At 39.5% G+C, this 144,179-nt stretch overlaps 3 protein-coding genes across 21 annotated transcripts; 2 read left to right on the top strand and 1 right to left on the bottom strand.

Moving 5' to 3' along the window:
- Nucleotides 1-21,747: 21,747 nt before the first annotated feature.
- DENND2D (DENN domain containing 2D) lies at nucleotides 21,748-41,669 on the top strand. Of its 5 annotated transcripts, none has more exons than XM_060139363.1 (12): nucleotides 21,748-21,969; nucleotides 26,775-26,950; nucleotides 27,765-27,877; nucleotides 28,935-29,004; nucleotides 29,717-29,794; nucleotides 30,877-31,017; nucleotides 32,251-32,399; nucleotides 34,774-34,951; nucleotides 37,793-37,834; nucleotides 38,244-38,328; nucleotides 38,656-38,895; nucleotides 39,373-39,895. In XM_060139363.1, exons 1-12 carry the CDS (start codon nucleotides 21,912-21,914, stop codon nucleotides 39,447-39,449), a joined length of 1,407 nt encoding a protein of 468 aa, XP_059995346.1. In that variant the 5' UTR covers nucleotides 21,748-21,911; the 3' UTR covers nucleotides 39,450-39,895. The 5 variants fall into 5 exon arrangements, with proteins under 5 accessions (XP_059995346.1, XP_059995349.1, XP_059995348.1 ...); XM_060139366.1 differs by lacking the exon at nucleotides 21,748-21,969 and adding an exon at nucleotides 22,981-26,213 and having other exon boundaries at nucleotides 38,865-38,895; XM_060139362.1 differs by lacking the exon at nucleotides 21,748-21,969 and adding an exon at nucleotides 22,990-26,213.
- A 654-nt stretch (nucleotides 41,670-42,323) lies between these two features.
- On the bottom strand, nucleotides 42,324-83,121 carry CEPT1 (choline/ethanolamine phosphotransferase 1). Of its 4 annotated transcripts, none has more exons than XM_060139369.1 (9): nucleotides 83,034-83,121; nucleotides 76,383-76,792; nucleotides 72,049-72,196; nucleotides 69,976-70,117; nucleotides 51,733-51,817; nucleotides 45,075-45,206; nucleotides 44,431-44,589; nucleotides 43,811-43,936; nucleotides 42,324-43,215 (listed from the first exon to the last, which is right to left on the bottom strand). In XM_060139369.1, exons 2-9 carry the CDS (start codon nucleotides 76,719-76,721, stop codon nucleotides 43,096-43,098), a joined length of 1,251 nt encoding a protein of 416 aa, XP_059995352.1. In that variant the 5' UTR covers nucleotides 76,722-76,792; nucleotides 83,034-83,121; the 3' UTR covers nucleotides 42,324-43,095. The 4 variants fall into 4 exon arrangements, with proteins under 4 accessions (XP_059995352.1, XP_059995350.1, XP_059995351.1 ...); XM_060139367.1 differs by having other exon boundaries at nucleotides 83,068-83,119; XM_060139368.1 differs by lacking the exon at nucleotides 51,733-51,817 and adding an exon at nucleotides 58,562-58,646 and having other exon boundaries at nucleotides 83,068-83,119.
- Nucleotides 83,122-83,173: 52 nt separating this feature from the next.
- Nucleotides 83,174-105,812, top strand: DRAM2 (DNA damage regulated autophagy modulator 2). 12 transcript variants are annotated; one of them, XM_060139371.1, is made up of 12 exons: nucleotides 83,174-83,299; nucleotides 83,616-83,747; nucleotides 83,946-83,991; nucleotides 84,370-84,495; nucleotides 85,464-85,527; nucleotides 90,421-90,565; nucleotides 94,158-94,225; nucleotides 96,091-96,230; nucleotides 102,522-102,699; nucleotides 103,212-103,294; nucleotides 104,277-104,369; nucleotides 104,878-105,812. In XM_060139371.1, the coding sequence occupies exons 6-12, from the start codon at nucleotides 90,435-90,437 to the stop codon at nucleotides 104,983-104,985; spliced, it is 801 nt and encodes a 266-aa protein (XP_059995354.1). In that variant the 5' UTR covers nucleotides 83,174-83,299; nucleotides 83,616-83,747; nucleotides 83,946-83,991; nucleotides 84,370-84,495; nucleotides 85,464-85,527; nucleotides 90,421-90,434; the 3' UTR covers nucleotides 104,986-105,812. The 12 variants fall into 12 exon arrangements, with proteins under 12 accessions (XP_059995354.1, XP_059995355.1, XP_059995359.1 ...); XM_060139372.1 differs by having other exon boundaries at nucleotides 84,373-84,495; XM_060139374.1 differs by lacking the exon at nucleotides 83,174-83,299 and adding an exon at nucleotides 83,334-83,488.
- The last annotated feature ends 38,367 nt before the right edge of the window (nucleotides 105,813-144,179 follow it).

The raw sequence follows: 144,179 nt of genomic DNA on the forward strand, positions 1-144,179 counted from the left end.
TTCCCATATAGGTTATTACAGAGTATTGAGTAGAGTTCCCTGTGCTATACAATAGGTTCTTATTAGTTATCTGTTTTATATATAGTAGTGTGTATATGTCAATCCCAATCTCCCAATTTATCCCTCCCTCTCCTTTCCCCCTTGGTAACCATAAGTTTGTTTCCTACATCTATGACTCTATTTCTGTTTCGTAAATAAGTTCATTTGTTCCATTTTTTTTAGACTCCACATATAAGCAATATCATATGATATTTATCTTCGTCTAACTTACTTCACTCAGTTTGACAATGCCTAGGTCCATACATGTAGCTGCAAATGCATTATTTCATTCTTTTTACAGCGGAGTAATATTCCATTGTATATATGTACCACATCTTCTTTATCCATTCATCCCTCAATGGGCATTTAGGTTGCTTCCATGTCCTGGTTATTGTAAATAGTGCTGCAATGAACATTGAGGTGCATGTATCTCTTCAAATTATTGTTTTCACCAGGTATATGCCTAGGAGTGGGATTGCTGGGTCATATGGTAGTTTTATTTTTAGTTTTGTAAGAAATCTCCATACTGTTCTCCATAGTGGCTATAGGGTATATCATTCTTAACTCTCCTCTTTCTCTCTCTCCACACACACACACACATGCACATATGTGCACTCAACAATTTGTGATAAAACATCCTTATGTGTCACCAATGAAGATATATCAATTTATATGCCTTTTTCAACAGCTACAATTACCCACTGATGGATGTTTTAGTTTCCATATTTCACAATTACAGTAACTACTGCAATGACATGAGTTTGTACCCCAAAAAAATACATTTACTACTTCTATATTAGTCTTCAAAATGTTCCTCAGTTTATACTCCCTCCAACAATATGTGGAGTGGGCCCATCACCCCCATTCTAACAAATAATAGTTATTATCAGTCTTTTATATCCTTTATATTAAACAATGATGCCTTATTTTTAATTTATATTAAAATTAAACATTGAGCAATTATGTTATTTGTTTATTGGCCGATACTATTGCCTGCCCATTCCTACTGGATTATCCTTCTTTTTGGTATTGCTTTTTAGGAGTTTCCTCTCTATTATGTATACATTAATCTTTTCTCTCTCATATTTATTTTATATTTTTCCCATTTTCTTCACTTTATATTTTGTTTATATTTTCTTTGTGCAGTTAAAAATATTTTTTTGAAGTCTGATCTGTCGATCTTTATTTATAGCTTCTGAATCTAACCCAGGAAAGGGGATGTAGGTGAGACCTGTGTCAGACGCAGGATGAAGGAATAGGGAATAAAATACACATAGAACAGCAGTGCAAATGGAATGGAGAACTGTGGCTAGAGAATGGCTGCAGTGCGCTGGGAGGAACCGGGCTGGCTTCCTTCAGAAAACAAGCTTTCAGACAGGATTAGAAAGAGGACATTGACTTTGCTAGGGTGCAGAGAAGAGTCAGAAACATGCACTGCAGCCAAATCTCAAGCAAGTCTCCAGGTAGGAACAAGAGTGACTGAGAGACTTTATGAGCATCGTAGAAACTGAGAATCACCAGATGGGGGGAGTGTGAGGATGTCCATTTTGGTTATAAGGCCAGATTTCAATGCCAACTCTGGGTCAGCTTGATTAACAGGGACCTAGGAAGGGAAGATCTAGTTCTGTTTCAAACCCCAGGGAAGACCTGAATCCCTAAAGGTGGAAAAAACTATACTTATTAACCTAAGGTTGGTCAGAAATATGCTTTTCAGGTATTTGCTTAAGGAGGAAATTCAGAACTCAGTTCTGCCACAGGAGGAAATAAAAATGAAGGATGTATCAAACTACCAATAGCATTTTTCACAGAAATAGAACAAAAAATTCCACAATTTGCATGGAAACACAAAATACCCTAAATAGCCAAAGCAATCTTGAGAAAGAAAAATGGAGCTGGAGGAATCAGGCTCCCAGACTTCAGACTATACTACAAAGCTACAGTAATCAAGAGAGTATGGTACTGGCACAAAAACAGAAATATAGATTCATGGAACAGGATAGAAATCCCAGAGATAAACCCATGCACATATGGTCACCTTATTTTTGATAAAGAAGGCAAGAATATACAATGGAGAAAAGACAACCTCTTCAATAAGTGGTGCTGGGAAAACTGGACAGCTACATGTAAAAGAATGAAGTTAGAACACTTGCTAACACCATACACAAAAATAAACTCAAAATGGATTAAAGACCTAAATGTAAGGCCAGACACTATAAAACTCTTAGAGGAAAACATAGGCAGAACACTCTATGACATAAATCACAGCAACATCCTTTCTGACCCACCTCCTAGAGAAATGGAAATAAAACCAAAAATAAACAAATGGGACCTAATGAAACCTAAAAGCTTTTGCACAGCAAAGGAAACCATAAACAAGACCAAAAGACAACCCTCAGAATGGGAGAAAGTATTTGCAAATGAAGTAACTGACAAAAGATTAATCTCCAAAATTTACAAGTAGCTCATGCAGCTCAATACCCAAAAAACAAACAACCCAATCCAAAAATGGGCAGAAGACCTAAATAGACATTTCTCCAAAGAAGATATACAGATTGCCCACAAACACATGAAAGGATGCTCAACATCACTAATCATTAGAGAAATACAAATCAAAACTACAATGAAGTATCACCTCACACTGGTCAGAATGGCCATCATCAAAAAACCTACAATCAATAAATGCTAGAGAGGGTGTGGAGAAAAGGGAACCCTCTTGTACTGTTGGTGGGAATGTAAATGGATGCAGCCACTATGGAGAACAGTATGGAGGTTCCTTAAAAAACTAAAAGTAGAACTACCATACGACCCAGCAATCTCACTACTGGGCATATACCCTGAGAAAACCATAATTCAAGAATAGTCATGTACCACAATATTCACTGCAACACTATTTACGATAGCCAGGACATGGAATCAACCTAAGTGTCCATCGACAGATGAATGGATAAAGAAGATGTGGCACATATATAAAACAGAATTTTACTCAGCCGCAAAAAGAAACAAAATTGAGTTATTTGTAGTGAGGTGGATGGACCTAGAGTCTGTCCTACAGAGTGAAGTAAGTCAGAAAGAGAAAAACAAATACCGTATGCTGACACATATATATGGAATCCAAAAATAAAAAAAAAAGGTTATGAAGAACCCAGGGGCAGGACAGGAATAAAGATGCAGACGTAGAGAATGGACTTGGGGACACGGGGAGTGGGAAGGGTAAGCTGAGACAAAGTGAGAGAGTGGCATGGACGTATATACACTACCAAATGTAAAATAGATAGCTAGTGGGAGCAGCCACATAGCACAGGGTGATCAGCTCGGCGCTTTGTGACCACCTAGAGGGGTGGGATAGGGAGGGTGGGAGGGAGACGCAAGAGGGAGGAGATATGGGGATATATGTATATGTATAACTGATTCACTTTGTTATACAGCAGAAACTAACACAACATTGTAAAGCAATTATACTCCAATAAAGATGTTAAAAAAAAAGAAGTGGAAAATAAGTGGAATGGGCAATACATATGTTTTTATTGAAAAAAAAAACAACAAATGTGGCTTTTTATTAGCCAGTAAAGAAAGTGAGGCACTGTCACTGGTCCAGGTAGAGTTCTGGAGAGTGCCTTGGCAGCAGGAGGCAAGGGGCAGTAGCGCCCTCTGGTGGTGGTTGGTGAGTGGCTCAATACCTGGGCTTGTGGCCTGAGAAGGTGCTGTGTCCCCCAACCCCTCAGTCTCTTGCTGGGATAGAGGATGTCTCCCAAAAGCTGGGAGGGTGAATGGGGATAGGAATAGGGATATAGGAATGAGTCCGTGACCCAGCTCCCTGTGGAAATAGGTATGGACTGAAAAAATGGACGAAGCAGAGGCAGAATGCCAGGGAAGTTAGAAGGGAAAAATGCAGAAAAAGGATAAAGAAATGCTGTGTTCTAAATATGGCAAAATGGGTTTTTCTTGTTTGTCCCAACTTGCACACATTCCTGAGGCTTGGCACCTCCCACCTTGCTTTCTGGGACCTAGTTCAGGCCTACACTTGGTATAACAGAAGGGGCTTTTGTTAATGTGCCTCAAGTCAGAGGAAGAGACAGGCTCTTTCATCACTTCAGCCTGGAGACACATGGGATGTGTGCTGAGAGAGGCCCAGCTACGGGGCAGGACGCTGGGAGGGAGGCTAAATGAGGCCAAGTGTCCATGAGGGGGAGGGGAGAGAGCAGGTTCAGACAGAGGTATTTGCTCCTTGGTGAGAGGAACTGGCCTGTGACACACCCAGAGGATCTAAATAGAAAGACTCAGCCCCCCAAAAGAACTACCCACCTCTCTGAGAACGCCTTTTGCTGTTAAACTTGAACTAAAAATGTCTTGCCCATTCTTCTGGACTTTGTGTGTGAGACGGGACTATGGTAAAGTAGCTTAATCATGGACTCTAGCCCTTCTCCCTTCCACTAAGTGGAGTGTAAGGTCAAGACTATTTGTTACAGAAAGAGACTCCCAGACATAGAGAACAGACCTGTGGTTGCCAAGGGTGAGGGGGAGTTAGGGATGGAGTGGGAGTTTGGGGTTAGCAGATACAAACGAGTATATATAGAATGGATAAACAACAAGGTCCTACTGTATAGCACAGGGAACTATATTCAATAGCCTGTAATAAACCATAATGGAAAAGGATGTAAAAATGAATGTATATGTATGTATAACTGAATCACTTTGCTGTACAGCAGAAAGTAACACAACATTGTAAATCAACCCTGCTTCGATAATTAATAAATAAAGACTGTTTCTTGCTTCCCCGTTCTCACCCCACATATTTCTAGGACTTGTGCTTCAAACAGAATAGGACCTCAGGGCTTCCCTGGTGGCGCAGTGGTTGACAGTCTGCCTGTCAATGCAGGGGACACAGGTTCAAGCCCTGGTCTGGGAGGATACCACATGCCGCGGAGCAACTGGGCATGTGAGCCACAACTACTGAGCCTGCGTGTCTGGAGACTGTGCTCCGCAACAAGAGAGGCCGCGACAGTGAGAGGCCCGTGCACTGCGATGAAGAGTGGCCCCCGCTCGCCGCAACTAGAGAAAGCCCTCGCACAGAAACGAAGACCCAACACAGCCAAAAATAAATAAATAAATAAAGTAAGTCATTATTAAATAAACAAGTGTAAGAATAAACGAACAGGTCATTCATCTGTGTCCTTCCAGCCGGCCCCTGTCCACAGTAGGTTCACCACTGGTAGTGCATCATTGATAAACGGATGAGTGAATGAGTGACCTCTTGGGCCCCCAAATGGGTGTTTGCTAAGCTGGAGGGAAGCTGAAAGCTGTTACATAAAGACTTGCCTAGGTTGAACCACTTGTGGGAATTGGGCTCAAATACAGGATGTGGGCTGCGTGTTTCTCGCCTTCCTAGTTTTGAGGGTGGGGGTGGAGCTCTGAAAGTGCCTCTGATTTGTCAGTGGGCCCCGCGGGGAGCTGCCAGATCTGAAGAATTGAAAGTTGGGGGAGGAACGAGGAAAAGAAGGACGTAAGCACCAGCCAGACATGAAAGGAAGCTGTTGTGAGGGTCTCATGCCCTAGAAGTTGGGGCCAGATTCCTGGAGGGGGCCTGAGATAATCATACATCACCTGCCCATGGACCTGCCCCAACGTTTTGCAGACACAGGCCAGGGAAGAGGAAAGTCCTTTAGCGAATAGGGACAATAAGATGACCTCCCGTGTGGGATTGCCTGTGGGGATTAAATGTGACCACACATGGGAAGCATTGAGTATACTGCCTGGATCCGAATGTACACTCAGTAAATATCTATTGTTATTTTCCGATATATTCTGGGTGTTCATGCCAATTTTCTGTCCCACTGGTAAAGAAGGGAGGTGGAGAGTTGTGAGGGGCCAGAACCTGTGCATCAGGGTGACCTTCCTGGGGGGTCGTCACCCACTGCCTGACCTTGAGGCCCTGGCTGCAGGGAACCTGGACTCTACGTAGCTGCCAAAGCCCAGTGGTGGCTTCCTACGTCACAGTGTAAGTAGTCTGGGTAGAGATGTGGAGTCAGAGCTTGGGCACAAGTCGTTTATCAGGAATCATCGCCTGTGAAAGGAAGGGAGACGGGGCAGGACTGGGCAGAGGGAGAAGCTGAGTCATGACGCAGCCTTGACAAAGCTTCGGCCAACCTGGCCAGGAGCTCTAGAACAAGTGGTGTCCATCTGAGTCGTCCTGCTTCAGACGAAAACACCTGGACCTTTATCCTCCCACCCAATTTTGTCCCCAGATGTGGGCCACCCTGGTAAGGGCATGATCTTGGGAAAGGGGGACATCTGTATTTGAGGCAGACCCTGAAAAACCAGCAGCAGGAGGTGTCTGCCAACGCCAGTCCCTTGAATGAATGCTCCTGGAGAATAGAGGCCTTTTATTTGTGACCCTCAGCCCCTTGGGGCCTGATGCACAGAGGCAGATGTTTATTACTCTGCTTAGTTTTTGATGGATCCCATTTGCTTAGGTGTTGCTATTTGGGGCACAATTTCCTCGACATGGGCTCATCTTGTTGCATGTTGGCGTGAAGGGACTTTGGGGAAAATCTGAAGCAGATGTCCAAGTGGAGAGAATCACAAAGCTCAACCCACTGGCTCGTGATGGCATGGGTCTCAATCCTTCTAAATGGTCTGTTACATGTGGGCCTGAGAAAACTTTCCCAGCTAGTCTGAAAGAGGGGTTGGGGAGGTGTTGGAGAGGAGCTGGTTGAAGGAGTCAGTATTCCAAATGTTAGAAGACAGGGACTGAGGGGGAGAAAGTGCTCAGAGGAGCTACGCTGAGGAAAAAATGATATGGCTTGTGCATAAAGAACAGCCTGAGAATGTAAAACGCCTGGACACTCCTCCTGGTACCAACCGACAGCTTTGTCTTAGGCAAATTATCTCCCCGCTCTGAGTTTCATTTCCTCTACCACGTGCCAATGTACTTACACTCAACTTCGTATCCTAGTAACTAGCACAGAGGCTGAAATGCACTACACATTTAGTAAGGGTTTGTGACCACTTCCAGTTATGACTGAGTAACCCTCGTGCCATAAACTAGAGAACTAGTTTAAATATGTGAAACCATTATTTGCAGGCAGTAGGCAACGTGCAGTGCAGGACTGTGAACCCAGACAGAAGGAAAGCAAATGAGGTGAACTCTACTGCTCCCCCAGATTTCTGCCTTGGGACCATTTCCAGATTGTAGCACAAGGAAGGGGGGCCTATGAAGAGCATGGTGGTCTCACTGAGCTGAGAGGACAAAGACTGGAGTTGGAAGAGGCTGGGAGGTATGGAAATTGTGCAGTAGCATCCCAGAGACAAGGGAGCAATACAGAAAAAGAGCTTCAGAAATCTGTGTGTTCCCCCTGAATCTTTGCTGAATGCCAAGCTGTACGTACAAAGGGTGAAACTCCAGAAGAATGGGTGAAGACCCATCACCAAGGAAAAAAACGCCACTAGAGAGCTGAAAGCTAAACAACCACTCGAGACCATCCCTAGCAAAGCCTGAACACAAGTTGCAAAACACTCAAGCCAAACTGCCAGTAAATTGACTGCCTGCCAACAAAATCTACAGATTCAATGACATAACAGTTACAGTGCTCAGCATCCAATAAAAAATTGCTACATATGCCAAAATACAGGAAGGATGACTAATAACCAGCATGAAAATGTGTAAATAAAAACAAACCTAGAAAATGGAGATTGACATGCAAAGGCCTTAAAGCGGCTATAATAAGTCTATTCAAGGACTTAAAGGGAAACATAAATATAATGACAACTAAAGAATTTTACTCACCATCCAGCTCCACGATGATTGAGTCATTAGCCACTGTAGTCACTGACCTTCAACACACCCTGAAAGGAGTTTAGGGCAGAGATCAGGAACAAGGCACACTGTGCTCTGGGAAAATGGGCAGAACAGGCCTTCAGAGAGTCAGACACTTTCAGGAGGAAATTTTATGAACCTGGATTCTTGCATCTTTCCATGCTTAGAAAAGCACTAATCATAGCTGTTCCTCTTGACTAGTAGCAACCTTCTAGCAAGATGTGTGCTTGATAGCATGTACCCCTCCTGCAAAATCACATACATGCTGGCCTCCCCCCTACCTCTTTCAAGCAGCTCCTCAGAGCCATCTGAGACACTGTCTCCAGGGTTATAGTCTTCAGTAAGTCCCCAAATAAGACTGAAACTCACATCTCTCATATTGTGTGTTTTTATTTCAGTCGATGTAATGGAGAGATAGAAACTGTAAAAAAAAAAAAATGGAACCTCAAGAGCTGAAAAATACAATATTTTTTGTATACAATTTATCAATACAAAATGATAAATTCACTGGATGGACATAAAAGTAGATTAGATCCTGAAGAAGAAAATAACAGTGAACTTGAAGGTGGCATAACAGAAACTATCTAAAACCAGGAGTGAAATCATGCAGGTGCCCTATAGGTCATTCTAAGGAGTTTAGCTTCTAAGCTGAGTAACATGGACACCATTGGAGGGTTTTGATGAGAGGAGTGATACTGTCTGACTTACATTTTATGGAATCACTTTGGCTGCTGTGTTGAGAATAGACTGAAGAGGCAAAAGAGCAGACACAGGTGTTCTGTCAAGAAAATACTACATTATTCTGAGAGAGGATGGTGGCTTAAACCAGGTAGCAGCAGGGGCAATGGGAAGTGGTTGAAATCTGGGATATATTTTGATAGTAGGGCAGATGGGATTTTGTTCCATGCACTGAATTTGGAATCAAGATTGATGTCAAGATGCATATACATTAATGGCTCTCAAGAGCCATTAAATGTTTCTTGAGAGCAAGAAGTATATATCAGTTAGGACTGCATTTAGATACATATGACAGAAAACCTAAGGACATAAACAAATGGAGGCTTGTTTCACATAAGTGATTAGACCAGGGATGGTCACCTACTCAAGGTTACCATTAGTATCCCAGGGTCTTGCTATCTTTCTCTTAAACCGTACATAAAAGATTGCATCTTTGTCCTTTTTCCTGTGCCTCATGGTCCCAAGATGGCTGCTGTACTTCCAGGCACGATGTCAGTATTCCAGGAAAGAAGCAATGACAAAGGGACAAAAGGGACCCTGCCAGTTGAGTTTGTCCCTTTTTACCCAAGAAAGCAAAAACCTTCTTGGAAACCCCATCCAGCAAACTTCCCCTCATATCTCATTGGTTCATGTAGCCAACCTTAGGAGAATGAGATTACTATGTGTGGTCCAGGCAAATTGCAATTCATTCCTTATGGCCAGAGTAAGGGATCTTCTCTCCCTAAAGTCAAAAGATTTCTACTGGTAGCTAAACACATTGAGGTTCTATTGGCAGAGTAGAAGGGGCATGATGCAGGAAGAATGTTAAGTTGGTGATGGACAATTTCTATCATAGATTGCTTTTTGCAATTTTGTTACAAAACCACCCCTTCACCCCAGCCCCCGCCAGTGTTTGGCAGATGTATATAATAAATATGTATTGCTATGATGTTGGCAAGATGACAGACTGATTTTGGAAGACTTCATTAACAAGCTGATTGAAAGAAAGACACAGGAGGAAGATGAAGGGGAGAAAGGTGGGCATGTTTGGTTTCAGATTGTTTGAAAAATGGCCTGTGAGGAGTATTCCACCCCTGGGGACTTGGATTAATATGTCTTTCCTGCCAGAAGTTTGAAGCACTGGAGAAATCAGTCATTTTATTTTATTTATTTATTTATTTATTTATTTTTGGCTGCATTGGGTCTTTGTTGTGGTGCGTGGGCTTCTCATTGCGGTGGCTTCTCTTGTTGTGGAGCACGGGCTCTAGGCACGCGGGCTTCAGTAATTGTGGCACATAGGCTCAGTAGTTGTGGCTCACGGGCTCTAGAGCGCAGACTCAGAAGTTGTGGCGCCCAAGCTTAGCTGCTCCGCGGCATGTGTATTTTCCTGGACCAGGGCTCGAACCCGTGTCCCTGCATTGGCAGGTGGATTCTTAACCACTGCGCCACCAGGGAAGCCTGAAATCAGTCATTTTAGATTTCTAAATGTAGAAATATCTAAGGATCTTCAAGGAATTACAAAGTCATACATTATCTGCAGGGAAAAGTCTGTAGAGATGGCATGCCAGTTTGGCTCTCTCATTCATTTTAGGTTATCTTGAGGAGCAAGGGATGTAGGGAAGTATAGAGTGAAGAACCACCAGAGTATCCATGAGGGAAAAAAAAAAAATCAATGTTATATTAAAGCTGGAGACAGAATTCCTTTTGGAGAAGAACTTTATTGTTGTTGTTAGCATAACACTTACATAGTCACTCAATTCTGAAAAATTAGGTCTCAGGATCTGGTTTAGAGAGCACAAAATGAAACAAAGTAAACAAAATTGCTTTGCACAATAAAGTAAGAAGAATTTTGAGTTCTGACTGGCTGCACAAGAGGAGAGATAAAGGGATCCTGAGAACTGGGAAGGAAAGGGGAAAAATTAAAATGGATGGGAGGGGCTTCCCTGGTGGCGCAGTGGTTGAGAGTCGGCCTGCCAATGCAGGGGACACGGGTTCATGCCCCGGTGCGGGAGGACCCCACATGCCGCGGAGCGGCTGGGCCTGTGAGCCATGGCCGCTGAGCCTGCACGTAGCCAATGGACTTTATACCCTCTCCCCACACAGCTTTCAAATGGCAGAGCCAGGATTGAAACGCAGAATTCAAAAGCCTGGTGCTCCTTCTACCTGCAGTTTCCCCCAGTCAGCACGAAGGAGTTCAAGTTTGAGCTGGGAGGCGGTTGGTTGGTCATTCACAAACCCACACTTCCATCTCCATCTATGGAAAGACTTTGAGGTGAAGGCCCACCTCATTCGTGACTTGAAATTTCAGGTGCTCTGGCAGGAAGCCCATAATGACCTTGGGGAACAGACAGTTTCCTCTGGTTAGTGCAGTGGGTGAGGGTTCCACCTCCTTCCCCAGAGCAAGCTGGTAAACAACCATAGCCCCTCCTCCTGCCCCCAGGTCTCTTGCCACCAGGACTCTGTTGCTAGGGCAACCGATACTTTCCATTTCCTGTTAAGCAGGGGACTGGTATCTGGGCCCCTATAAAATAAGTACCAATTTGCATTTAGTTTCCTTTGTATATTACAAAAAGGAAAAAAAAGAAAGAAAAAGCACAGCCCCATTCACTATGGGACCCGGATGCTCCTGGGTTCTCACGTACTCACAACCTGACTGCTGCTCAGACCTCACACCCTTCGTGTGGTCCATGAAGGTGCTGAGTACTGTTCCCTTCTGCTTCCTCTCAGCTTCAAGAACACTAGTGAGCTCTGTTATACATACCACTGAAGTATATGGCAAAAATATTAGCTCGGGTATTCCAATTACTCGAAGCATTTTCATAACTACAATCTCCCTTGGTCCTCACAAGAAGCCAGCAATTTGCATTGGTTGTGGAAACTCCTCTGAGTGCTGAGGGGGTACCTCCTTGGAACCAGGTTCAAGTTTGTGTGGTTCAATCCACAGCACCCAGAAGTGTGCCTGGGACACAGGAGACACTCAGGAAATGACAGCTGCATGAAGAAATGTTGGAGTGAGATGTAAAGTGAGGAGAGAAGTGGAGAAATGATGAAGTAGGCTGTGGTTTATTTCAGCTCTTAGAGAAGTCTGATATAGGCATCCACCCAAGGGGAGGTGGGCCCTTATCCTTGAGTTGATGTGTCATCCCAAGAGTGCAAGCTCCCTGAGGGCACTGAGTTTGAGTGGTTGTATTCAGCAGAGTCCAGTTTGGGAACAGGTGTCAATTTGGTATGTATAGCTAAATAGACATGTGGGCAACTATGTGAGTATATGTATGTGTACATACATACACCTATATGCATCCATCTAGTTAAATATGACCGAGACATAAGACAAAATAATATTTTCTGCAGGAGCCAAAGGGAAGGAAAGGAGAGCAGTCTCTGAGACCCAAGTGGGCAGCCTTGGTTTTTAGGGGGATGACAGTCCTGCCCCCGGCCTCTCTACCCAGCCACCTTTCTCTCTTCCCTCCAGGTCCCTGCCCACTGTGACCTTCCCCCTTTCTTCACATACTTGTCTTTCAAAGCCTTTCATCATTTCCTTAGCTTCCACTACAGGATGGCCATGGTCAAGGCTGTTCAGCACAGCTCCTTTCTGAACTGGGCAGGCGTAAGGGGAGAGGAAGAGACCCATGGGGGTGTGGGGCTCATATATTCTTAGGCTCTGTTGTTAGGGTGAATGTGGACAGCTGGGGGTCAGTGTCATTAATCAGTCAATGAACAAGTATTTACTGATCTCTGTGTTCTAGGGCTGTGCGGAGTGCTCACTGCTTTCTGTGGTATTTGCTCATTAAGGGAAAAAGGGGGGAAAAATGAAGACAGTTATCCATCAGATCCCTTCACTGGGCTGAAGATAAGGGCTTGGACAGAGCCTGTCCTTAGACAGCCACTAAATAGCTGTATGATGACAAGGCTACACACACACACACACACACACACACACACGCACGCATGTGCGCACACACATGGCCCGGGAGGCCATGGACTGGCAGACTCTAAGTTCTCAAGGCAGGGATTTTCCTATTGCTGAGACTGTGCCCGCAGAGGTAGCAGCCCTTGACAGGGCCAGCCTGGGGCATAGGAATGCCCCTGATCCGGTTCCTTCTAACTGGACATTTTACAAGTCTAGTTTCTTTCTGTCAATAAATGCCCAGAATATGGTTAATGAGACAAATGAGATGTAGAGAAACAAAGAAGGTATGGAACAAAGAGATTTCACTGCAGGCAATAAAGGCATTTCATTGAAAACTAGACAAGGAGAAAAGAAGTTCAAATTAGTCAATCAAAATTCACATGGAAGATATCTCAGTAAAAGTGTTATAAAAGGTTACTGTTCAAAATATCAAAAAGGTGTTAGAAGATGCACTATATTGTAAGAAAATGTATAGGATTGAAAAGACTTAAGAAGAGTTCAGCCTATTTATGGCTCATCTAGAATGATCTTAGAATTACTGTGTAAGCCTTGTTTAGTTATCCAGAGTCTCAGACCAAACTCTGATTCTGAAATGTCAGTTACTGTAGTCATGGGACTGAGGGTTTTTAAGTTTCCCTTGGTTGGCTGAGAAAAAAATGTAGTTCTGGGAAAATGTACAGATAAGCAAGGAGGCAATAAATAGATGACAGTGGGATCAGTACTTTTGGTAAATTGTGTTCATTCAGGTAAAGTGACTTATCTTCACGGTGAGGCTTTGGTTATCTTCTGTCTGCTTGCCACATTTAGCAGGTCGATATGTTCGATTTGCAAGACTCATTTACATGTTTAGAAGATTTGCTTGTTGGATTAATATGTCTTCCCTGCCAGAAGTTTGAAGCGTTGGAGAACTCAGTCATTTAAAATTTCTAAATGCAGAATTTCTAAATTGCATTTAGAATTTCTAAATTGCATTTCTAAAATTTCTAAATGCAGAGAACTCAGTCATTTAAAATTTCGAAATGCAGTCATTTAAAATTTCTAAATGCATTTAAAATTTCTAAATGCAGAATTTCTAAATGCAGAAATTCCTCGATGAATTACAAAGCCATACATGATCTTCAGGGCCCCTTCTTTCCCCATACAATGGTGAATGGTGGGCTTATTTTCCTAGCATTTCAGTAGAACTGTCTGCCTTATCTCTATGGGATCATTCGCATCTCTGAGGACGTTTAGTAGCTGTGACACCGATAATGATGAGCCTCTGTCCCAAAAAAGAAAAAGCAACAACAACAACAATGAAACCCACATAGACTTTGGGGAATTCCTCAGTGTGGAAGGTAGGGCAGTTTAGGAGCACTGAGCAGACTGACCTGACTGTAATCACACAGGATATCTGTCTGAGGACATCAGGGAAGGCTTGGAGGGCCAGACCACTTGTCAGCTCCATAGAAGACTCCACAGCAACTGCTGGTGGACTCATTGGCAGTGGCTCAAGAACCTGGAGATAACGTTCGCATCTGAGTGGGAATGAAAGGTTCACTTTACCTTGCTGTGTGACCTTGCATCTCTGAACCTGTTTCTTCATCTATAAAGCAGAGATAGTAACACCTAGCTCAAAGGATTATTAGTAATGCTGATTTGAAATAATATTTGTAAAATGCTTAGCATCGTTCCTGGAACATATAAAGAGCTCAAACCATGAGAACTGTCTGTTCCTATTAAGTGAATGGCCAAGGAGAACCGGGAAGCTCCTAAGTTAAAATCAAAGGTGTTAGGACTGTAGTTCCCCTCAACAGATATGTACTAACCATGTACTACTGTTGCAGTCATAGCACTGGGAACTTATTCATAGTTATTCAACAAATATTTATTAAGCAGATGCTTGTCGAGGACATTGGTTATGCCTATTGGTTGCTCAGAACCCTGAATAGTGATGAAAGATACTTTCAAATTCTTACTCTTCGTTCTTTTTCTTCTGAATGTATTCTGTACTCAGAGAGGTTTTTAAAATGTAAGTAGACATTGTTAAGTGAAAGAAGCCAATCTGAAAATGCTACTTGCTGTACGATTCCAATTCTATGACATTTTGGAAAAAGGCAAAACTATGGAGACAGTAAAAGGACCAGTGGTTGCCAGGGATTCCAGGGAGGGAAGGAGGCATGAATAGGTGGGAACACAGGGGATTTTAGGGCAGTGAAACTACTCCATATGATACTGTAATGGTGGAGACTTGTCATTATACATTTGTCAAAATCTACAGAATTTACAAGACCTAGAGTGAACCCTAATATAAACTATGGAATTTAGTTAATAATAGTGTATCGATATTGGCTCATCGACTGTAACAAATGTACTACATATTGATAATAGGGAAAACTGTGTGTGAGGGTGGAAGTGAAGGATATATGTAGGAATTGTCCATACTTTCCATTCAATTTTTCTATAAACCTAAAATTGCTCTAAAAATTAGTCTTTTTTTTTTTTTTTTTTTTGAGGTACGTGGGCCTCTCACTGTTGTGGCCTCTCCCGTTGCGGAGCACAGGCTCCGGACGCGCAGGCTCAGTGGCCATGGCTCACAGGCCCAGCCACTCCATGGCACGTGGGATCTTCCTGGACCGGGGCACGAACCCATGTCCCCTGCATTGGCAGGCGGACTCTCAACCACTGCGCCACCAGGGAAGCCCTATTTTTTTTTAAGTAAGTAGAATTTTCACAACTCATTTTATCTCCCAGTCCTACCTCCTGGAGATTAGATTTGATTCCACAGCTAGAATGCATGCTTCTCCTTCATGTTTCTGGACTGTTCTGTATTTCTCTTAATCTCAGCACCTCTACGTTATATCTTTCCCACAAGAATGTAAACTCCGTGAGGACAGGGACTGTAGCTTATTCATCTTTGTGAGATCATGTCAGTCTTCTCTTCAGACCTCCCAATGCCTTCCCTTACCATGTGCTTTGGGGGCATTAACTCATTTATGCATCCTTAAAGCAACCCTATGAGGTAGGTCAGTCTTATCCCCATCAAATATGAGAAAATCGAATCACAGAGAGGTTAAGAAACTTGTCCAATGTAACAAAGCTAGTAATTGGCAGAGCTGGGATACCAACCCAGGTAGTCTGGCCCCAGAGTCTGCAGTTAAAAGCACCAGAAAACTCCAAAGTGTTTTGAACTGCAGGTTACACACATTTGGGGTGATGAAATCATTTTAGGGTGCCTTCAAAAAGCATATTTTTTAATGCAATAATGGAACGGGAAAAAAAAAGCAGAAATACATTGCATATAGTAGGAGTGGTATTGTTTTGTGAAGCTTGTGTTTTTTGTATATTACCTGTGTGTATTGGGTCGGACGCCATGTAAAATGTGCTTAGAAAGCTCACCACCTTAATCCGTAGGAAGAGTTGATACCTTGGGTAACAAGAAGCGCAGAGCTGAGGCAGCTCCAGGCTCCTGCCAGCCCAGCTGTAGCTGGCTCTGGTCCCCTTACTCTGAGAGCTGGTCTGCCCTGTTCTGCTGCATGTGCTGGCTCCGTCTCAGCAGTTCCTGTCATCATATCCAAACTCAGTGATGTTGAGAGGCAGAAAAATACCATCCTTTCTAGAGAAACCTATACCAGAAGTCCCCAGCAGATTTCCCCTTGACTAGGACAGACACCTCCTTACCTTTTACTGGGCCAGAGCTGAGTCACCTGCCCACTACAAATCATTCTCAAGAAAGGAGACTGGGACCGCCATGATCAGATCCCACTGATCTGATACACCTCTGATCAAAGACTCATCCAGCAAAGAAAGAGTCAGAATGAGCGTTAAGCAATCTAAGTGTTAGTCCTGATAGAACTTGGAAGACCAAAAATGTTTCAAGTAATTTTCTGTCTCCTTAGAGGTGGACGCTAAGGGTAGACTACCCCCCTAGTCATTCACTTATTTATTCAATGGAGAAGTGTTTACTGATTATCTAATGTGTGCCCAGCACTGTGCTAGGCACTGGGGACACAGGGATGAGCAAAAGAGACACGATCCATGCCCCCTGGGGTGACTCTAGAAAGGCAGAGAATAGCTGAACAACTAATTTCAGAAATCCATGTTTAACTATAAATCGTTAAGTGTTTTTAAGAAAACAAAGGGAAGAGTGTGATCTGAGGTTGTAACAGGAGGATCTAATTTAAATAGGGAGGAGGGGCGTCAAGGTTTGGTCAAAATTATCCAAATATAGAGCAGAGACCCTTGTCCAGGAGAGAGGTTTGAGAACTTTGGCTCCAGGATCTCTTTGTGGGAATGTAAAAGGTAGTCTTTGTGGGACTTCCCTGGTGGTCCAGTGGTTAAGACTGTGCGGTCCCAAAAAAAAAAAAAAAAAAAAGACTGTGCGGTCCCAATGCAGGGGGCCTGGTTCAATCCCTGGTCAGGGAACTAGATCCCGCATGCAGGCCGCAACTAAAGGAGGCACATGCCACAACTAAGACCCAGAACAGCTAAATAAATAAATAAATATTTTTAAAAAAAATGTAGTCTTTGTTCCTAGTACTCAGAGGTCCTTTGCTAATCCTGGCTATTGTTGATTATTCCTAGCAGAGGCGTGGGTCCCTGTTCAAGTTGTTGCTCACAGGAGATTAGAAACCAAGACTCCAAGGTGGCTTGAAGGACAGATAGTTGAGCTTCTGTGCACCTCAAGCTGTGAAGAAGAACTGTACAGGACTCTGGACAGTGTTATTCTGTACTGAAGGACCCATTCTTTGGAGGCGTTTTGTGGAGTTTGTTGTTGTTGTTCTGATGTTTTGTGCCAAAGGACAGGATCGCGTTCAGGGGCAGGGCTCCCCCCAAATGTAATAAACCTTGACACCGTAGATCATTCTGGAATATGTGAACTCAGAGACAAGCCTAGACTCAAGGGCATTTCCGCTGAGGTCAAGTCTGCTGGTCCCTGCAACATGGGGGCAGCCCTAGGGGCAGGCAGAGAAGTGCCAGGACAGGACCCCTCTGTGGACCCCAAGAGCAGCGATACTTCGTTTTTAAGTTCTCTGTTTTGTAATATCCTTTCTTATCAAAGCCGTCAGCAAAATCCTAACAAATCGTATTTCCTGACCTCAGCTATCACCGTCCTGAGTTGGAGATAGGGCCAATGTCCAAATTGGGCAAAATGGCACAGGGGAGACAAACGCATAACTGAGGAAGGAGGAAGTAATAGCTTGGATCCCTACTACGGACTCTGATGACAAGCAACTACCAGAATTGGTTTGTGGAATGTGTAAACACTTCTTAAAGGTTGCCCGGAAATCCCCAGAAAGAGAAGCCTGGTAATAGACAGTACTTCTGCAATTAAAAGAGATGATTTGAGACTACAGTGTTTTGGGCATTAAAGAGATATGTGAAGTTTGGACATTTGCATTACAAATCTATTCTTTCTAGTTTTCACAAGCACCCTGAAAGTGATTTATTTATTTTAGGAGAGTAAGGTATAGGAAATGCCTAACCCAAGGCTGCTGGGCAAGTAAGCATCATCCTGGGGCTAAGTCCATGCACCCAAGGTCATTCTGTTGTGCCATGCTGCCTCCCTGAATAAAACTTACCTGTGGGCTTCCTTTCAAGACCTTCAAGAAAAGAAGGCTGGCTCATTTTCTCCCACTCCACAGTCAGACTCTGGGAGAACAGGCAGAGGGATAGAGAGGGAGGAAGCGCCAAATCTGACTACATGTTGGATCTGTTTCTTTTACTTTAACCTTTGCTTCCCGTTGCTTTTGTTCACTAAAAGGATACTGTCTATACATAATGGCCTGCCTTGGGGAACCCTGCCCCTCTGCCTGAATGTTAAACCAGAGTGCCTTTGTTCAGGGAAACATCCTGACCCTGTCCACCTGTGGATGGCTGCAAGAAAGAAGAAATGAACACACCCCCTTCCCGAGGTTGGCCATTCCAGGGGACATTTGCAAATCTTATGGCCTTTTTACTTACTTCCTTATCTCCTCCCCATCTCTGTGCTATAAAAGAAACTGGGATCCAAAGCCAGATAAGACAGTTACTTTGAGACATTAGTCTGCCACCTTCTTGGTCTGCAGGCTTTCCGAATAAAGTCGTATCAACACCTCGTCTCTGATTTATTGGCCTGTCGTGTGGCGAGCAGAGTGAGCTTGGACCCAGTAACACAGATACAAGAAGAAAAGGAGGAAAAAACTTTTCTTCTAGTAGAAACTGAGGTCTCTTATTTTATCCTTTTAACTTCCCACTTCTTCATCTACAAATTAATCAACATCTATACCCATTTCCCACAAATAAAGCTCTTTTTCCCATTTAAAGCCAGTCTTCTGCCAAAGCCTCCAACTTCTACCTTCTCCCCGCTCTCAGATCTTGTTCAACCTGCCACTCTCTTGTACTCTTCATCTCCTCCCCGCTGGTTCCTGCCCCTACGCCCATAAATATGCTCTCATCTTTCCCATCTTAACCCACCACTTTAAAACCAAATCTCCCTCTAACTATGGACCAATTTTTCCTATTGTTATCCACACTTCTCAAAAATGTAGATTTATACTTGCTTACTTACATCCCAATAATTTCTCAATTCATTCTCAACTAGCTTATGCCTCCATTTATGTCATCCTAATGTCCTAATGGATACTTTTTTTAAAAAAAAACTATTTAGTTTCACATACATAGAAAGAAGTACATGTAAGCATACAGTGCAAAGAATGACCACACCTATGTATCTGCCACCAGGTTAAGAAATAGGACATTGATGGCCCAATATTGTCCTTATATAAAAGGGTCATGGTGAGAGAGGAGAGACAATACTGATTATAAAAGTCCTATGAACTCCTAAGAGTCCTTACTACATCGTGGAGAACTCCTTTTTGACTTCCTCTTCTCTGGGAAATGTCTGTTGGCTACCATTTTGTTCTGAGGGCTCTAGTTACCAAAAAAGATAAACTAGAGAAATCAGTAACTTGACTGAACAGGACTCTACTCCCTGCCCCCAGATTCAGAAGTTAAGCTTTATTCATGAGAGAATTTCTCATAACACTACCTTGGTTGCCACAGACAGAAAAAGTTGGGTGGAGAAAAATTATTAAGCCCTTCGGCAGTGAAACAAATCGTGACAGGAGCAAGGTTTATATTTCCAACTGGCAAATAACTTCACTATCACACTATCACCAACTGAAATGGTCGTGGTGAGGCAGAAAACATCAAATAAATTAAGAGAAGACAGGGATAAAAAGAAGCAAGGTAAGGCATGCGAAAGCCACAGCTTGTACCAACGTTGCCCAATTTTTCATTTTCATTGTAATAGTTCATAATCAAAGGTGGACAATAAGCCATCTAAAAGATGTATTGTATATATTTTTAAACACAAAGGCTCATTTTGATTCACACCTAAACTTTAGGAAACATACATCATCATGAAATCCTTTAAAAAAAAGTGACAGATAAATGAAAGTAAATGGCTTGATGTTAATTAAAGAAAAAAAAAAAAAGAAATAGGACACTACTAGCACCCCAGAAGCCCTATGGTGTTCTCCCAATCACTACTTCCTCCCTCCTCCCTAACGTAGCATCATCCTGACTTCTCATTCCATATATTAGTTTTGCTTGTTTTTAACTTTACATAAATGGAAACTTACATTATGTCGTCTTTTGTGTCTGACTGTCTTGCTCAACATTATATTTGTATGGTGTAGCCATGCTATTGCATGCGGTCATGGTGTATTCATTCCTACTGCTGTATAGTACTCCATTGTAAGAATATGCTGCAACTCATCCATGTCATTGTTTATGGACATTTGAGGTTATTACAGTTTGAGGCTATTTCAGATAAGATTCAACATGAACAGTCTTGTACATATCTTTTTGCTGTACCTATACACATATTTCTTCATCCGTTTTTACAGGAAGGAAGTAGATTGGTTAAGGCCGCCATAAAATAGGTTGGGAAAATTAAGGCACAATTATGTTCAACCAGTGGGACAAGTTTATCATGAACAACTACTATACTTACACGGAGATGCAGAAGACATGAATGCAGAGCCAAGAGAAGGTACTTGAGAAAGAGATGTGTCCTCGTGTGTGGAAATTCACAGAGAATAGGGAACAGAAACAGACTGTGTAATTAAGTACAAAATTGCATAGGCCCAGAGTAGAGGCAACTTTTAGAACCTCTGGGCTAAGACTAGACAGTTTAATACCAGGGCTAGATTCCTCACTGTTGCTCACCCATAGTCTGTGACACAAGAGTCACCTGGAGGCCATGCAGGGGAGAGGAAGGGGGTGTAGGTCCGGGGGTCATTTCTATAGATCCTAGACATATTTCTGCCACAGTGTCTTCTTCCCTCTGCCACCCACATCTGAAACAGAGGCTAAAACCTCTGTGAATGGAGAAATTTCAGACAGGACTCTGCACTTCCTCTATCCTTTCCACCCTACAGGTCCTGGGAGGCAGAGGAGAGCCAGGGCGGATCCCCCAGGAGCAAGAGGGGCTTATCAAATGCAAATTTTCATTTCTGACAAAGGAAGCTTGAAATGTGGGAGTGTAAGGAAGCCATTGAAGGTGAGAAGGGCAGAAGAAAAGCTGAATGGCTCTATGGGGATTTGGGATTAGAAGAAGGAGAGTGTGGCTAGCTGCAACTGTCATCATCACTATTGTCATCATTATTATCATCATCCCTTACATTTGTATCACATAAGAGTTTACAAAGAGCTTTCTAATCCTTGACTTCCATGTCTTTGCAGGGTGGCAGGGCAGGGATTACTCTCATTTTGCTGAACTGCCCAAGAGCCGGCTGGATGGAAGGCAGGATCAAGGCCCTCAACTGCATCTCCAGTCCCTCCTCAAGAGCTCACAGGGCCAGGTCCTTTCGTCGGGGGAGTGGAATAGGGAAAAGAGCAACGCAGAGGCACGGGCCCCACGGAGGAGAAGGACAAATATAGCAAGAGATCTGGAAATGGCCAGAGGCTAACGCAGTTGCAGGGGGCGAAGTGGAGAGGTTGGAAAGCTGTGCCGACTCTGAAAACTCTGTCTCCTTCTGGCATAAGTCCCCGAGCCACCTGGAAGGTGTAGGGATGCCCACCGGGAGGGCACAACCCGCGCTTGCCGCGGAGGCGGAGGGTAACTTCGTGGCGACCCCGAATATTTGCGGACCGCGGGGCTCGGAAAGTCAAGCTTCCCGGGACGCCCCACAGAGGGTGGGAGCCAGGTGGCACCGCCCCTCCCGGACGCGCGTTGAGCGCCCTCTGTCACCCCACGCAGCCCTGCCCGGCGCCCAGGGAAGAGCGGGCCCGCCCAGGTGCGCCGGGGGTTGGGCCGGAGTCCGGAAGGTGTGCCGTCGCGTCCCGGCTCGTCCCCCTCTGCCTCTCCCCCGCGGAAAAGTGAAAGTGTCTGCCAGCCGAGGTCGCGCATTGGGGGGGGCGGGGCCGGCGCGGACCTGGGAGCGGGCGCCGGGTGTTCCAGGGGCCATGGATGGGCTCGGCCGCCGCCTCCGAGCCAGCCTGAGACTGAAGCGCGGCCGTGGGGGTTAGTGCCGGGCCGGGGCGCGCCGGGACGAGGGCGCGGGCACAGCGGGGGGACCGCGGGCCAGGACAGGAGGTGACGGGGACAAGGGGCCAAGGCAGGGCGGTGCGGAGGGTCGCGATCGATCGAGGAGCAGTCTGAGGGGGCATTCCGGGGGTGCTGGGCAGGGGTCAGGTGAGCTGGAGAGAAAGGGCGCAGGTAGAGGTGGAAACGGGCTGGTGGGGAAGGGGTCGGAGGTCAGAGGAGACGCCACGCCAGCAGGGGCAAAGGGGAGGTCGCCAGCCAAAGGAAACCGTAGTGGGGCCCCGGGGCCACGTGTCCTACCAGCCAGGAAGTTTGTGGGGCAACCGCAGGGTGCCTGCAGCTCCCGGGCCGCGGCGCCCGCCCGGGAGACACAGCCTCAGCCCCCGGCCGCCCGCCTCCCCGCGCTGCCCCGCCTCCCCGCCCCCGGACTCCACTCGTGGGAGCCCGCGACTTTGCCCCGCTCACAGCCGCCGGCCACAGCACTGCCCTTCCCCTGCGACGTCACCCCCCTCCCTCCCCTAGGGGCGGCGAGGAGCCCTGGAGAGTGTGGCCTCGAGCAGAGCTGGGATAGAGCCTGCTCAGCTGCTTCCTTAGAGTGTGCGAACCCGGCAAGGCAAGCCTCCCTTATCCCTTGGTCCCCCATTACAGAAGGAAGAATGATTCCTGCCATACAGGGTTGTACGGATTAAATTAGCAGTCAATATTCGCTTCCTTTCTTCTCAGCAGGGGCGCTGGGCTTTGGAAGGGAGTTAGGAATTCATTCATTCTTTTTTTCATTCATTCAACACATATTTATTGCTGCTTACCACTGACCAGCCCGATGGCTAAGCAGCCACAACCCTTAGATACTTTGTCCAGAGGTCCCACCTTCTGAGAAGGGAACCGATTGGAAAGTAAGCAGGGGTCATACCAAGACAGTCCACCCCTTCTAACATTGGTGGTCAAAAGATTGAATGAGACCCCCTCTTACTCCAAGCCCCAGAGCTGGGGAGACCTGGGAGGGGGGAATCAGTGCTCCTTCTGCCATTACCCCTGTCCCCCACCCCTAGCCCTTGCTGTTCTCCCTGAACACAGGTTTCCAGTATCTATCTGGTCATTCCACCTGTACTGAGGCGGAGAGGTCAGAGACCATGGGTTGGGACAGATGCCTGGGAGCGTGCCGTGGCAGGAGCAGATGCAGGGTGGGGCTGGTGGCCTCTTTTCTCTGGAGAGCACTGGCTTGGTCTTTCCTGGTCTCCCTCGACCCTCAGAAGCCTGTGTGAATGGAAGGGATCTGCTCCCTGCAGCCCAGAGGAAACATTCCAGTTGTTCCCAAAACAGGGCTGATGACTGTACCTGATGACAATGAGGGACTGTAAGATGTGCAGCCAGTATTACCTGTCCTGAGGTCTGGCACCTAGCGGGCAGGAGAGTGTGCCTTCTTCATCTTCCATACTATCCTCCACCTTTCCCGGAATTTCCCCCTCCCTCTTTTGCCCTTTTGGCCCCAAGGCAACTGTGTGGTAGGAGTGTGTGTGTGTGTGTGTGTGTGTGTGTGTGTGTGTGTGTGTGTGTGTGTGTGTGTGTGTGTGTGTGTGTGTATACATACACGCATGGGTGTAAATCATCCTGATGGGAGGGTTGGCAGTGGTGGTGGTCCTGGGTCGAGAGCAGCTGAGCTAGAAGAGGAAGGGCCAGCTTTCCAGATCAAGGTTCCAGAAAGTCCCTTCACCTATATTCCAGCTGGTTCTGGGACTTTTGTCAGAGGGCTGTGGGAGGCACTTCCTGGTGGAGGAACACGTGTAACCAGACTCCTGACTTCCCTAGAAAGGGCGTCTCCCTCCTAAACTGAAAATTCAGGATAATAATTCCTTTCTAGGGCACTGGGGATTAAATGAGAAGACCTATATTAAACGTGTGTGTGATGGAGGTTTTCCTTCTGTTGATAACCCCCTTTGAAAGGGGGAAGACTTTTTTCTGGATTTCTTGGTCCTCAGCCCCAAAGTCCAGTAACTTCTTTTGTTTGCGATTGTAAGTTTTGCTGTTCTCTTGGCTCTTCTGATAAAGCAGGAAGAAATGGGCTGAAAATGCAACCCGAAGGATTTAGGGAAAGAAATCATTTCCTGAGGTTCTGGAATGCCCAGGGAAAAGATTTTGCTTCTCAAGGTCTTTTGCAAACAGGAGGCATCCACATTTGTGGGATGTTTGGTGTGTACTGCACCCAGGAGGCAGGAGCGTGAACATGAAACGCTCATCATTCCCACCCCCGACAGATTCTGTTGTATTCCCCAAATAGTCCCTGAATTACTCTGTGCCTCGGTTTCCCCATCTGTGTCTGGAGATGATGCTTGTTTCTCAGATTGGTGGCGAGGATTGTGCAGCCAGTCTGTGCAGGTTGCAGATAAGGTGTGGTGACAGATCCGAGTGTTCCAGGTCACTGTTCTCACCACTGCAGTGAATGTAATGTTCCCTTTTTTTTTTGGCTGCACTGGGTCTTTGTTGCTGCGCGCAGGCTTTCTCTAGCTGCAGGCAAGCGAGCGGGGGCTACTCTTCATTGCGGAGCACAGGCTTCTCATTGCGGTGGCTTCTCTTGTTGTGGAGCATGGGCTGTAGGCACACGGGTTTCAGTAGTTGTGGTGCACGGGCTTAGTTGCTCCGTGGCATGTGGGATCTTCCCAGACCAGGGCTCGAACCCATGTCCCCTGCATTGGCAAACGGATTCTTAACCACTGCACTACCAGGGAAGTCCCTACAGTGATTGAAACATTCTTATTTACTGTGATCCTTGATCTCCCCAGGAGTCATGGCTGGGCCACTGAGTACTGGCTTTTACTAGTCCACAGAAGCCAGGTCTGGAACTATTAAGAGCAAGCAACTGTGTCCCCTATTTCAGCACCACACATTCTTCCAGAGGTCTATTAATTCTTTGCAGGAGTGGCAGACACTGGCACCAAACCCTTTTGCCTTCTAGCTTCTCTTAGGGGCAGCCTCCTGGCAAGAGTCTTTCTCTCTTACCACGTGCATTTACACACTCAAGGGTTTATGTGAGAATCCCAGGTGATTTACTGCTATTCTGTCTCTCTTCCCCAGCCTCCAGACACAGCACCACTGGAGCCCCAGGGCCCAGCTGCTCTGCTCTTAGCTTGTGCAGAACTGTTGACCTGGACAAACCAGGAAAAAAGACTGAGCAGGCGTGGGGGTGGGGTGGAGATCACCCAGATGCTTTCCACTCCACTGAGTGCCCCTCAGGCTACTGATGCAACCAGTCCCCTACTGTAGGCCAGGGAGACTGTCCTAAGTCAGTGCTTCCTATCTGGGAGGAGGGATTCTTTGCTGGAGCCCTGGAACAGGTCCCAGTGAGACAAGTTTGCCTTAGGACATATTGCAGGGGATGAAAGATGCACCATTGTAGACTGTGCTGAGATATCAGGAACTCTCCAACCCAGAGATGGACTTTGCTCTTTATTTCACCACCAGGAGAGGATTAGGTTCATTTTGATATCCAGGAATTCCTCTTGCTAGAACAATTTCTCCACTTAAATAATGAATGAGGTCAAGTCTATTGATTTTAATCAGGGGAGGCAGGGGCAACCTTGCTGTGAAGAGTTTTGGGTCCTGTGCTCTTGCTTGCAGCCTTGAAGTCCTGGAAGTCCCAGAGTGCAGCAGGGGGCCATGCAGAGGTTATCTGCTGCCGTTGACTGAGTTAGGAAGTGAAAGGTCGGGAATCAGTTATGGAGATATAAGATCCCTGTCCTGGGACTGGCAAGGCATTCTCCACTGTCAAGGGGTTGTAAATAAACCCATTGCACAACCTTCAGCCCAGAATTAAAAGCCCTTAGCCCAGAAGCAGCTGGGCTCTGGAGGTGTTTGCCTATGACCTTTTCTCTCACCACACCCTGGGGCTCTTGGGAGGAGCTGAGGTCTGAGCTGCAGTGCCAGGATGCTGCCTCTGTCAGTGCAGGCGTTCTGCTGCCTTTCTGGGTCCTGTCACACGGGCTCCTTGCTCAACTATTGGGTGCATAGGATTGAAACTGCTCTCCCCTATTTGTAAGACAGCACGTGGCTTGGCTTCATAGAGTTGTGGCTGGAGACTGAAATGGCAGCCGCCTTCTCAGGTTTTCTGTAGCCAGTCTGTTAGAGGAAAGGCAAGCACTCCATGCCTTACAGGCCCAAGAAGATGGAAAGACAAGTGGTAGGCGGGATACTCAGGCGCTTCCGCAACTGGCTGCCTCGACACGGAGCAGGTCTGGACTGGATTAGCTACTTCTTTTTTCCAGGGTGACCCTCTTCGATGGGGCTGTTTCTTCCTTGAAATACTTCTTTTTCTTCTTCTTTTATATCTCATCCTCCCCCTGGTTCCCCATGTGACCTGGCCAGGAGGTTTCCCCTGTTGGTTTTTAGAGCCGGTCATGCCCTGTGGTCACAGTCACGTGGCCCTTGGCCTGTTCCGATTTCTTGAGTCCAAGTCAACTCGGGGTGTACTGTTTCACTTAGGCAGAGTTTCTGCTACCCTGGGGCCTCGGGCCTCCCAGGTGACCTCCCCAGTATATTTCCTTGGCTTCCGAATCAGTGACTTCTTTCCTCCTCTTGCCCCCCCACCCCCGGTGGTTCCAAATCTCCCAGGCAGGCACGGAAACTGCCCAGTTGGCTCTGATCCCGTGCCTGGACCTGAGGTGCTGGGCAGGCTCCAGGGACCTCGGTGTCGGTATGACGGCCTAGAAGTGCCAAAGATACTGGAGCCTCACATCCTCCACTCGGGGCCTGGATCAATGAGATACCAGTGGGCCCTGGTGTCTTGGTTTCAGGACCTCCCCAGGATAATCTGGGGGAAGTTGTAAAGGAACCAGAAAGGGCCCAGGAGCACTGTCTACCCAACTTTGCCGGAGGGCAGCACTTCTTTGAATACCTCCTCGTGGTTTCTCTCAAAAAAAAGCCTTCGGGGGATGATTATGAGCCCACAATCACCTACCAGTTCCCCAAGGTAAGGATTGAAGGAAGGGGCGATGGGGGACAGAGGGTTCGGGTGTTTGAGAGGTGATGGGCGGGGGGGGGGTGCCGTCTCCCCACCCCCAGCCCCCCACCCTGCAGGGGGCTCGTCTAGAGCTGCCCTGAGCTCACTGCTCCTGTTTCCTTCAGGTCCAGCCCTGTTTTCTCTTATCACCCGCAGAATCTAGGTCTGTAACGAACTGACCTAGGCTCCCTAGCTGGGAAACTAGGCTAGTTCTTCTGCTGTTTGGGGGACCTCCTAATTCTTCCAAATTCTATGCTCAGCCACCCTTCCCTGTAGAGAAGCTTACCTTCTGCCAGAGGTCCTTGCAGGAATCCCCTCCCTGGGGTGGGTGGGAGGGAAAGGGTGGGGCAGGCACGTAGCTGGTGGCCACAGCCCAAGCATCAGACTCCTTCTTGTCTGGTCCCGCAGTGGGTGAAGGGGTGGGGTTAGGGCATCTTTCTCATTAACCCTGACAGTGAGGCTACTGAGCTGGCCGCTTCTCTTCTCAGATGCGGTATCTCTCTGATGTGGTCCTCCCAGGAAGCCAGGAGGTCTCTGGGCCTTTCTGCACTCAGCATGGTCCTGGCCCCCTTCCTGACTATGTAGATCCTTAGGATACTGAAGTCCAACTCAGGTTCATGTAGACTTGGCCCGGGAGGGACTGTTTCAGCGTTGGGGTTCTTCCAGCCAGACCCAGAACGCAGTCTCTATGCATTGATGGGCACAGAGTAGGCCACCAGCCCCCAAACCCTCTCCACCTGCTCCTACCTCCACATCCACCTGTCTCTTCTCCCATTCCTTGTAGCGAGAGAACTTGCTTCGGGGACAACAGGAGGAGGAGGAACGGCTGCTCGGAGCCATCCCCTTGTTTTGCTTCCCAGATGGGAATGAGTGGGCCCCACTCACTGAGTATCCCAGGTAATCGCTCGGCCCTGGGACGGGGGAATCTGGGATTGGAGGAGAAGGGCAAACCACGGGGTTCCTGCACCCCCCGTCAACTGGATTTCTCACCAGCTTCCTTCCTGATGGGGAGGGGCTGGAGTTGATTCATTTCTAAACATCTTGCCTGGGACACCTCGAGGCAAGAGAGCTCGGGTAACCAGGTTAAGCAGTCCCTTCTAACAGAAGGGCGAGGCTCTTTCACTTGTCCTAGGAGCTAGTCACTGTGTTTTGACGGCCTCTGGCAGAAGATGGACTTAGAAGAAGTCCTTTGGCCTCTAAGGAGTCCCTTATATGCCAGAGCCTTTTACGCCGTGAGTCCTGGAATTTGACTGCCTGAGCTCAAGTTTTGGCTTTAGCACTTATGAGTTGAATGACCTTGGATGAGAAACACTCCCCCAGAGTCTCAGTTCCTTTATTTGTAAAGTGGGCATAGTGATTGAACCTACTTCAAAGGGTTGTTTTGAGAACTAAATGTGATGATACATTTAGAGCTTGACACCAATAAGCACTTTAAATAAATTACTGATGTTACGGTTACTCTCAGGATTAATCAGCAGCTCCCCTTTACCCTCCTCACCCCCCTCAGCCCTGCTCTGATGCTGACTGCCTCCCTGCTTTAGAATGTAGTGAGCAGGGACTTCCCTGGTGGTCCAGTGGTAAAGAATCTGCCTCACAATGAAGGGGACACGGGTTTGATCCCTGGTCAGGGAACTAAGATCCCACATGTCACAGGGCAGCTAAGCCCAAGACACAACTACTGAGCTCTCATGCCTCACCTAGAGCCCACGTGCTCTGGAACCTTCGCACCACAACTACGGAGACCACTCACCCTGGAGCTTGCGTGCCACAGCTAGAGAGAGAAAACCCACATGCCACAACTAGAGAGAAGCCCTCTCGCCACAACGAAGAGGCTGCACGCAGCAACGAAGACCCGAGGCAGCCAAAAATAAATAAATAAATCATAAATAAATCTTAAGGAATAAAAAGAATGTAGTGAGCAAATGTAAACCAGGTCTTGTCTGCTCTTCCTCAGGGAGACTTTCTCGTTCGTCCTGACCAACGTGGATGGCAGCAGGAAGATTGGATACTGCAGGCGCCTCTTGGTTTGTAGAGCTCAGAACTGGCCCCTCCTCTCTGCATCCTGTTCTGCTCCACAGCTGGGTTTGCTCAAGCCTCAGTTGCAAAAGCCAAGGCTCCCTGGCAGAGGTGGTTGTAGAGAGAGCACAGCCCAGTACCTGCTGCCATGTTAGTGCCCTGTGCCACCTCACAAGAATGGGGACACACACCCCTCCTCACCCACCCAGGGCACCTTTGCTGCCATGCTTTTGTCTCTACTCTCCCCAGCTCGGGGGGAAGCTTCCTTCTAACCCGCTCCCCACCCTCTCTATCCAGGCCTCATTGACTTGGCCCCTGCCTCCCACAGCCTGGCCTGGGATTTGGACAATGAAGCTCAGTCCTTGGGCTCTCAAGTCACTTTCATAGCGCTCTCCTGCCTAGCTGTTTCCTCATCTCTACAACACACTTGCTCCCTCTTGGCTCACCCCTGATAGTGTTGGTGCCGATGCAGGCAGTGTTCGCCCTTGAGCCAACCAGCCCCCTCAAGGCCACTTTCTTTGGATTTCGGTGACTGTTCTGGCCTCCCTGCTGCCTCTCCCATGAGTGGGACCTCTGCACAGCCAGGTCTTTCTCCCTCCAGCCCACCATTCACCATGGATCCCCCAGCCCCAGCCACCAGCCCTGTGCCCCATCAGCCCCAGTTGCATAGAGGCCCTGGGGAGGCTACAGCACTGAAGGAGCCTGTCCGTCCCTCCCTAGCCCGCCGGCCGTGGTCCTCGCCTCCCCAGGGTGTACTGCATCATCAGCTGCATTGGCTGCTTCGGCTTGTTCTCCAAGGTAGGGGTGGAACGGGATTCCTCGGGGCCTGCTGGGCCTGTTGAGCCTCCAGGTCCACCTGGCTGCCTGCCCTGCCTGAGCCCCCTGTGCTCCTCCCCCACAGCCGGGGTCAGGCGAGGCACCCTGGGGAGATTCAGGCAGACAGGCGATTGGGCTGGACTTGGCTTTAGGGAAAAGTAGGAACTGAAGCTAGAGGACTGTCTCCCCTGCAGAAAGCCCACTGCTCCCCATCTAGTCAGGTAAGAACGCAGCTGGAGAGGGACATGGGTAGAGCTCCAGGTTAGGAGTGGGGAGTTCCAGTTCCTCATCTGTCAAATGCATGGAATGATCCCTCACCTTCCTATCTCATGGGTTGGTGTGAGGCTCAGATGACATGATACATGAAGAAGACAGAATACTAAACAGATATAAAGACAATTATACAGCGGGGCTTGGGGGACTCCCTCTGACTCCTTCCAGGGTAGAGGGGGAAGTTGAGGTCTCCAGGACTTCTGCTGGAGCTAATTTGAGTGCCAGTACACCTGAGTTGGGATCAGAGAGGAGTCCTTCCAAATGGATGCGGCCTGTCTTAGTGGCCAGAAAAGGGCATCAGTGTGCTCTGCCCCAGGCAGGCCCCTTGAAGGATGAAGGTAATGTACTCCATCAGCCTTGGCTTGGGTGGATGGTTCATCTGTGCAGGGTTCTGTGGATGAAGGCCATCCCTCGGCCTGGGGAGCCTCTGGTGGAAGTTGGAGGGCAGAGTGGCACCCAAGAGGCCCAGCTTCTAGTCTCCCACTCCATCTAGCACAAATGAACATGGTCCCATCAGGGATGACGAGTTTACTCTAGAATGACTGCCTGGGGAAGGTAGCTCGTGCTGATGTTAGGAGAAGGAAGGAATACGGATCGGTAGAGAGAAGATGAAAAGAAGAAGGCTAGGAGCAAAAGCAGGTCTTGCGCAGGAGGTAAACAGCAGACTGGTTTCTGCCAGGGAGGAAAGAATCAGTTAAGGATTGGCGGGACCAGCCTCACACATGAGATCTCAGCTACCAGCCTGGAAGCGTCCCTTTGAGTCATGTTTCCCGTGGTCCTCTTCCGTACAGATCCTGGATGAAGTGGAAAAGAGGCATCAGATCTCCATGGCAGTCATCTACCCATTCATGCAGGGCCTCCGAGAGGCAGCCTTCCCCGCTCCTGGGAAGACCGTCACCCTCAAGAGCTTCATCCCCGACTCAGGCACTGAGGTGGGTGAGCAAAATGGACAAGACCCTCCCAGACTGCAGGGGGCGTGTTCCTGGGGCACCTCTCGTCACAGTGCTCCCATTCACCAGAAACTGAGCCAGGCAGGCCCTGGGGCTTGGCTCGAATTATTGGCGGCAGAGCTGAAAGTCAAACCCCAATGTTCTGATCCTCCCAACCTGACGCTCACAAGGACCTACTTACTGTTTAAGCCACCAAGACTTTTATTTATAATAAATAAATCATGTAAGCTGAGGCTCCTGGTCCTAGAATGGCCTTTGCCCCCAGCCGCCAAACTGCCACTTTTCCCTATTACCTCACTTATCTTCCGGTGTCTGTCCTATATCTCTACCTTATGGCCTCCACCTGTCTTTTTCTTATCACACACCCCCACCCCTGAGTCCCCACCCATGCCACAGTGGGGATGCTATTGTTTTAAGACACTAAGCAGACAAAGCAGCAAGTAGAACGTTGTTTTAAGAATTCCAGTCCTGACCCCTAGTACTCTGGATAATCTGGTGTGTCCTCTGCTTCCCCAGATCGGAATAAGGGGAGGGGCTAGGCTTGTTCACTTATTCAAAAAATAAGTGTGGCAGGCTAGCTATGCACCAAGTTAGACTATTTTCTGGCTACGAAGCGGTAAATAAAATGAATGTGGTCCCTGACTCCATGGAGCTAAAAGTCTAAAGACTTAAATAAGTAAACACACAAATAAATAAGTAAAAATTGTATGATTGTGATGAAAAGAAAACAGGATGCTACATGGGAAAATGATGAGAAACACAGGTTGACACCTTGCATTAGGTGGCCAATGAAGGCCTCTGAGACATAAAGGAGGATAAGAATGAAGAGAGAAAATATTGTAAACCAACTATACGTCAGTGAAAAACTAATAAGTTAGTTTTTTTGAAAAAGAGTGAAAGGCAACCCAGGGGAGGGAGGGAAGAACCTCCGGCAAGAAAGAGTGTGACATGCTCAAGGAACGGAAAGGAGTTGATGCGGGGAAGCGAGGTGAGGCAGGTGGTAAGAGAGGCGGGCCTTGTGGGCCACGTAGGGGATTACATCAGTGTCATCCTCAGAGCATAGGGAAACCATGGGTGGGTTTTTAGCAGTGGGGAGGCACGGTCAGATGTACTCCTTTGGGGAAGATAGGGTGGAGGCTGGTAGAGACCCAGCTTTCGGGGGTTTGTGTGGTTTTTTCAGTGTGGTGACTCCCCCTCTCTCTGGTTTCCCCACAGTTCATTTCGCTGACGCGGCCCCTTGACTCCCACCTAGAGCACGTGGATTTTAGTTCTCTGTTGCGCTGTCTCAGTTTTGAGCAGATTCTTCAGATCTTTGCCTCTGCAGTGCTGGAGAGAAGAATCATCTTCCTGGCAGAAGGTCTCAGGTTGGTCCAGCCACCGAGCGGGGTCACCTGAACTGACTGGCATCCCTGGGTTCCAAGGAATAGACCGGAGGGTTCTCGAAGGAAATCAGGCTGTAGGACCTGTGTGCTCCCCACCCTCCTGCCACCCTGCCTTGATCTGCACTAAGCCTGGAAAATAGCTGTTATAATTCCCTGTTTCTGCCTCCAAACTTGATCACTGCCTAAGCCTGAAGGAGGTTTGTGATTTAGCACTGAGAAGTACAAGAAGTATTCCCGTGACAGCCCTGGAGGAGACCAGTTAGGGTGGATGCAGACATGATTCTGCTCTCGAGAAGCTGAGGGAGGACAGGGCAGGAAGTCATAGAGTGGTAGGGAGGTCAAGCGCACTATCCTTAGTGGCAAACACATGTCATTTGTCCATTTATTCACTCATTCAACAAACACTTATTGTGTGTCAACTGTTTACCAGATGCCAAGCATCAGGAAAATACAGACAAATAAGACATGGTCCTAGACCTTAAGGGAATGTCGAATTATCCCCATTTGAAAAGAAAGCACAGGTATTGAAATCAGCAGAACAAAGTTCAAGTTCTTTTCCTCTACCTTTAGCTACATGGTGTTCCTTAGGTTAGGCTCTTAACTTCTTGAAGTCATGATCTCCTTATCTGTAAAATGGAGATCTGTAGCTACTTCCTAAGAGTGTGGTAAGGATTAAATGAAGTAATGCACATTAGGTAACTAGCACTCTGCCAGGCACACACTGGTAAGTGCTAGTTGTTTTTCTTAATAATAAGTTCATAGTTGACTATATCCCTGTGTATAGTTGAAGCAGAATAATATCATGTCTTGGTCTCTACCTCTTAGGGGCTTCAAGTCTGAGAAAGACATGGGGAGATGTGTGACAGAATAGAGAAGGGAGAAAAATCGTAAGACAGTAGAAGGTTGACCTATTTATGTCTTGGGATGGAGAAAGCTGCTTATATTGGGCTGACAACCCTGGTTTTATCTTTTAGGGAAGAAGAAGAAAAGGATATTAGGGACCCAAATATTAGGCCAGAGGGCCAGGTGAATGTCATGGGTTTTAGAGGAAAGGAAGCTTGGGCAGGTAATGGGGGTCTGTGGGTTGGAAATTCTGTAAAAATCAGTGATAACCAAAAAGGCACCAGTTGTAGGCCAATCCTTGTGGAAAGTGGTGTAATCTTTTGCTTTGGAAGTAGCTCTTCCACTCTCTGCCCTGTAGGGGATTGAGAAGTTTCTGTCACAGCTGGAGCTGGGATTCCGGCCTTTTCCTCCTAAGATCAGTGTTTAGGAAGTGAAGGGGACTCTGGCCTGGACATGGGCAAAGGCCGGCAAGACTCATCTCTCAGGCGTTAACTTTCTTCAGGGAGACTCCACCACTCCCCACTTCCTTCCTACACTGAGTGTTTCAGATGTCTGCAACTCAGGCAGGAAGGGGACTTCCAGTCAGCCTAAGCCTTGGCGAGACTCTCAGAGACTCCATCTTTCTAACTCAGGAAGTGCTAGCTCCATACCAAGAGCTGAAACAAGGTTTCTGCGTCTGTGTTTTGATTGGCTTTGGCTTTGGGGTAATTTGGAGAAATGATGAGCCATGAAAGCCAGTGGAGAATAGAGAAGACAGAAAGGGGGGTTGTGTGTGTGTGTTGGAGGGGCAAAGGGGGGAGGGATTGGGGGGAGCTGGGCCCGAGTTGTGACTTAGGCAATAATTACACAGGGAATGCTTCGTTGGGAAGGGTGGAGGAGCCACTTCTGTGGGACTTTCCAGGTAGGAATTGCTGGTCAGAGGTTCCTGGAATCCAGGAATTTCCCAAGCAAACTCAGGCACCAACCCGGTAACTTGAAATAACCAGAGTGGCCAGAGGGAGCTGTGAGAGTTAAAGACTCAGGATGAGACATAAGGAGGAAACAGGCTCGACCTCTCTGCTGCACCCCAATGTTTACACGTTTGTCTCCTTAACTACACTGAGTTCCTTAAAAGCAGAGCCAGTCTTCTGCTTCCTGGTATCCACATCCTTAGCACAGTGGTAAGCACAGAGAAGGGACTCGAACAATGAAGCCATTTCTTCTTCCCTCCCCTCTTTAGAGTCACTCCCCCGGCCCCCCCCAACCCCCGGAAGTGAGTTGAGAAGACTTAACTGGGAAAAGAAGGATCAAATAGAGGCCCCATCCTTGATGAGAGGAGCCTCAGCCTCCCAGTTTCTGTACCTTTCTTCCCAGCTACAAGTAGTCACAAGCTCTGTGACTGGCATGGCTCCCAGACTTGCTTTTACAGGCAGCGTGAGCAGCTGCTGTCAGTGGTGGGCTGTAGGGGTGGGTCCCTGGGGGTGGAGGCGCAGGGAGGCCCCTCTGACTCTCACTCTCTGTGCCCTGTCCCCAGCACACTGTCTCAGTGCATCCATGCTGCTGCGGCGCTGCTCTACCCCTTCAGCTGGGCCCACACCTACATCCCTGTTGTCCCCGAGAGCCTTCTGGCCACTGTCTGCTGCCCCACTCCCTTCATGGTTGGAGTCCAAATGCGCTTTCGGCAGGAGGTTATGGAGAGCCCCATGGAAGAGGTATGATGCCGCAAGAAGAGGGCATGACTTGGAGCCAGGCAGACCTGGATCCCGATCCCAGCTCTGCTACTAACAGCTGGGTGATTTTGCCGCAAGTTGTTTAACCTCTTTAAGCCTGAGCTCCCTCATCTGTAATATCGGAATGACAATGTTCAGTTCCTAGGGATCCTAGGGGGAAAAATTCTGCATAAGGCACCTAGCCTGGTGCCTGACATATAGCTGATACTCAATAAGTGTCTGCTCCTTCCTCCTGAATGATTTCCCTGGGCTTAAGGGGCAGCACGTGGCTTATTCAGGGCTCACCCGACTGTCCTAGGCCAGCTAGTCCTAATGAGCAGGCCCCAGGTGTCCCGTTTTTCTTCTGAACGGACGAGCACAGCTGGTCTGTACAACAGCTGGTCTATACAACACACACCCCACTGGGGGCTGTTCACGGTGCGGTGCTTAGAAGTGAACTGACATAGCCTTCCTGCAAACAACAAGCCTTGAAAATGCAGATTTTTTTTTTTTTTGTAGCAAGGGTCATCTTTCTGATTAGCTCAGAGCTCAGTTGGCTAATGAGGATAGAGGTCCAAATTCCCTTTGATCTCTGTCAGCTTCTTATTTCTTGGCAGTGCCTCCAGATACACCAGAAAGATCAGTGGTGAAAATAGGCATTAATAACATAAATCTATCTCCAGTGTTGGAAGAACAACTCAAAACATGTGCTTTGCTTGAGTTGTCAATAGGAACTTTCAAGAGATAGCACATGATGATAATTTCAAGCCAGAAGAGCTACTTAGGTTTGTCTGCACGGGCTAACCACTGACTCCCTCTGTGTAGACAAAGGGCCTACCAAGGGGAGAGGCAGGGCCTAGAAGTAAGCTGTTGAAGGCTTGCAACCCACCCTAGTGGGAGGACTTCCTCCATTTACATAAGAAGTATCTGAGGTCCAGATAACTCATTTGAGTTCTCTGAAGCCACACAGGCAAGGATGGAATCTAGCACAGATAGAACCAAAGCCTTTCTTCCACAGAGTGCTGCTGGGAGGTAAAGAAGCAGGCTCTGTTTCCCTTCCTTGCTTTGCTGGCCCGCTCAACCCTCCTCAGGACTGCTGAGTACACATGCCCTTTGAGCCAGTATTTGCCTTGTGACTAACTGGGACAGAGTATCAGCCCCATGTTTAGCAATGACTTAAAATGCCCCATACCCAGAAGTTATGAAACTTCCTGATGCTACAGCTCTATCTCCTCAGCTGTGGCTCTTCCTCCACTGGCCTGGCGGGAAGACACCCGAAGGCTACACAGACTCCAGCTCCTGCTCGCTAAGAGCCTTGGCCTATTTTATTCCTCTGCAGCTGCTCCGTGAAATGGGCAGGGGGTGAGGAAGGGAGAGGGCTAGGGGCCAGGGAAGGGGAGGGGGATTCCCTGACTCCTCACGTCCACTCTCTGGAAGGGAACGCTTGACAGACAGTCTTTCCAAGTACTGGAAAGACTTCTGGGAACAACATCACAAAAAGTTTCTTCACACACTCTTACCTCCCAGGCCCCGAAGTAAACAGCCTGCCCTGAGTGAAGGCATCTGAGCCTATGTATACAAGTGGTTTCAGGCCTGAACTAGTTCAACTTTTCTCCCTTGACGATGGATAATTACAGTGCTTGCTCTGTCTCTTGGCACACTTCCTAGTTCCTCTCTTTCTTTTTATTTGGGAGAAGGGAGCATGCAGGGATCACTCACCCACCTGTCGAGACCAAGGGTCACAAACTGAAAAGAGGGAGCCAGCAGGCATTTAAATGGCCAACACAGGCTTCGGGGGATTATGACAAACTGCTGAGCACAGGCCTTGACTAAAGGGGGCAGCTGTAACTCAGTTCCATCTGTATGTGGATCAGTGTTAGAGCTCCTGACTTTTCAGGAGAAGCCCCAAATCCAAATTTTATGTGAAATTTTCCAATTTAAATATTGGAAACTAAATTCAATTATTTAAAAATTCTCTGAGGCAAAAAGACACAGATCTGTAGGTTGGAATCCAACCAGCAGGATGCCTATTTGTCATCTCTAGTCTGGACTGAAGGCCTCTCAGGCAATGATGGAGCTGATACTAGAGCTCAGGTCCCCCAAGTTCCAGCCCTGTGCTTGTCCTACCTGCAGCCTATAGACACAGGTTACTGCCTTTCCTTCCCTCTTCCTGTTGACCCTGGGCTCATTTCCTCCTCTCGCTGTTTCCTGCTGGAAGGCCCAGAGCTCTGTGGGAGTTTTAAAAATGGAACTCCAGGCAATTGTACATAAAGTTGTTGTGAGCATTAAAAAAATCAAAAGATGTCCATCCCTGTCCTAAAGATGACCAGAGGGAAGGGAGTTGAAGGAGCGTTGTCGGGAGAAAGACGTAGTCCCAAGGACAGCACAACCTCGGCTTGGAAACTGTCCTATTTGTTAGCAGTATCACCTCAGGCAGCTTAGCTTCTTTGCGTCTGTTTCCTCATCTGCAAAACAGGCACAGTACCTGCCTCTACAGGAGCATTGGGAAGATTAAACGAGATAAAATGTGCAAAGCACCATGTGTGCCATGTACTAAATGTTGCATATGTAGAAGCCATTACCATGATCAATGTTTTATTAAGGGAGTGACTGGCTATGGTTTACCCATATTGTCTGTCCCATCTTCCTTAGCTCTCTCCTGTTTCCTGCTTCCTACACCCTCACACCGTTTTCCCAGGAAAGGGGGGGTGGTGAGAAAAGAGACTATCAGACAGGAAATGAGAACTTAAGGTGCTGATTTTATTGCTACTTGGGCTGAAAGTTACAACCACAGGCAGAAATGGAGAAAGGGGAAGAGATCAAGCTGTTTTGTGTTTTTTTCAGGTCCTGTTGGTGAATCTTTGTGAAGGAACCTTCTTAATGTCAGTAAGTGTCGGGGTTCAGATCCCCTGCAGACCCACCACCAATTCAATTGCTCTAGTCTCACTGATGTTCCACTTACTTTAACAAACTTTAAGTACTTTTGTTGAGTGAGAATCCATGATAACAAGATCTCTCCTCTCTCAAGGAGCCCATGACAAAGACAGATGACTTCACAAGGCATCTGTTAGTGCCTTTAGGGCAAGGATATAAACCAAGTACCAGAGGGATAGAGAAACTTACTAGTGTTTAGAATCAAAGCTTCTGTTGCTTCTCTTCTATGTGGCCAATTATCTGGGGGTGGGGGGAGGAGTGGGGTGTAGAATTCATCCCCACCTCACACTCTCTGCCAACACTTCACTTCACGCCTCCCCCCTGACTGCTTAACCTCTGAGCTGCCTCTGTCCTCTCCTAGGTTGGTGATGAAAAAGACATCCTACCACCCAAGCTTCAGGAGGACATCTTAGAATCTCTTGGTCAGGGGATCAAGGGGTCACAGAGTAAGTCCTAGGCTCCTCTTATTTTGGCTTTCTCCTAAGAGCTTGAGGGCATGATTCCCAATAATTCCCTTCCAGAACTAAAACAAATTCACTCAGCAGTCCTGGGCTAGTCCCAGAGGCCTTGATTCTAGGGCGAGTATGAGATTTTATTCTTCCTAAGCAATGGTGAACCCATATCTAGTCTCCCATTTTAATCAGTCAATCAGTAGTTATGAAGCCTACCTCACCCCTTCTCCAAGAGCTTTCAGCTTGCGAAGAAAGCCACTGGAGGTAAGAGTGGGTAGTTTCATCCTTCCACTATCCTGAGATGGTCTCTGTTCCTTGCAGCTTCTGAACAAATCAATGAGCATGTTTCAGGCCCTTTTGTGCAGTTCTTTGTCAAGACTGTGGGCCACTACGCTTCCTACATCAAGCGGGAAGCAAATGGGCAAGGCCACTTCCAAGAACGGGGCTTCTATAAGGCTCTGACCTCCAAGGCCAACCGCCGATTTGTGAAGAAGTTTGTGAAGACACAGCTCTTTTCCCTTTTCATCCAGGAAGCTGAGAAGAGCAAGAACCCTCCTGCAGGTATAGTGACAGGCCCCTATCAATCCAAGCACAGAAGGTCACTGCCTCCAAGTCAGGTGTGGCCCTACGATGAAGAGGAGGGGAGGAAAGAGCATTTCTCTCTAGAGGCCCACAAAAATAGCTGTAATCTTACCAAGCGGGGCTGGAAGGAAAGAACCTGAAACCTAAGAAAATGCCTCCTGAGCTGATACTTTGCAGAAGTTGCTCTGTTCATCAGCCAGCAGGAGGCCGTATGCTCTTTGTTTTAGTCTGGAGCTAATTCCTACTAATTATTATTTGTTTTAGGTGCCCTCTGGGGCCAAATCAAATACCTGTATCTCCAAAGACCTGTGAGGGCTTGGGCATCCTGGCAGGAATGTGGGTGTAGTCTGGGAGCGTGGGCAGCAGAGAGGATATTCCTGACCCTCACTCCTGAGCTTATCTTAAGTCTGCCTGGCCAGATTAGAGGTCTCTTAACACATGTATCTGAACCCACAGGCTATTTCCAACAGAAAACACTTGAATACGAGGAACGGAAGAAACAGAAGAAACCAAAGGAAAAGACTTTGAAATAAGAGCTGTGGTGAACAGCGGTGACTAGACCTATAGGCCAGTTGTGGACTTTGGCCCCTGCCAGCATGGTAGGATGTGAAGCTCTCAGCCCCCAGAATCCACAGCCTTCTTCCGAGTCCTGGTAACCAGGTCTTGCTTCAAGTTGGTGTCCTGAGTTTGGGATCCCTGGAATCAGCTTTCTCAAGACTTTGGAAGGCTCTGACCTCTGTGCTCACAGAGCTGGGCACAAAGCTGCCTTTCCTGCAGAGGTGACACCGGGCAGGAGACAGTAGTAGAGGTGTTGTAGAGTCTTACAAGTTGCTGTAACTGCCCTCTTCCAGGAACCTCTTACAAAATCCTCAACAGGGAAAGCAGTTGTGGCCCAAAGGCTCAGTTTCTCCACATAGAAGAAGAGGTCTGTGGACATGTGAGGATAAGAATAAAGATGAAAATCTTCTTGTTCTTTAAATGTGTATCTCTGGCTTCCACTATGGAGAGAAAACCAGGAAAACAAGGCAATAGATGTGAGAATAAACTGCGCTAGAAGTAGAGGACCTGGCAATAGTGCCCAGAACTCTGGGACTGTGTTTGGAGTGGTGGGATTACAGGGGTCAGCAGAGCCTTCTAATAGGAAGGGTGAGGGATACTGGTAAAAGCAGCAACCGCACTGGGGACACGGCAGCAGTTCTTGGTTCTAGTTCGGTGTGTTTTCCAGAATCTTGGGAGGAAAGGCTGCTAGCCAGAGTGAAGCATTTGCAGTCGAGTAACTTGAGGGTAGGAATTTCAGTTGACAGAAGCCAGTGAAGAACACTACATTGTTTCCATCAATAGGTCTGTCTGCCCATCACTTCCAGTTTGGAACTTTCCATTTTAGACATCCTACTTCCAACTTCAATATGTTGAGAAGCCCAGTTCAACTCTTTAGCTAAAGGTAGAGGGATCCCCCGCATTGACGTTTTTTCTCTTTGAGAAAAGAGAATCAAAATCTTAGAAGTTCCAACGAGTTTAGTAGTCACCTGGTCCATCTTCCCTCTGTATCTCTATGGACGGTTTCTGTTTAAACACTGTAAGGGATGGGAAACTTTTAGAAGCATCTTGTTTTTCAAAAATTCCATCTTTTTAATGTGTGTATGTGAGTGTGGCCCTCAGGCCCCTGCATTCTGTACAAAGAACACAAATGTTGTTGGAGGGTGGGATGGGGACTAGGGTTACCAAATTGAAGTTAAAGCCAATATAATTTTATTTTAGGGTCACAGAGACCTACTGCAGGTGGCACATGTTCTTCCGTCCACATGCCACCCCTAACTATGCTGCTACTCTTCACAGCTTCCAAGAGTCATTGCACCTTTTTAGGTAGTTTATGACAGTGGTTCCTAAGCCTAGTTGTAACTCAAAAGGTTTAACAAGGACTGGAATCCTGGGGAGCTTATGAAAATATGAGGCCCCATCTCAAACCTACCAAATATCTCTAGCAATAGGACCTGGGAACCTGTATTTTTTAAAATTCTTCAGATAATTTTGATACCTAACCAGGTATCAAAATCATATATAATATGATCACAAGAAGAATTAGGACCAGCTGAGGTTTACTATAAACATACCCTTGATATGATGCCGATGGTTATCTAGAGCTGAAGGAAGAGCACACCAAATACCTGAACGTCTTCCAGATTTCGTTTACACTGAAAAAGATTCTAGAATCTCAGTTTGTAGCTTCAGCCCACTAAAACCTAGTGTGGTGTAGGAGAGAACAATGGATTAGGATTCAGAAGATCTGGATTCTAGTCCCCATTTGGAAAAGGAGTAACTGTTGTGACACTGGTATGCCATTGAGCTTCTCCAGACCTCAATTTCCACTGTAGGTAATTAACATTTGCTCTGTCTATCTAATATAATAAGACAATGAGGTAACTTTAGTTAATTATCCCTCCTTCTTTTTCCTTTGTCCTAGCTTGCAACATTTGATCCGCCCTAGCATTTTCCTGTATGTACTTCTCTACCCCAGATGCTGGAGAAGTTGCTAGCAAGCAAAGGCAGTGAGAAACTTCCCCTTCCTGCTACATTCTAGCAAAGAAATGAAAGGTTTCACAGTCATTGCTAATCAAGATTACATGGAATTGATGAAATCATTAAAAGTGCAAGGAAGAGTTCTGGTTGCCAGGCAAGGCAGCACAGCTATTGTGTATCCATGATTATGGAAACAGGGTATAAATAAAAATCAATAGTAAGATACCTCATTTTAGTCAATAGCTTAAACCTTTTCCACTTGTCTCCCTCTTCATTCAAGCAACTGAACTATATACAATGGAAACAGATCTGGTTTATAGTTACTGACGACACCTGGTTTTCAATTCAAACTGTTGTACAGATACTGAGTAGCCAGAAAAGGAGAGTGCAAATTTTCAATAATTGCCTAGAGAGGCCCAAGCCTCTCTCATTAAAAATCTGGGGGAAGGGTTTGAGGTTCCTAGACCAGGTGACTATTAAACCCCCCTGGACTTTTAAGATTATGATTCTGTTTTCTCAAAGGGAAAAAAAGATTTATAATCTCAAGGGTGACACAACCACAACCAAAAAAATCTACCAAGAGAGAAAATGAACATAGCACTCCTGTGTTTTGTTTTGTTTTGTTTTTCTTTGCGGTACGTGGGCCTCTCACTGTTGTGGCCTCTCCCGTTGCAGAGCACAGGCTCCGGATGCGCAGGCTCAGAGGCCATGGCTCACGGGCCCAGCCGCTCCGTGGCATGCGGGACCCTCCAGGACCGGGGCACGAACCCGTTGTCTCCTGCATCGGCAGGCAGACTCTCAACCACTGCACCACCAGGGAGGCCCAGCACTCCTGTGTTTTAAGTTAAACAGTTTTATACAAAATAGAAAGGTCACAGGACACATAATGATGATGTAGCTGACTGAATTTCCTCATTTATTAAAGAACAGAAATAAATTTTGCTTAAAAATTTTAAAAACGACATTAAAACTTAGTTTATCTTTCCACTGAATAAAACTGAGAAGACTGGCTTTCAGATCATATATTTATTTAAAAAAATAAATGGATCGACAAAGTTACCACATTATTATGCATGCTAACAGGATTTCCCAAGCCCATGAGATACCATTTCTTGAGCAATAAAAAAAATGACTTCCTCAATAATGTAAAGATAGGAAACCTTTCAATCCAAATTCAAGATCTTTATCACTAGGTTCCACCTCACAAGATATATCTGTGCCACAAGCTGAGCTCCTCAGTAAAGAAAGCTTGAGAAGATACTAAACAAGGACGTCACTAAAAGATGATGATTTGTTAAAATTATAAAGCAACCATCTTTTGGCCTGCAAATATTCTACATTAGAAATCTCCACCACTGGGGATCTGCTCCCCATGACAATTTTACTATGAATCCAGGATAATTACAAACACATGGCATTTTTTTCTTGCATGCTTTCTTGGGCCAACCCTGTTTGACAACATGTACAATTTACGGGATGGAACTTGAAACTCCCATTCTCACACAGGGATAGTTAAGGAGTGTTACCAATAACAAAGAATAAAAGTTATATATAACGTTGGTTACTATAAATTATATTTGTTCTTAACCACCCCATTCTCCTTAATATGTTCAGATTCTTTCGGGCAGAAAACATGAGTTTCCTATAACATCAATTACATCATTAATGATGATTAGAATGAGCTGTAGAGACCTTGATTCTGAAGACATGTATGTGCAGGTGAGACGCAATCTGATTGCAAACACTGACACAGTAGCGAATCAAATCAAAGAAAGAGAAGACCTAAAAAAAAAAAAAAAGATACTATTAGATTCTCAGGAATCTGCTTAGGCCATCCCTAAGATTCCTGAAAGCCAAGAGGAGAGGCTTCTTTCTTCTTTTATTTTGAAATTTACCTTCAATTCCATAAAATTTAATAACTCAATTTCCTCAAAGATTCTTCCTTTACATCAAGGAGCAACAAACTTAGTGAATATTTTAGGCTTTGTGGACCATACTCTCTTTGTCACAACTGCTCAACTCTGCCACTGTAGCATGAAAGCAGCCACAGACAATACATAAATGAATGGCCATGACTGTGTTCCAATAAAACTATTTACAAAAACTGGCCATTGGCCCACAAGCTGTAGTCTGCCAACTCCTGCTTTACAGTTAGAAATATGGAATTTATGAGCCAGGATGTAGGCAGGACTAATAAGAATAATACAAAAAATGACTCAAAGATGAAGCCATGAGGAACTCCCACGAAGTCCCATAAATGTGGTTTTCTAGTATTCTAAATCATTACAATTATACGATCTGTCTCTCAGGACTGGCCCACTGAAACAGAAAACAAGTACCCTTCAAATCATGAAATAGAACACAGTACAAAACTTACCAGGGCTATCCAAAGTACAATATATTCATCAATAAAGCTGTTAAAATACTGGTCCAGAAACAAAAGTGCTGGACCTATGAATGCTGTGTCATGCAAATGCATTTCACTTTTAGTCATGTGTGCCACCTATGAATAAAAAGAATCGGTGATGTAGGCAGGCATTTCCATATTAAAGCAATTGTGAGCTACACAGTAAATCAGTATTGTGATCAAATATCAAGTTTCAAGAATTCTTTAGCAATATCTGTTGAACTTTCAAAACTAAAACAACAACAAAAAGTGGGTGTGAGAGCTATACACCAAAGGTATATACCATGCCAACTAAGTCCCCCTAAATATGCTTTTCACAAGGAGCCTTGAGTGTACAGAATGAGAATAAAGAATGAGAATGAAGAATGTGGATAGAAAGAAGAGTTGTAGAGGTTTAAGGAGCTTCTGGTAATCTCAAATTGTAGCTTCATGTAAGAGTAAAAATGGCTCCCATATTGACATCAAGAGATTTTGATTAGAGGACAGCAAACTCTAGAACTGCTTAGGAAATTATGAAATGAAAACTATGGCCATAAAACCAAAATAAGATGAAAGTTAAAAAGAAAACAGACAAAAACTCTGGTGCTTACCACAAGCTTATTGGTGATTTTGGCAGATACAAAACCAAATGTCAATATATAAAGACAGGGATGCTTTTCAAAAAGCTGAACTGCTGATTTCTTGTAGATCATTGCAGCTAATGTAATTACTGATCCAATATGGAGAAAAGGAGAAAGGACACTTGTTCCCTGTACAGAGTAAAGAGAAGTGAGGAGTTAGTGGTATTCTATACCGATTTGCTTGATGGAAGACAGATCAACTTGAACTTCTAAGAACCTCACGGTGTCTGAGAGCCAGCAGCTTTTATAACTGAATACCAGAACAGCTAAGGAAAAGCAGCAGCATGGATTAGTTAGGCACAAACTGAGGATTTTACCTAAGAGGGCAGACATTTTACAAAGCAGATCGCACTTAAAAAAAAAAAATATATATATATATATGTGTGTGTGTATAAAAGTGTGTGTCTGCATGCACAAAAAATATGCAAATAAAAGCATATAAATGTATACATGTGTAAATAAAACTGAGAAGTTTCAGGGGTTTTTTTAAGACTAAGTGGAAACTCTCAATTAACAATGATTTTAATTAATTCAAATAACAATTCAAATGAAAAACAAAGTGACTACAAAACTAAGTCCTAGCACAATCACTGGAAATCTTAAGAAATACTTACTGCTATCGTTGATCCATTTTTTCCAACACCACCTGTGAAGATTACACGGAAGTAATTTGTACAGGAAAATATGGTCCCTGCTACAGTACAAAGCGCAGGAAAAATTTTCATTTGAATATTCAGCACTGGAATCTTTAATGGGTAGAGAGAGAAAACAATTAATATATATATATAAATCAAAATAAGAAAACAAAGCAAACATTTGATTCATATTCTGATATATTCTCCATTCCTTCTAGTTTAGTAAATACTTAAATTGATGGAAGTTTCCCTAACCTTTCCATTATAAACAATATAAAGTCTCAAGAAATGAGAGACTATATAAAAATTAATCTGACTTCTGATACCAACTTAAAAAAAAATAACTGATCCAACTTTATTAGCTCGTGTCATAGCTAAATAAGGTTCACCTAATGCATCCCAGAAATCTGGCAATAATGAACCAGGCTATCTTCTGGCCTTTTAATAAAAGAAGTGTACTTTTCCTTTATCTTTGTGCATTTTTTGAACTCTACTGCTAAATCTGTAATTCGTTACTAATTGTTATGAGAGAAAGCATGGAGCATAAAGGACTAGAAATATTTGCAACTAGATTTAAAAAATCTGCAAACTAGAGAATTCCCAATTCCAAACTGTTAGAATACAGCCAGCTAGTAAAAGTAGAAAGCAACTAAGAAGGCATTCATATTCAAGGAGCTTCTGTAATCTCAAATTGTAGCTTCACATAAGAGTAAAAACAGCTCCCATGTTGATGTCAAGAGATTCTGATTGGAGCAGAGCAAACTCAGGGACAGGACGAAAAATATGTGAAGCACACCCAAGCAGGTACAGCTCTATAATTGTGAATCCGAAACTTTAACATATGTTTACTTTTCAGAAGAAGTAAATAATAAATTTTTACAGTATATGAAAATATGAATTGATTTACCTAAAGTAAGGGGGGCTGAATGCTTTGAGATCATGTATCTAACCTTGTGAACACAATATACCTCATTTAAAATTAAATACACTTGTATAATACTAAATCCTAAAAATCATTTAAGATTTTCTTTCTTTCTGCACATCTCTTTTTAGCTTTTCTGAAGTCTCCAATTTTGTCCAATATGGACTGAAAAGAAAGGAATAGTAAAATGATAGATTCTATTAAGTGAAACAAATGACCCTAGGAATAAGATTCCAAAAGCCCACAGTAGTTTAATAGGCAATGAGTTCTTACAATGAAGACATTTTAATCAGGGCTGTCTACACTTTTTAGGGATGCCATCTGCTTACACTTTTAAAATCAAATAAGAATGTGACACTTCTTATTTTTTGTATGTATAAAACCCTGGTAAAATTGATAGATATAAAATTTAATGTTTAGCTACTCTATTTCTTTAAAACTCTCAAGAACTCAGTTTATTTACACAACTCTACGACCTCTTGCAAAACTGCAGTCTAAAAAAACAGGGAAATCAACAATTCAAATTTCAAGTTGTACTGTGGCAGTGTTTAATTTTCTAAAATGAAATAGGTCAACTTAAAAATTAAGCCCAGAACTTCACGGAGCATCTTAAATTGTCTCCTTCCTTCTCTAACTGATCTCCAAACCCTACAGTCCAAACTCAGAGCTTGTTTTCAATAAAGGAGAAAATCAACACCATGGTTGCTTTGAACTCCAAGAGACTTTTTTGCTCCAGTTCAGAAAACTAAGGATATTACAATCTAAGTCTGATGCACCTGGCTGAAATTCAATATTCTGTCTAGTTTCCTTTTCCCTCCAAAGACAAAGGACCTGTCTGGCAAAGGAGGAAATACTACACTCACTTAGATTTCAAAAGAAGTGAAGCATTAATCCATTACAGGGGCATGCCTGTATTAAGGCCAGGGCACTAAACAAGTGCCAACTCTAGTGTAGCAGTAATCTGTGCCACAATTGAACTGCATTGCATCACAAATGTGTTTAAAATTTGGTGAAAATGCTTTAGGATCATGGAAATTTTTGCTCTCTGAAAGAACAAAGGATAAACAGCAACATTACGAAAGCCAGGCAAATTAGTAAATGGCTTGGACCACAAACCAAGTAAGCAAGCTATAGACGTAGGGGCAAAGAATCATAAACATTCTTAGGGCCCTCTTCACTTCTGTCATATATGATAGCTACATACACCAAAACATAAGCTCCTGAATGTAGGTTTATGTTTGAATTGATTTTTAGAACCCTGGATATTGTAGGTGCTCAGTATAAACTTATCAAATAGATTAAGATGTTCTCCCTTTCTCTCTCTACGTAGAATGTCTTTTTTTGAAATACTACCGTATTTCAAAATACGTGACACACCTTGCCGTCACGTTAAGAAGAAAAAAGGAAGTTAGCTACAACAAAATGAGGCAACATGAAGGGAAAGCGGAAGTCAGAGGAACCCCAAGTCTCACCAGGTGATCACTTAAAAATCAGCACTGATCAATCACTTTTAAAAAGTATTAAAATTATTGCCATTTTCACCTCACACTCAAGATCAAGGAGGGTGGACACATTGTCCTTCCCAATCTTTCTTTCTGTCCTCAGCCTCCTGGAACATATCCAGGGTGATCAAAGTGCATCCACTCTATAGAAACAGCCAGAAAGCTGTACTAAAAACACTTTTATCTCAGGCCTACCCAGAATGTCAATGGTCTTTGAGACTGGGAAGAATAAGAACTCCCTTGGGTCATGGTGTCTGCTCTACAGCTAGGGTAAAATCCTCTGGATTCATGCCATAAAATTATGTAGCCAAATAATATCAGTTTAATGTAGTTCATTTTTCAGAGATTAAAAAAAATCTTAAATTCTCAGGTGTACCAGATTAAATGGACACAGATTTTGGTTTAATCGTTTGGATTAATGCAGAGTATCAGTTACTAAGCTGTTAGACAAGTTTTCTTATGAGCATAATAAAATATTCTTACAGGCTTTGTAAATTTCAGCAGAAACAGAAAGTATCATTTTGAGATTAGATACTTCCTTCCAAAGAATGTGGGAATGCCTGTTTATAATGTCTGATTTAGTTAAGTATAAAGCCACTACTTAAGTCTTTTAGTTTAAGAATGAGATAGAAATAAACTACACTATATAGCACGTCTTCAGTTCTACCTAATGAATTCTGAAACTTCACCTGTAGTAACACCCACCATTTGCCTTAACTGGATTCCAGAAGGTGTCTCCTGGTTTATTACACATTTAATCTACTACTACTTTTTTTTTTTTTAATTTTTATCTTTGGCTGCATTGGGTCTTTGTTGCTGCACATGGTCTTTCTCTAGTTGTGGCGAGCGGGGGCTACTTTGTTGTGGTGCGTGGGCTTCTCATTGCGGTGGCTTCTCTTGTTGTGGAGCATAAGCTCTAGGCACGCTGGCTTCAGTAGTTGCAGCACATGGGCCCTAGAACACGTGGGCTTCAGTAGCTGCAGCACACGGGCTCAGTAGTTGTGGCTTGCGGGCTCTAGAGCACAAGCTCAGTAGTTACGGCGCACGGGCTTAGTTGCTCTGTGGCATGTGGGATCTTCCCGGACCAGGGATCAAACCTGTGTCCCCTGCATTGGCAGGTGGATTCTTAACCACTGCGCCATCAGGGAAGTCCTCAGCTACTACTTTTAAAAGAATCAAATGTCAGTGAAAGTAACTGTGAGGGGATTTTATGGGTCCCTTCCAAAGTGATGACATTCTTTTTTTAAAGAGTTATATATATGATAGAAGATAGTTCCAAGACATCCCAAAAGGATATATTCTTTTAGGGAAGCAATACACAAAAAAAGTCTTGTTTTTTGCAATGTGTAAACCATATACTAACTTTTGTGCATGAAAATAATTTCTTTCCGTAAAAAAGGGCGGGGGAACCAAAACACAAACCATGCACACACAAAAAACCCAACCAACCAAAACCAACAAAAACTAACTACAACCTTTGGTAAAAAAAAAATCTCTGGGCTTCCCTGGTGGTACAGTGGTTGAGAGTCCGCCTGCCGATGCGGGGGACACGGGTTCGTGCCCCGGTCCGGGAAGATCCCGCATGCCGCGGAGCGGCTGGGCCCGTGAGCCATGGCTGCTGAGCCTGCGCATCCGGAGCCTGTGCTCCGCAACTGGAGAGGCCACAACAGTGAGAGGCCCGCGTACCGCAAAAACAAAAAACAAAAAACAAAAAACAAAACTCTTTGAATTAAAAAAAAAGGCAAGAAATGGGTAATCAGTAAGCAGTAGATAGAAATCACTTACCTTTGCAAAACAGCTGATTTTCTAAAATCAGCTTTAAGAAGACATTTGCACTGTTTTTGTTTTTACTATAAAGTTGCTTTCTTAAGTATCAGTAAAAGTCTTCTAATGAGGATTTGGAAGGCAATTTCCATTTCATGGCCTCAACCTCAAAAGAGATAAAAATTTCACAGCTAGGCCCTAAATATCTTCTCTCCATTTTGGCACACAAATAAATCAGAGCACTGCATGTAGTAGTCCTTCCTGAACTAACACAATGCAATTCAAAACAGCATATTCAGCAATGAGCCCATAGGGCCAAGGATAAAGAAAAAAAGAAATACAGTGGTTTGAAGTCAATTATGGGAATCTCTACTGAAATCTGCTCAAAGAACCCAGAGTATTTCTCTAAGCCTCCGAATATCACCAGAGAAGTCCAGTCCTTTCCTTTTATTTTAATGATGGTAACAGTAGAACCAACGATGCTAATAATAAGACAGTGGCCCGTGAATCTCTTTCCCTACTGCAACCTCCATTTCAGTCTTGGATCTGAGAGTTCCTCAGATTACTTTTTTAAAACATAATAAAAAAGAATGATTATATTATCTTAATTGCCAATAAAGATAGGATAAAATATTTGATCCTTTTAAGAGAAAAAAAAATTACATGTTATATACATGTATAGATTGTGTATATAAATTCTAATAAAGAAAGGTGACAAGTTTACCTGAAGCAAATTTGCTACCAGGCACCACCTAAAAATTATGGATATGTGTATAGCCTGCATGAATACATAACTGCACTGAAAACAATGCTTTCTGTACCTCCATGCTGATACAGATAATTAGGGATATATACCTGATACTGACTTGATTTTGGATGATTAAGCCAGAAATCCCATTTTTTTTGTTACTGATATGCTGAAACATTAAAGGTAATTTATATGTGTGTAAGATATGCAAAATAATTTTGGAGGGGGAGAGATCTTGGTATAAAACACAAAGCCTATGAAAATAATAATCAATATAGTGAAGAAATTTTAAAAAAGTTAAGTGGGAGGTAGGCTTTAGGCTTTATTACCTAGTTTCAGGAAAAGAAAATCTTTTCTTTCTTTCTTCTACAACCAAATTGTTTAAAACTATTAACTATTTAATAGTTTTATAGCTATTTATAACTGCTAACTATTTAACCTACACAAGAGCAAAAGTAATAACATTCTAGTGAAATCCAAGATCTATAGATATAGATCTATATGTATACAGTGTGTATGTATCTATAGACCTCAGATGTCACTAGAGACAGTATTGACTTTTGAGACTAATGTGTAAAAAAAGATGTGATTTTGAATGATATTATGTACATGAATGAACAGTTTCAGAATTTTCCTGGTTGACTATGGATTTTCTTTATTCCTTCATCTTCTCCCTCCTCACAACACTATCCTCCCAACAAAAGGCATTAAACAATTTCTGGTAATAGATACTTAGGGAAGCATGTTAATTACACTTCCTTAAGTATCTAATTTACCATCATAAAGTGAGTTAGGTAAGGGAAAAATCTTGCTCAGTAAATTTCCCTTATACTTTAAAATTAATCTGATTTTTATGAACTGTGTTTGTTTAGGAGTAGCAAACATGCCAACTGTAAGAGCAGCAACAACTTCTATTGAGGGCTCATTATTTGATAGGCACTGGTCGGAGTGCTTTACACATACTCATTTAATACACAAAATAACCTTATAAGACAGGTACTATTATTGTCTTCATTTTACAGAGAAGAAAACTAAGTCACAAGAGTTGAATAACAGATCAAGTTCATACAGTAGGCAGTGGAGCCAGGATCAAACTCAGGCAGTCTGGTTCCTGAGACTGTGTTCTTGGCCCCCGTATTATATATATTATATTCGCTCTTTCAGAAGTTTGTGGAAAAGAACTTGTGTTTGTAGGGGTGACTGTATTTCAAGTCAAGTTGAAAATCAAGGTCCTGGCTTGTGAAAACAATCCTAAGGCACTGATTTCAATAAGCACTTACTCTGTTCTTGGGCCAGAGTTAATTTACTACCAAGATTTGTTACTCAGCTTTAAGCATATAACGGAGAAATTAGTAGACTCATGTAGCTCAGAAAGAGAATAAAATATTTGGTTTAATCTTGTCATTGGTTAACTTGATACACTACCTGCTGTTTCCTCAGCTGTAAAATAGGACGACAAATAATAATTCTGATAGCCTTCAAAAATAACCCTGAAATGGACCTACTGTACAACATAACGCCAGGTAGTAAAATTCACTATGCCCTAAAGAGAAGTTTGTGTCCTATCATTGCTGTGACTTTTTGTTTTCAGAAAGAATAAAATAATTTTACATATCATCCTTTAACTGGATTATACTATATTAGAAAAACACAAGCAAAAGACAACATGCATTATATGGGATACACAATGTGCAGAGTTACCATAGATTGCCAAAAAGGTGGTCCTCCAATCACTGCCAGCAAATGCATGATTATTATGAAGATTTGCACTTCAGTCACATCAATTCTGATTAGGTACAAAAAATCCAAAAAAGCAGAATTACTCAAAACAATTTCAGGTTAATTACTTGCAAGCTTAGCAGCATTCCTCTATCATGCACAATAGAAAAAAATCTCAAATATTGAGGAAAGGGGAGAAGGAGGTGTCAAAAATTTGTTATGAGCAAAATCAAATAAAATCCAGAGCGTTTTAATTTCATTTGATGAATTTCACAGAGCAATAAAAACCCCTCCTTTCTAAAGAAAATTTCTGACTCATTGAAGTTGGGCTGAAACTACAGCTTAACCTTTCTCACCAAAAAAAAAAAAAAAAAAAAAGAAAAGAAAAGAAAAGAAAAAAGTGTGTGTGTATTAAATTTTGAATGTCAAGCAGAGGATTGCATTGTACTGCTATATAATATGAGATCTTCAAATAAGTGCTTTGTAGTATCAAATGGAAGAAATGGCGAGCTTTTACTAAAGTAACATAAATCTCTGATACCTTGGCAAAACTTACTGCCCTTTAGATATATTCATTTAATGCCTTCCATGATGTGAGTGTGAAAAAAAAAATTCACCCAATTCTCAATCAAATTCTTATGCTTATTAGGTCAACTACTCTAAGACGTCTAGAAAGAAGATACTGAAAGCAGCCAAGAATTAGCTTTGAGGTTGCTGAAAATGATCTTATAGTCAAGAAGAGACAAACCTGGTACAAAAACAGGGCAGTAGAAATTAGAAGCCTGAAAGTCTGAAAAAAGAATATGGGCATATTCTGAAGACTGAGGAGCAAAGCAAAAACTGGTGTTCCTTTCCCTCTGTAAACTAGCACTTTTTATAATCTTGAGATTGTCATTCTCAGATTACTGGATCCAAATGCCTTTTAATTTTTTTACTGATTTACCCTACAGATATGCTTGCACAAAATGTCTGTACAAGGTTATTTATTACAACATTATTAATAGTTGCAAAACTTTAAAAATATCTCTCAATGAGGGAGTAGTTATAGAAATTATGGTACTTCCATACAGTGAACTATTGGGTAGCTTTTAAAAAAAGAGTGGGGTAGCTCTCTAGTGGTGACATGGAAAAATATCAAAGTTATATTGGGTGAAGAAAAATGCTGCAGAATGTGTATATGAACTTTTTGCATAAAAAAAGAAGAAAAATAATATTACATTTTAATTTTTGCCGATAATTACATAACAAATTTCTGGAAAGATACATTACAAACTAAGCACAGTGGGTACCTATTGGAGAGGACAGTGTGGGAACTGGACAGCTGGAGATGAGGATGAGAAGGAGACTATTCACTGCACACCTTTTTTATAATGTTAGTTTTTAAACAAAGTGAATAATTTATCTATTAAGAAGGTAAACTTAAAAAAAAAGTCAGTCTAAGAAAACTGATAGCAACAACAGCAAGGGGGTTCAAATCCCAGAGCAGAATAGAGCCCCCATTTCTAAAATTGATACTTCAAGCAGACAATCTATCATGTGAGCTTAAGACATGTAAGTTTTATGCTCATAATAAATAACCAGATTGAGACCAATCTCTCACAACTAAAAAAAATTATCTTTGATTGCTCAAGAATGTTTTTTAAATAGAAGCATATTAAGCTGCAAACATATAGTGATGTAGTTATCTTGATATACACATTTATTGAAAAAAAAATGGACTGAATTAGGCTCAAAAGAATCTGTAGAGCTGACCTGGTGAGTGATGTTGCCAATAAGGGGAATTACACTCAGTAGCAGACTCAGGAGACTAAGCAGGTGTCAAAGATGATCGACTCTGTCTTGGGTGGAGGAGGGTAGACATCTTACAACATTTTGCTGGATATGTGAAGTAGCCTTTTGGGAGGGGAAGGGCCAGAAGTATAGAATTACAAAATAAAAATGGAGGGAACCTCATGCAATTAATCTTTGTACCTTGGATGAATGTAAGTAAAAGAGATTAGGAAACATGAAAGATCTTTACAAAGCCCAAACTGGGATTCCTGGGAAATTTTTATGGATTAGCCTGTTTGGAAATTTTGGAAGACAGAATTCTGTAAACCGTTCAGATATTATCACTGAATTTAGATCAACAATGCCTTAATGTTAGGAGGGAGAGTCAGGGAAAACTTACTTACCAGTTGGTAGTTAGTTAAGAACATTTTTTCCTGTGTGATTATCTGATTTAGCGGAATACTCTGTACTCTAGGATAAAGCCCTCTTGCTCTGAATCATGAAAATTGCCTATCACCACTTCTAGATGTGTGGCTCTAATCTTGACTGTCAATGAAAAAACGCGCAGTGCGAGGCCATCCCGAAAGAGAGAAACTAAGCAAGCTAAGTGGGACAGGTGGCAGAAATGATTAACAGTGAACAAGAGTTAATGATTCTGTTTAGAAGAGAAGTGGTTACCTGACAGTCCATTTTTCTACCCTTCCACTAAGAAGTCTCTCAATATGGGTTGAATTTACTGTAACACATATTAGGAGGGGGCTCATTTTACGCTTTTTGGCTATGCAGGAAAGACATAATTATCTAGAGAATATTATATAAGGCAGGAATTTGGCATTTCTGTAGTCACTTGTTATTTCCAAAATAATAACATGGGTGATAATATTTCCAAGTGTTGGAACTACTTCTCTAAAACAAAAACAAACAAAAAAAACAACCTCCACAACTACACCAAAAATAAGCCCTTCAAGGGACAAGGGCTATGTGGTAGAAAACCACCTAAAACACCAGAGTGACTTTTTAAAAAAGACATGGGAAAACCAATCTTTTAACTATAGCATTAGATTTTCACAGCCTAAAAGTTTCAGAGGGGGGAAATTAGACAATAATAAACATAATTTTCTATAACCATGAAAGTATTTAAATATCTTGACTTGTATTGCTTAAATAATTTCTTATTTCTACTTTATTTTAGTATAGGTTTTGTCAAAGGACAAAAAGAACTTCCCCAACTGCTGTGGATAATCCATGAGTACTCTGGTCAGAACACACTTAAATTACTACAACAAGCCAGCAACAAACAACCCATTCTAATGGTTGTCACAGAAGAAAGGTGGAGAAAAGCAAACCAGTTGTGGAGATTGAGCTCTCCCATCTTTCTGACAGGGGAGCTGTAAGTGTGGCAGTCCACAGTGAAAATAACCTTCAACACTCATAACAAATCCCTTGGGCCCATCACTCCTTACAACATCCTAATGGTCAACTAAATAAGAGGTAAAGATATCAAGGCGTCCTAAATAAATATGAGTAATTTTAACTTCAACTTGTTTAACTAAAAAGAAATAGAAGCTTTCTAGTTGGAGTGCGGATCCTAGGGAGGCTTCATCACCAGAGAAAGACAGCTTAAAAAGTTCCCTGATCAGGACAGCTATTTCATGAGAAGTACAGCTTTTAAAAGTGATTAAGGGGTGCAACAACTCCAAACCATCTAAGTTAGCTAACTATAAAGAAAATTTCTATTTTGAATGTCTCATTTTTATTTCTTAGTGTTCAGAGAGATTCCTAACAAATGCATTTGGTTTGAATTCCAACAAGACTCAGCATTAACTGAGGAATGTGAAGGGATTTAACTGCCATTCTGTGAGCGTTGATAAGCATGTTAATCGTCATTTCCTAGCATTTTTAATATCAGAAATAAGACAATTTAATCTAGTTTTCATCTACATATGGCATATGCATTTCAAAGATATACTTGCAGTTAATTTGGAAACATAATTTTTTAAATTAAACTATACATAATAAATATAATTTCGTTGTAACTGGGTTGGCTACCAGCTTGGTTTTAATAGAGAATACGCACTAGGGCTAGATTCACAATGTCATAGAAATTCTGATTTGTACAATTTGACTTGTTAGCTACTATTTTAAAAGAAGCATTTTGCTTAGGAAGTCATTGAAGGGGGCTGGAGTCCTAGTCAAGGATTAGATTGCTGTTAACTACAGATTTGCAATTATTTGTAAATGGATCTGATGTCCTAGGGAACTTATACGTAAGCAGAATATGGTACCCATTATATATTTTACCAGGGTGGGTGAAGTACTAGTAGACCGGAATGAAGATTGACCTAGAAATTCAACATACTGCCTTCCAATATTTTACTTTCTACCCTTCATAAGGGGCAAACTGCGCATGACAAGCTTAATGTTACTAACATTAACTATACAGCTGAGTGACAACTATGAGTATTTTAAAGTCAAGTGTTATATATAGAGAAAGTCTAAGCATCTATTTTTGAGATAAGCTGAATTATTTAAAACAGTATTATCTACCACATGAGTGACTATACAGATCTTTAGACTATCTGAGAAGACTAAAATAAAACAACAACCCACCCAGTGACTTTGAATAAGAGAAAAACAGGCAAAAGCTAGAATAGAACAAGTCCTCTAAGAGGAACTAAAGTTTAGGTCTCAAATTTAAGGGGGCAGCCTATCCTTATCACCTTTGGCAACAGAGAAATTAGAAGACAGTCCTCTCACCTCATTTAGTAGTAATCTCAGAGTTAAATAAAGGGATCATGGACATATTCTTCCTCTCAAAATAGCACAATCAATTTTGAAAGAAATCTGGAAATTATTGGGAATTACTAACACAGGTCTTAAAATATAACAATAATGATAATAAACACTATGACAAGCACTGTAGTCAGCACATAACATGTTTTACTCTTTTAATCTTTACAACTATCCTAGGAGGTAGGAAATATTACCACCATTTTATAGATGAGGAAATTTGGTCAGATAGGGTAAGTGACTTTTCAAAGGTTACAGAAATGATAAGTGGCAGAGCCTTGAAAGGAATTAGTGTTGTTCCTACACAGTGCTAAAACTTCTAATTTTTAGTCTGCTGATCAACTGGGACAAACATTTGTCATACGTTTTTAACTTTTTATCACTAAGATGTCTGTGTGTTTCAGGATGAAGGTTCTTGCATTCTAACACAGTTTTCCCTAAAATGGCAGAATACCACAGGCAGTTTAGATGCTAATAAATTAAAATAATTTGGAGACAAATTACAAAGAACAACTCTTTCTGAAGCTTATATTTTCCTCTGACTTTGTAAAGAAAAAGGAAAGTACATCTGACAATTTCATTTCAATGACCAAATCAGTTAAAGCAACACACATTAAAAGCAAAGGAAAATCTCTGCAAGTTAGCAACTGATAAAAGTGAAGACAATATATCTGAAGAAAAAATGTATTTCCAAAACATTTTTCAAGATGTTAAAATGCTTTAGTTCTAGAAACATTTTAATAGGAAGGGTTCTATAAACAGAGGGTACTTTGTTATCATAGACAGACAAGGTGAAGGTAATTAATAGTATCCTGACTATTAATTTCATTAAGAACATTGGTGGAAAAAAAACTTTTGTAAGTTTAATTAATATTAATAAATGAGCTATCAAAAATTATAAATCTAGACAACTGCAGTGAGCATAAAGCTTCAGGTCTTTGGAGAAAGTACCAGAAACAGGTTAAGTGTAAAGGAGTGCTAAAGAATGACACATCCTGAGCTATGCATATTATTCTACTCTAGGTGGGAATCCCACAAATAATTATGCCAATACATTGTAAATTCAATTGAAAATGGCTTTAGTTTTGCTCCTAAAACATGCCTATAGTACTTTTTAGTATATTCCATATTCCAAGTTTATTTGAAAACATGATGTAGGATATCCCTCACTATTGATTTGTCCCCAAAGCCATCATTACTACCATTAAATAACTGGATTTATAATGCTACAAGATACCTTTCAGAAAGAACTGCTATCAGAGACTCACTATTTCTATCATATTATTGAAGCATGTTTGGGTATGGGGACTCAATGCACAAAACCTAATGCTGCCTTGTATTGATAGAATGATCTGTAATATGAACAGTTCCCCAATACTCCCTAAACTGCAAAATTTTTTAAAAAATCTATTTTTCTTGTAAATAAACCTTATCATACTAAAGTGTGAAGGATTCTGGAAAATTCCACTGGGAAACCATTTCTTAATAAATCTTTTTAAACTTTCAAAAGTCATAAGGCCAAAATTACAATTCTAATATGAAAGAAAAAAGATATTATTACTTCCTCTCTTAGCATTAATTAAGGAAATAGGTATTTACCAAAACAAAACAGAAAAAGGAGGGTATTCAAAGAATAACTACAGTAACATGAAAAGCTAAGAATACTTAGTTTTTAAAGCACAACTGAGAGAGGAAAACAGTAAACAAAACAAATAGAAGTGAGAATAGCTTCTAACATTAAATTTTTTATTTTTTTAAAACCAAGATCATTTAATAGAAGCAGAAAAACTAGTACCAGGTTTCTTAAAGAATATTAAGAGAATAAACAGAATTTTTCCTACATTACTATAAAGAGTCCTCTCAACTTACCTATCTAAGGAAAACTCTGCTTGCTTTATTTTGTTAAAAATGTAAATACCAAAAAGTTCTGTTTAATGGTGGAAAGGTATTTGTTTCAAAAATATTTCAGAGCAAAAATGTTACAAGGTACAGTAGGTAAATGGGAGAGAGAATTGTTTTTAGCATCAAATCACCAGAAATATTATATTTCAAAAAATTTTGTTTAATAGGGTGGATTTTTATTGCCCTATATCTTAAAATTATTTGTTTTCTAATAACCTGTTTGTCTGTGAAATACCACAAGAAAACTTTTGAATTTTTGTTTTTAAATTACTCTGTGCATGACAAAGGTGCTGTCTTTATTGAGTTCACGCCATTGTTCACTGGACAGCATGAATATTCTAGCAGTTACCGTGAAGTTCCAGAACCAAGGACCCAGGGTTCCTGTGAGAAGCTGGCATATTATAATTATGATCTGGGACTCTGTAACATCGAATCTATGCATAAGGAAACAAACATTTCAAAATAACTTTACTCAGAGCTTTTGCTAAAGAGCCCTACTAAAACAAGGTAGCAAAAATAGATTTAAAATGTAGCATTCTCCTTATAAAGACATCTAAAGATTCAATGAAACAATTTATACAGTACAATTACTATCCTTATGCATACAGGTATACTTCTTACCCAAATCAAAACAGTATAAAAGTTTAAAATTTAAAACTGTAATACACTGAATAAATGACTTATAAATAGGCAGCTGGAAACACTGGAACTAAAAATGCAGTCAATTCTTAATTACCTAGGAATGGTGGATACTACTTGCCAAATAATCACACTGTCTGTGACATAGGTCCCCTCAGTGCCAGAACCTATCCAGACTTCCCTGTGGATAGAAATGCTTCCCAGAAGCCCCAGTGGACAGTCATCTACCTATGTGCTTGAAAAACCGCTAATCATCTTATACCCTTCACTTCTCCACACCTCATCCTGCTCCTACCTCTGCTATTTCAGTAAAATCACCACATGGATGTGGAAGGGGCAAGAGGGAAAGTGAAAGTATGACTTCTTTTGATATGGCCACAGCAAAAATCAAATTGGCCATTTCCTTATCCTGTTTCCTGTTTCTAGTCTAAGAATCTTATCATTTTTCCTTTCTCTTCCCTTAATTTCCCATCAGCATTATAACTCTCTACTATATTGGATTAGTTTATTAGCCGTAAAAATAGTTAAAACATCCAATTCAATGGTGACAGAAATAGAGTAGCAGTATAGAACAGGCTTCAAATAAAAACTACATAATCAAAATTAAGAACTGAGGAATGCTAATGAGACAGAAAGAGGTCCATGATTTTACCTGATGATCTGAGAGTTCAAACTACAATCTAGGTTTTACATTAATACAAATGCTGTAGTTGTTTTAGGATATTATCTATAATAATTTGATAAAATTTAAATGGGCAGAGTCCAAATGAATGAATCATTGCTGAGGAAAAAAACAAAACAAAACAGGTAAACTAGAAACTAAAAGGAAAATCTCTGGTATTTAATAATTCATGCGATAAATCTTAAACATTTAAAGATAGGCAGATCCTATACAGGAATTTAGTAGGAAGCTTCCTAATTCTTTTATTTTTTATTGAAGTATAGTTGATTTACAATGTTGTGTTAGTTTCTGGTGTGTAGCAAAGTGATTCAGTTAATAAAATATAATATGTATATATAAAATAACATAATATGTATATATAGTATGTATATGTTATATAACGTACTTTATAAATAGATAAGTTATATAACATATATTCTTTTTCATATTATTTTCCATTATGGTTTATTATAGGATATTGAATATAGTTTCCTGTGCTATACAGTAGGACCTTATTGTTTATCTATTTTATATATAGGAAATTTCCTAATTCTTAATCCACAGAAAAGTGGATTACATATTGGGTTGGCCAAAATGTTCATTCGGGGTCTTCTATAACATCTTACGGAAAAACTCGAACAAACTTTTTGGCCAATCCAATATAACAGACAACAGTTTTTAATTACTTGGAAGTAGAAGGTCTTTGAATACTTGTTCTTTAGAGGTTATTTGGATATGAAGATGAACTGGATTTGTCACACTACTAGTAAATACACAGCCTATTAACTTTTTTCAATTAACTACAGAAAAGAAAAAGCCAGAAGTTATTTACTTACATAGGAATAAATGTTGGTGGCAGGCTTTTTAGCTAATGTAAATGTGAAACCCTAGATGCATGAATTGAAAAATGTCATAAAGTGAAGATACTCTGCTGCCGGGAGCCATATAGGAAGTGCCTTTGAGTCTCAGCACGGACGAGACCCATAGTGCCAAGCAAAGCTGGTACTGTCAGGTACAAATAAGGAGAAGCAAAGCTCTCCTCTGTGTGGTTCCCTTGTTCTCCTCTACTCTTGCTTAAGGTGATTTTTATGGGATTGCTATTAGTATTGGGATATATTATTTATAATTTTGGTGGAGGGTTTAGGAAAAGACCCTGAATTAGGGTAAAACTAAAAAAGATTGTGATCACCCCGGCTCCCTTAAAGACTACACCTGAAATCCCCATTCCCAGGCTAGGGCATTGGGTTCAGGGAAATATATAGGAACATTTGTGTGGTAAAAGCTTACTTTAGAAGACGAGTTATGGCCCTCCGGGGGAGCTAGAGATATGTTAAAAAACACTTGGGTATGGTGGTGGGAAAGTTTTATGCTATAATGGGGTATAGCAAATTAGATAGAGTAGGCTATTTGGCAACCTTTAATAAGTTTAATTGTTTTTTGTATAGAAATAGATATAAAGCACAGATTATATTTTGTAAGTATTTTACAAAGGAACTTGGTGATCAAAGGTACAACGCCCTCCCTTGAGAGTTGTTAAAAGAATAATGTGCTTGAGTTTGTGCTTTGAATAACTGGCTGATTGAATAGAACATACAGGTACAAGAACATCTAATTTTGAAACCTGCTGATGTAATTTGCTAATGTAAATTACTTTTCTTCTATGGCTCATGTAAGGGATTTTTTTGGTATGGGAATAAGCTTATTAAGATTGAAAATGAGATTACTTTATAGTATAAGTACTACAGAATCAAGAAAATAAATTTGTCAGATCCTTGCATCCTTTGAGGTGTCTTGTGCTCTGTCCACGCCGACTCCGTCTCCCCTTTGGGTAAAACCTGTCCAGCTGGGGCTGGTCCCCGGCAAGTGGCGCCCGAACAGGGACCTGAAGGGGTAAGTATTATTTTATTTTATTTTTTTTCTTTCTCAGACGGATAGGAGTCTCACCGTAGGGTGCTGCAGACCCCCAGTCAAGAATACTGGTTAGGAAGGTGAGTAAGGCGGTGTCAAGATGGGACACGCTGAGTCCAAAGAGAGGCTCTTATTTATTGATATAGTTAAACATATGATAAATGGAAGAGGAATTAAAGTTAACTAATAAGCAACTAACTCAATTTTTTCAGTTTGTACAGGAACAATGCCCATGGTTTCCAGAACAGGGAACTGTTAATATAGATACCTGGCAAAAGGTGGGGCAAACTTTGCAAGTATATTACAGTCATTTTGGACCTGAGAAGGTTCCGGTAGATACTTTTACTTTATGGAACCTTATTAGAGAGAGCATTGCTCCCTTGCCTGAAGGTCAAAAGAACCCATATAAATCTCCTGCAGAAGTAATAGATGAATGTACTTCGTTACCTTCCCCAAAAACATCTAAAGAAATTGAGGTTTTGGCTGCAGCCTTAAAAGACTGTAACCTTAATGACAATGACTCAGAGGAGGAAAATGAGTCACCTAATAATGCTAAGTCTAATTTGTTAAAAAACCCTCCTTTTGACGATGAATTGCCTCCTACAGATCAGGATGATATAGATGCTGCTGCATATGACTATGAAAGAAGGAAATATGAACCCCATGGTGCTTTTTCATTACAAGAAACTAAGAAAAAGAGGCCTAATTTACAGGATATGTGCCCTTTGGGTCGTCTGCCGACCGCCCCACCAGCACCTTTAAGTTCTTTACTTTCCCCTTTAAAAAGGTCAGGACATTCAACTTTACATAGGGGCCCACCACCTCCACCACCTTTTAATAAAGGTTAAGGCGAATATAAAAGATATAGGAGAATAAATGGTGATGATGATGATTATGCTTTTGCAGCCTGCTTTCCAGTCATTTTTGAGGATGGTTTTGATGATGATGATGTTGTATATTGGGATCCCTTGCCTCTAAAACTTTTAAAAGAACTTAAAAAGGCTTTGCCTGAATGCTGAAAATGCTGTGAATGCTCAAGGATTGCCTTTGACAACTGCTAATCTTTTTGTGGCTATGCTTAGCTTGCTTTCAGTTCAGGTAAGTGCCAACGGTACGTATTGGGCTTACTTTCCAGATCCTCCTATTCTACATGCATGTACTTGGACAGATTCCATTATTCCAGTAACCTCCTCATTTCCTGAATTGACCGATGGCATTCGAGGAGTACAAGGCTATAAACAATTTGTAATTAATTTTAACTACTCATTTACAGGTCAGACCGACTTTCCTCCAATATGTTTTTTTCTTGGTTCAGGGTTAATAGAAAATAGTCATACAAAGAATGGGTGTTTGTCAGTAGTTGATGCAGGATTCTTGACAGACTCCCCTAAAAAACCAGTAGGAAAAGATAAGACCACAAGATATCTATGGTCATTGTTAGGGAAAGTTGTAGGACAAAATCAAGTTTATGTTAATAAACATCCAGCTAAAAATGTTCATCCTCCTAGATATGATGATTGTGATGAGGCTGCAGGGGAAGCTACAGATAAATGGGTTTGGATAGATATTAAAACTGGATATCCTTCATGGATATATTGTATGTACAATAAAGAGAATAAAATAACCATTCCTGGGACCAAATATTATATTTCAGATTGGAGTATTAATTTTCCTGAGGGAGATTATAGAACATATTTAGGTAAAGGCTTGCTATACCCATGGAATGATTCCTATATTCCCCGTCCATTGAAGGTGAACAGATGGAATAGTCATGGATGGGTGGCTCCTATTTATACCTTTGTTCATGAAAATAAAACTTATTATCAATCTCAGTTATGGAGATTGCCCTTAACCACTCATAAAATAACGTTAGTTAGAGCTACTACCCATGTGGAACAGTACTATGTTCAAACCTGTGTGTCTTCTCCGTATTCCTTATTGCTTTCTAATGATAGTGAAAAATTGCAAATTGTACAAAATAATATGAGGTTTTATATTACCTGCCAGCAATGTATACTGACCACATGCATTGTTCCTGAAATGAATGTGTCAACCATAATAGTGTTAAAAAGACCAGCTTATATTATGCTGCCAGTAGCGCTTAATGAATCTTGGTATACAGATATAGGGGCAGAAATTGTAAGACAGGTTGGAGAGCTCATGCGACCAAAAAGATTTGTGGCTACTTTGATTTTGGGAATTTCTGCCTTGATAGGAATACTGAGTTCTTTTTCTGTTGCAACATATGCTTTAGTAAAAGAAATACAAACAGCACAATATGCTAATGATTTATCAAAAAATATATCCTTGGCTTTAGCAACTCAGGAAGCAATAGATAGAAAGTTAGAAGCTAAAGTTGATGCCCTTGAAGAAGCAGTTTTACATATTGGACAAGAACTTACTGCTTTAAAAATTCGCTTATCTTTAACATGCCATAAAAAATATTCTTGGATATGTGTTACTCCCTTAAAAGTAAATCATTCTGAATACTCCTGGGAAAAAATTCAAATGCACATTTTGAATGTATGGAATTCTAGTGATTTAGGAATTGATTTGGAACATTTACATAAACAAATTCATGATATTGCAGCCTCTCAATATGATATAAATCCCTCTAAGGCTGCTGCAGATTTTTTACAAAACTTACAAAGCTATTTTAAGGGTAATTCCTTTATGCATATTTTAATAAATTATGGGGCTGCCGGAGTGGTTATAATTTTGCTCCTTATTTCTTTTCCAGTCATCATCCGATTAATTCAAGCTGCCCTCCAGAGTGTATATAAAACCAAAGTGGAATTGCATACTGCCTTTTTAAAAAATAAAAAAGGGGGAGATGCCGGGAGCCATATAGGAAGTGCCTTTGAGTCTCAGCACGGACGAGACCCATAGTGCCAAGCAAAGCTGGTACTGTCAGGTACAAATAAGGAGAAGCAAAGCTCTCCTCTGTGTGGTTCCCTTGTTCTCCTCTACTCTTGCTTAAGGTGATTTTTATGGGATTGCTATTAGTATTGGGATATATTATTTATAATTTTGGTGGAGGGTTTAGGAAAAGACCCTGAATTAGGGTAAAACTAAAAAAGATTGTGATCACCCCGGCTCCCTTAAAGACTACACCTGAAATCCCCATTCCCAGGCTAGGGCATTGGGTTCAGGGAAATATATAGGAACATTTGTGTGGTAAAAGCTTACTTTAGAAGACGAGTTATGGCCCTCCGGGGGAGCTAGAGATATGTTAAAAAACACTTGGGTATGGTGGTGGGAAAGTTTTATGCTATAATGGGGTATAGCAAATTAGATAGAGTAGGCTATTTGGCAACCTTTAATAAGTTTAATTGTTTTTTGTATAGAAATAGATATAAAGCACAGATTATATTTTGTAAGTATTTTACAAAGGAACTTGGTGATCAAAGGTACAACGCCCTCCCTTGAGAGTTGTTAAAAGAATAATGTGCTTGAGTTTGTGCTTTGAATAACTGGCTGATTGAATAGAACATACAGGTACAAGAACATCTAATTTTGAAACCTGCTGATGTAATTTGCTAATGTAAATTACTTTTCTTCTATGGCTCATGTAAGGGATTTTTTTGGTATGGGAATAAGCTTATTAAGATTGAAAATGAGATTACTTTATAGTATAAGTACTACAGAATCAAGAAAATAAATTTGTCAGATCCTTGCATCCTTTGAGGTGTCTTGTGCTCTGTCCACGCCGACTCCGTCTCCCCTTTGGGTAAAACCTGTCCAGCTGGGGCTGGTCCCCGGCACTCTGCCTGCTATAACTATCAATAATAAGCACAGTAGAAATAATATCTATAAAAGTAATAGACTCTCAGAAGGAACCTTAGATATCATGTAATCCAAAACTCTTACGTTACAAATTGGGAAATGAGGCCCACAAAAGTCATGGGCCTTGCCCAAACTGATATACAGATAATTTGGAGATAACACTTAAGGCAAGACACACTGGCCTGAGTTCAATCTATTATAATTCCTTTCTTTTATTCTCTCCCAAAAAGATAACAAGAGTATTTTTTTTCTGAAACGATAACTTAAGAGTTTTACCTTTCACAGTGTGTAAGATTTTTTAAGACCTATGTTTTACAGAAATATAGTCTTATTGTAGATTGTTTAGGGTTTCTAAGCATTTAATTTATAAAAATGGTTCTATACATACATCTACAAGTTATATATTTAAAAGTATCTGGATATAGAGGGTTTAGGTCTTAAGAAATGTGAACTCTTCCATTTAATATAATCCATAAACATTAAAAGAATATTTTACAAACGTTTACAAATGAGCTTCAACTCATAATTCTTCTCTTCTTCCACTAACCCAATCCTTCTATGCAGTTCTAGCCTCTAAGCCCATATCCCTCCCTCAGTTTTTCACATCCAGGCTAGTAAAAATCCTAAAGGTCTAAGCTGGGTCTGGAAGGTCCCCATGAGCAGTACCCATCTCCATCAGCTCTCTACTTACTCAGCCCAGAAGCACTGTCAGGACAGAGGTCTGTCTAGCTGTGACAGGTACTGATATTCTCTGTGCAAGGCAGCTTTTAGCAAATCAGATTTTAGTAATCAGAACAAAGATATAGCTTATACTTTCAGGGAAGAAGTATCCAAATCACATTGGTTTTTTCACAATACCTGACTGTGAATGAAAATTATTTAGTTATGGATAAATTATTATGCCAATTTTTGTGCAAGCACACTTAAAAACTAAAAATAGGGACACTAGGAGACTAAGAAAAACAAACAAAATTTCTTCTTAGGTAAATATACTATTTTATAAGGTTATTAAACATATAACAACCTGGATTTATTATATATATATTAAGAAACCTCATGATTTTTTTGTCATTCGTGTATAAATATCAAAATAAAACAATTAAAATAAAAATGTTTTAAAATAAAATTCCCAAGATGCCTAAGGCTGCTTTCCCCTAAGGAGGAAGAAAACGCAAGTGATTTTTAAAAATTTCTTTTCTCAAATTATATTTGAGAATTGACCTTTCCTAATTAAATAAATAAAATTTGGACTTTCTCTGCCACACGTATAAACTTTACTTCAATATTTAAGCTACTATACATCTGCCTATTATATCTGCTCTTAAAAAAAAATATGTGAAATCTGGGGCTTCCTGGTGGCACAGTGGTTGAGAGTCCGCCTGCCGATGCAGGGGACACGGGTTCATGCCCCGGTCCGGGAAGATCCCACATGCCGCAGAGCGGCTGGGCCTGAGCCATGGCCGCTGGGCCTGCGCGTCCGGAGCCTGTGCTCCGCAACGGGAGAGGCCACAACAGTGAGAGGCCCACGTACCTCAAAAAAAAAAAAAAAAAAAAAAAGTGAAATCTAAAATGGCATTTTTAAAACTACTTTAGAAATATCTATATTATTCCATATGCTTCCATTACATTGGTATTCTGATAAATATTTCCTTAAATGTAAAGCACTTGCAGTATATTTCTATGAAGGTTGTAGCTTGCTTTTAATTTTAAAAATAACTAAATTCGGTGTTGCTTTAATGTGGATGCAAGATTTCAGAAAACTGTATACAGTTTTCCCAAATCAAAACCAATCCCTTAGCGAATTCCTTGGAGGTCCAGTGGTTAAGACTCTATGCTTTCACTGCCAAGGGCGCATGTTCGATCCCTTGTCGGGGGAACTAAGATTCCACAAGCTGCGGCCAATTTAAATAAATAAATAAAGTCGATTTTAAAAAAATCCTTTACAATACAAATATTTAATTTAAACTGAGAAATTAAGTCCAGCTGGTCTCGATATTTCTAGATATTTTTCCACACCATTATAAGGAAGCACTACAGTTTCAGAGGGAGAGTGTGCTCCTAATCTAGTCCCAACTGCCTGATACTCTACTCCTTTGGGTCCTGCATTTTTAGCAGTCTAAGCTCGATAAATCACCCCTCCCTTTCTTCAGGTGTCTTCAATCTCTTTTCTAAGTCAGTTTCTTCTGTATGTTCAAAATTTTCCCATTAAAAATACAAACCCCTTCTTCCTTTGAGCCCATGTTTGCTCCTCTGATACCTTGCTCCTTCCCATCCCAGCTATACATTTTATAAGTAACCTGTATTAACTGTGTGCTTATTTATTTTGTTCACTTCTGTTCCCTACAGTCTGGCCTCATTTTGAGTCTTGGCAGCACTTAGCATTGTTCTCTTTTGAAATTCATCCCTCTACTGGCTTTTCATTCTGGTATGCCTCCTCCTACTCTGGCTGTTCAATAATTTTCATGGGCTTCTTTCTAGGCTTGCTCTCTATGTTTTCTGCTATTCTCATTCTATTTGGATGTCTAAAATCCCTCACATACGTGTTCTAGATAAAACTATTCCTTTGACTAGGTTCCTCTCCCTGCAGGGCCTTTCTCCACCTTCCATCCAACCACCCAAGGAGGGGAACTGGGAGTCATTCCAGTCTCTGCTCTCTCATTCATTCTCCATAACCAAATACAGACTATGTCCTACAGTTTCTACCTCTTAAGTCTCTTTCCAACCTATCCCTTTCTCTTCGATAGCACTGTCATTGTGCTAGTTCAGATTTCATTGTTCCTCACATTTAATTATGCTGATGCCTCCTAAGGGATCTTCTTACTTCTGTCACAGCTCACTCCAATTCACCCTCCAAATTGTTGCTAGACTGATATTTCCAAAAGGTACTTTTGTCATTTCCCTGCTTTAGGTCCTGCAAAGGTTCTCAGTAGATTCAGGATTAAAAGCCCTCAGCAGGACATAGAAGGCCCTCAATTTTCTGGATCTTCTCCAGCCTTATCTCCTGCCACACCCCTGTAAGCATCTTATGATTTAACAATATAGAACTGCTTTCAGTTCTTCAAGTATATATTTCATCAAAGGAATATACTGCAAGGGAAATTTTAAGACCGGCAAAAAGAAAGTTGTGATAGCAAATCACTGCTAAAAACACTGTCTATTTAACTCTTCCCTTGCTTCCACGGTTCATTTTCTTTCCTTCCTTCAGTTCCTACACCATGTAGCTGGTGCTGCTTTACTTGAAAGGGAAAGAAAATAAGTTAGGGCTAGATAAGCTTTCAAAATAAGGCTTTGAAAGTTAACTGTGAGATAATAACCAATGAAACATAAACTATGTGAAAAACAGATACTACAAATTCTGCTATTTTTGAAAACAGTAACATCACAAACAATTAAAACTGAATTAGGACAAACCAAGTGATCCTAGAAGTCTATCATAATTTGTGGTTTTTACCTAAAGCAGAAAAAAACTATGAAAACATTACTGAGATAATGTAAAGCCTACGAAAATATTGAGGAAAAACATCTGCATATAATATTTTCGATTACTGCTCTTTTCTAATATCAGATATCTTCAATATTTTCTGAGCATAGATCATTTTATAAACTGCTGATGAATGCACAGGCATACAGTTTTCAACTGGACACTCATGTCCACTATTGTCACTTGACATGTGCCTTAAACATGTTCTCTAAATCCTTTTATCTTTAAATTCTTCCAAGACATGTCTTTTAGTTAACATCCAAAGTATTAATAAATTCATGTACTGTCATAAGAACATCTTAAATTCTATTTAAATAAGGTTAGCAAAAATCATCTGAAGTGAACTTGTAGGGAACAGCTAAAAATTTCTATGCACTGTGGCTTTTTCAAGGCCTAGAAAACTAAGTTTATCAGTGATCTAAAATTTTAAAATTCATTAATTATTTGCCTTAATGAGAAATTAGGTTAAGATATTCTCCTATCATTTGACATCAAGATTTTTATTTTGATATTCCATGAAGTTTTCAGAGTCTTTTCTCAAGTTATCTTTTAATCCTACACCGTGAAAAAAATAAAAGACTAACTTAAGCAGTGTAAATAGGATCTGTGATACTTAATTAAACACCAGTTGGTGAATTCCATCCTTAACATTGTTCCAAGACTGGTTTACTCATTAATATTTACAGAAAAGTACTAATCACCACGTAGGAACTATTCACTTCGGAGTTTGAAGAAAGTTTCTATTTCATTTTTTAAATTGTTAGGCATTTTGTTGGCAGTAGTAATCTATATGGTGTGCTCATATCCACTAAATTTTTAAGAGCTTAGATATTTATAGATTCATAAATAAAACGATGTGAAAAGAATAAAATCTAATTAAGCTATGATATTTGGAGATAAGAGTTGCTCTTTGCTTTCATAAACTATCTTTTCTTTCCTGAAAATACATTTTCATGTGTCAAAGTAAAACATAGTGTTAAGGTGAATAACAGTGGGGAAAAAGAAAAATGAATTTGTCTGAGGGAAATACAGTGGATATGAGTGAAGGGCCTACTGTTTTTCATGTTACTTTAAAAATATTGGTTGGGAGGTTCTAATATTTCCTTTTAAAAAGTGTGACAGAAGGACACATGATTGAGACCGTTACATAGTAGCTAAATAACGAGAGTTTTAAACGTCTTTTATTTACTGAACTAGTGATTTAATCAAGTCCTAATACTCAAATACCTATAAGCAACATTCTACATATTTGAAAGAGAAAACAAAATCACCATTAAGTGTTACTTACATTCCAAATCGCAATGTTCCAGAAACATATGTTTGCCAATGTGCACAATAGAACATGAATGTCCCAGCAAAACAACAAAAAAACATCCAGTCAGGGTTTGTCCCCAGTTGCACTGCAATACAAGTTCCAAGAACCACGAAAACTGAAAAAGAAAGATCACAATGAAAACTGAAAAATCTGAATAACAAACATTAACTGAGCTGGAAATGATTTTACATGAGGCAAAAAGAAAACATGCTGTGAACGTACAATCTTCTCTCAGTTATCTATGCAAACAGGAAAGTAGGATATCATCTTTTACATTATCATTTACCCTGTAATTTCGATCTCTTCTTTGACTACACCACTTAGTGGAACCAAACTTCTTGAAAGCAACTAAAATACTTTAGCATTTTTTGGAGTACAGGCATAGCTCATTTTATTACACTTTGCAGATACTATGCTTCCAGATACTGTCTTTTTTTTTTTTTTTTTTAACCAGTTAAAGGTTTATGGCAACCCTGCATTGAACAAGTCTATCAGTGCCTTTTTTTTTCCAACAGCATTTGTTCACTTAGTTATCTCTCTGTCACATTTCGGTAATTCTTAAAATATTTCAAACTTTTTTCATTATTATTATATTTGTCATGATGATTTCTGATCAGTGATCTTTGATGTTACTACTGCAAAAAGATTACAACTTGCTGAAGGCTCAGATGATAGCATTCTTTTAGCAATAAAGTATTTTTTAATTAAGGTATGTACATTGTTTTTTCAGACATAATGCTACTGGCACAGTTAATAGACTAAAGTGTAGTGTAAAATTATCATTTATATACATTGGAAACCAAAAAAATTTGTGTGTCTCGCTTTATTGCAATATTTATTGCAGTGGTCTGGAATCGAACCCACAATATCTCTGAGGTATGTCTGTATTCCCCCAACTCTATAATACCAGTTAGCAGTGAAAAATTACAAGGCAGAAGGTCAAAAAGAAAGAAAAACAAAAGGCCTAGATAATTCACAAAGGGACCTACTAGCTTTAGATAGATAGTTGTCTTTTCTTATTTAGCAGATTTCATTATGGGTAATATACATTAAAAAAAAAGGAATTCCTATAAAAGTCTGCAACTCAAACTACTAATGCAAAAATGACTATCACTTAAAAAACAGGCACCTATCATTCTGCTGCCAACTAATTAAATTATAATATCCTTTCAAGATGCCCAACTAGCCTTTATAAGAGCTTAGCTGTTCCTTCCCCTCTACTAAGCAAGCTGCTGTCAGGATACACTGAAACAATGATTTTAACATACACCTACGTATGTGAATCTGAGTTCACAAGGTAAAACCATCAAGGGTTTTTGTTTGCTTCTTTTAAAATATTTTAAATGCTATGCCAAATGACAAGAAACCAATTGAGATGCTAAATAAAAAATAAGTGTGTGTGTGTCGGGGGTGGGTGGGAAGTCAGGGTGAGGGGATTTCTTCAAAGGAAGACTAGTTAGAAACTGTCACTTAATTTCTAAATTTCTTTTTTCCCTCTGAAAAACTACCGAAATATTATTTTTTAAATGGTACAAATAAAGACATAACACATATAATCTAATTATAGTAACTTATCTATTGCTAGCACCTTAGTGTATTTTTTTCTAGTCTTTTCATCCAAGCCCATTATCATAGTGATACTCCAAGTCTACAACGTAATTTTACATGTCTACATAACATCCATTTAAATATAAAGACTACAAATTCCTAGTCTCACATTATTGAACTCTCATCTATAATTTATGAGATTTTTCCATGATAACGATTATGCCCTTAGAATTTCAAAACAACAGGTGTCAAAACAATAATATATAGGGTTAAAAATAACTTAAGTAGAAATTAATTTCTAAATTTCCCAATATCACCAAATAATGAACAAATATTAACCAGATTTATATTTTTGAAAATACTAAAACTTGTAATACAAAAAACCACTTACTCTGATAGCTATTATAACACCAGGAACCTCTTATTTATCTTATTATCACTGTTTATCATATTCCTTTTAACTCTGCTAATCATTAATATTAAAAAAATCAACAATACCTGTTGATAGTGAATCACACCCATGATCAAAAAGTTCTCCCAAAGGAGAACTGCTATTGGTTCTTCTTGCCTGTTTCCCATCTATAGCATCCAAAGACTGGTAAATGAAAAGGCCACATGCACAAGCAATATACGCCCACAGAGGTGCCTGTGAAATAAAATAAGAAAAGCAAGAGTAATAAGACATATTAATTACTATATCTGGCTAATATATTTTTACTTGCAGATATTTTATCTTCATTTTTCAGAGAAATTGGAGGCTATGGGAGAGAAGATCCAGGTGCTACATAATGAAAAACTTCTGTAAACAATCAGAATTATAAGAGAATTAAAATTCCTTGCTTTGTAGGAGTACTCAAACAGATGCTGGATAACTACTTCACAGGGATAATACAGAAATCCCATGAGAGATTAGGCTAGGTAACTTCTATAAGATCTCTCCTAACATTTAGATTCTACGAATCAATTAATGAATAACCCAGTACAGTTTTTCCCAAATTGTATCTTTCAAGACGCTTATAGGTATTACACGAAAATAAAATTTCCATGCTAAACTCACTTGGCAAACATTGGATTAAACAATGTTAAACAGATTTCTTAATTGCTGGACTTCTTCCAGCCCTTCAGATTGCTAATGCATATTGTGATTATTCACTAATGCCTATTGTGCATATTCAAGGCGGATACAACATGCTGCCATTTCCCAAACTTATTTGAGCATGTAACTTATTTATTATTTTTTATAAATTTATTTATTTTATTTATTTTTATCTTTTAAATTTTTGGCTGTGTTGGGTCTTCGTTGCTGTGGGCGGGCTTTCCCTAGTTGCAGGCTAGCGGGGACTACTCTTTGTTGTGGTGTGCAGGCTTCTCATTGCGGTGGCTTTCCTTGTTGCGGAGCATGGGCTCTAGGCATCTCTTCAATGTTCCATGAAAGAACACTAGGAAAATAATGATCTACTTACTAGACAGAGTGCTTATATTATTTTTCAAATATTTATGGTCACATTTTCAAGGAATGGTTTCTCTTTTCCCAGACAGAAACTGAACCACTAATATTGAATTTAAATATAGGGAACTAAAAAAGGAGAGCTTTGGGACTTCCCTGGTGGTGCAGTGGTAAAGAATCTGCCTGCCAATGCAGGGGACACGGATTCGAGCCCTGGTCTGGGAAGATCCCACATGCCGCGGAGCAACAACTAAGCCCATGCACCACAACTACTGAGTCTGCGCTCTAGAGCCCACAAGCCACAACTACTGAGCCCACCTGCCACAACTACTGAAGCCCGTGCGCCTAGAGCCTGTACTGAACAACAAGAGACGCCACCACAACGAGAAGCCCGCGCACCACAATGAAGAGTAGCCCCCGCTCGCTGCAACTAGAGAAAGCCTGTGTGCAGCAAGAGACCCAATGCAGCCAAAAACAAATAAAATAAATAAATAAATTAAAAAAAAAGGAGAGCTTCTATTTGGTCTGTTCTCTGTAAGAATGTGTCAGAGTGTTTTGCATCACTTTTTACTATTTTCCCATGCCCAGGCCATGAAAAAAATTTTATAACCACAAGATATTTCTCAGATATTGGTTATCAAGTTAACCGTATTAAATGCTCAGGGCTGCAAATTAAAACTACCCAGAGCTGCAAAAAATATTCAGTATATTCTGCACTGCAAAGAGGTATCTCTCTGACAGAGGTCTATTTAGATCTCAGTTATTAAAGGTAAAGATCTTCTCTTAAATGTTTTGTTGGAATCTCATATTTTAAAACACTGAGGTTGCTAAAAGGATCATCGTACATACCTCCCCCAGGCTCGAGTTACCAACCTGGAAAACAATAACTGTGGTTATGTAACCATAGTTTACATGCCAGCACACTGGACTAAGTGATTTATCTTATGTGACTAAGAACTCTACCTTTCTAGACTTTGGGTCTACTGCTTCTTACTCTTAGAGGAATCCAGTAACTCTCTTGAGCTGTCCTATAATGTCCTATAATGGCCATTAGCCAGCCATCTGTGATTATTTTAGTTTAAATTCATTAAAATTAAATAAAACCAAAAATTCAGTTCCTCAGTTGCTAGGTACATTTCAAGTGTTCAATAGCCAGAAGTATCTATGGCCTCCGTATCAGACAACACAGACACAGAACACTACCATCATCACAGAAATTTCTATTGAACAGTACTGCTTTAGGGGACTAGAAAACAAGGAACTTCTTGGTGGTTTTAGGATTTTAATGGGGAAAAGTGTTACTCTGGAACAGAGACAACTTCAAGTATTAGTATATACATAATCCTAGAAAACAGCAAGATGGTTATTACATATATTAGAGAGAGCAAAGCCTTCTTATCTTTGGACTTTTCTTTCTTCCGGTGAATCTGTAGAACACTAAACTAATATTTATATATTTCTTCCTTGTTTCCATTATTTCACAACGCTCATAGGTGTTTTAAGAAGAAAGCCTTCTCATTCAGGAGCCAGTCTGGTCTCAGCTGGGTTAAGAGCCTGATACACTGAATATATCAATCAGGGAATTATTACTGTACAGTCATATTCCACCTTGAGTCCTCCCAGCAGCATTCTGAAAAGTTCTCTGTGATTAGTGTAGTTCCTATTCTGGAAGTTTCCCCAAAGATTTAACTAATTCTAAGGTTACTCTAATAATTCCAAATCACTTAAGAAGAGAGGATGAGGAAAAGTATTATAGGGAACATGGTGCCTGGTATACTCTGGGTGTTGAATAAATGACTATTCGTGGCCAAGCTACCCTCCACCCTGCTCTCACTCCCTGATCCCCATCCTGGAACTAGTTTAGGACTTAGAAGGCTTCAACTGGAACCAACCCAGTTCCCTGTTCTTCTATACCTCTAAAGATGTGCGAGATCTGGACCAGATTCCTCTGGAAGTATATGTCAGGTCCTCAAGGAAGCCAAGAGTAAAACAGCTCGAAGAATGTGATAAAGAATCCCAGGACATATTTAAACAATTGTACTGGTGTTTATTTTTAAGTTTATTGATTGATGTAAAACAAGACAGTTAAGAAAATGAGGGGAAACCAGAAATTTATCCATACAATCTGTATAAACTGTACCTGTATAGTAAAAGAGGAATTAAGATAAAGGTATTCAATTGTGAGGGGAAAATAAACATCTGGCAAAAGACAAAAAATAAAGTATGTTTTATAGGTAACTGTGACCCTCAATAGCTACTTTAAGAGCAATATGTGGTAACGAATTAATGAAAACAGAAAGGTATAAAGGATTGAACGGTGATAATTTTATCTCAAAAAATCATCTGAAAAGACTACATTAAAAAAATTACTTCAAGCTTAAAACAAGACAAGGAATGTTGTGGCCATTATGATTTACATGGTTCAGTCACTTTTAACAGCTTTAGTTGAGGATCACCTTCTATCCCCTTGGTTTACCTGTGGCTGATCATTCTGATTAATACAGGAACAATAAATGTTTTTGATTCTCCTTCATCTACCTAACTACCTTAGTTCGCTTTTTGACAAGAATATTTTAAAATCAATTAAACATCAATTTACCCAGTTCACTTTTTGACAAGAACATTTTAAAATCAATTAAACATCAATTTACCCATTCAGATGAAGGGCTCTAGTTTCAGTTTTGGTTTTAGGAAGTGAGTAGAGAAAGTAAAAGAGGGAATAGCAGTGGAGAGACTTATATTTGAGAAGGCCCAGGGAGAGTCTTTGTAAGCAGTACCATGCTTCCCTTTTTTTAATGACAGCCATAGCAGGATACCACAGCAGGAAATACATTATACTGTTTCTTTCTTATACTTCTTTTGCCTTCTTAGAATAAGAGAGATACTCCTGAGGTTATCAGCCACATATGTTTACAGGAAGGTAAAAGGGATATTCAATAACTCTTACTGGAATCAAGAGAATACTTTTGATAAGACTGATTTATAGCTGTGCCATCTTACTACCACAGACTTTCCTCTTTGATCATTTTAAACTTTGCTAAGACTTTACTAGCCATTTTAAAAAAAATGGGATAAAACTCTTTTTTAAAGAATTGAGACTTAATGATTTTAAAGGAATATTTTACATGTTAGTCTCAACTAACATTAATTTATCTACTGGGATCAGAGTCCACACTTTGCTTCTGGTTTCTCATAAGCATAGTGTATATAAAGTAGGTTGTAGCTATGAGCTTTATTAATGATATATATGATAGGATACTTTAAAACAGTTGACAAATAGCTGTGAGATTATCTTACCTTTAGTTAAATGACCTAAAAATTCCAATTATAGGGTTTCTGGCATGCAATAAATGTTTATATCTGTTATTAAAGAAATTCCTCTTACCTGCTCTGTAGCTGTAGGACAGTAGAAGACTAATAAAACAGTTGTACAGATGTTTATTGACAATCCAATGATCGTGATGAGATTTGGGGCAATCCAGGAGGGAACTCTTCCAACTAGCCATTCCCAATACCCTTGCATTAAGGGCTCAAGCAGGGACCGTCCAGCACTCTGATACCTGTGTTCTTCTAGCCGCTTAAGTTGGTGTCTTGACAATGGTGGTGTAGGTAACTGAAACAATTTATTTAATACACACCCTGGAGTACTCATATGCCCGAAGCCCAAAGGGGACTCCGGGTGAGAATCTCCACATCGTCTCCTTGTTGACCGATGCCCACTCATGGATCTTGCCTTTTTTTAATTTAGGGAGTATAATTTATCTTGTTTTATAGCTTTTTGTGGATAGTCTTTACCTGGGGGAAAAAAAAGATATATTCATCAGCCACTATTTATATCAATGTCAGTAAATTAAACAAAAAATCAAACTGGTAACAGAATATTACATATTAAACAGGGATCAGAACACCAGGGATCTGTTTTTAGCTCTAATTCTTATTGATGATGTAAGCCAAAAGAAGTCATATAACCTCACCTTTAAGTGAAAAATATTAAGAATTTTAATAGTAATATGCTTCCTGTTACCTTATAGTTTACCTGACTTCGAAGCTCATGATCTTCTTGTTTCTATCTCACACTTTCAGTAGTATAAATCGAAAAAAAATCCTAGAAATGACCTAATCATTTCACATATATGGAAACTGAGGTCCAAGGCATACCCAAAGGCAGCTAGTAAATTAGTCTTAATAGTGGAGGAATGACTTGAATCAAATGGGTCTTAAACTAGATATTTATTTAGAATAGCTAATATTTATTGAGCACTTACTATGTACTAAACACTTTAAGCAAGTTTTATATATTAACTCATCTAATCCTCTCAACAACCAAAGAAGGTAAAGACTATTAATTATCCCTATTTTTACAGAAAGTGACACTAAGGCACGGACAGGCTAATTAACTTGTCCAAACTCACACAGCTGGTAAGTAAGGTTCAAACAAACACAAGGTTTCTGTTTAAATTAAAAGATAAAACTTATTAGTGGAAAGGGATATAAATGATATTCCAGGAGGGGATAAACAACAATGAAAAAAATTAACTTTAAGAGGACACCATTTATGTGTTAGCAGTGACCTGATAAATTGAAGTAGTAAGAAAAAACTATAACTGCATTAAGTGATGACTGTTCATAAAAAACCTTAAATCCCTGAAGTACTTGCACTTGACTTCAAAAAGATCAGAAATAACATAATTATCATAAGTTATTAAGCAATGTAAGAAAACAATGACAAGTTTAACACTTAAAAATCAGTATGGTGATATCAAAGGTATGAAGTGGTGAGGGCCTAGAGTAGGGTGGTAAAAATGGAAATATGAAAGACAGTCAAATCTATAAGTAATTTCTACTTAGAAGGAAGAATCAAGAGGAGGTACTTAGGAATTAGATATGAGGGGTAAATAAGTAGAAGAAAAAAGAAATCAACAGTTAAAGACTAGTGGTACTGCTGTCAAAAAGGAGAGTTTGGAAGGAAAATCAGTTTGTTATTTTGGCTTTTGGCGGGTGTGGGTGAGAGGGGATCTCGGGATGAGAGTAGGAAAGACATACATGCAACTTTTAAGTAGAGATGTTTTAGACAAAATCAAATGACTGGAGTTTGGGTAAGAGATAGAAATTTCAAGTTTTCAACTTGGAAGCTGAAGTCTAGTTAAAGACTAGAAAGTAGAAAATTTCTTGAAGGCATTAAGTATGAAGAGAAAAGGAAAAGAATAAAGAACCTTGTGGGAAACTCATGATTAGCGAGCAGGAAGAGAAGCCATAAAAGGATTAAAAAAGGAAAAAAAAAAAGAAAATCTTAATGGAACTAAAAGGGTAGTGGCATTGAACCAACACAGGTGTACTCTGATCTCCTGGCAGAAAGCTATCCAGAATGCAATATGAAATTCCCGGAAATGCTGCACTGTGGGAACACAGAATGTGATACAGGGTCTAGGACACCTCAACAATGGACCTGGTAGCAAAACATGCCCACGACTTCTCTCTATTCCCAAAAACAAGACATTCCAAAATTTCAATGTCACGAATGATCTAAAGTGGCATCCCAAACCTCAGTCAATCATGTATCTCAATAATTGGTTTAGAGAATAGTTATTGTAGTCATTAACTGACTTAAATAAATTTTCAAAAATCTATAAAGAATCATCAGTACCCCAATTTAACTGAAGTGCTCTGAAATAAAAATATTGTAATAATTTTCAAGCCAAGTCAAATGAAAGCTAATTTCCTACTATTTCAAAGAATTCTTCCACACACCCAACTGTACCAAAAGCAACTGATTAAAACTGTTTTAAAGTAATATTTATACAATGTCAAACAACTGGTTACAAAATCATTTTAGATGAAATGACAGACTGATAACCACCAAAATACTGTGCTATAAAGCAGCCAAATTTTCAAAAGTCAAATTGAATGATGTATTTTCATATTTGGTGAGCTATAATCAATCAGCTCTTATGGATTTCCACTTAAAATGGTAATAAAAAGTTTAGCCAACTCAATTTATATTTTATTATTGCAGTGTTCCATTCTCCTATAGTTAAAAAGTGACATATTGAGGATGCTGGCCTGCTTTTGGCACTAAACAGCTACAAGCAACTGATCCTAATGGTTTTAAGTTTGAGCATTTGGCAGGACTATTTGATAAACTGATACCTTCCTTCTAAGTGTTTTCCCCTTCTGACCTAGATTTTTTTTTCCCTTCTATTTCTCTTTTAGAAAAATCTACATTTTGACAAACCTTTCTAGATCTAGTCATTATATAATTCATACATTAAAAAAAAAGAATATTTCAATTTGGAACACTGTCTCCATGAAGCTTATTAGTAACAAGATTTCAAATAAAAATTCAGATACATGTTGCCACTGACATATATAGTTAGCTACTTTGCTTTCAACAGGTAGCCACAGAGGTTGCTGTCACTACCACAGATCCATCTCCACTGTTCCTTCCTCCCATCACCTGAGACCAGGAGGCTATTGCCACGAAAACCGTATCAGGAGAAAAGAGGCATTTCTGAATTTCAGCAAGTGAAAAGCAAGCATACCAAGGGAGCAGGACAGTGTAGGTTGCTACAATAGAAAAGCAGACTCTATGGAGAGAAAGAGGAAAAGGATGTGAGATGGGAATATGGAAAGGAGGTACAAACATTACAAAAATTACTTTAGCCACTTGAGATTTTTATCTAACGTCAAGCTTATGCCCAAAAGGTTGGGGAGAAAATGTCATTTTTCTACCCACACTATAAGGAACTAAAAAATTAATGCAAGAAATTAAAATTATTGCTGGTTAGCCTAGAAACCTAGACACCAGTCCTAAGTTTTTATGAGAAAATGGATTCCAAGTTTCAAACACATTCAACCAATATGTGAGTGCAGTAAACAAGATAGACATGGTCCCAGCTCCCATGTCCAATGGGAAAATAACTAAAAGAAGGTAAACAAGCAAATAACATTACACACTGTGATGGGCGCTATGGAGAAAACAAGGTATGGAGCCAGGAAATAGTTGAGGTGCACATTTTATTAGATAAGGTGGTTGAAGACGATGAAGACGAAGCATTTATACCAAATTCAGAGGAAGAGAAGGAGCTAGCCATTCCAAGAGCAAGGGGAAGAACAGTCCAAGAAAGGGAGAACAGGCCCTGACCCAAGAGTGAGCTTATCTTTCTTATTCATACCTCTGGGATCACTATGGCGGGGCAGTAGTAAACCATATGAAAGAGTGGCATAAAATAAAGTTTGAAAAGCCAGACAATGCAGAGGTTTATAGACTTTGGCAAGGAATTAAGATTTTATTCTGATGTTATAGAAAGCCATCAATTAACTTGAAAAGATTCCTATAATTTTGTAGCACAGCCTATTTGTTAACTGAGGAAATGTTCTGATAAATTGTAACAGTAAAAGTGAGTATTTTAAACGTTTAAAAATTCTCATCACCTGGAATTCAGTTTATGTTAATACTGATCCTATACCTATTGTACTGTCCTATACCTATTGTAACCTTTCCACTTGTAGTCAGCAAATTCCCCTCCTCTGCTATAACCTGGCTCAAATGTGATACTCCTTTCATAGCACTTACCACATTTTGAACTTTTTTGCTAGATGTTGTTGTTTTTTGGTCTTTTCCCCACACTGGTATGTAAGACACAGGAGTGCAGGGGCCTTGCATGTCTTAATATTCTTTCCCCAGAATCCCAGACCATACCTAACATTAGGTAGGTAATCAGTACTTATTTGTGGAACAATGAACAAATATGGTTCATCTAGTATTTAATGAACACCTAGTTGCTCTAGACCCTTGAGGAAACAGAAGGATTGAAATATGCCATCCATGCTCTCAAGCTCAAAGTAGTGGTGGGGAGTCTTGTAAACAGCTAAGTTATACTGCGAACAAACTGTTGTGGGAGTCCAGAGGAGGGGGCACATATGGTCTACCCAAATTCTTCTTTGTGCAGGCACGAATATTTATATGAAAAGTCCAACAAAGGTACAAAAAATAAAATCAGAGATATTTAATGAATACCTTTACTAAAATTATACAAAATTTGTGGACCTTAAATCTATGATGTAGAACATCTGTGCTTATAGCAGCTGAGGATAATAGCATGCTGCCTACATTATTCCTGTGTTCAGCACTGGGGAACACCTGACAAGTATCACACTAAAAAAGGAAACTCCAACTGCTCAGCAGAGCGTAAGGTAAGCTTACACAATATCCAACCTGTAGTGTGAAATTCCAAATTCCCATCCTCCCATGTCTAAGGGTTCCAAATTTTGAGCTGTGCTGATTCAGCAGTATGTTTATAGTCCTCTCACAGGAACTGGTGACTACACAGCTCTTTCCACTTTTATGGCACGACTAGAGGAAAATACTAATGGTGAACAATATTTGGGAGGCAGAGCAAATTATAAAAAGCAAGTTAAAAAAAAACTAATAGGATCACAGGATTACATTCAGCATTATCTAACAAGTGATACACAGAACAAGTTAGCAAAAACAAAAGCCTTTTCAGCAGACTTGGAAGCTAAAACAGTACTGTGTAACACAATTTAGATCTACTGTTTTGCTGAAGTGAAATCTTGCATTCCTTAAAAAAAAAGGAAGCAACTTCCTCCAGAAACAAACAAACAAAGCCAAAGCCTAACATTTTGTGGATTATTTTCCTATTCCCTTGAAAGAGACAGCACAGCGTGACCCTCAAAAAGAACATCACCGGCACTTTAGCCAGCTTAAAGAAGTCTACTGCTGCCTAGAAAACACATTGACTATGCAATAAAATATAACTGCGGTTATAAAACAAGTTTACAGTTAAATATCAAATATATAATAGTGTTTATAACGTAAATTTTAAGAGACTGGGTGTGGGAGAGGAAGAAGAATGAAGTTATGAAACCACAATTGTAAATATTCAATAATAATCTATTAACTGGACAACAAATAAAGACATCTCTGTCAGAACAGGTTAATACAAGAGGCATATTTATCTAGCTTATTTCTTAAATGGCAGGGTTGTAAAGACAGGTTGTACAAGGGGCTTCTGACTAGCTTTTGCTCAGCACAAAACAAATATGTAGCAAACTGCTTTTAGAACTTCGATTTCTGGAATTTTACGTGAACGCCAATGGTTCTAAAGTCCTTACGCCCTAAATGCCTTCACCAGTCTTACTTGGGTTGTTAGTCAATTCAACACCTCCACTGAACACATGCCTACTAGTATGAGAGTAGAAACCGAATCTTTATTCTTTGTTCACATACAAGACACTAACATTTGTTTAAAGATAATTATGAATTTGCCTACTACCGTAACAAGGATTCATTAATGAACTGAGACTTCAAGCAAAATTATAAATTAATACCAATGATGCAAAACGTCAAAAATGACACAAAAACGCCAAGCACCGAATTGGAGAAAAAACAAGTTAAACGTAAAGATCCCATTCATCCAGTATTCTTGGAATACCGGCAAAGACTAGCAAACCCTCCTGTCCTTTCTCCTTCCAAGAATACTGCTGAAATAAGCCCTAGCTGGCAACCTCAGAGCTTGTCAATATATCCTGAAATTTCTAGAAAAGTTGCTGACCAAGAAGTGCGGCCCTAGCCACGAATCACCAGCACCGTATTCCAAAGGGAAGGCAAATCCGGCACAGGATGTAATACGTTTGTGGACCTGGGAGCACCTGAGCAGGAGGGTGTGAACCTGAGAGCCAAGGTCGGTTCCGCGCGGGCAGCGCCCTCGGCCCGCCCAGTCCGGGCCGCCGAGGTTTTCCCCACCCCGACTCCCAGCACAGCAGCCCCCGGACTCTACCGCTGGCAATGCCCCATATCAATCTCTCCATCCGGGGCCATAGGAGCAGTCGCCCCTCGCCCTCCCCACAAGCGAGCGCGAGGCAGGACTGCGTTTGCCTCGCGCGAGTCCATACACAGCTATATTCCAATGCCCCACCCCAGAGCTTGCAGCCACCTCTCCTCTTGAGAGTCGTGTACCCGGACATACCCTTCACACCCTGGCCGTTTTCCAAAGACCGAGCCCCGCAGCCTTACCCCGGCCCCCAAAAGCACACCCCTGGAAACAGACCTCCGCCTCCAGCCGACTGAGTGACTCTGATCCGCGGCAGCACGTTCACGACACTTTCGCGATTGCCGTAAAGGGATATAGGGTCGGAACAGGAGGCGGCGCGAGCGCGCACCCCCTAGTGGTGAGCGCGCCCCAGGGCCGGCTTAGCTGCTCGGGTGCGCGCTTTGGGGCCTCTGTCCTGCCGGCAGCCTCCGGAGCCGGCAGTCCTTACAGGCAGGGACATCCAAGCAAGGTAGGCCAAAAAGGGGATGAGGACCGGCCCTAGTTCCCACTAAGGGGTGTATATCAGAGAATGGGATCGGGCGAGTAGGGAAGCGGACGCTGCCGGGAGCCCTCCACCCCCGCGGTGGACGCGCGAGTCGCGTGCCAGCTCGCCCTGCCTCCAAAGACTACGCTGTGCGACGCGCGGGAGAGGGACCAGGTGCTGGCCGGAGCCGCGGGCGGGCTGCGAGGGGGCCTTGGGGAGGGGGGGGGCGGGAGTGGGTGCAGGCTGGGCTCAGGTCTCCGCTACTCACCTTTACGTCCGGGTTCTTGCTCTCTCCCCCCAGCTCCCCTCCTCTCCGCGCCCCGTTTGCCCCAAGCCCGACCGAGCTCTGCCTCTCGCATCTTTTCCCGGCACCAAACAACGCGTTAATCCAGCTCTTCGTCCGAGTGCTTCGCGCTTCCGGAAGAAGGCAGCGGTGAGTGTAAATAATTCTTTGGTTTTATTTGTTTTAAGCGGTTACCGAGAACCTTAGCCCCAGTCCCACGAAACACTGTGGTTGAGTATGCATTCCCTTTGTCACTCCTGGGCTCAGATTCCTTTTTGCGGGGTGGGGGGTAGAAGGGGGAGGAAGGTTTGAAATTGAGGTATGTGGTGACCTTGTGTTTACTCGAAGCTCAAGTCTACGCGGAGTTTTGTCGCGGGAAGCCCAATACAGAAAGGTAAATGGCTGGTCCTTTGTATCCTCACAACCGTGCTTACATTAGGATACATTTACAAAACACCACATTTTCCTAGTTCTCCCAATTTAAATTTGTAAATCAGTACCCAAATGCAGCTCTAATTTGCAGTGCCTCATCAGATTCTCCCCGACTTCTCTCCCTGTAACATTTGATCCAACTTGTAAAACAGTTACTTAATTTTCTAGACTATTTAATTTTTTAACCGTTACGAGAATATTACATTTGTTAGAAGGCCAAATTAGAGTTTCGAAAAATAACCATTTACTATTATGATTTGCATTGGGCATGATTCTGTGTACCTAGGGCTTTATTTCTTCACTTGGAATATCCAGAATTTACTTTTTTATTGTTCCTAAGCAGTCACCACTTAGAGGAGACAGCGTAAGGAATTCATCTTTTCACTGGTGGCATTTAAATATTGGTGAAATTCAAAAATTGTAACTGCAGTTCTGATTCACGGATCTTCAACGAAAGCAGAGATAGGTGAGCGATGCAAGAACATTTTGTTAAACACTTTCACTACTATATGAAGGTTATTCCTGCATATTTTCAAGTATCTTGAAAAGTTTCTTAAATTGTTAACCAATTTTTTTTTTGGTTGGCTGGCAACCAAAATTCTAATTTTGCTTGGCTGGCAGTCAGCCAGCCAAGCTTCCAGCTTTCCAGTGTGATGATACATAGGCAGTAGTAGTCTTCCTCACCTAGTAATTTCTCAGTAGTCCTTAGCAAACTGGTAAACTATTTCAAGCCCTGCTTTTCCTCTAAATTGTCAGTTTAGATAACTAGAACCCTCAAAGCCTAAGGAGATAGGAATCCAAGATGATTCATATATACAAAGAATGAAGTGTTGTCATTCCCCATCCCTGTGGCTAATTGTGGTTGTACAAATCACCTTTCATTATTATATTGTATGCTTACTCTGTACTACTCTAAGGAACAGAACTACCTTACAAATCAGAATACTGAAACTCAGAGAAGCTAAGTAACTTGCCAGAAATCATACAGCTGGGATGTGATAAAGCTAGGATTTGCACTTAGATAAATCTGATCTTACAGCTGTGTTCTTTCCATTGCATCACAGGGACTAGTCAGTGCTTTATTTGGCTTAATAATAAGCTATCATTCTTTCCTCATTATTGTCTTTCCTTCTGTGGGAAGGAACTCAGTGTTTTTCATTTTATTTTATCCTTTTTGAGATCAGCGAAAGATGTCTAATGTGAGAAAGGATGAGAAAATTGATATCCCAGATTTAAAATATTATTTAATTCCAGATGGTACATCATTATAAAATACACAAGTGTTAACTCTTTAAAGAAAAAGAGAAAACGTTAATAATACTATAGCATAGTGTTCTATCCATGAACAATATTGGTGCATTGACTTGAAATTTTACATGTTTTAAAAGCCTGTGGGTCGAAACAACCTCTATTTTCTTTGTGTGTGGATTTCAGGATTTACAAAAGGTGCAGTTTTGGGCAGATTTGAAGACTGGGATTTTGAGAACTTGTAAAACAGGTAATTTGTCTTTTACATTCTAAAAGAGGAACAAACATTTATTGACCATCTATGAGAGCATCTTTACATATATTATCTTATTTAGTTCTTGAATAAACCTCTCTGAAGCGGGTATTATTTTAGACCATTTACTGAAAGTTACCGGTATCAGCAATGTGTTTAGGTTCTTTACTTGTGCTATGTCAGTGTAATTCCTGCAATAATTATCCAGCTTAGTCCAATAGAACTTTTCCACGATGATGGAAATGTACCATATTTTCACCATCCTATATGGTAGCCACTAGACACCTGTGGCTTTTGAGCACTTGAAATGTGTCTAGTACAACTGAGGAACTGAAATTTTAAATTTTATTTTATTTTAATCAATTGAAATTTTAATTTAAATAGCCACATGTGGCTAGTGGTGACTATATTAGACAGTGCAGCTTTTACCAATAATATTATTGCCATTTTTCAAAGGAGAAACTGGTTCAGAGAAATTAATGAAGTTTGCCCAAGTTTGCACAATTTTATTTAAAAAAACGTTTTTGAGCAGAAAAATGTTTTAGGACTGTTAATTTGGCAGTGCACATAGAATGGATGGATGGTAAGAAAAAAATAGGCCAAGAGAATTGAGAATCTGATTTGAGTGTTTACACTGGCAACTAGGAAGAAGAATGGTTGCCAATGACTGAAGGTAGAAATGCCGTCATTTAGCGACAACATGTGAGGGCTTTGGATGAGAAAACCTAAGGTTACTCTGAGAATCTGGAATCTGGAACCTTAGAATCTGGATAGCCTGGAAAAACGGTAGTACGAACAGATCTTCCTCCATTTACAATGGGATTATGTCTCAATAAACCCATTGTACGCTGAAAACATCATAAGTTGAAAATGCATTTAATACATATAACCTACAGGAACACGGTAGCTTAGCCTAGCCCACCTTAAACTTGCTCAAAACACATTAGTCTACAACCATTTTATAATAAGGTGCTGAATATCTCATGTAATTTATTGAATTCTGTACTGAAAGTGAAAAACAGAATGGTTGTCTGGGTACAGAATGGTGGTAAGTGTATCGGTTGTTTACCCTTGTGATTTTTGTGTCTGCCTGGGAGCTGCATCTCGCTGTCACAAGAATATTGTACTGCATATCATTAGCCTGGGAAAAGGTCAAAATTCAAAGTAAGGTTTCGATTGAATGTTTATTGCTTTTGCATCATCATAAAGTGGAAAAATTCTAAGTTGAACTGTCGTTAAGTCAGGGATCTCCTGTACTGTTAACTGAAATGGAAAAATAATGAACCTTTTTGGGATTTACGAGAATTTGGTTTGGGTTATTGAGTAATTTTTATGAGCAAGGCCCTCTTCTCTGCTTGGGCAGAGAAGTGAAATCCCTCACCAAGGATTTTATCCACTTCAGACACCCTCCCAAACTTTTATACTCTAGAAGATAATGAGCTGTAAGAGATGTGCAAATCAAATGTTCTCAGAGGAAGGGGTGTTTATTTCCAGATGCAAAGGGATTAGGGAAGGTTGTGTGTGGAAGATGGTATTTCAGCTTGATTTTGAAGAATAGGAAGGATTTGGACATGAAAAAACAATTAAAGGAAGAGGTCATGTGGGAATTCCCTGGTTGCCTCATGGTTAGAATACCCGGCTTTCACTGCAGTGGCCAGGTTCAATCCCTGGTCGGGGAACTGAGATCCCTGTGAGCTGTGTGGGGTGGCCAAAAAAAGTAAAATAAAATAAAATAGGCTCTCCCATTCTCCCTAGAGGAAGACAGTGCTTTCCCCCAACTTTGAAATGAACCATCGCCTACTTGTCCCTCCAGTGAAATCCTCCGACATCTATCTCTACCACTCCTACTGTCTTCTCTGACATTATCTACTACTCTGGAACCTGGCTGGGACCATTCCTTCCAACATACCTGAGACTAATGTGACCCACAGAATTCTGGGAGTTGTAGTGTTTGTTTGTTTGTTTGTTTTTAAAAAAAGAGGTCATACTTCTAGCAATGGGGTGGACAAAATGTTCTGAAAATCCCTTTTGCCAAAACACTGAAATGCTGAATATATTAGCCTTGTAAATGCATAGCAGTTCACGTAGGAAAGAAACATTCTCAGGACTAAAAAGTCAAAGAGAGCTGACACCAGAGTAGTAAACCAGTAGTGTGTCTCTTTTGGGGCCTTTGAAATAAAGTACAATCAAAGGTAAATGATAAGCTCCCCCTGCTCACCACCCAAGGTAGAGAGATAGAATTCATACCCCTTTGACCTCCCAGGTGTACAACTTCCAGAGACACTATTCACATGATACAGTTTGTGTAGATGATGCCTGTGTGTCAGGGGATGACTTTTTCATAAAAAGTAAAATGTAAATATTTCTACTTGAAATTGTACAACTCATGGCCTTGGAGAACCACCTCCCCCCAAATCAGCCAGGACGCTCAAAAATCTATACACTCAACGAAAGGTGGGCTAGGAAAAATACCTCCTTCCTGGCAAAGGGGGATCACAAAGAAATTTGTTCATTTTCACCACAGCTCCAGGTGGGGGAATAAAGATACCACATAAGAACTTGAAACTACAGGGCCTGTCATCACTCAGATTCATGGTTCAAATTTACTTATCTACATGGTCTAAAAAACCTGGAAGCCAAGAAATTAAAAGTCGGCCCAGGTTCGTAATGTGCCAGAGTGCTTGGCAAAAGTAAATACAGACCCTCCCTGGAATGATTCACCCTTAATCTAAGCCTCTTAGAATACTCCCAGTTAAGATCATCCAAACAGGAGCTCATAGTCAAAAACAGAAAAACACATGTACAAGGGCTGGCAGAACCAACAAATACGGAACTAGACTCCTAAAGATTTTAGAATCGAATTTATCAGAAACAGGGCTTCCCTGGTGGCGCAGTGGTTGAGAGTCCACCTGCCGATGCAGGGGACACGGGTTCGTGCCCCGGTCCGGGAAGATCCCACATGCCGCGGAGCGGCTGGGCCCGCGAGCCATGGCCGCTGAGCCTGCGCATCTGGAGCCTGTGCTCCGCAACGGGAGAGGCCACAACAGTGAGAGGCCCGCGTACCGCAAAAACAAAAACAAAAACAAAAACAACAACAACAAAAAACAAAATAACATTTAAAGAGATGAAGGGAGAAACATGAAAGATTTTAGAAGTTAATCAAAATTTATTGAAATTGAGAATTATTGTCCCATAAACTTATGTTGGGGAAAGTCCTATAGGAATTTGGCAAGGAACTGTCATGATTAGCTAAACAGAAGAGTAAAATTGATGGAATGTTAAGGGCTGACAGGAAAAAAAAAAACAGAAAAGAGATTATGACAATTCAGACAGGAAATTACTCAAATCAAGTTTATAATGGTGACTTTAGGTATAAAGGAAAAGAAACTTATTTGGCAAGATTTAAATGTACATATTTTAGCAGCAAGTCAGATGATCAGAGTAAATGACAAGTACAAGTCAAAAATGGCTGAGGTTTTATTATCTGGAAGGTCAGTCTGAGATGAGGAAGCTGAGCATATTGGAGGATTGTGGAGATTAGAATTGTAAGTTTTTACAGAGTCCTTGGGAAATACTAAATTTCAGTCCATCACACTATGAAAAAATACTCCTCCAAATACGAAATTACTTTCACATGTGTAGGAGTAATTTCTTATAATTTGAAAATATTTCTGTATTTATTCTTTTTAATTAAGTGCATGCAAATACATTAATATTTTCTAATTCATATTATTGACCTCTTATTACTTACTAACATCGTCAGTCTGGAATTTAAGGGAGAAAATGGTGATAAGTGGTATGTGTATATGTAGGCCCTTTCAAGTTTATTGAGGAAGATAGAACCAAACAAGCGAGTAACAGTTAAGTGTGATGAATGACCTGGTTGGGAAAGTGAGCCTGCTGTTGGGAACAAAGCAGGTACACTCAGCTGAAGCTAGAAGAGCTGAGGCTTGAAAATGTATAGCAGTTAACTGGTGGTAGTGGGGCAGGAGGGGCGACACCATAGTAGTCTAGTCATCCAGGCAAAACAACGTGCACCAAGTTTCAAAGGTGCGCAAGAGGGCATGACACACTTGACGATCTGAAAGAAGTTTGCTGCGGCAGTATAGCATGGTGATTGGTGTTAGACTGGAACTGCCTGAGTTTGAGTCCTGTCTCTACTGCAGCCCTATGACCTTGGGCAGTTCTCTTAACCTCTCTAATTCTGTTGTGAGGAGTAAACGAGATCATGTATTTAAGGTGTTTAGTAGCCTTGCTGACACAGTAAACACTGTGTTTGCTTTTGTAATGATGATGAAGATGATGATAGCTAGGGCAAGGAACTAGGAGCAGACAGAACTGGTGGGAGAGGAATACAGAAAGGTTAAGTAGAGATTGGACAACAAAAAGACCTTACAGACATGTTAAGGAGGAAGGACAATTTATAAGGGCATAGGGGAGGCACTAAAAGGTTCTTTGGAGGAGAATAAAGTGGTCAGGTTGGTATTTTAGAATTAGAAGGCTCATTCTGATTTTTCAAGTCAAGTCTAGGTGGTTATAATAATTATCTGGTCAAGAAATGATGGTGGTTTAAGTAGGGTAGTGGCAGTGACGATGGGGAGAACGAGTAGATTTGAGGAAATTTAGGAGGTGGAATAAACAGTCCTTGGTACTTGGTTATGTGTGGAAAGATGGGGGAGAAAGATAGTGTCTAGATATGGCAAGTGGGTGAATCTTGGTTCCATTAACTGAGAAGCTGAAGGAGAGCAGGTGTCAGTAGATGGTGTGGGGGCCGATGAGAAGTGAAACAGCTGAGGATGATAAGTACAAGGTTGTGGGATGGGATGGCTAAAGCAGAATAGATGAAATACGTGTGAATAATCTTTTCTAATTTGTTTTTCTCTGCTTCAGGAGACGTGTTTGAGATGTGGTGGTTTCAGCAAGGCCTCAGTTTCCTTCCTTCAGCCCTTGTAATTTGGACGGCTGCTGCTTTCATATTTTCATATATCACTGCTATAACACTTCACCATGTTGACCCTGTTTTGCCTTATATCAGGTCAGTGAAATGTATTCTTTTATGGAGAATGGTATGTCTCATTCATATTTTAACATTGAACCCAACATTCAATTTTAACATTTTAAAATTCAACTTTTATGTTTGATATTACAACAGTGAAAGGGACATAAAAAGGAAGTTGTATTTGGCTCTTTCTATGTGATAGAGAAATGTGGAGACAGAGGGCTAAGGTTCATTTAGTGAATTGTGACACCTCAGTGCCTTGTCTTCCAAATAACTATTTGAGGTCTCAGAAGACAGAATTGGAATTATTCTCCCCTTACCATTAAAAAATGCTAGAGCAACAATAATAATATTAAAAAATAATGATAATGACAAACATTAATTGATCCACTTACTGTGTACAAGGTAATGTTCTAAGCATTCTTCAGGTCTTAAATAATTGAATCCTTACAGCCACCCTTTGAGGCAAGGACTATTACCCCCAGTTGGTAGAGGAGGAAATAAGGTCCAGGGAGATTAAGTTGTTTGTCCAAGGGCACATGACTCAGTAATTAATGGAACCAAGATTCAGTTTGACTGGGCCATTTGATTCTAGAGACTGTGCTCTTACTCTTTTTTTTTTTTTTAACATCTTTATTGGAGTATAATTGCTTTACAATGGTGTGTTAGTTTCTGCTTTATAACAAAGTGAATCAGTTATACATATATGTATGTTCCCATATCTCTTCCCTTTTTGCATCTCCCTCCCTCCCACCCTCCCTATCCCACCCCTCCAGGCGGTCACAAAGCACCAAGCTGATCTATGACATGTTGCCTAGATCTTTCTGACACATTAAGTATCTAAATTTATTGATAATAGTTTTGAAATTTCAAAACTACTCATGATGTAAGTATGGGTACTCAATTGCATGTGCTATGTCCATAACCCTCTTCCCCCCCCAATTATAAAGGCAATATGTGCTTATTGTAACAAATTTTAAACACTATTAGAGTGATTATAAAAATAAAAAGTGAAAGACTCTTCCAGCCTCCCTCTAGTTCCTGCCCTTCCAGAGGTGATTAATGGTTTGGTTGATTTCCTTCCAGAGTTTGTTTTGTTTTGTTGTAGTTGTTTCATTTATTTATTTGTTTACCTTCTGAAAAATAACCTTTCCGACCCAGAAAATAGTGAACTTTTAAAGGATGATAAACCAAAAGGCTAACTTTATCTTCTTTAAATGTCAAGAAGAGGTCAGGGCATTGCCATTACATTTGTTGTTACCACTATGGTATGGCGTAGCACAAAGGACACCAACAAATTGAGTCCACTTTGGGAAGATTTACAAAATCCAAAGGTATTTTAGAATTTAAATTTCCAGTTCTAGGAATAATTTTGATAAGTAGTCACCTCTGTTTACCACTCTGCTAGAGGGACATGCAGCTTAAGGAGCCAGTTCATTCTTTAGTAATTCCAGGAGAGCATACATATTCCTGAGCGTCCTTCAGCATTTTTATTTCCCCTTAGAGAACTTGTCTGTTTGAGTTCTTTTTCACTTTCAGTTCTCTAATGGTACTGCATGTGATTCTCTGATCGATATGACCCCAGGCACTTCCTTTTCTGTCTCTGTCCTTCTACCTTTTAACTTTTTTGCAAATGAACTTAGTATTGTTGCACGGGGAACTTTCTCCAACATTCTAATATATTTAAATTCAGTGGTTGAGTTAGACTAGGTACTCTGCAGAATTCCTTTCAGTTCATAGACCCTACCTAAAAGGCTTAATTATTAAAGTCCCCAAAAGACATAACCAAATATAAATTTCACTTCAAAGACAATTCACAATTCAAAGACAATTCTACTGCAAGTGTACTTCAGGTGTTCTCTTAGTTCAGGTAGTGAATGCTCAAGTAGGGTGCATGAGACTAGCCACTGGGGTATAAGAAGAATTTTTTAGAACTTCTATGTATTTTTTATTTCAAAATATTTAAACTTACATTTGGGAATTCCCTGACAGTCTAGTGGTTAGGACTCCACACTCTCACTGCTGAGGGCCTGAGTTCAATTCCTGGTCAGGGAACTAAAATCCCACAAGTCACTCGGTGCGGCCAAAAAAAAAAAAAAAAAACTATTTAAACTTATATTTAGTATATGTATAATAATATGATAAATAACATATAATGATGATCAGACAATTTTTTTTTGGACGGTGTGTGATCAAAATAGTTTGATGACTACTGGGTTGAAGTGCGATGCTGATGGATGTTTTCACTTCTAGGCCAGTTTGTCATTCCGATCCAGAGCACACTTAGCCAGCCATCTTGGAAGTGCATGCTGTTATTTACTTATGGGGTAATCCAGAACAGGAGCATCATTTGGAATATGACTGTTAAAATTATGGATTTTTTTTCTGATTATAAGAATAATACATATGCATTATTCTTGAAAACTTGAAAGGTAGAAGGAACGACAACAACGAAACATAATCCCCACTCCCTGAAGATGATCAAAGAGTAACAAAATCTTTTGTGTCTGAAGAAACATTTTAGAGTGGGAAGGAGCAATCCTTAGAATTCATATTTGATGCTTTACTTTTCCTAAACCTAATCCAAATGTTCGCCAAATCTTATTGATTCCTTAGCGGATATGACTTTCCATTTCTTTTTTATTCCCATTACATTGTCTGAGTTGAGATCCTTCTTACCTCTTTCCTATAGTACTTCAATTTGAGGCTAAAGACTTTGTCTTTTTAATCTTTTCAGTAGCTTGAGAGAAGGGGAAGGAACTAACATTTACTGGGTGTCCCTTGTGTGTCTGCTGCTGTGCTAGACACTTCACATGCACAACCACAGTTTTGTTTCCTCATGTTGATCTGATGAGGCTGGGAGGGAATTGATAGCCCCATTTCACAGATAGGGAACCATCTTAGGTATATAAAAGAATGTTCTCAAGGTTCCCCAGTTGTAGTAAATGGTGGACTATTAATCAGGATCTATGCATTTCACCCTGCGCTGAAAGACAGGCATGTAACAGACATATTGCAGCACAGCGTGATCTGTGATTTTAATAGAAGTCTGGACTGAGAGCTGTGTGAGTCAGCAAGGCTGTCTTGAGTGGAATCTCTAGAAGGGTAAGGGCTTGGTCTCTTGTACTTACCACTGTGTTCCTGTCCCTAAAATGCTGTCTGACAATGCTGGCAGGTGCTTGATAAATATTTTTTAAAATTAATCAGGAAACGATTAGGTGTTAATTGAATTATAGGCGAGAATAACAGATGCCAAAAGAATCATGAAAGGTCCTTTGGTGTTTAGAGAATATTCAGGTGAGACAGGTAAACGTGCCGCCTGACTGATGTAAGTTAATAATGCAGCCTTAACATAATAAGGATAGCTTTGTTATCAAATCATAGTGATTTCTATTATGTGAAAAAGAAATAACCTTAAGTGATATAAGAAAAAAGTGAACAAGGCAATTATTGCGAGCTCAAATTATCATGTTCTTATTATAAAATTATGTAAGAGTTGAGCTCATAGATTTATAAAAAGATAAAGGATTTGAAATAACCCCTTTTGTTTCTTACCCCTTAGAAGAAATACATGTGTATACTAAATCTAATATGAGAAATCCTCATACCTTTTTTTTTTTTCTTTCAGTGACACTGGTACAGTAGCTCCAGAAAAATGCTTGTTTGGGGCAATGTTAAATATTGCTGCAGTTTTATGTAAGTAGTGAGAGTGGTTTTAACAATCAAAATTAATAGCTGAATTGCCCTTTTCTTCTTTCAACACTGTTGGGTTATTTATTTTACTTTCTAGTTACAATTGAAGGAATGTTATCACTAAATCATTGATCACAGATATGTTTCTTTTAAAGTAAAAATTTCTAGAAATGCTAAATTATGGAAATCTTTTAAAAATACCTATAAGGCTATTTGACTACTATATAAATAGAACTTGTAAAGTATAACCAAATATACTTGCTTATAGAAGTTGTAAAGTATAACCAAATGTTCCTTGAGGCCCTAAGTGGATTTCTTAAGCAACCAATAAAGGACAAAGAGCTGTAAACACACTGACCACAGCTGACCCCAACAAAATTCCTTTAAGATAAACACTTCAGAAGTTTGAGAATAGCTATGGAACCGTGTTTTGATTTTTGAGTGATATTCTAATGCCAAAGAAATTGAGTTCTACTACAGTATTTTACATTCCTGTTCATTATTTTTTGAAATTAATTAATTAATTAATTTATTTTTGGCTGTGTTAGATCTTCGTTGCTGCACGTGGGCTTTCTCTAGTTGCGGCTAGTGGGGGCTACTCTTTGTTGCGGTGCACGGGCTTCTCACTGCTGTGGCTGCTCTTGTTGCGGAGCCTGGGCTTGAGGCACATGGGCTTCAGTAGCTGTGGCACTCAGGCTCCATAGTTGTGGCACACAGGCTTAGTTGCTCCACGGAATGTGAGATCTTCCCAGACCAGGGATGGAACCCGTGTCCCCTGCATTGGCAGGTGCATTCTTAACCACTGCGCCACCAGGGAAGTCCCTGAACCAATTTTTTTATTAATGGTTTACTAAAATAATACTTCTTCCATCAATCGTGATTGTTTAAAATATTTGCATTTTTCCATATGATGTTTATTATTTGGTCAGGTCAAACATTGAAGTTAAAAAAATGATTCTTAACCAATAAGGACAGTCAAGTGGGTTTTATTTTTCTGTGTAAACGACTGCTATATCTGATTGAGCCAAGTTGTAGTAATTTGAAATAAAATGAAATGGGAGCAAGGCAAATAATCCTTCAGTGTTTTTTGCCTTTCATTTTATATGTGTTCTAGACCTAATTACTTTAGATTTTAATGCTAATCATATAGAATATTTTGTGTTTTATGTAAAATTTATTTCTAGAGATTTTCAAAAAACATCAAACTTAATCTCTTAAATTTTTGCTAAATTTTTTTAAAATAAATAAATTTATTTATTTATTTTTGGCTGCATTGGGTCTTCGTTGCTGCGCGTGGGCTTTCTCTAGTTGCGGCGAGCGGAGGCTACTCTTCGTTGTGGTACGCGGGCTTCTCATTGAGGTGGCTTCTCTTGCTGAGGAGCATGGGCTCTAGGTGCACGGGCTTCAGTAGTTGTGGCATGCGGGCTCAGTAGTTGTGGCTCGTGGGTTCTAGAGCACAGGCTTGGTAGTTGTGGCACACAGGCTTAGTTGCTCCGTGGCATGTGGGATCTTCCCAGACCAGGGCTCCAACCTGTGTCCCCTGCATTGGCAGGCAGATTCTTAACCACTGTGCCGCAAGGGAAGCCCTTTCCTAAATATTTTTAATATGAGGGCTACGGGAGGCAAACGACTTGCTCAGTCACACAGAGGTAGCAGTAGTTTCACAATGCAACCTTAAAAGTTCTTTAAAATCTACAGCCGTTTTTTTTTCTGTTTGTTTGTTTTTTTATTGTTTTTTCTTCTATCAGATTAGCTTTAAAAGGAAACTCTATGTTTCTGGATAGCAGTGACCTTTGTGAGCTCTTTATTGGCAACTTTATTCCTTAGTTATTTATTACTTTGTTGTTTTTCCGATTATCTCTTCCCAGGCATTGCGACCATTTATGTTCGTTATAAGCAAGTTCATGCTCTGAATCCTGAAGAGAGTCGTATCATCAAATTAAACAAGGCTGGCCTTGTACTTGGATTACTGAGTTGTTTAGGACTTTCTATTGTGGCAAACTTCCAGGTTTGTGTTTTAGCTCAGCACAGGTATTTTCCTGAAGTACATAAAAATACATGCTAAGAAAGTTAACGTGAAAGATTCAGTTACATGTAGTTATTGTTTTTTGCCTTAACAAAATGGAATCCACTGCCTTTAAATTACTTGACCCTCTTAGAAATTAGAAAAATTCATTCTCAGTAATCTTCTGAACAAATACAAATTATTATAACTTTTTAAAGATCCTCGGGACTCTTTACTTACTAGATTCTTTATTACTACTTAGTTGGAAATTACTCCAAGACCAGAGAGAATTGACATAAATTATAAGTGACACAATTACAGACTTAAACTCTTTTTTTATTATGCCTAACAAGTCACACTCATTTAACTCTTTTATATTCTTGTTTAGATGTTCCTGTTTATTGCCTGCATCCCTAGGTGCCCAGCCACTTAAATGAGGAAGTCAAGGGAGGAGCTATAGCTTTTCCAGTTTTTTTCTCAGGGAATTCTTTATGTTAAGGTAGCAGTCAGCCTTCAGCAAATATTTGTAAAGTCTCCACGTTCCTTTCTACTGACATTCTTTCAGAGGAGTCTTTGGTAATACCAGCTGCATCCTAAGCATATGGTGCTTTTTTTATTAATCCCTGCAGTCTTTAGAGTTTCAGTCTATACATTTGGTAACCTGTTTCGACATCTAGTAGCTATTCAGACATACAAACACACCCTCATCATACAAATACATGTATAAAGGCATATTCCATCTCTCTTTTTTATTCAAAGTTCTCCATTCCTATAATGCTTCTGATTGAATGCTCCTATTTTTCAGTTTTTTAGTAATGGTTAATACTAGTAAACTCTTTAAGTATAATCCAAGTGGATATTAGGGTAATGCTTGCTGCTATAACGAAGTCCAAAATTTCAGTGGCTTAACACAATTGAAGTTTGTTTAATTTTTATTGGAGTATGGTTGCTTTATAATGTTGTGTTAGCCGCCACTGCACAACAAAATGAATCAGCCCTACACATACAGCACAATTGAAGTTTATTTCTTACATACATGCATCCAGTGCAGGTATTTTTGGTTGATAGATGGCCTTCCTCCCACAGTGATTTAAGGCCCAGACACTGTCCATCTTTGGGCCCTGCAATTCCCTAAAACTCTGTGGTCTTCTGCATCTAGCTGCCTGAAACAGTCAAAGAGAACATGCACAATTCACCCCTACTTCTTAGAAACTTGGACCTGGCAGTGACTCGCATCATTCCACTGGCATTCCTTTTTGCTAGATGTAAGAGGGGCTGGGAAATGTAATCTTGCTGGGCATCAGTTCCCAGGGCAACTCTATACTATGGAAGGGACACAAAAACTTTTGTAGACAACTAGCTAGCTGTCTACCACAAATAGGGTCCTGCTTTCCCTAATCAGTTTGTATAGCTCAGTGTTTAAAAAAGTCATTTGGAGGTTTTTAGTATATGGATAGTGATTCTTTGCTCCAGTTATCCCTTGATCAGTTTAACAATATCTCATGACTGTATGGTAAAAATGGATTCCAAAGTGACCTCCACATATAGCATACTATTCCTGTTAGTAACTAATACTTTTTTACACAGTCCAGTAAATTCCAATGGCAGTTCCTAATAGCACCCATTGCAAATTATTGCTGGACCCTATTTATAAGCAGACCCTGTAGCATAACCTACATATCAAACAGTTCTCCTTCCTTCCTTTCTAATGTAAACTTTCACTGCTTATTTAAAGTGGTGAATGCATTGTCTCTTTCTCCTGTCCCCACTTCTCTCTTGCAGAGATAAACTCTAGTTGATTCATATATGGAAAAATTGTACACAAACCAGGTCTATAAATGGTTTACAGTTAGAGAGCTTAACTTGGAAGAGAGGCAAGAACTTTGTTTTAAAGTAGGGACTTGTTGGTTTTATCTCTTAAATATTTCTTGAAAACATCTGCTTCTCTCCATTTTCATTTCTATTGTCTCTGCCATCTCCTTCTCAACCAGTTTAGATTTCATCACCTCTCCTCTGGATTACTGCCCTAGCCTCCCTAATAGTTCCTCTGCATTCACTGTTACATCCCTTTAATTTGATGCCTCAGCCAAAGTAATCTTTTGGAAATATATGTACACCTCATTCTGTTTCCTTGTACCACTGTTTAAAGCTCACAGGTCCAAGGTCACATGAAAAGAGATAGAATCAAGAGAGCAAAAAATAATTTGTTAAACTGCCAAACTGCTTAATTAACTCAAAGGTCTTTTGTGATCTGGCTACTTTCTACCTGTCTGGCCTCATTCTACATCATTCCCCTCCTAATATTGTACATAACACGGGGTCTTTCTGTGTTCCTTAAATAAGACCGGTTTACTCTGTTTCATACATTGTTTCTTCTGTTGCACATTCCACAGCCCCAAGCCTAAATAGATGTAGGCAGACTATATTTCCTCAGGGAAGTCTTTTTTTGTCAATAGATTTCCTCCTATATATTTCAGGTTTTCTTTCTTTATGTTCTCCAGGCCTCTGGAAACTAATTCTGTGCAGCACTTTTTATAGTCTAATTTTTTATCTATGTTTTTTAGATTTATTTAAAAAAATTTTAGTTGATATATTTCCACTAATTATAGCTCAGTGGTTTTGTTCACCATTGTATATCCAGCACCTAACAGAGTACTTAGCACAAAAACTCTGACTTAAAAAAATACATATTTAATTTCTTTGAAAACAAGTGTGTATAAAAACACGCAGCAAGGGACTTCCCTGGTGACCCAGTGGTTAGGACTCTGCACTTTCACTGCTGAGGGCCCGGGTTCAGTCCCTGGTCGGGGAAGTAAGATCCTGCAAGCCTCACAGCCACAAGAAAAAAAAACATGCAGCAAAACAAATATGTGTCCTCAGTGCCTAGGAATATTTCCCTTCCTAATGTCTACTGAAATAAAAACGTACAACGTGAGGGATGTGAGTTGCAGTTTTATTGGGGACTTACTGAGGACGATAGCCCGGAGGCAGCCTCTGAGATAGCTCTGAGAGACTGCTCCAAAGAGGTTAAGGGGGGAGGTCAGCATATATGTGTTATTGGAGAAAGGGTACGTGCTGTCAAACACACATCTCAGTAGAAGGTCTCTGCTAGTCACAAGGCACAGATATCTTAGTTAATGATCTTAGTGCTTTTCTAAGTATGGGAAGAAGCAAGAAATTGGGTTCATAAAATTGTCTCCTGAAAACATCTAACTGTCTGAAGGCCTGTTCTGCCAGTTTCCACAGAGCAGAGTGCCTCATTCCTGATCTCTGCCCTGAGCTCCTTTCAGAGTATGTTGAAGGTCAGTGACTACCGTGGCTAATGACTCAATCCTTGTAGGGCCAGATGGCGAGCGACATTCTTTAGTTGGCACTAGGATATTCATCCTCAAGGAAACTTGAAAGGGATAACTAGGCAGAAATCGATGTTAATTTTCTAGGGCTGTCATAACAAAATACTACAATTTGGGTGGCTTAAAAATAACAGAAATCTATTCTCTCAGAGTTCAGGAGGCCAGAATTCTGATATCAAGGTGTTGGTAGGGTTGGTTCCCTTTTGGGGGCTCAGAGGGAGAATCTATTCCATGTCTCTCTCCCAGCTTCTAATAATTCTTGGCATTTCTTGGCTTGTGGCAACATAACTCTATAATTTATGCCTCTGTTGTCACATGACATTCTCCCTTCCTAGAAAATTTATCCTCATGGAGACTTTGGAAGGAATAAAGATTAGTTCTTAAATTTTGTTAACTGCTTTTAGGTGAAGATTACAGGCCACTCAATACATAGTTTTTAAGTTCTATAGCAAACATTTGCCCCTGACCACACATATCTCTGTAATTTCTCTGTCTTTGTCAAAGAATACCTTTTTGTCTTTGTTAAATGATATATTTTTAAAGAAGGTAAAATCGTGACTTTTGTACATGTCAAAGATTGTATTTAATTTACTAATGAGAGGAATAGTAGGTAATACAAACCACTTCAAAAGAGAAATCAAAGTACCACACATTTATAATCAGATAAGGAATGCTCAAATGAATTTACAGATAGATGCAAAGCTAGCAAAACTGGTCATTATTCACAGAGTGATAGTCAATTTCATTCAATAGGACACAATATGCATTTCTATTCATATGGATTATTTGTGTTATTATGCATTTTCAATAAGTTAACTTTTGTCTATACACATAATATCCATCATTGCACAAGTTCTCTCTGCAAAATAGCCTAATCAAAGACAAGTAAAATTCACACTTCTGTAGAACCATTCCCAGAGGCTCTAGTATTCCATTGAAAGAATAATCTCTTGCCCGTTTCAAGATCTTTTGTTATTTTCCTAGTCTCTAAAATGACAAAATTGAGTGGATTAAGCAGAAGTGCTGGCCAGTTAAAACCAGTTTTATATACCTCTCTTTTGATTATAAAAATACAGTAGTAAATGCTCTCCATTCTTTATTTTTCTTTTTAACTACAGGATTTTGTTGATGGAACTGTGTACTGATCACATGTGGGCATTGGTCAGGCTGTATCTGTATTTAGCTTCATCAATATATGAATGAAAAACATTGCCTGCCATTTCCGTAAACAAAGGGTATTGCAGCCATCAAGCCACTACAGCCACCCGGGCAGTGAGCCCTGAGGAAACTCAGGATGGAGACAGATGGGTGGCGTGCAGCCACCCACCAACGGTACACCCTGAGGGGACTCAGGATGGGGCTGGATACTGGCCCTAGACAGCTAAGGTGCTTATCAATGGAATGATTTCAGTGAGCCCCTGACTCTTGCATCTTCCCAAACAGAAAAGCACAAAATTAATTTGAGATACCTGGTTTTCTTTAATTAACAGTAATTTTCTTTGTTGTAAAACTCCTATATGTCCTGGCTCCTCCCTTTTGTCTTGAAGCAGTCCCTTAGAGCCATGTGAGAGGCTGCCTCTTGGGCTTGAAGTCTTCAGAAAGTTTGCCAAATAAAATATAATTCTCAACTTTTAGGTTGTGTTTTTTTTTCTCTTCAGTCGACAAATATATGCGAGAATATTTTTATGGAGAAAAATTCACCCATATTCTTGCTCTTAGCCCTAAAATAGTCAGTTTCATTTTTGCAGCCTTTATCCATATATCTACATATATAGGTAAATTCACATGAACCAAGAAGATATTACCATTTTGTATTATGTTTTATGGGTGCTGAATGTTTTTTTTTTCTTTGTTACCCAGAGTGGTAGTAACAATGACTTTTTTTCCCTTCCCAATTTTCATAACTTATTGCCAGTTAAAACACCCCAAACCTTATCGAAGTAGCACTTTCTCTCTCCAAAAGGAAACCAATGCCATTGGCAAATAAATTGTTACCTTTTCTTTCTTTTTTTTTTTTAACATCTTTATTGGGGAATAATTGCTTTACAATGGTGTGTTAGTTTCTGCTTTATAACCTTTTATTTCTTTATACTAGAAACTTCTTGTACCTTCAACTAAAAAAGTGGACTCTGTGAATTAGCACAGTTGATTGTAGAAGGAGGGAACCAACCCCTAACCTAACCTCTCTTCTCCTGTTACCTTCGTCATACCCTCTTTACCAAGTGCTGCATAGTACCTTCTCAAGCAAATGACATACAGACAGCATCAGTTTAGAAAAATACAGTTCAACCAAAGGCCTTTGATAGTAGAATTTTTGGTGAACTACTGTCATCACTTTTAAACAGGGACATATACAGTAAAATGTAAATGGATACTGATAAGAGTAAGGCAAAGGAAAAAAATTAATTAAAAAGTGAAAACAAAGAGTAAGGTAAAGGAGAAGATAACTACAATTTATGGTAATCCCTCATTGTATAATTTATCAAAACCAATCAAACTAGAGACAAGGGGGGATGTTTTAATTTGTTGAGCCTTTAAATTGCATTTAGATTTTAATTAGGTTTAAGTTGAGACTCCCTACCCCCTGCATTCCCAAGCATCCTAGTCTTCTTTAACTTGTTCTACTCTTTCTATAACCCATATCACCATTTAGTATACTATGGAATTTACTTATTTCTAAAGTTTATTATTTAATGTGTAAATGAATAATTACTATCATGTTTTCAGTAGTAGCATATGAAGTAATATGGATTACTGTAATTCTCAGGTTTATGCTGAGTACTGAGGGAAAATTACTTCAGGAAATAATTTGTAGAATCTGCAGAGCTTTTCCACTCAGTGAATGTCCTATTGAAATCGCTGGGCTTGTGCTTTTAAATATTGTGTTGTCGATGCGTTTGGGGTTTCTTTTATTTACTTATTTCTTCCTTTTACTTCTCAGAAAACCACCTTTTTTGCTGTACATGTATGTGGAGCTGTGCTCACCTTTGGCATGGGCTCATTATACATGTTTGTTCAGACTATCCTTTCCTACCAAATGCAGCCCAAAATTCACGGCAAACAAGTCTTCTGGATCAGACTACTGTTGGTTATCTGGTGTGGAGTAAGTGCATTTAGCAGTATCCTTTGCTGTAGAATGTGGCTACACTTGGAATTGAATAACAAAACTTAAGTGAACATTGTTGGCATATTGTAAGTAGGCCTTTTGTGGGTGATATTCTTGGGTTTAGTAAACCCTAAATCAAAGAATTTGAAACGTGAAATTCAAATATTTACATGGTACCTAGTGACTGAGCTAGAAACAAAGATAATGTCTAGCCTAATCATACTTACTTCAAAGACAGGAAGGATTAGTTAGTGCCCTCCTTGAGAACAATTATGTAGCAAAAGTTTATGATAGAACTAATGAATTATTGAGCAAAGAGGGATTGACTATGCATCATAGTAATCTTCTGGGCACATTTTAAATTTTACTACTGCCATGTAACATGATGTCTTCAAGAAATGGGTTTGGACCTTGGAAACAAATGTATGTGTAATCCTTTTATATCTTTAAAGAGATTTTTGTTTTGTTTTAAATTAAACTTACAGGTCTTCCCTGAGATTCTTCCTTGACTTACTTTTTTTACAGTGCTGACTTGTTCATCACTTTTGTACAGTGGCAGTTTTGGTGCTGATATAGTACAGAAACTCCATTGGAATCCTGAGGACAAAGTAAGAACTGAGAGTCTATAAAACTTAGTTTTATAGTAAAGATGACTGTTTGGTTGATTTTGATGTATTTGTCATTTCACTACTAACAATAAAAGTTTTTCAGTAGAAGAATCAGTGATGTCTTAGGATTATTTTCTATAAATGATAGAGTTTATGTAGAACCATCCACATTCTCCTGTCACTTTGTGGTCTGTGAACATTTTCAAAATCTGAAGAGAATTGTGATGGCAAAGAGTTTTCTCAGAAATTGACTCCTCTAGAGGTGGATATAGTATGCAGTATATCTGACTGAAATCTTTTATTAGTAGAATACTTGTTTTCTGAATTGAAAAAAATTTCTTTTCCTACTTTTTGTTATCTGGAAGTTTATTATTATGGACTCTGCATTTGGGTTCCAATATAGTGGATATCTGAATGGACATAGCATCTCTGATACTGAGAAAAAGCGAGGTGGGACATATACTTGAATAGGTAATAAAATGAGTCCATCTGTTTTCACAAACCACTCAGGTGGCATTTTATTTTAAATTATTTTTAAAGAATCAGCCCTAGATAGGACATGTTTGTGAGAATGACTAAATGAAATAATTTACTAGGTTCTCCTAATTAAAATCCATATATTATTTAATGCTCAAAAAATGGCACTAAGTTTATCATGAGCATCGTTTACTTAAACTTTTTTTAGTGGCATTTAATGACTCGTGGCTTTGGGAAAGGTAGTAACTTCTTGGTTGTAGAGTAGAAGTTCTCCTGTCTTAGTTATTCAAATGAAAATTTTACTTGCTGTGGATGAAACTATGATAGATCATTTAGGACTATTTCTAATGTCTGCCTTTAATTCTAGAGATATGTTAAATAAATCAGGGGTTGATATTCAGAACGCAGATTGGTTTATAAATATTACAGGTTTCTTATTTGAGAAAAATTATAGATCATTTGAATGAAATTTCATAGAATTATTCTTTTTTTGTTGTCACTTAAGGGTTATGTGCTTCACATGATCACTACTGCAGCAGAATGGTCTATGTCACTTTCCTTCTTCGGTTTTTTCCTGACTTATATTCGTGATTTTCAGGTAAGGAAATGTAGAATTAGATTTATGCAGTCAAACCTCCTTCAGGTGGAATAAGAAAGCTTTCTATAGCAACTCTTGCCTTTTCGAAAATTAACTTCTTAAGCGGTGATGCTGGAAGAGGAACTTCTCAGGTGAATTGTTTCTATGTTTCGAGAAATAGTGTTTTGTTAGCAAGGTCCAGTCTTGAAAATAGGGTTGTAAAACAACTGAATTTGCAGAAATTCAGAGAACTTTTATCAACTCCGCCTACATTTACATAGGCCATCCTCAACATTTAGTTTTACCGATTCCTCATAGAAACCAAAGAACACCAAGGAACTTTTGAGGAAAGAAGCTTATTTTTCCCATTTCTGTTGGTACTACAGCAGTACAACAGCTGTCTCTCTCTTGTTACTCATTAGAATTGATTTACATTCCTAATCCCAAAAGGTATTCCTCAGAAAATATTGAACGTGTGATCTGTCTTTAAGGAGCAAACTTCTGTATGTAATGTTCTTTTCTGTTCCAGAAAATTTCTTTACGGGTAGAAGCCACTTTACATGGATTAACCCTCTATGACACTGCTCCTTGCCCTATTAACAATGAACGAACACGGCTACTTTCCAGAGATGTATGATGAAAGGACAAAATATACCTATGGTGATTATGATTCTCAGGGATTGGGGAAATATTCATGAAAGTTACTTATTCTGCTCTGAAATTTTCAACCAGTTAATCAAGGCTGACAGTGATATCAAAGAATCCTGATAATCAAGAGACATGAATTAAGCCATTTGGTGTTGTTTTAAAGGATATCTTCAAGAGGACCGTGAAAAAACATTTATGCCTATACTTTTTTATCCCAGAAAATAAAACCAAAGGACTACAAAATTGTAGATTTTTTTCTACTTTTTTAAGAGAAACAACCAGAAGTGCACCAAGCAGTCTGCAAAATCCAGCTTCTCACATTTTAAAAAACATTACAAATCATATTTTGTTTGGAGCACTTATGTGAGATATGTTTCAGGACCCCAAATAATCAGCAGTGCTCAACAGCTCCTTTAAAATTGGGTTTTGAAGTAATAGTTTTACCATGTTAATACATTTCTTATAGTCTTTATAAAATTTATTTCGTCTGGAATCCAACTTTAAAGGGAAGCAGACCTGAATTCATGTGAGCACTTTTATTGCTTAAGCTTTGCACAAGAGATTCTGTAGATATTGATTTGATTCCTGCCACAAGGCCAGATAGTGTGCTAACTGGTGTATACACATGCTTGTGATAGTTTCATGAAGCTTAGTCTCTGATATGAGATTTTAATTACTAATGAATGAGAAAAGTAGCTATAGTAAATTTATTCCAGTTGTGTTTTGCATAAGACAATGGTTAGTGTTCCTACACAAGTCTGAGAAGTTTGTGAATAACAGTAAGTATAATTAAAATAAAAGTCACCTCAAACTGCACTCAAGAGTGAAGATTTTCATTTATAGCAAATTATAATTACTTGAAAAAGCAGCCTTGAACAGGCAAATGGTGAGCCTTTTTTAATGGGATGTGATCTTTATATTATACAACCCAAATTCTAAAGGACAATATCAGCAACCCAGAAAAACTAGGTACAGAATAATTGTGATACATGCATCTACCAAAATAATTTTCTTTCTCTCTGGTCATGCAAGTGATTGGATAGCTTCTACTTGGATCCTTATCTGTGCAGATAGAGAATGGTTTACAGATGCCAGATAAAATTCAAAAGAAGAAAATGCTCATCTGGAAGTGCCCAGTGACAAACTGGTTTGCAAAAGAATCTCTGACGAAGATTAACAAGTTTTATCTTTTTAGAAGAATTGGGTCCATAGCCAGAATAAAAGATAGTAAGAAAAAGTTTAAAGTGTAAGAGGGAGCAATTTTAGGAAAAATGGTTATATGGTGGAAACGTAGATCTCAATTATGAAAAGGTTGCTAGTTATAGGACTCTAAATAGTATTTCTGAAGACTTCTGGACTCATAAGAGAGAAAATGGAATAAAATACTGTTTAGCTATTTCAAGCATCAGTGAACATGGGAGACATTTCAATAAACATTGATTGAAATCTGGCATCACTAGAAAAAAATTGTCAATACAAACCATAAAACATTTTTATCATGCCTCTGAAAATCATGGTGCAACCACATCTGGGAAACAGCATCTAGTCCTGATTGCTGTCCCTCAAGGAAATGTAATTCCAAGTTGTGAAGGACCATGGTATGGTAAGAGGGAAATTGATAGAATCAAAGTTTATAAGATTATAAATTATGTGTGGGGGAGATGGCACAGGGAAGCACATGGACTTGTACATCCATACTAGAATATTAGACTTAGAGGTATACTAACAACATTAAATTATTTTAAAACAAAAAATATTACTTGGATAGTATTTTAATTCCATTATTTAACTTTTACCTTTAGAAATAACATGGGCTGAAAATATGAATAAGTTCAAAAAGGGATTATAAATAAAGAGATTTTTGAATGTGCCTTCATCCCTCATCTTAAGGCTGAATTAGTGGAAGACAACCATATCCTACCTCAAAATATGCCTTGCCACCACTGTCAGATATAGTAGCTTGGATGAACGGTTAAGGTAGTTAAATTCAATCAATTTTGTTTTGAATGTTTGGCCTTTAGAATAGGAGGTTTTAAGCTGACAAAATTAGCAGATATTTCCTATGTCCTTGGAGACACAGCAAGACTGCATTTCCCTTTTAATTAAGTATAGGCATAAAACCAAATTTTAGCCAGTGAAATGTAAATGAAATGGATGCATTTGCTATTTTCGTATTAAGGTTTTGAAAAACAGGAATGCTCTTTCCCAGTTTTTTCTCTTTACACCATTTGTATATTGATGACAACAAGATTTTTAGGAAATGGCAGAATCACACGTAGGAGCTTGAACTAGTCCACTTTTTTTTTTTTTTGCGGTATGCGGACCTCTGACTGTTATGGCCTCTCCCGTTGCGGAGCACAGGCTCCAGACGCGCAGGCTCAGCGGCCATGGCTCACAGGCCTAGCTGCTCTGCAGCATGTGGGATCTTCCCGGACTGGGGCATGAACCCGTGTCCCCTGTATCGGCAGGCGGACTCTCAACCACTGCGCCACCAGGGAAGTCCGAACTAGTCCACTTTTGATCAGATTTTAGAATACCAAACTAAAGATCTAACATAATTTAAGAACTCTGTTTTTGTTTATCCTAATTCCTAAGATTATATTGTATATTTCTAGAATAGTGTCATATTGTAAATGCGCGATGGATTTATGAATGAGAAAGACAACTTCTCTTGTCTCTTGTGCAGTGTTCTGTACAGATTCACTGTGAAATGAAGTTGAGTAAATGTTGGATTACTGTCCTTAATCTTGCCTTTTTTCAACCAGCCAGAGTGCTGGTTTTAGAAACAGCGTGCTCATTTATTAAGAAGACAAGAATGTAGAATAGACCTAAAACAAAGGAAAACTCTTTCTGAGGCATTATGGGTCTTAACAATGTAAACAGTTGTATCCTCCAAAAGGCATGGTAATCTGAAATAGAGTTCACCTGAGAGTTCACCTACTCAGAAGGCCTGATCGGAGTATAAAGAGAATGCCTTAGAAATTCTAAAATATGCAGTTGGAATGTAGTGCAGAGGGAAATTCCCCATGTTTGGATAGCTGGCAGCTCAAATGAAAAGCACAAAGGTTCCAGTAGAATCTCACAATGACCAGATCCCAATCCCTGCTGAAAGGAAATCCTGTTCACTTCAAATGTTTGAAGCAAGTAATAAAGTGAATCAAACTAGAACAACAACAAAGCTCATCTCCACCTCAGCTGCAAATCATATTAACTCAGCCTCCCATTCTATAAACGTGACAAAAAAACAGGCATGACCCTTTTGAGAGGCAACTATTATTTTTACACCTACTGTTCTTTTATAGAAAATATGCAGCATACAGTAAGAAATTATAAAGACATGCAAAGGAGCAGAAAAGTTTGATCCAGACAGGAAATAGTCAATAGAAGCAAACTCAGATTGCCCAGGTGTTGAAGTTATCAGAGGTGGATAACTATGATAAAAATCCTGAAGGAGCTAATAAAAAGAGTGGAAAACATTCATGAAAAGGAGAATTTCAGCAGACATGTAGATTTTGAAAAACAAAAAAGAAAATTCTAGAATTGAATATAATATGACTACACAGAGGAAAGGATTGATAAACTTGAAGACAGGGCAATTGAAAGTATAAAAACTGGAAATCAGAAAAAAATAAAAAGAATTGACTATCTGAGTTTTGAAGACAAAATTGAATGGTCTTAATCTTATAATTGTGTTTCAGAAGAAGAGGATAGAATGGTATTGAAGAAATGTTTGAAAGATATTGACTGAGATCTTGTGCAGAATTGATGGAAATTAACAGAAAATCAACAAAATCAAAAGTGAGGTGTTGGAAATTATAAAATTGATAAACACCTAGCAAGACTAATACATTGTGTTGAATAGTATTCCCCCAAAAGTCATGTCCATCCAGAAATTCAGAATGTGACCTTATTTGGAAATAGGACATTTGCAGATGTAATTAGTTGTGATGAGATCATACTAGATTAGAATGAGCCCCTAAATCCAGTGACTTGTGTTTTTATAAGAAGACTGCATAGAAACAAAGAAACAGAAAAGAAGGCCAAATGAAGACAGAGGCAGAGATTAGAGTTATGCGGCCTCAAACAAAGAATGCCGAAGATTGCCAGTAACCAGAAACTAGGAAGAGGCAAGGAAGGATCCTTCGCTACGGCCTCTAGAGGGAGCCTTGATTTTGGATTTCTATCCTCCAGAAATATGAGAGAATAAATTTCTTTTGTTTCAAGCCACCCTCTTCATGGTGACTTGTCATGACATCCTAGGAGGCTTTAAAAAAAAATAAAAAACAGAAAACACATGACTAATATTGGGAATGAAAAGGACATCACTACATAGCCTATTGACATTAAAGATGGGAAGAGCATGTTATGGACAAGTTTATGCCAATAAATTCAACAACTTATGAAATGGACAAAAGCCTCTTGAACCGTAACTTGTCAAAAGTGATGCAAGTAGAAAAAGAAAATCTAAAAAAAGCTCCACATTTATTAAAATTTTGAATTTATAATTACATATCTTTCCCAAAAGAAACTCTAGGCCTTGATTATTTCACTGTTGAATTCTGTCAAATATTTAAGTTAAAAATAATATTAAGTTCACAAATTCTTTCAAGAAATAGAGAGTTTTTCAACTTGTTTTATGAAGCCAGCATAACCCTGGTAAAAAAACTTGACAAATATGAGAAAAGAAAAAGATTACTATCTCTCATGAATACAGATGTTAAGAATACTTAATGAAATAGTAGGAAATAGAACTTAGCAATGAAAAAAAAGATAGCATGACTAAGTGGGGTTTATTCCAGCAATATAATTTGCCACATTAACATAAAGGAGAAAAACAGACACAAAAAATGGACAAAATTGAACATTCTTATTAAAATTTTCCAGCAAACTAGAAATAGAATTCCACCACTTGATAAAGTACATCTATGAAAATCTAACAGCTGATAACATAATTAATGGTTTAATATTAAATCCTTTTCACTTAGGATTGGAAAGAAGGCAATCTTCTTTTTTTTTTTTTCTTTTGCGGTATGCGGGCCTCTCACTGTTGTGGCCTCTCCCGTTGCGGAGCACAGGCTCCGGACTCGCAGGCTCAGCAGCCATGGCTCACAGACCCAGCTTCTCCACGGCATGTAGGATCTTCCCGGACCAGGGCACAAACCCGTGTCCCCTGCATCGGCAGGTGGACTCTCAACCACTGCACCACCAGGGAAGCCCAAGAAGGCAATCTTACTTGGCATTGCAATAGAAGCCCTAGTTAATACAAAAAGGCAAGAAAATGATTAAGAGACAAGGAAAAATGGTTGTATATTTACAAAATCCTATGTAATTTTCAAAACTAATTTTGGACTAATAGGTGAATTTAGAAAGGTCACAGGTTAGAAGTTCAATAATAATGATAAACTGCAGTTCTATATTAACAATGAACACTTGAAAATTAAAAGAATGCTATCTACAATAGCATAAAAGTCACATACCTCAGAATAAATCTAATGATCAATGTATAAGACCTTTACACTGAATACTACAAAAGTTGCTGTGAAGAATTTTAAAATCCCGAAACATTTTTGCCATGTTCATATATCAGAAGACTCAATATAGTTAAGATGCCCACTCTCTATTTGTTGATCTGTGGGTTTAATGTAACCCCTAACAAACTTCCAGCAGGATATTTTGAAGAAATTGACAAGCTGATTGTAAAATTTAGAAATTCACAGCATCTAGAATAGTCAAAGCAGTCTTGAAAAGATTGCACACTATCTGATTTGAAGATGTATCATAATATTAAACAAGACAATGTAGTTATTGACATAAAAATAGATAAATACACCAGTGGAATGGAATTGAGTCCTAAAATAGGCCGCACATACATAGTCAATTTATTTTCAGCCAGGGTCCAAGAAAATTCAATGAGAAAAAGTCTTCAACAGCTGATGCTCTTACACCAGAATATCCAAACGATGAGCTGCAACATTTATCTCAGTCCTGTACAGACATGCTGAGGTTCATCACAACCCTACAAGAAAGATCTCAAACCATATAGCTTCTAGATGAAAACCTGGGAGGATATCTTTGTGACACCAGGGGAGACAAAACTTTCTTAGAAACACCAAAGAAAATGATATTAAGGACTTTTTCAAAATTTCAGATTTCTGTTTATCAAAAGATATCCCTAAGAATCTGAATAGGCAAACCACAGACTGGGTGAACATATTCACAATATGTATATTTTATAAAGAAGTTGTATGCAGAATATATAAAGAACATCAACAAATCAAAAATAAAAAGTCCATGTTCAATTAAGTGTGCAAAGGACAGATATTTCACAAAATAAAATACATGAATAGACTTGAAATGGATGTACAACATCAGAGTAATGAAAATAAATGCCACAACCACTACATATCCACTAGTATGGTTATAATAAAAGACTGACAACACCAAATGTTGATAAGACTATGAGAAACTGGACCTTTTGTCTTGCTGATAAACCAGTTTGGAGGATGGTTTGGTAGTTTCTTCTAAAGTTAAACTTACATTTACCCAGTGACCCTGAAAAATCCATTCATAGGAATTTACTTAAGAGAAATAAAAACATGTTCACAAAAAGACTAATAAGAAGGCTTCCCTGGTGGCGCAGTGCTTGAAAGTCCGCCTGCCGATGCAGGGGACGCGGGTTCGTGCCCTGGTCCAGGAAGATCCCATGTACCACGGAGCAGCTAGGCCCATGAGCCATGGCCGCTGAGGCTGCGCATCCGGAGCCTGTGCTCTGCGACGGGAGAGGCCACAACAGTGAGAGGCCCGCATACCGCAAAAAAAAAAAAAAAAAAAAGACAAGAATCTTTCCAGCAATCTTAATAATAGTTTGAGTGTGGCAGTAACCTTAGTGACTATCAATATGAAAATGGATAAACAAGTTGAGGTGTATTTATGCAATGGCTTACTGCTTGGCAGTAAAAAGGAATAAGCTACAGATATGCACAACAACGTGGATGAATCAGAAAAGCATTGTATTGAGAAAAAGAAGTCACACACACACACAAATATATAAAGTATAATTCTATTTATTTGAAGCATGAGAGCAGGCAAAAACTATGGTGATAGAAGTCAGAAAGTGATCCTTATGGGAAAGATTTACTGGAAAGGGGCATAAGAGATTGTCATGGGCAGAGTTACATCCCTCCAAAATTTATATGTTGGAAGTTCTAAATCCTAGCACCCCAGAATCTGAATATGTGGAGGATGTCTTTAAGTAGGTGATTAAGTTAAAATAAGGTCATTAGGGTGTGCCTAATCCAATATGACTGGTGTTCTATAAGAAGAAATTAGAACATAGACATATACAGAGGGAAGGCCATAGGATGGCAAAGGAGGAAGACAGCCGTCCACAAGCCAAGGAGAGGTCTTAGGAGAAACCAACCCTACCAACACCTTGATCTCATACTTCTCACGTCCAAGACTATGAAAAAATAAATTTGTTTAAGCCACCTAGTCTGTGGTACTTTGTTATGGCAGCCCTAGCAAACTAATATGATAATTTTACTGGGGATGATGCAGACATTCTCCATCTTGAAGTAGATGTGTGTGATAGGTGTATACAGTTTTCAGTTCATTATACTGAACACTTAAGATCTACATGCCTTTATTTTATTTTAATTAAGAAAAGATAAAAGAAGAAAATAGAAAAACAAATAAGACAATTAGCTGATGCTTTGGGGAGAAGTCAGTAAAATAGATAAAATTTTAGCTAACCTTTAAAATAAAGCACAAATGTACAAAATGAGAACTATTAAGGAGAAATAGTTGAAAAAGCAAAATTTTAAGTAATGAGAATACATAATATAGAAATAAATTTTATATTTTCAACAGTTCTCAAAAATATATAATTTATCAAAATTGATCTATTTTGAAATAGAAAATTTAAACCAACCAATTTCCATAGAATAGAGAACCTCAACATTATGTGTAATTTTTTTGGTAGAAAAAATAACCAAAATTTTGTGTGAGGTATAACATAGAGGCATACACTCTTGTATTAGTTTGCTAGAGCTTCCATAACAAAATACCACAGATTAGGTGGCCTGAACAGCAAATTATTTTCCTAACGATTCTGGAGGCTAGAAGTCCATGATCAAAGTGTCAGCAGGTTTGGTTTCTTCTGAGTTCTGTCCTTGGCTTCCAGTTAGTTGCCTTCTTGCTGTGCCTTCACACACGTTCTCTATGCATTCACATCAGTGGTGTCTCTTAGTGTGTCCAAATTTCCTTATAAGGAAACCAGTCAGATAGATTAGGGCCCAAACTAACAGCCTCATTTTAATTAAATCACCTCTTGGAAGGACCTATATCCCCAAACAGTCATGTTCTGAGGAGCTGGGGATTAGGATTTCATATGAATTTTGAGGATACAGAATTCAGCTTGTAACACACGATTCTTTGGACCCCTGAAAATCATGTTCTCATAGGCAAAATACATTCATCCCCATCACAACTGCCGAAAGTCTTAACCATTCCATCATCAACTCTAAGTCCCAAGTCTTATCTAAATATCATCTAAATCAGGTGGGCAAGAGTCAAAGTATGATTCATCCTGAGGCAAAATTCTTATCCAGCTGTGAACCTGTGAAATCAGATAAGATCTGCTTCCAAAATGCAGTGCTGAAACAGACATAGGATAGACATTTCATTCCAAAAGGGAGAAATCAGAAGACAGGAGTCATTGGTTCCAAGGGAGTTGAAAACCTAGCAGGGAACATTCCATTAGATTTTTAAGACTAGAGAATAATTTTTTTGTCTCAATGCTCTGTCTTCCAGGCCCACTGGGGAGGTAGTCCAGCCTGAGGCCTTAGGTGTCAGCCCTGCCCTTACAACCCTGGGCAGCAGTCTGACCTACTGAAACCCTGGAGGTGGCTCTGCCATTTGTAATCAAAGAGGAAGCAGCCTTGGCACCTGGACCTGTACCCTATGATCCTGTGGTGGCAGTGGCAGCCCTGTACTGATCTCTGAGTTACCTTCAGAGCCATTCTTCCCTTTACTTGAAGGATAAAACATGTTCCAATTCTGTAGTATCCCAGAAGTCTGATAGCCTGCCTTCATTTTGTCCCATCTCTGTCCCCCTTAGTCCAAGCTAGCAGTGTTTCTGGGTATAACCCCATCTCTATTCCTGACTTCTGCTGAGACAGCTAATTGGATCCATGAATAACACTGGTGCTGTTAGTCCATTTAGGCTGCTACAGAAATACCATAGGGTGGTTTATAAATAACACACATTATTTCTCACAGTTCTGGAGGCTGGGACATACAAAATCAAAGTGCCAGCAGTTTGGGTGTCTGGTGAGGACCATTTTCCTGATTAATAATTGACTGTCTTTTTGCTGTGTCCTCACGTGGCAGAAGGGGGAAGGGAGCTCTCTGGGTTGTCTTTTTTACGACACCAATCCCATTATGAAGGCTCCACCCTCATCACCTAATCACCTCCCAAAGGCCCTAACTCCAAATACCATCATGTTGGGGATTCAGCATATAAATTTTGGGTGACACAAACATTCTATAGCACACCTGTAATCTCTTTCTCAAATGACTGTTCAGCCATACCCTTAATGTTCTCTCAAAACATGCTTGGTTTTTTGTTTTGTTTTGTTTTTTGTTTTTGCAATATGGATGAGCTGAGGATATTCAAAATGATCAAGTTCTGGTTACTTTTTGCTTATCATCTTCAATTTATCTCTCTCCTCTCACATTTTACCATAAGCCGTAAGGAGGAACCAGCCCATTTCAATACTCTGAGTGGAAATCTCCTCAGTTAAATATCCAAGTTCATCCCTTACAAATTCTACTGTCCACAAACACTAGAAAACAGTTTAGCCAAGATATTTGTCACTTTATAACAAGAAACATCTTTCGTCTTCAGTATAATAACATTCCTTATTTCCATTAGAGGTCTCCTCAGAAATACCTTTATATATATATATATATATACACACACACACACATTTATTTTTGGCTGCATTGGGTCTTCGTTGCTGCGTGCGGGCTTTTTCTAGCTGCAGCAAGCGGGGGCTACTCTTCATTGCAGTGCACTGTCTTCTCATTGCAGTGGCTTCTCTTGTTATGGAGCACAGGCTCTAGGCTCACGGGCTTCAGTAGTTGTGGCATGCGGGCTCAGTAGTTGTGGTGCATGGGCTTACTTGCTCCATGGCATGTGGAATCTTCCCAGCCAGGGCTCGAACCCATGTCCCCCACATTGGCAGGCGGATTCTTAACCACTGCACCACCAGGGAAGTCCTTAGAAATACCTTTAATGTCCATATTTCTGTCAGTAGTCCTTTCAAAGCAATCTAGGCATTTTCTAACAAGAATCTCAAACCTCGTCAAGCTTCCACTCATTAATTAGTTCTGAAGCCACTTTTTGTTTAGATATTTGTTGTAAAAATACTCCACTTCTTGGTACTAAAATCTGTATTAGTTTGTTAGGGCTGACATAACAAAATACCACAGACTGAGATCATCCAAAGTATCTTTGACCACAATGGGGTGATATTAGAAATTAATAGCAGATGGAAAATGAAAATTTGCAAATTGGTAGAAATTAAGCAGCATAATTCTAAAAAAATGGGTCTACAAAGAAGTCAACAGGGGAAATTAGAAAACACATAGAGATACATTTTTTAAAAATTATGGGGCCCAGCAAAAGAAGTGCTAACAGAAATTTATACCTGTGTTTATATTATAAAATGTAATAAAGTACTCTATTAAAACAAGTCAACAATCTAACTTTACAATATAAAGAATAAAAAAAAACTAAATCCAAAAGTAGCAAAATAAAGGAAATAAGATTTAAGCAGAGCTTAACAAAATAGAGACTAGAAAACCAATAGAGAAAATCAATAAAACAGTTCTTTGGAAAGATCAAAACAAAATTGACAGATCTTTATCCTGATGGACTGAGAAAAAAACGGAAAAGATTAAAATTACTAAAAGCAGAAATGGGGATATTACTATTGATTCAGAAACAAAAAGGATTATAAGAGAGTACTATGGGCAATTGTATGCCAACAAATTGGATAACCTAAATGAAATGGACAAATGAACTTATCCATAAAACAGAAATAGAGTCACAGATGTAGAAAACAAACTTATGGTTACCAGAAAGTAAGGAGGTGTAGGGATAAATTGGAAGATTGGGATTGACATATACACACCACTATATATAAAATAGATAACTAATAAGGACCTATTTTATAGCACAGGGAACTCTACTCAATAATCTGTAACGGCCTATATGGGAAAAGAATCTAAAAAAGAGTGGATATATGTATATGTATAACTGATTCAGTTTTCTGTACACCTGAAGTTAACACAGAATTGTAAATCAACTATGATCCAATATTTTTTTAAAAAAAGAAATAGACAAATTCATAGAAACAAAAAACCTACCGAGACTAAATTATGAAGAAACAGAAAATCTGGATAGACCTAAAAGTAATAAGTAGATTGAATCAGTAATCAAAAATCTCCCAACAAGGGGCTTCCCTGGTGGCACAGTGGTTGAGAGTCCGCCTGCCGATGCAGGGGATGCGGGTTCGTGCCCCGGTCCGGGAGGATCCCACATGCCGTGGAACGGCTAGGCCTGTGAGCCATGGCAGCTGAGCCTGCGAGTCCGGAGCCTGTGCTCCGCAACGGGAGAGGCCACAGCGGTGAGAGGCCCGCGTACCGAAAAAAAAAAAAGAAAAAAAAAATCTCCCAACAAAGGAAAAGCCCTGGATCTGATGGCTTCACTGATGAATTCATCAAACACTTACAGAACTAACAGCAATTGTTCTCAGTCTTATTAAAAAAATTAAATAGAAGACTATACTTCCTAACTTATTCTATGAGGCCAGCATTCCCCTTATATCAAAGAAAGACAGACACTACAAGAAAACTATGGGCCAATATCCCTTATGAACATTGATACAGAAATCCTCAACAAAATACCAGGAAACAGAATTTGGCAGCATATTTAAAGGATTAGACACCATGACCAAATGGAATTTATTACTGGAAAGCAAGGATATTCAACATATGAAAACTGATCAATGTAATATACAATATCAACAGGCTGAAAGGGAAAAAGCCCACATGAATATCTCATTTGATTCAGGAAAATCATTTGACAAAATTCAACCCCCCCCCCTTTTTTTTAAAGATTTTTTTGATGTGGACCATTTTTAAAGTCTTTATTGAATTTGTTACAATATTGCTTCTGTTTTATATTTTGGGTTTTTTGTTTTGTTTCTTTGGCCTCAAGGCATGTGGGATCTTAGATCCCCAACCAGGGATCAAACCCACACCCACTGCATTGGAAAGAGAAATATTAACCACTGGACTGCCAGGGAAGTCCCTCAACACCCTTTCGTGATAAAACCACTCAGCAAACCAGGAGTAGACAGAATCTACCTTAACATAGTAAAAGCCGTTTATGAAAAACTCAAAGTGAACATTATACTCATTGGTGAAAGACTACAAGCATTTCCTCTAAGGTCAGGAACAAGGCAAGGATGCCCTCTTAACACATCTATTCAAATTAGTACTGGAAATTCTAGCAGAGTAATTAGGCAAGATAAAAAATAAAAGGTATCCAAATTGGAAAGGAGAAAGTAAAATTATTGCTTTGAATATTACGTGATCTAATGTATAGAAAAGCCTAAACATTCCACAAAAACTCAGAACTAATAATTTAGCAAAGGAACAGAGCGCAAACCAACACCTAAGAACCAGTTGCATTTCTAAACACTAACAATGAACAATCTGTAAAGGATACTACAAAAGCAATTCCATTTGAAATTGCATTAAAGAAATACTTAGTAAATAACGTAGTCAAAAAGATGAAAGAGTTGTACACTGAAAACTACAAAACATTGCTGAAAGAAATAAAGGAGACATCAATAAATGGAAACACATCCTATATCCATGGATTGGAAGACTTACTATGCTAAATTGTTGATACCACCCAAAGTGTTCTACAGATTCAGTGTAATCCCTATCAAAACACCAATGACTTTTTTCTTTTTCTTTCTTTTTTTTTTTTTTTTAGAAATAGAAAACCCGATCCTAAAACTTATATGAAATTTCAAGGGACCCTGAAGAGCCAAAACAATCCTTAAAAATAAGAACAAAGTCGAAGTCAGAGATTTCAAAGCTTACAAAGTGACAATAATCCAAAACAGTGCTGTGTTGGCATAAGGACAGACTTACAGACCAATAGAACAGAAGAGAGAGCCCAGAAATAAATCCTTATATATATGGTCAAATGATTTTTGACAGGGTGCTAAGACCATTCAATGGGGAAATGTCAGTCTTTTCAATGAATGGTGCTGGGAATACTGGATATCCCTATATTAAAGAAAAACGTTGGACCCTTAACTAACACCATATCAAAAAATTACAATGTATCAAGAACCTAAATGTAAGACCTAAAACATAAAATTCTTAGAAGAAAACAGGACAAAACCTTCACAGCATTGGATTTGGCAATGATTTCTGGGATGTGACAGCAAAGGCACAGGTATCAAAAGAAAAAACAGACCAGTTGGGTTTCTTAAATTTTTTTTCAAAAAAATGATGCATTATAAAACACTACCAACAGAGTAAAAAGACAGCACACATAATATTAGAAAATACTTGCAGGTCATATATCTGATAAGGGGTTAATATCCAGAATATGTAGAGAACTCCTAAAACTCAACAACAAAAACCAATAACTCAATTCAAAAATGGGTAAAGGACGTGAATAAACATTTCTCAAAAGAAGAAATATGATATTTTCAATAAACAATGAAAAAATGCTCAACACCACTAATCATTAGGGAAATTTAAGTGAGATACCACCTCAGACCTATTATAATGGCTACTAACAAAAAACAGAAAACGTGCTGGGACTTCCCTGGCAGTCCAGTGGTTAAGACTCCACACTGCACGACCAAAAAAAAAAAAAAAAAGAAAGAAAACAAAAAGTGCTGATAAGGCTGTGGAGAATTTGGGACCCGTGTCATAGCATGACCCATTACTTCATCTCTTTCCTTTATTTTTTGGCCAAATAATATTGCATTGTATAGATATAACACATTTGTTTATCCATTTATCACTTGATGGAAATCTATGTTTCCATGTTGGAACTATTATAAATAATGCTGCTATGAACATTTGAATACAACTTTTTTGTGGATGTATGTTTTCTTTGTTCGGGTGTACAACTAAGGTATGCTGGTTTATGTGGTAAGCATGTTTAATATATTTAAGGCCTTCCAAAAATTTTTTTCAAAGTAGCTACATTATTTTACAATCCTACTAACAATAAACTAGGATCTTAATTTTTCCACATCCTCCTCAACACTTGTATTATCTGCCTTTTTAAAAAAGTCATTCTAGTGAATGTGAAGTGGTATCCTATTTGCATTTCCCTAATAAGTAGTGATGTATTATATCTTATCATTAGGTTATTGTCCATCTGTATATCCTTTTGGAGAAATGTCTATTTCAATTCTTTGGCCATTTATAGACTGAGTTGTCCTTATTATTGTTGAGCAGTAGAAATCCTTCATATAGTCTAGATACAAGTCCTTTATTAGTTATGTGATTTTTAAATATCTTCACCATTCAGTGTATTATTTTCATTTTCTTAATGGTATTCTTCAATGCACAAAGTCTTTAATTTTTATGAAGTCCATTTTATCTATTTTTTTTCTTTTGTCACTTATGCTTTTGGTATCATTTGTAAGGAATCAATGCCTTGCCCAGATACAGAGATTGATTTCTAAATTTTCTTCCAAGAATTTTGTAATTTTAGCTCTTAAATTTTATCATGCAAAATTAATAATTGTTTTGTATATGATGTGAAGTACAGGTTCAAATTCATTCCTTTGCATGTGAATATCCAGTTGTCTAAGCACCATTTGTTGAAAAGACTACTCTTTCCTAATCGGGTGGTCATGGCTTCCCCATTGAAAATAAGTTTATGATACATGTATGGGTTTATTTCTCTACTTTTAATTCTATTCCCAGTGAGATAGATAGATGACAGATAGATAGATAGATAGATAGATAGATAGATAGATAGATAGATAGATGATAGATAGATAGATAGATAATCCCCATATGGTACAAGAAAGTACCATACTTTCTTGAATACTGTAGCTTTGTAGTAAGCTTTAAAATTCAGAAGTGTGAGTCTTCCAACTATGTTCTTTATTTTAAAGATTGTTTTGACTATTCTGAGTCCCTTGCATTTACTTATGAATTTTAGAATCAGATTGTGAATTTATGCTAACAAAGAGTTGGGATTTTGATAAGGACTCTGTTGAATCTGTGTATCAATTTCAGGAGTACTGCCACATTAACAATCCATGAGCATAAGATACATTTCCATTTATTTAGGTTTTGTTTCATTCCTTTGAGCAATGTTTTGTAGTTTTCTGTGCACAAGTCTTGCACTTGTTTTGTTAAATTTATTCTTAAGTATTTTTGATGCAGTTATAAATGGAACTGGTTTTTTAAATTTCATGTTATGCTATTTATTGCTACAGTATAAAAATACAATTGTTTGTATAAATTTATCCTGTAAAGTTGCTGAACTTATTTATTACTTCTGACAGTTTGTGTGCATTCCTTAAGATTTTTTAAAATTGAAGTATAGTTGATTTACAGTACTGTGTGAGTTTCAGTTGTACAGCAAGGTGATTCAATTATATATATAGTTTACAGATTATTTTTCATTATAGGTTATTACAAGATACTGAATATAATTCCCTGTGTTATACAGTAAATCCTTGTTGTTTATCTATTTTATATATAGTTGTTGGTATCTGTTAATCCCATACTCCAAATTAATCCCTCCCTCGCTTTTCTTTCCCCTTTTGTAACATTTCTATGTTTATTTTCTATGTCTGTGAGCCTGCTTCTGTTTTGTATATAGATTCATTTGTATTATATTTTAGATTCCACATGTAAGTGATATAATATTTGTCTTTGTCTGGCTTACTTCACTTGTTATGACACTTTCTAAGTCCATCAGTGTTGCTGCAAATGGCAATGTTTCATTCTTTGTTATGCCTGAGTAATATTCCATTGTAAATAGATAGATACCACATTTTCTTTCTTTCTTTTTTTTTACCGGTATGTGGGACTCTCACTATTGTGGCCTCTCCTGCTGCAGAGCACAGGCTCCAGACGCACAGGCTCAGCAGCCATGGCTCACGGGCCCAGCCGCTCTGTGGCACGTGGGATCTTCCCAGACTGGGGCACGAACCCGTGTCCCCTGCATGCGCAGGCGGACTCTCAACCACTGCGCCACCAGGGAAGCCCACCACATTTTCTTAAGGCACTCATCTGTTGATGGGCACATGGGTTGTTTCCATGTCTTGGCTACTGTAAATAGTGCTGCTATGAACATTGGGGTGCATGTATCTTTTTGAGTTAGAGCTTTTGACTTTTCTGAATACATACCCAAGAGTGGGATTGTTGGGTCATATGGTAGCTCTATTTTTAGTTTTTAATGGAACCTCCATATTGTTTTCCATGGTGGCTGCACCAATTTACTTCCCCACCAACAGTGTAGGAGGGTTACCTTTTCTCCACACCCTCTCCAGCATTTATTATTTGTAAGCATTTTGATTATAGCCATTCTGACAGTTGTGAGGTGATACCTCATTGTGGTTTTTATTTGCATTTCTCTAATAATTAGTGATGTTGAGCATCTTTTCATGTGCCTGTTGGCCATCTGTATATCTTCTTTGGGAAATGTCTATCTGGGTCTTCTGCCTATTTTTAGATTGGGTTGTTTGTTTTTTCAGTATTGAGTTACCTGACCTGTTTGTATATTTTCGATATTAATCCCTTATTGGTCACATCATTTGCAGATATTTTCTCCCATTCTGTAGGTTGTCTTTTCATTTTGTTGATGATTTTCTTTTCTGTGCAAAAGTTTTTAAGTTTAATTAGGTCCCATTTGTTTATTTTTGTTCTTATTTCTTTTGCCTTGGGAAACTAATCTAGGAAAATATTGCCACAATTTATGTCAGAGAATGTTTTGCCTATGTTCTCTTCTAGGAGTTTTATGCAGTCACGTCCTGTATTTAGGCTTTTAAACAATTTCGTTTATTTTTGTATATGGTGTGAGGGAGTGTTCTAATTATGACTGATTTAAATGTAGCTGTCCAGCCTTCCCAACACCACTTGTTAAAGAGTCTGTTTTTTCTCTACTGTAGATAATTGCATCCTTTGTCATAGATTAATTGACTGTAAGTGTGTGGGTTTATATCTGGGATTTCTAATCTGTTCCATTGATCACATGTCTGCTTTTGTGCCAATACAAAGCTGTTTTGATTACTGTAGCTTTGTCATATAGACTGAAGTCCAGAAGGGTTATGCCTCTAGCTTTGTTCTTTTCCCTCAGGATTGCTTTGGCAATGCTGGGTCTTTTGTGGTTCCGTATAAATTATGATTATTTGTTCTATGGTCCAGCCAGTGTGGAAAATAGTAGGGAGGTTTCTCCAGAAACTAAAAATAGAACTACCATATGACCAAGCAATTCTACTCATGGGTATGTAACCAAAAAATCCAAAAACAGTAATTCAAAAAAAATACATGTATCGCAGTGTTCATAGAAGCATTATTTACAATTGCTAAGTCATGGAAACAACCTAAGTGTTCATCAACAGATGTATGGATGAAGAAGATGTAGCATATATATTCAATGGAATACTACTCAGCCATAGAAAAGAACAAAATTTTGCCCTTTGCAGCAACATGGATGAACTTGGAGAGCCTCATGCTAAATGAAATGTCAGACACAGAAACATAAATACTCTGATATTGCTTATATGTGGAATCTAAAAAATACAACAAACTAGTAAATATAACATAAAAGAAGCAGACTCAGAGATACAGAGAATGAATAGTGGATACCAGTCATGGGGTAGGGGCAATATAGGGTTAGGGGAATGGGAGATACAAATTATTGGGTGTAAGATAGGCTCAAGGATGTATTGTACAACACAGGGACTATAGCCAGTATTTTGTAGTAACTGTAAATGAAAGTAACCTTTAAAAATTGTGTTTAAAAAGATTATTTATTCTAGTTCTGTGAAAAATGTCATGGGTATTTTGATAGCGGCTGCATTAAATCTGTAGATTGCTTTGAGTAGTATGGCCATTTTTACCTATAGGATGTTGACAGCCACAGAGCAAAGAGAAGGTTCTATCCCTCATCCAGCACATGCTCAGAATACCACAACACAAATTCCGCCCCCTATCAAGGGGATAATGGGCAGAACACTCTGAGGAAAGATGCAGCTGGCATCCATACCAAAACAAGCCTTCACACAAAAAGTATTGGACTCACACACTCCACACAGGCACACTCCCACATAAAAACACTCTGTCAAGACCACACTAGATAACCATTTTTCCTAATTCATAGAGAAAGAGAAACTTCTATAAAATGAAAATGCAGAGGAACTACTCTCAATTAAAAGGACAAGACAAATTCCCTGAAAGAAGAAATGATTAAAGAAACCTCACCAGTGTACTAGACCCCAAGTTCAAAAAGGAGGTAATAAAAATGCTAAAGAAATTAAGAAAAATCGTCGATAGAAATACAGATCACTGTAACAAGGAACTAGAAACTATAAAGATGAACCAATCAAAATTACTCAATTCAATTGCTGAGAAAAAAACAATCTAGAAGCAATGAATAGCAGACTAAATGGTGAAAAGAATGAAAAAGTTATCTTGAAGATAAAATAATGGAAATCACCCAATCAGAATAGCAGCCAGAAAGACAAATTATAAAATAAAGAGAGCAACATACAATATCTATGGGATAATGTAATGTGTGCCAACCTATGAATAATAGCGGTTCCAGAAAGTGAAGAGAGAGAAAACGAGATCAAAAATGTATTTAAAGAAATTATGGCTGAAAACTTCCCAACCTAAAGGATAAAACAGATATCCACAGATACTCATGTACAGGAAACACAGAGGGTCCCAACAAGATGAACCCAAGACATATCGTAATCAAAATGGCAAAATTTAAAGGTGAAGAAGGACAGATTGTTCAGGATGGCAGAGTAGAAGGATATGCTCTTACTCCCTCTTGCGAGAGCACCGGACTCATAGCTAACTGCTGAACACTCATCGACAGGAGGACACTGGAACTCACCAAAAAGATACTTCACATACAAAGACAAAGGAGAAGCCACAATGAGATGGTATGAGGGGCGCAATCACAATAAAATCAAATCCCATAACTGCTGGGCGGGTGAGTCACAAACTGGAGAATACTTATACAACAGAAGTCCACCCACTGGAATGAAGGTTCTGAGCCCCACGTCAGGCTTCCCAACCTGGGGGTGCGGCAATGGGAGGAGGAACTCGTAGGGAATCAGACTTTGAAGGCTAGCAGAATTTGATTACAGGACTTTGACAGGACTGGGGGAAACAGAGACACCACTATTGGAGGGAACACACAAAGTAGTGTGTGCATCGGGACCCAGGGGAAGGAGCAGTGACCCCATAGGAGACTGAACCAGACCTACCTGCTAGTGTTGCAGGATCTCCTGTGGAGGCGGGGGATGGCTGTGTCTCACCGTGAGGATGACACAGGCAGGAGAAGTTCTGGGAAGTACTCCTTGGTGTGAGCCCTCCAAGAGTCCACCTTAGCCACACCAAAGAGCCCTGGTAGGCTCCAGTGTTGGGTCACCTTGGGCCAAACAACCAACAGGGAGGGAACTCAGCCACACCCAGCAACAGACAAGCAGATTAAAGTTTTACTGAGCTCCGCCTGCCAGAGCAACAGCGAGCTCTACCCACCTCCAGTCCCTCCCATAAGGAAACTTGCACAAGCCTCTTAGATAGCCTCATTCACCAGAGGGCAGAGAACAGAAGCAAGAAGAACTACAATCCTGCAGCCTATGGAAAAAAAACACATTCACAAAAAGATAGACAAGATGAAAAGGCAGAGGGCTATGTATCAGATGAAGGAATAAGATAAACCCCCAGAGAAACAACTAAATGAAGTGGAGATAGGCAACCTTCCAGAAAAAGAATTCAGAATAATGATAGTGAAGATGATCCAGGACCTTGGAAAAAGAATGGAGGCAAAGATCGAGAAGATGCAAGAAATGTTTAACAAAGAACTAGAAGAATTGAAGAACAAACAGAGATGAACAATACAATAACTGAAATAAAAAATACACTAGAAGGAATCAATAGCAGAATAACTGAGGCAGAAGAACCGATAAGTGACCTGGAAGATGGAATGGTGGAATTCACTGCTGTAGAACAGAAAAAAGAATGAAAAGAAATGAAGACAGCCTAAGAGAAATTTAGGACAACATTAAGTGCAACAATATTCGCAACATAGGGATCCCAGAAGAAGAGAGAGAGAAAGGACCCAAGAAAATATTTGAAGAGATTATAGTCAAAAATTTCCCTAATATGGAAAAGGAAATAGCCACCAAAGTCCAGGAAATGCAGAGAGTCCCATACAGGATAAACACAAGGATAAACACACCAAGACACATAGTAATCAAATTGGCAAAAATTAAAGACAAAGAAAAATTATTGAAAGCAACAAGGGAAAAATGACAAATAACATATAAGGGAACTCCCATAAGGTGAACAGTTGATTTCTCAGCAGAAACACTACAAGCCACAAGGGAATGGCATGATATATTTGAACTGATGAAAGAGAAGAACCTGCAACCAAGATTACTTTACCTCACAAGGATCTCATTCAGATTCGACGGAGAAAATAAAAGCTTTACAGACAAGCAAAAGCTAAGAGAATTCAGCACCACCAAACCAGCTCTACAAAAAATGCTAAAGGGAATTCTGTAAGTGGGAAACACAAGAGAAGAAAAGGACCTACAAAAACAAATCCATAACAATCAAGAGAATGGTAATAGAAACATACATATCGATAATTACCTTAAATGTGAATGGATTAAACCAACCAAAAGACACAGGCTTGCTGAATGTATATAAAAACAAGACCCATATATATCCTGTCTATATGAGACCCACTTCAGACCTAGGGACACATACAGTCTGAAAGTGAGGGGATGGAAAAAGATATTCCATGCAAATGTGAATCAAAAGAAAGCTGGAGTAGCAATAATCATATCAGATAAAATAGACTTTAAAATAAAGACTATTACAAGAGACAAAGAAGGACACTACATAATGATGAGGGGATCAATCCAAGTGAAGAAAAAACAATTGTAAATATTTATGCACCCAACATAGGAGCACCTCAATACATATGGCAACTGCTAACAGCTATAAAAGAGGAAATCAACAGTAACACAATAATACTGGGGGACTTTAACAACTCAGTTACACCATTGGGCAGATCATCCAAACAGAAAATTAATAAGGAAACACAAGCTTTAAATGACACAGTAAGATAGATTTAATTGATATTTATGGGACATTCCATCCAAAAACAGCAGATTACACTTTCTTCTCAAGTGCGCATGGAACATTCTCCAGGATATATCACATCTTGGGTCACAAATGAAGCCTCAGTAAATTTAAGAAAATTTAAATTATATCAGGTATCTTATTTGACCACAACTCTATCAGATTAGAAATAATTACAGGGGAAAACACGTAAAAAACATAAACACGTGGAGGCTAAACAATACATTACTAAATAACCAAGAGATCACTGAAGAAATCAAAGAGGTAATCAAAAAATACCTAGAGGCAAATGACAATGAAAACACGACAATCCAAAACCTAGGGGATGCAGCCAAAGCAGTTCTAAGAAGGAAGTTTGTAGCAATAGAAGCCTACCTCAAGAAACAAGAAAAATCTCACATAAACGACCTAAATTTACACCTAAAGGAACTAGAGAAAGAAGAACAAACCAAACCCAAATTTCGCAGAAGGAAAGAAGTCATAAAGATCAGAGCAGAAATAAATGAATTAGAAACAAAAGAATAGCAAAGATCCATAAAACTAAAAGCTGGTTCTCTGAGAAGATAAACAAAGTTCATAAACCATCAGCCAGACTCATCAAGAAAAAGAGGGAGAAGACTCAAATCAATACAATTAGAAATGAAAAAGAAGAAGTTACAAGAGACACCACAGAAATACAGAGCATCCTAAGAGACTACTACAAGGAACACTATACCAATAAAATGGACAACCTGGAAAAATGGACAAATTCTTAGAAAGGTATAACCTTCCAAGACTGAGCCAGGAGGAAATAGAAAATATGAACAGACCAATCACAAGTAATGAAATTGAAACTGTGATTAAAAATCTTCCAACAAACAAAAGTCCAGGACCAGATGGCTTCACAGGTGAATTCTGTCAAACATTTAGAGAAGAGCTAACACCCATCCTTCTCAAACTCTTCCAAAAAATTGCAGAAGAAAGAACACTCCCAAACTCATTCTACAAGGCCACCATCACCCTGATACCAAAACCAGACAAAGATACTGCAAAAAAAGAAAATTACAGACCAATATCACTCGTGAATATAGATGCGAAAATCCTCAACAAAATACTAGCAAACAGAATCCAACAACACATTAAAAGGATCATACACCATAATCAAGTGTAGTTTATCCCAGGAATGCAAGGATTCTTCAAAATATGCAAATCAACCAATGTGATATACCATATTAACAAACTGAAGAATACAAATCATATGATCATCTCAATGGATGCAGAAAAATCTTTTGACAGAATTCAACACCATTTATGATAAAAAAAAAAAACTCTCCAGAAACTGGGCATAGAGGTAACCTACCTCAACATAGTAAAGGCCATATATGACAAACCCACAGCAAACATCATTCTCAATGGTGAAAACCTGAAAGCATTTCCTCTAAGATCAGGAACAAGAAAAGGTTGCCCACTATCACCACTATTATTCAACATAGTTTTGGAAGCCCTAGCCACGGCAATCAGAGAAGAAAAAGAAATAAAATACAGATTAGAAAAGAAGAGGTAAAACTATCGCTGTTTGCAGAGGTCATGATACTATACATAGAGAATCGTAAATATGCCACCAGAAAGCTAATCAATGAATCTGGTAAAGTTGCAGGATACAAAATTAATGCCCAGAAATCTCTTGCATTCCTATACACTAATGATGAAAAGTCTGAAAGAGAAATTAAGGAAACACTCCCATTTACCATTGCAACATAAGAATAAAATACCTCAGAATAAACCTACCTAGGGTGACAACAGACCTGTATGCAGAAAAATATAAGACACTGATGAAAGAAATTAAAGTTGTTACAAACAGAGGGAGAGCTATACCATGTTCTTGGATTGGAAGAATCAATATTGTGAAAATGACTATACTACCCAAAGCAATCTACAAATTCAGTGCAATTCCTATCAAATTACCAATGGCATTTTTTACAGAACTAGAACAAAAAATCTTGAAATTTGTATGGAGACAAAATAGACCCTGAATATCAAAAGCAGTCTTCAGGGAAAAAATCGGAGGTGGAGGAATCAGACTCCCTGACTTCAGACTATACTACAAAGCAATAGTAATCAAGACAATATGGTACTGGCACAAAAACAGAAATATAGATCAATGGAACAGGATAGAAAGCCCAGAGATAAACCCATGCACCTATGGTCAATTAATCTATGACAAAGGAGGCAAGGATATACAATGGAGAAAAGACAGTCTCTTCAATATGTGGTGCTGGGAAAACTAGACAGCTACATATAAAAGAATGAAATTAGAACACTCCCTAATACCATACACAAAAATAAACTCAAAATGGATTAGAGATCTAAATGTAAGACCAGACACTATAAAACTCTTAGAGGAAAACAGGAAGAACACTGTTTGACATAAATCACAGAAAGATCTTTTTGATCCACCTCCTACAGTAATGGAAATAAAAACAAAAATAAACAAGTGAGACCTAGTGAAACTTAAAAGCTCTTGCAAAGCAAATGAAACTACAACCAAAACAAAAAGACAACCCTTAGAATGGGAGAAAATATTTGCAAACGAATCAATAGACAATGGATTAACCTCCAAAATATATAAACGGCTTATGCAGCTCAATATTAAACAAACAACCCAATCCAAAGATGGACAGAAGACCTAAATTAGACATTTCTCCAAAGAAGTCATACAAATGGCCAAGAAGCACATGAAAACCTGCTCAACACCACTAATTATTAGAGAAATGCAAATCAAAACTACAATGAGGTATCACCTCACACCAGTTAGAATGGGGATCATCAGAAAATCTACAAACAACAAATGCTGGAGAGGGTGTGGAGAAACGGGAACCCTCCTGCACCATTGGTGGGAATGTAAATTGATACAGCCACTATGGAGAACAATATGGAAATTCCTTAAAAACTAAAAATAGAATTACAGTATGACCCAGCAATCCCACTACTGGGTATATACCCAGAGAAAACCATAATTCAAAAAGACACATGCACCCCAGTGTTCATTGCAGCACTATTTACAATAGCCAGGTCATGGAGGCAACCTAAATGCCCATCAACAGATGAATAAAGAAGATGTGGTACATATATACAATGGAATATTACTCAGCCATAAAAAGGAACGAAATTGGTTCATTTGTAGAGACGTGGATGAATCTAGAGACTGTCATACAGAGTGAAGTAAGTCAGAAAGAGAAAAATATTGTATATTAACATGTCCCCTGCATTGGCAGGAAGACTCTCAACCACTGCACCACCAGCGAAGCCCCTGAATTCTTGTTTTTAATGTCACTGATTTCTGCACTGATTTTTATTTTTTCTAGTCTTCTGTTTATAATCAATTTAAATTCTTATTCTTTTTCTAGTTTCCTACAGAAGAACCTCACTTTATTGCTTTTAGATATTTCTTAATATATGCACTCAAAGCTCTCAATTTCCTTCTAAGAGTACTACTATAAACTTAACGCTTGCTCTCTCCCTCATCTCCAACAACTCATAGATTAAAAGTTATTCCCAATGTGAGGGTAACTAAGTGTGGAGCATTTGGGAGTTGATTAAGTTACAAGGGCAGGGCCCTCATAAATGAGCTTAGTGCCTTTGTTAAAGAGACCCCACAGAGCTCCCTTTCCCCTTCTGCCATGTGAGCCCACAGCAAAAAGACAGCCATCTGTGAGCTTAGGATTGGGCCCTCACAAGACAGTTAATCTGATGGTAACTTTATCTTGGACTTCCTAGTCTCCAGAACTGTGAGAAATAAATGTTTTTTGTTTATAAGACACTTAATCTGTGGTATTTTCTTATAGCAGCCCAAATGGACTAAGACAACAACTGATTTTTTTGTTTTTTTTAAACATCTTTATTGCACTATAATTGCTTTACAATGTGTTAGTTCCTGCTGTTTAACAAAGTGAATCAGCTGTATGTATACATGTATCCCCATATCCCTTCCCTCTTGTGTCTCCCTCCCACCCTCCCTATCCCACCCCTCTAGGTGGTCACAAAGCACCGAGTTGATCTCCCTGTGCTATGCAGGTGCTTCCCACTAGCTTTCTATTTTACAGTTGGTAGTGTATATATGTCAATGCCACTCTCTCACTTCATCCCAGCTTACCTTCCGCCTCCCCGTGTCCTCAAGTCCATTCTCAACGTCTGCGTCTTCATTGCTGTCCTGTCCCTAGGTTCTTCAGAACCACTTTTTTCTTTTAGATTCCATATATAGGTGTTAGCATATGGTATTTATTTTTCTCCTTCTGACTTACTTCACTCTGTATGACAGACTCTAGGTCCATCCACCTCACTACAAATAACACTCTTTGACATAAATCACAGCAAGATCCCTTTTGACCCACCTCCTAGAAAACTGGAAATAAAAACAAAAATAAATGGGACCTCATGAAACTTAAAAGCTTTTGCACAGCAAAGGAAACCATAAACAAGATGAAAAGACAACCCTCAGAATGGAAGAAAATATTTGCAAATGAAGCAACTGACAAAGGATTAATCTCCAAAATATACAAGCAGCTCATGCAGCTCAATATCAGAAAAACAAACAACCCAATGCAAAAATGGGCAGAAGACCTAAATAGACATTTCTCTAAAGAAGATATACAGATTGCCAACAAACACATGAAAAGATGCTGAACATCACTAATCATTAGAGAAATGCAAATCAAAATTACAATGAGGTATCACCTCACACCGGTCAGAATGGCTATCATCAAAAAATCTACAAACAGTAAATGCTGGAGAGGGTGTGGAGAAAAGAGAACCCTCTTGCACTGTTGGTGGGAATGTAAATTGTTACAGCCACTATGGAGAACAGTATGGAGGTTCCTTAAAAAACTACAAATAGAACTACCATATGACCCAGCAATCCCACTACTGGGCATATACCCTGAGAAAACCATAATTCAAAAATTCATGTACCAAAATGTTCACTGCAGTGCTATTTACAATAGCCAGGACATGGAAGCAATCTAAGTGTCCATTGACAGATGAATGGATAAAGATGTGTCACATATATACAATGGAATATTACTCAGCCATATAAAGAAATGAAATTAAGACAACTGCTGTTGCTGAATTCCACAAATTTTGATAAATTGTATTTTCACTTAGTTTAAAAAATTTTTAGACTTTTTTTTGAAATTTCTTCTTTGATCCATGTGTTATTTAGAAGTATGTTATCTAATCTCCATATATTTGGGGATTTTATAGCTATCTTCCTGCCAATTGATTTATAGTTTAATTTTATTGTGGTCTGAGAACATACATTGTATAATTTCTATTCTTGTAAATTTCTCAAGGTTTATTTTATATCTAAGAATGTGGACTATCTTGGTGAATGTTCCATGTGAGCTTGAAAAGAATGAGTACTCTGCTTCTGTTGGTTTACTAGTCTATTGATGTCAATTATATCCAGTTGGTTGATGGTGCTGTTGAGTTCAATTATGTCCATAGTGATTTTCTGCCTGTTGGATCTGTCCATTTCTGATATTCAAGTGTTGATTGAATATATTAGTGGATTAATCCATTTCTCCTTGCTGTTCTGTTACTTTTTGCCTCACGTATTTTGTTGCCTTGTTGCTAGGTGTGTATATGTTTAGATTGTTGTATCTTCTTGGAAAATTGACTCCTCTATCATTATGTAATGCTGCAGTTTATAGCTGATGATTTTCCTTGTTTAGAAACCTGCTCTGTCTGAGGTTGATATAACTGTTACAGCTTTTTTTGATTAGTGTTATCATGATTTATCTTTCTCCTTCTCTTACTTTTCATCTACGTGTGTCCTTATGTTTAAACTGGGCTTCTCATAGATAACATGTAGGTCTTGATTTTTGTGTTTACTCTGATGCCAAAAGTCCAGAAGCAGCAAAAGCAAAACTACTAAATCACTAAATTAGAAATTAGTAAGAGTTTATTGTGCATATAGAAACATTTAATGAACTGAGAACTATCAAATTGACAGTGGAGTGAGGCTTAGAGGAATATTGTTAGAAGAAAGCTTATATTGTGAAAATGCAGAAGATGTTTATTCTTAACAATAATTGGTTATAGCATTAAAGTTTTCCTCCTGATAAGGGATTGGTTATAAAGAGTTACTTCTTGCCAATTTTGGAGAACAGCTTAAACCTCATTTATTATTTTCTGAACTATTTACAAGAAGAGGCTCAAGTTAAGTTTCACTTGTTTCACAGAGTAAAATAAATTAAGTGTTGCTTATATAGCTTAATTGGGTTTGTCTACTCAGGAAACTTTCAAGCCTGGTCTTTATTTTATATTTGATTTTAACACCAACAATCTCTATCTTGTAACTGGTATACATAGACCATGGACATTTAAAGCGAATATTGATACAGTTGATTAATATCTACCATATTTGTTACTGTTTTCTATTCATTGCCCTTGACCTTTGTCCACATTTTTATCTTCCACTCTTTTTCTACCCTTTGCAATTTTAATTGAACATTTTATATTATTCCATGTGTCTCCTCTCTTATAATATCAATTATAGTCCTCTTTTTAATTTAATTTTATTTTAGTATACATCAGGTTCTTATAAGTCATCCAGTTTATACAGATCAGTGTATACATGTCAATCACAATCACCCAATTCATCACAACACCACTCCCACCCCCTGCCGCTTTCCCCCCTTAGTGTCCATAAGATTGTTCTCTACATCTGTGTCTCAATTTCTGTCCTGCAAACTGGTTCATCGGTACCATGATTCTAGGTTCCACATACATGCATTAATATATGATATTTGTTTTTCTCTTTCTGACTTACTTCACTCTGTATGACAGACTCCAGATCCATCCACATCTCTACAAATGACCCAATTTTGTTCCTTTTTTATGGCTGAGTAATATTCCATTGTATATATGTACCACATCTTCTTTATCCATTTGTCTGTCGATGGGCATTTAGGTTGCTTCCATGACCTGGCTATTGTAAATAGTGCAGCAATGAACATTGGGGTGCATGTGTCTTTTTGAATTATGGTTTTCTCTGGGTATATGCCCAGTAGTGGGATTGCTAGGTCATACAGTAATTCTATTTTTAGTTTTTTTTAAGAAACCTCCATACTGTTCTCCACAGTGGCTGTATCAATTTACATTCCCACCAACCATGCAAGAGGGTTCCCTTTTCTCCACACCCTCTCCAGCATTTGTTGTTTGTAGATTTTCTGATGATCCCCATTCTAACTGGTGTGAGGTGATACCTCATTGTAGTTTTGATTTGCATTTCTCTAATAATTAGTGATGTTGAGCAGCTTTTCATGTGCTTCTTGGCCATCTGTATATCTTCTTCGGAGAAATGTCTATTTAGGTCTTCTGCCCATTTTTGGATTGGGTTGTTCGTTTCTTTAATATTGAGCTGCATGAGCTGTTTATATATTTTGGAGATTGATCCTTTATCCGTTGATTCATTTGCAAATATTTTCTCCCATTTTGAGGGTTGTCTTTTTGTCTTGTTTATGGATTCCTTTGCTGTGCAAAAGCTTTTAAGTTTCATTTCATCCCATTTGTTTATTTTTGTTTTTATATCCATTACTCTAGGAGGTGGATCAAAAAATATCTTTCTGTGATTTATGTCAAAGAGTGTTCCTACTATGTTTTCCTCTAAGAGTTTTATAGTATCCTGTCTTACATTTAGGTTTATAATCCATTTTGAATTTATTTTTGTTTATGGTATTAGGGAGTGTTCTAATTTCATTCTTTTAGATGTAGCTGTCCAGTTTTCCCTGCAGCACTTATTCAAGAGACTGTCTTTTCTACATTGTATATCCTTGCCTGCTTTGTCATAGATTAGTTGACCATAGGTCCTTGGGTTTATCTCTGGGCTTTCTATCTTGTTCCATTGATCTATGTTTCTGTTTTTGTTCCAGTACCATACTGTCTTGATTACTGTAGCTTTGTAGTATAGTCTGAAGTCAGGGAGTCTGATTCCTTCAGCTCCGTTTTTGTCCCCCAAGACTGCTTTGGCTATTCGGGGTCTTTTGTATCTCCATACAAATTTTAAGATTTTTGTTTCTAGGTCCGTAAAAAAATGCCATTGGTAATTTGATAGGGATTGCATTGAATCTGTAGATTGCTTTGGGTAGTATAGTCATTTTCACAATATTGATTCTTCCAATCCAAGAACATGGTATATCTCCCCATCTGTTGGTATCATCATTAATTTCTTTCATCATTGTGTTATAGTTTTCTGCATACAGGTCTTTTGCCTCCCTAGGTAGGTTTATTCCTAGGTATTTTATTCTTTTTGTTGCAATGGTTAATGGGAGTGTTTCCTTAATTTCTCTTTCAGATTTTTCATCATTAGTGTATAGGAATGCAAGAGATTTCTGGGCATTAGTTTTGTCTCCTGTCAATTTACCAAATTCATTGATTAGCTCTAGTAGTTCCCTGGTGGCATCTTTAGGATTCTCTATGTATAATATCATGTCATCTTCAAGCAGTGACATTTTTATTTCTTCTTTTCCAATTTGTTTTCCTTTTATTTCTTTTTCTTCTCTGATTGCTATGGCTGGGACTTCAAAACTATGTTGAATAATAATGGTGAGAGTGGACATCCTTGCCTTGTTCCTGATCTTAGACGAAATGCTTTCAGTTTTTCACCATTAAGAATGTTGTTTGCTGAGTGTTTGTCGTATATGTCCTTTATTATGTTGAGATTGGTTCCCTCTATTCCCACTTTCTGGAGAGTTTTTATCATAAATGTGTGTTGAATTTTGTCAAAAGCTTTTTCTGCATCTACTGAGATGATCATATGGTTTTTATACTTCAATTTGTTAATACAGGATGTCACATTGATTGATTTGTGTATACTGAAGATCCTTGCATTCTTGGGATAAATCCCACTTGATCGTGGTGTGTGATCCTTTTCATGTGTTGTTGGATTCTGTTTGCTAGTATTTTGTTAAGGATTTTTGCATCTATATTCATCAGTGATACTGGTCTGTAATTTTCTGTTTTTGTGGTATCTTTGTCTGGTTTTGCTGGTGGTTTTGATGGTGGCCTCATAGAATGAGTTTGGGAGTGTACCTTCCTCTGCAATTTTTTTGAAGAGTTTGAGAAGGATGGTTGTTAACTCTTCTCTAAATGTTTGATAGAATTCACCTGTGAAACCATCTGGTTCTGGACTTTTGTTTGTTGGAAGATTTTTAATCACAGTTTAACTTATATTACTTGTGATTGGTCTGTTCATATTTTCTATTTCTTCCTGGTTCAGTCTTGGGAAGGTATACCTTAAGATTTTGTCCATTTCTTCCAGGTTGTCCATTTTATTGGCATAGAGTTGCTTGTAGTAGTCTCTTAGGATGATTTGTTATTTCTGCGGTGTCTCTTGGTCTTCTTTTTCATTTCTAATTTTATTGATTTGAGTCCTCTCCCTCTTTTTCTTGATGAGTCTGGCTAATGATTTATCAATTTTGTTCATCTTCTCAAAGAACCAGCTTTTAGTTTTATTGATCTTTGCTATTGTTTTCTTTGTTTCTTTCCATTTATTTCTGCTCTGATCTTTATGATTTCTTTCCTTCTGCTAAATTTGGGTTTTGTTTGTTCTTCTTTCTCTAGTTCCTTTAGGTGTAAAGTTATATTGTTTATCTGAGATTTTTCTTCTTTCTTGAGGTAGGCTTGTATTGCTATAAACTTCCCTCTTAGACCTGCTTTTGCTGCATTCCCTAGGTTTTGGATTGTCGTGTTTTCATTGTCATTTTTCTCTAGGTATTTTTTGATTTCCTCTTTGATTTCTTCATTGATCGCTTGGTTATTTAGTAACGTACTGTTTAACTTCCATGAGTTTGTGTTTTTTACGTTTTTTTCCCTGTAATGTTTTCTACTCTCATAGCATTGTGGTCAGAAAAGATGCTTGATATGATTTCAATTTTCTTAAATTTACTGAGGCTTGATTTGTGACCTAAGATGTGACCTACCCTGGAGAATATTCCGTGCACATTTGAGAATAAAATTTAATCTGCTGTTTTTGGAGGAATGGCGTATAAATATCAATTAAATCTATCTGTCTATTGTGTCATTTAAAGCTTATGTTTCCTTATTAATATTCTTTTTGGATGATCTATCCATTGTTGTATGTGAGCTGTTAAAGTCCCCCACTATTATTGTGTCACTGTTGATTTCCTCTTTTATAGTTGTTAGCATTTGCCTTATGTATTGAGGTGTTCCTATGTTGGGTGCATATATATTCATAATTGTTATATCTTCTTCTTGAATTGCTCCATTGATCATTATGTAGTGGCCTTCCTTGTCTCTTGTAACATTCTTTATTTTAAAGCCTATTTTAGGGTTTATCTGGTGGCACAGTGGTTGAGAGTCTGCCTGCTGATGCAGGGGACATGGGTTCAAGCCCCGGTCCGGGAGGGCCCCGCATGCCGCAGAGCGGCTGAGCCCGTGAGCTGTGGCCGCTGGGCCTATGCGTCCAGAGCCTATGCTCCACGATGGGAGGGGCCACAGTGTTGAGAGGCCTGCATGCTGCAAAAAAATAAAAAAATAAAAAATAAAGTTAATTTTATCTGATATGAGTAATGCTACTGCACCTTTCGTTTGATTTCCATTTGCATGGAATATCTTTTTCCATCCCCTCACTTTCAGTCTGTATGTGTCCCTACGTCTGAAGTGGGTCTCAGCATATATGAAGTAGACAGCATATATATATATATATTTTTTTTTTAATAAATTCATTTTTCAGTGTGTTGGGTCTTCGTTTCTTTGCGAGGGCATTCTCTAGTTGTGGCGAGTGGGGGCCACTCTTCATTGCAGTGCACGGGCCTCTCATTGTCGTGGCCTCTCTTGTTGCAGAGGCTGCAGTCTCCAGCCGCGCAGTCTCAGTATTTGTGGCTCATGGGCCTAGTTGCTCCGCGGCATGTGGTATTTTCCCAGACCAGGGCTCGAACCCGTGTCCCCTGCATTTGCAGGCAAATTCTCAACCACTGTGCCACCAGGGATGCCCCTATAGCTTCATTTTTGTATCCATTCAGCAAGCCTGTGTCTTTGGTTGGAGCATTTAATCCATTAACATTTAAGGTAATTATCAATATGTACGTTCCTATTACCATTTTCTGAATCGTTTTGGGTTTGTTTCTGTAGGTCCTTTTCTTCTCTTGTGTTTCCCACTTAGAGAAGTTCCTTTAGCATTTGTTGCACAGCTGTTTTGGTGGTGCTGAATTCTCTTAGCTTTTGCTTGTCTGTAAAGCTTTTGATTTCTCCATCGAATCTTAATGAGATCCTTGCTGGATAGAGTAATCTTGATTGTAGGTTTTTCCCTTTCATCACTTTAATTATATCATGCCACTCCCTTCTGACTTGTAGAGTTTCTGTCAAGAAATCAGCTGTTAACCTTATGGGAGTTCACTTGTATGTTGTCATTTTTCCCTTGCTGCTTTCAATAAATTTTCTTTGTCTTTAATTTTTGCCAATTTGATTACTATGTGTCTTGGTGTGTTTCTCCTTGGGTTTATCCTGTATGGGACTCTCTGTGCTTCCTGGACTTTGGTGGCTATTTCCTTTCCCATGTTAAGGAAGTTTTCAACTATAATCTCTTCAAATATATTCTTGGGTCCTTTCTCTCTCTCTTCTCCTCTGGGATCCCTATAATGTGAATGTTGTTCCGTTTAATGTTGTCCCCGAGGTCTCTTAGGCTGTCTTCATTTCTTTTCATTCTTTTTTCTTTATTCTGTTCTGCATCAGTGAATTCCACCATTCAGTCTTCCAGGTCACTTATCCGTTTTTCTGCCTCAGTTATTCTGCTATTGATTCATTCTTGTGTATTTTTCATTTTACTTATTGTATTGTTCATCTCTGTTTGTTTGTTCATTAATTCTTCTAGGTCTTTGTTAAATATTTCTTGCATCCTCTCGATCTTTGCCTCCATTCTTTTTCCGAGGTCCTGGATCATCTTCACTATCATTATTCTGAATTCTTTTTCTGGGAGGTTGCCTATCTCCACATCATTTAGTTGTTTTTCTGGGGTTTTATCTTGTTCCTTCATCTGGTACATACGCTTCTACCTTTCTTCTTGTCTATCTTTCTATGAATGTGGGTTTTGTTCCACAGGCTGCAGGATTGTAGTTCTTCTTGCTTCTGCTGTCTGCCCTCTGTATAGTTCTCTTTTTAACTTTTTCTTAGTGATTGCGCTAAAGTTGGCAATGTACATTTACAACCAACGCAAATTCATTTTTTTTTTACCATCCTTATTGGAATATAATTGCTTTACAATGGTGTGTTAGTTTCTGCTTTATAACAAAATGAATCAGGTATACATATACATATATCCCCACAACTCCTCCCTCTTGCATCTCCCTCCCATCCTCCCAATGCCATCCCTTTTGGTGATCTCAAAGCACTGAGCTGATCTCCCTGTGTTATGCAGCTGCTTCCCACTACCTCTCCATTTTACATTTAGTAGTATTTATAAGTCCATTCCACTCTCTCACTTCGTCCCAGTTTACCCTTCCCCATCCCATGGTCTTCAAGTCCATTCTCTAGGTCAGCGTTTTTATTCCTGTCATTCCCCTAGGTTCTTCACAACCTTTTTTTTTTTTTTTACATTCCATATATATGTGTTAGCATACGGTATTTGTTTTTCTCTTTCTTACCTACTTCACTCTGTATGACAGACTAGGTCCATCCACCTCACTACAAATATTTAAATTTCATTTCTTTTTATGGTTGAGTAATATTCCATTGTATATAAGTGCCACAACTTCTTTATCCATTCAACTGTGGATGGACACTTAGGTTGCTTCCATGTCCTGGCTATTGTAAATAGAGCTGTAATGAACTTTGTGGTACATGAGTCTTTTAGAATTATGGTTTTCTCAGGGTACATGCCCAATAGTGGGATTGCTGGGTCATATGATAGTTCTATTTTTAGTTTTTAAGGAACCTCCATACTGTTCTCCATAGTGGCTGTAACAATTTACATTCCCACCAACAGTGCAAGAGGGTTCCCTTTTCTCCACACCCTCTCCAGCATTTATTGTTTCTAGATTTTTTGATGATGGCCATTCTGACTGGTGTGAGATGATATCTCATTGTAGTTTTTTTTTTTTTTTTTTTTTTTTTTTGTGGTACACGGGCCTCCCACTGCCGTGGCCTCTCCCGTGCGGAGCACAGGCCCCGGACACGCAGGCCCAGCGGCCATGGCTCACGGGCCCAGCCGCTCCGCGGCATGCGGGATCCTCCTGGACTGGGGCACGAACCCATGTCCCCTGCTTCGGCAGGCGGACCCCCAACCACTGCGCCACCAGGGAAGCCCTCATTGTAGTTTTGATTTGCATTTCTCTAATGATTAATGATGTTGAGCATTCTTTCATGTGTTTGTTGGCAATCTGTATATCCTGTTTGGAGAAATGTCTGTTTAGGTCTTCTGCCCATTTTTGGAATTGATTGTTTGTTTTTTTGATATTGAGTTGCATGAGCTGCTTGTAAATATTGGAGGTGAATGCTTTGTCAGTTGTTCATTTGCAAATATTTTCTCCCATTTTGAGGGTTGTCTTTTCATCTTTTTGTGGTTTCTTTTGCTGTGCAAAAGCTTTTAAGTTTCATTAGGTCCCATTTGTTTATATTTGGTTTTATTTCCATTTTTCTAAGAGGTGGGTCAAAAAGTATCTTGCTCTGATTCATTTAATAGAGTGTTCTGCCTATGTTTTCCTTTAAGAGTTTTATAGTGTCTGGCCTTACATTTAGGTCTTTAATCCATTTTGAGTTTATTTTTGTGTATGTTGTTAGGGACTGTTCTAATTTCATTCTTTTACATGTAGCTGTCCAGTTTTACCAACATCACTTATTGAAGAGGCTGTCTTCATTGTATTCTTGCCTCCTTTATCAAACATTCATTGACCATATATGCGTGGGTTTATCTCTGGGTTTTCTCTCCTGTTCCATTCATTTATGTTTCTCTTTTTGTGCCAGTACCACACTGTCTTGATTACTGTAGCTTTGTAGTATAGTCTGAAGTCTGGGAGCCAGATTCCTCCAACTCCTTTTTTTCTTTCTACAGATTGCTTTGGCTATTCTGGGTCTTTTGTGTTTCCATACAAATTGTGATATATTTTGTTCTAGTTATGTGGAAAATGCCATTGGTAATTTGACAGGGATTGCATTGAATCTGTAGACTGCTTTAGGTAGTATAGTTATTTTCACAATGTTGATTCTTCCAATACAAGGACATGGTATATGTCTCCATCTCTTTGTATCATCTTTAATTTCTTTCATCAGTATCTTATAGTTTTCTGCATACAGGTCTTTTGTCTGCTAAGATAGGTTTATTCCTAGGTTTTTTATTCTTTTTTGTACAGTGGTAAATGGAAGTGTTTCCTTAATTTCACTTGCAGATTTTTCATCATTAATGTATAGGAATGCAAGTGATTTCTGTGCATTAATTTTGTATCCTGCTACTTTACCAAATTCATTGATTAGCTCTAGTAGTTTTCTGGTAGCATCTTTAGGATTGTCTATGTATAGTATCATGTCATCCGCCAACAGTTACAGCTTTACTTCTTTTTTCCAGTTTGGATTCTTTTTATTTATTTTTCTTTTCTGATTGCTGTGGCTAAAACTTCCAAAACTATGTTGAATATTAGTGGTGAGAGTGTGCAACCTTGTCTTGTGCCTGATCTTATTGGAAATGGTTTCTGTTTTTCACCATTGAGAATGAGGTTGGCTGTGGGTTTGTTATTTATGGCCTTTATGATTTTGAGGTAAGTTCCTTCTATGTCTACTTTTTGGAGTTTTTTTTTATCATAACTATGTGTTGAATTTTGTTGATAGCTTTTTCTGCGTCTATTGAGATGGTCATATGGTTTTTCTCCTCAATTTGTTAGTATGTTGTATCACATTGATATGCATATACTGAAGAATGCTTGCATTCCTGTGATAAACCCCACTTGATCATAGTGTATGATTCTTTTAATGTGCTGTTGGATTCTCTTTGCTAATATTTTGTTAAGGATTTTTACATCTATGTTCATCAGTGGTATTGGCCTGTAGTTTTCTTTCTTTGTGACATCTTTGTCTGGTTTTTGGTATCAGGGTGATTTTGGCCTTGTAGAATGAGTTTGGGAGTGTCCCTCCCTCTGCTATATTTTGGAAGAGTTTGAGAAGGAAAGCTTTTAGCCCTTTTCTAAATCTTTGATAGAATCTGCCTGTGAATCCATCTGGTTCTGGGCTTTTGTTTGTTGGAAGATTTTTAGTCACAGTCTCAATTTCAGTGCTTGTGATTGGTCTGTTTATATTTTCTATTTCTTCCTCGTTCAGTCTCGGATGTTTATGCTTTTTAAGAATTTGTCCATTTCTTCCAGGTTGTCCATTTTATTGGCATATAGTTGCTTATAGTAATCTCTCATGATCCTTTGTATTTCTGCAGTGTCAGTTGTTACTTCTCCATTTTCCTTTCTAATTCTACTGATCTGAGTCTTCTCTCTGTTTTTCTTGTTGAGTCTGGCTAATGGTTTATTTATTTTTTTCTTAAAGAACCGTCTTTTAGTTTCATTGATCTTTGTTTTTGTTTTCTTCATTTATTTTTCATTTAGTTCTGATCTGATCTTTATGATTTCTTTCTTTCTGCTAACTTTGGGGATTTTTTGTTCTTTCTCTAACTGCTTTAGTTGTAAGTTTGTGTTGTTTATTTGAGATGCTTCTTGTTTCTTGAGGTAGGACTGTATTGCTATAAACTTCCCTCTTAGAACTGCTTTTGCTGCATCCCATAGGTTTTGGGTTGTCGTGTTTTCAAACCAGCTGAAAATTAATTAATTAAAAAAATCCTGCTTTTAAATCTTTGAGTACGTATCCAGAAGTGGAAGTACTCGTTTATATGGTAATTCTAATTTATATTTTTGAGAAATTTCAATTGCAGCTGTAATCCATTTTTTTAAAGGTGTCTTTAATAATTATTTGTTTATTTATTGCCTGTGTTGGGTCTTCATTGCTGTGTGCAGGCTTTCTCTAGTTGTGGTAAGTGCAGATACTCTTCATTGCAGTATGTGTGCTTCTCATTTCTGTGGCTTGTCTTGTTGTGGAGCACGGGCTGTAGACACGTAGGCCTCAGTAGTTGTGGCTCACGGGCTCAGTAGTTGTGTGTCATGGGCTCTAGAGCACAGGCTCTATAGTTGTGGTTCACAGGGTTAGTTGCTCCGCAACATGTGGGATCTTCCTGTACCAGGGCTCAAACCCGCGTTCCCTGCATTGGCAGGTGGATTCTTAACCACTGTGCTACCAGGGAAGTCCCTGTATTCTATTTTGCATTTAATTTTGTATATGGTGTAAGAAAATGTTCTAATTTTATTCTTCTACATGTTAGCTGTCCACTTTTCTCAGAACCACTTATTTTAGAGGCTGTCTCTTCTCCATTGTATATTCTTGCCACCTTTGTCCTATATTAATTGCCAATAAGTGTGTGGCTTTATTTCTGAGGTCTCTAGTATGTTCCGTTAATCTTTGCATCATTGTTTATGTGTCAGTACCGTACTGTTTTACTGTAGCTTTGTAGTATAGTCTGAAGTCTGGGAGAATGATACCTCCAGCTTTGTTCTTTTTCTCAAGATTGCTTTGGCAAATCGGGGTCTTTTGTGGTTCCATATACATTTTAGCATTATTTTTTCTAGTTCTGTGAAAAACTTCTTGGGTATTTTGATAGAGATTCCATTAAGTCTGTAGATTGCTTTAAGTAGTATGGCCATTTTAACAATATTAATTCTTCCAATCCAGAAGCATGGGATATTATTCCACTTCTTGTATCATTTTTAATTCCCTTCATAAATGTTTTATAGTTTTCAGAGTATAGGTCTTTCACCTCTTTTGTTAAGTTTGTTCCTAAGTATTTTATTCTTTATGATGAGATTTTAAATCATATTGTTTTCTTGCTTTCTCCTTCTTATAGTTCATTATTAGTGTATAGAAAAGCAACAGATTTCTGTATATTAATGTTGTATCCTGAAACTTTACTGAATTGATTTATTTGTTTTAATAGTTTTTTGGTGGAGACTTTAGGGTTTTCTATATATAATATCATGTCATCTGCACACCGTGACAATTTTACTTCTTCCCTTCCAATTTGGATACTTTTAATTTATTTTTTCTTTTCTGAATGCTGTGGCTAGGACTTCCAAACCTTTGTTGAATAGAAGTTGGGAGAGTGGGCATCCTTGTCTTATCTCTGATTTTTTTTTCTTTTCGGCCCTGCTGTGCAGTATGTGGGATCTTAGTTCCCCGATCATGAATAGAACCTGCATCCCCTGCACTGGAAATGTGAAGTCTTAACCACTGGGCTGCCAGTGAAGTCCTTTGTCCCTGATTTTAGAGGAAAGGCTTCCAGCTTTTCACCTTTGAATATGAAGTAAATTGTGTGTTTCTCATAAATAGCCTTTATTATGTTGAGATATATTCTCTCTATACCCACTTTGATCAGAGTTTTTATTATGAAGGGATGTTGAATTTTTCTGTTTCTTTTCATACCTGTGGCTTTGGTGTCATATCCCAGAAATCACTGCTAAAGCCAATGCCGTGAAGTTGTTGTACAGTGTTTTCTTCTAAGAATTTTATGTTTTAGGTCTTTCATTTAGGTCAGTCTTGGATGCATTTTGAGTTAATTTTTATATATGGTGATAGGTAAGAGTCCAACCTCATTTGTTTGCATTGTGTATACTCAGTAGTATTTGATGAAAATATTGACTTTTCTTGATT

Source organism: Lagenorhynchus albirostris, chromosome 2 (assembly GCF_949774975.1).
Source record: "Lagenorhynchus albirostris chromosome 2, mLagAlb1.1, whole genome shotgun sequence".
NCBI lineage: Eukaryota > Metazoa > Chordata > Mammalia > Artiodactyla > Delphinidae > Lagenorhynchus > Lagenorhynchus albirostris.

Bases quoted from the DNA above. Each gene is read 5' to 3' on its own strand.
- DENND2D (XM_060139362.1), top strand. From the start codon at position 26,126: ATGCCTTACAGGCCCAAGAAGATGGAAAGACAAGTGGTAGGCGGGATA. The intron at 34,952-37,792 runs GTATGATGCCGC...TGTTTTTTTCAG, and splicing joins TGGAGAGCCCCATGGAAGAG to GTCCTGTTGGTGAATCTTTG. The intron at 38,896-39,372 runs GTATAGTGACAG...CTGAACCCACAG, and splicing joins GAGCAAGAACCCTCCTGCAG to GCTATTTCCAACAGAAAACA.
- CEPT1 (XM_060139369.1), bottom strand. From the start codon at position 76,721: ATGAGTGGGCATCGGTCAACAAGGAGACGATGTGGAGATTCTCACCCG. The intron at 70,118-72,048 runs GTATTGTTGATT...TTTCTTTTTCAG, and splicing joins GTGTGATTCACTATCAACAG to TTTTCGTGGTTCTTGGAACT. The intron at 51,818-69,975 runs GTAAGTAACACT...GTACCTAATCAG, and splicing joins GGAACATTGCGATTTGGAAT to AATTGATGTGACTGAAGTGC.
- DRAM2 (XM_060139371.1), top strand. From the start codon at position 90,435: ATGTGGTGGTTTCAGCAAGGCCTCAGTTTCCTTCCTTCAGCCCTTGTA. The intron at 102,700-103,211 runs GTATCCTTTGCT...CTTTTTTTACAG, and splicing joins TGGAGTAAGTGCATTTAGCA to TGCTGACTTGTTCATCACTT. The intron at 104,370-104,877 runs GTAAGGAAATGT...TTTCTGTTCCAG, and splicing joins CTTATATTCGTGATTTTCAG to AAAATTTCTTTACGGGTAGA.